The sequence below is a fragment of the Anolis carolinensis genome, chromosome 2 (assembly GCF_035594765.1).
Source record: "Anolis carolinensis isolate JA03-04 chromosome 2, rAnoCar3.1.pri, whole genome shotgun sequence".
In the NCBI taxonomy this organism is placed as follows: Eukaryota; Metazoa; Chordata; class Lepidosauria; order Squamata; family Dactyloidae; genus Anolis; species Anolis carolinensis.
The window spans coordinates 108,407,689-108,529,584 of NC_085842.1; the positions used below are offsets into that span (position 1 = coordinate 108,407,689).

The following is a 121,896-nucleotide window of genomic DNA, read 5'->3' on the forward strand; positions in this document are numbered from 1 at the left end:
TAAGTTATTATTTTATCCAAAAGTGTTACACTTGACCTTTTCTAAATGACGGAAGTAGTAAAAGGTTGAAATTCAACTTCTATTGAAGGTGAAACCACTCTAAAATGCTTTTGAATAATGTGAAATTGAAAGAACAGAGCGTTGGCTAGCATGTATGCCACAGGTCAAGAAGGGTTACACAAAATCTAGAATGTCTACAGTTTAGTGAATAAACAGTGTTAATGAAGCTATTAGAGAAAAGACTTTTTCAGCAAATATGGCTCCTAAGGGGCAATATATTGCCTCCAGTATGAGAAGCTGTAAGCCTCACTACAATATACTAAATTGTGGAGAACCCATGCAGGTGATCCTTTTGCACTCAAGATGGCTTTTTACACTGTCATATAATCCAGATTATCAAAGCAGATAATCTACATTGAAATGGATTATATGAGTCTACACTGCCATATAATACAACTCAAAGCAGATAATCTGGGATTTTATATGTTAGTGTAGAAAGGGCCTATGTATCTAATATGTATATCCAGTTTTTATCTAGCCTTATTGAACCATGAATTGCCTTTTTAAAAGACATTTTCTGTGGTGTATGTGATAAAGTTCTTAGATTCACACATATGTTGTATATTGTTTTTTAGCAGATTCCCAATGTTGAAGTTGCTAAAAAAACAACAACACCTCCCAGCTATTTGGATGACAAAGAGGGGGAAAGGACAGGCAGGCATAAAAAGACCTGTGAAAGTTTTTTTTTCCGTTAGAAAAAATAATAGGGAAAGCTCAAACTTCTAATGGAAGGTTTTACTGTATAAAATGGTTATTTTTTCATGACATTTGGATGCTTGTACATTTTGGTACCTGTTGTGCTTATCTGCAAAGGTGCAGATAAGCACAGAATAATAGGATGAGGTATAGTTAAGGATAGAAAGTATTGAGGAATTCATTTTAAGGGATACTTTTCGTGCAAAGAGATACAATTTATTCAGGGAACTGGATAATTAGTTGCAAAGGTGCAGGGAACGGTAAATTGTTCTTGGGAGGGTTGAGATATGCGCTGGTTCAAGTCAGTGCATATCTCAGGGTTTAAAATGAAAGAGAGCTATAGCTTTGGTGTAGCAGTCTTCAGAATGGTTTGAGCTACTGTTAGTCCACTGAGGATTGATGAGAATCTCATTTCATCTTGGTGGTCCGTCCTTGGGAAATTACAATTCTCACGGAGTGGGGGTGCCATGTTCAACAAAAGTTGAACTGACTTTCAGGCACAGAGCTATTTAGTTTAAATTGTGCATTAGGTTTGTTTATCAAGTTCTAAAAAAATTAAAGTAGTGCATGGAGAAAGATGTTACTGGCATCACAATTTTACTAAGACATTAATGGCAGAAAAATTCCTATAGTGGCAACATCCAGGATTTCAAGTGATTTGAATTAGACAGTTCACCTGCTGCATGCTGGATTCTGGAGCTGGAAAATCCCTGTCATCCTGACAAAACCATAGGATTGCTGAAAAAACAACACTCTGTTCCATCTCATATACACATATGGCTTATACATGGCCATACCACTTTACAATGAAGCTTTCTTTAGCAAGTCTTTTCATACCCAAGCAGTTTTCTTTTTGCTGTTCATCTTTTATGTAGCTTTTATGTTTTTCTCCCAATTTTAAACAGTATCAGATCTTGGGAAATGGTGAAGGAGGACTAAAGACTTTCTGGATGGAGCTACAGCAGCTTGTCAACAGTAATCAATGCAATAAAACTTGGCCTGGGAAAGAATGATTGTTTTATTTGACATGTGCCTGTGGTTGGTTTTGAATAAGAGTTTGCTGAACTGATTTTCTTTTTTGTGATGTAGGAAACCATCCCTGTCAATTCTCTGTTATTTCTCCCTCTGGTAACATTTTTCCTATTAAAGGAGTAATCCCCAGAAACATCTACCTTGTTAACCGGGGCATGCATTATGGGAACAGAGGAAACTACTGTACTACTTCATTAAAGTTTTTTTCATAGCAATGAGGGAAAGTCTGGGGCTACATCATTCAATTAATTTAAGTGGAGGAATAATCAGTTTAAGTTCTATTTGTTTAATTGGTACAGGCCATCTTTAAACTCAGAATGTGAATATTCTTTATTAGGACTCATTAACATGGGCATTATAACCTGTATTCACATTGAGTTGGCTCCTGGTTGTTCCTATGCTATTCCTGTACTTTTGGTAAATATTGGGGGATAAAATGGGTTAATCTGGTTTATTCCCACATTATGAAGAGTTAAGGGATTCTGTGGAGTTTGCCTGAAACTCCAGCGCAATCCTGCAGCCATGGGGCAGTGTGGATGGCAGGACTGGGTCCCATTCAGACTGGTGCAGTGTCTACACAGGGCGCTGCTGACATCCGCTTTCCCTTACACTTACCAGCACATGGAAAAGGGGACAAATTGTGTCTATGTTGCTGCCACTGCTGCTCTCAGACAGCCACAGAGCTCTGTGTTATTGCGAAAGTACCATGCTGATATCAGCAGAGGCACCTGCGATGTTCAGGAGCTCACACAGAGATGTCTGGGCATCTAGAAGCAGCAATGATGACACGGATAGGAAAGTGACAGTCCAGCAGGACAGATGCATTCTTGGGCTGGCTGGACTGGGTGGACTCTGACCCACTGCTGCATAGGTTTGAGGTGGCACATCCAGGCCAGTTCACAGCATTTCTACTCCAGACTGGCCAATGTGGGGTTATTCTGGACTATTTTGTTGGAATGTGTTTGTTTCATTAAGGCATTAAATGTTTGCCTTTTTGTATGTTGGAATCCACCCTGAGTCCCCCTGGGGAGATAGGGCAGAATATAAATAAAGATGTTGTTGTTGTTGTTGTTGTTGTTGTTACTGTTATGAATGTAGACTCACCCAGTTAATTTTGGTTATATTTACATTATAATGCATTAGGAATGAAAATCTAAATGTAAAGGAAATAATATTTTTCCAACAATTAGTAATAGTTTGAGTTTATAAAAGGGGAATATTTCCTATATTCTGTGTAGCACACACATTACATTTCTGTGTTCTGTTTAATAAGCACAAATTCAGCACACATTTTCTATGTTTACTGTCAGTGGTAATTCATTCCCTTCAGACATATGTCTCAATCTGGATTGAATTGGTTTTCTTTGCAAAGATCAGCAACGTAGTGCCAAAGGTTGGGGTAAATATCACATCTAGTTTGGCCTTAAAGCTCAAGATAGACAGATAAATATGTATCAATTATAGGTTTTCCACTGTGAAAAATCAGCCTAGCGTTTAAGACCACCAGTCAATGTGTCATCTGCCTAATATTTTCAAAATATACCCCTAACTTTTTTTGTGGCAAGTCTTGCAAAGGAAAAAACTCAGTGACCTCCAGTCCAGGGAGACAAAAATTATCTTCTAATACTATAGACCAATGCTTCCTAATCTCTGATCCCCCAGATGTTTTTGATTTCAGTCCCATTTACTAAGCTGGCTGTTGCTTCTGAGAATTGAAATCAAATGCCTGGGGAGACGTAATTTGGGAACCACTGCCATAGTCTACAACAAATCTATGTATTGATTCAGACTGTTCATATGGACAGTATAGGAAGAAGATAATGGTAGTGTAATAATTAATGATTCTGTTCCTTTTATTTAATCTCAAATAATAGCTGTTTGTTGTACTGCAAGGAGATTGAAACACTGATATTTGACAGTTGTTAACTCAGGCATTTCAAATCTAGTTCACCATTTATCATATAAATGTATTTAGTGAAACTTACCTAACTTGATCTGGCAATACTTTACCTCCCTTGGCAAAAATCACAAAGAAAGAGAATTCACATCAATTTATGCAACAAATTATTTGCTAATAAACTATTTCACAGCTGATTAATTTACAGAGTGATCAGATTATGTCAGAATAGGGTATAACAACACTACTATGTCAGTAGTAGAACCACCTCATGTGGTTCTAGTGTACAAAAGAAAGGGGGAAAAAGAAAAAAGAAAATGCACCATGGCATTCAATGAAACCAGGCCACCAATCAGGGATTGCTGGCAGTGGCAGCCACATGCTGCTCCCACATGGAGGGAACCAGTGCACTGTATTATTTATTTATTTATTTACAGTATTTATATTCCGCCCTTCTCACCCCGAAGGGGACTCAGGGCGGATCACATTACACATATAAGGCAAATATTCAATGCCTTTAACATAGAACAAAGACAAACACAGGGCTCCGAGTTAGCCTCGAACTCATGACCTCTTGGTCAGAGTGATTTGTTGCACTGGCTGCAGCTGGTTGCTCAACAGCCTGCACCACAGCCCGGGCGCACACCCCTGTATCCATGGGACCGCTATACACATGTACACTGTCCAATAAAATACATCCTCCCTAGGCATTTTCAAGGTCCATCACCACTATATGGTATTATTGACCTGCAAGTCCTTTATTTCAATAGGATTTACATATCAATATGAAACCATGTTGATACTGCAGATATGATGGTCACACTTCACTCTAATCAATAGGATCATTACTTTCCAGCACATTGCCTAGATTACCACATGCACAGCACACAAATTGACACCATAGCACCCCCATGCTATGCTGACCAGGCCCCAGTTATCCATCCAAGTTGGGGTTTAAATTCCATTAATCTCTTTATAATCCCTTTTTCATGGGACAACGCATGGTACAGTGCTTGCCTGCAGAGAGCAGGTCTCAGATAAAGGCTCAAGATCTACACCTCTGTTTCAGGTTTCTCATCTTATATGTGGTTTAACCAAATCTTTGGGATTTTTTTCATAAATTATAGCTGCATTTCTACTGATAGCATGTACACAATACACATAGGTATTTTTGTATGCTATTTTTCAGGCGCAACAAATCGTTAACATTATTTTTTGCCTCATAGAGCTTCCCTTTGTACACTCTTCCATAACTGTATATGTATTTTTGCAAAATTCAGAGACATATGAATTTCAAAGTAATTTTTATCTACACATTAGTTTAGCAGAATGAAATTAGAAAAATGTACATCAAAGCACTAATCAAATCTATTTTTCCCAACCATAATTGGCTCTCTGGGGCTTTAGATGGGGGTCTTTCCCTCCACCTGGATATGTGAGGGCCTGAATCTTGGACATTGCAAAGCATGTGCTCCATCACTAAACTCTTTTTTTTTCAGAGAGCCAAAAAGAAGGACCTAGAATGGAGGAAGGAACTGCGCAGCCCTCCAAATGTTGAAACCCTCAGCATTCATAACCACTGGCTATTCTATATAGGTTAATGGGAGATGACATTTAACATTTGAGGGGCTACTACATATTTTTTATCCTTGGTTTAGCACAGATACAAAGTGGTAGCCATGAGCAACTTGTTCCTTGGGACAAAGGTTGAGAAGCTGAAAATGGAAATCAGTGGAAAAGGAGGTAAATGGATGAGCACAGGGAAAGGGCAATGGCTCCAGTGTCCCATCTGGACAGCAGATCAGGCTGAGGCAGACCCAGTCCAGCTCTCCAAACTGCCTGAAACTGCAGGATATTCCAACATTTTCGGCATATTCCAGAATATCCCCTAATTTTGCCTGAAGCATGGGAAAACTGGTTTAAATCCTGGGATAATCACCAGAAGTAGCTTTGTGGAAAAGTCCAGGGTTTTTCACTTGTGTAGACTGTCAGTTACAGAATATCTTCCAAGGAAGTATTAGCAGCATATTCAAAGTTAATGTGTTCAAGTATATAACTTAACAAATGAAAGAAAGGAATGGGAATAATCAGGAGAAAAGAGTTGGAATAATATTTTGTATTGGTATTTGTGCATAAAATAATTTAGTACTAAATATAGAAATTGTTCTATTAGTTAATTGCTATGTAGCTTGGGCAAACTATAGCATTTTGTTTGAATTTTGAAGTATGCATAAAGGTTTACAAAAATGCTATAAATAATTACAACTTTCTATGCCTAATTTTCTGAGGAGCAGGGTCGTTTCATGCTAACAATGAACTGCAATGTTTTACCAAATTGAGCCTGTCAATAAATTCCACCTTTCTCGTTTTGTCTTTCTATCTTCTGATTTACACACACACACACACACACACACACACACACACAAGTTTTCTTTACCACACACATACAATGAAGCATTAGGGAATCATGAGATTTTATGTAATGGCCTCTCTTCATTTTGCACTGCAGAGGCAGATCCAATTAAGATAAATCAAATTAAAATGCCACTCTGAATCCAAATCAGCGAGAGTGTAATGTTTCTTTTCCTCATTTTCATTGAAGAAGGCACAATATTTCTGAATTGGCTCCACTTATGGCTTTCCAAACCACAAGGAGAGTTTCCTTTCCATCTAATGTTTTGATTGAGGTGTTTTAGACTTCATTAACACCCTCGTGTGATATTTCATGGATATTTATTGGACATGGATTTAGTTATTGGCTTTGTGTTTATCATTAATAATTCAAGGGCATGCAACCTTGGATCACACAGTTACATTATTGCTCTCCAGCTCAATCTTTTATTACTTGGAAAAAAGTAATTTTACTCACTGTATGAATTCTGTGGTTTGGACATGGTTGCGTGCATGGATATAGGAACAAATGAGCAGTAAGTACTAGATGAACAAAAGGGATACCTGAGGATTTTTTCTTAGGACTTCATCAGATAGTCTTTGGGAGTCCCACGGAGACCATCACATGACATAAGAGTACTTCCAGTGGAACTCCTTGGCTCTCTGTTTCCTAAGCGCATGAAAACAGAGCCTGAAGACCATCTTCAGGAGTCAGATGCTACCTGATTCCAAACAGGGTAAAAATGGCACAGTAACCCCATGGGATGCGTGGCCAACCCTGAAGATGGGGAAAGACAGGAGGGAACTGGTTCTGGCCCAGCTTACCTGTCTGAACGTATCTCCCTCTATGAATAATCTCAGAGTTTACGATCATCTGGGGAGGCCCTGCTCTTTGTCCTGCCTTCTTCGCTGGTGCAATTGGCGGAGACGAGAGACAGGGACTTCTTGGTGGTGGCCCCTCAGCTATGGAACTTCCTCCCCAGGGAGATTAGATCAGCCCCCTTCCTCCTGACCTTCCCCAAAAAAGTGACAACATGGCTCTTTGACCAAACCTTCGGAAATCTAGTGCAATAATAGATACGAAAGATGTGTAACTGACCAATGGAACATCCCAGACTATGCCTATGGATAATGTAATTTACTTGGTTGTATGGAGTTTAAATGCTTTAAACTGTTTTAATTGTACTAGAATATTTTATTTTATTTAAATGGCTGTTTTTATTTTTAAAGGCACTGAATTATTGCCATCTTGTGAAGCTGCCTTGAGTCCCCTCCGGGGTTGAGGAAGGAGGGGTAAAAGTACCGTAAATAAATAAATTTTAAAAATGTGTAAGATGGTTCCCTCCATTTTCCACCCATCCATATGATGAGGTCCTTAGTTTTCAGACTATATGGGACCCATCCAAGTTCTGTCTACACATATTAGGTCTAGGAATGTGTTTTTAAACAAATAAAGAAAACCACATCTACACTCCTGCAGACAGACAAATTCTATTTTGTGAAACTGATTTTTCACCAAATCATAGGGTTTTTTTTTGTTAGAGTGGAGAAATTATATAGGAAAGTTTCAATAAAGAGGTCCATGTATCCTTTGTGACTAAACTTGCCCTGCTTATGAGGAAAAAGACTGGCACAGAACAGATTCATGAGTCATGAAATAGAGACAGGATCCTTTGTGGCAAAGCTGTACATCTGGCATTAGACCACATGTTTCATGTGCTACTGCTTGCGTCTTATCAAAGTACCGCACTCTGCCCCACACTTCAGTTTAGGGCTTGTAATCTAAGGCTGCCATCAGTAGTAGGACAGAAGAAGAAGAAGAAGAAGAAGAAGAAGAAGAAGAAGAAGAAGAAGAAGAAGAAGAAGAAGAAGAAGAGGAGGAGGAGGAGGAGGAGGAGGAGGAGGAGGAGGAGGAGGAGGAGGAGGAGGAGGAGGAGGAGGAGGAGAAAAAGACTGTTAAAGATGATGAAACTTTGACTTCGCTGCAATGGTTTTTCTGACTCAAAACCCTGTACCAACATGATTTCATTCTTTATCTCTCATCATTGCATTCATTATCTTTATTACCATCAAACATGTCATAAACCCCAATGATTATAAGAACCATTTAGCACTAGACACACAAATCCCTAATACAATGTGCTTTTTAAAAAAATTACGAGTTAATGTTTGATCATGTATGTTTGTTCAGAGGTAAAGCAATAACATTCATTTGTGATAGTTTGTTATACTGCAGTATCAGTCCTATGTGACTACATTGTCTCTTAACTGATACTGCTTACAACTTTTGAAATTCAAATACTGTACAGTTTATGTTACAAGTATGTCTACCAACACTGGAATAAAGCCTATGCGGGGTGGGAATCCTCTTTTGGATTCTATTTTAAAGATCTTTGTGGCTTCCTAGAAGACTTCTGAGCCATCCCATATAAGAATACTATCATCTTTCCCAAAATATCAAAGTATGAATTGTATTGACAACGGTGAAATACAAGTAGGCATTATACATCTGATTGAATATCCCTTACCTGGAATTCCTAGAATTCAAAATGGCTGGTTGATAGAGTGACATTTTCAGGCTATATGTATAAGCAACGTCAGTGAGTTTCATATTTAGACACTGATCCCATCTCTGAGATATCTCATTAAATGTATACAAATATGCTGAAATCTGTGAAAAATCCAAAATAATTCTGGCCCAAAGCACTGGATGTTAACAAGAAAGAGGCCATTTGGGAGCGGTTACAGCAGTTAGCTTTTGCCTGAGATAACTGAGGAGGAAGGATGACTTCTCCTCTCCCAACCTGTTAAGCTAATTTACTACATTATAAACTACCTTTTGCATTTTTGCATTATATGGCAGTGTAGGTGGGGCTTTAGTTTGCAGTAACTGAAAACAATGGGGAAAGTGGGCAACATTTTAAGAGCTGTTGAAAAATTGGGGCAAGAGGGGATTATTGGGACAATCCCTGCCAATTCAGAACAGGTGGAGGGCTAAACACTGTCTGGCGGTCCTTTCCCCCCATATGTCAGTGGAATTGTCTCTTTGAACTATGAAAGGCTTATACATCTTTTTTTTTAATATCCTGATTGAGCCCAGCTTTCACAAAATTGTCGTCTTCAAGTCCTGAAGGTATCTGATGCTATCTGATTTTGGAAACTAAGCAGGATTAGCCCTGGTTGGATGGGAGACTGCCAAGAAATACCAGTTACTGTAGGCTGTATTTCAGAGGAAAGAGCTGGTAAGACCACCTCTGAATATTCCTTGCATAAGAAAATCCTATGAAGTCTATGTGATCACCATAAGTCAACAGCTGGTGGCATATATACATGCACTTGAGGGATTTTCCTCCATCTTTCCTTACCATCTGAAGGGAGATGCTTGGTTCTGAATCATGGCACCATGAATGGATTTACCTCCTCTGGGAGACAGGCTATGTAAAAGAGAAATGTAAAACAAAAGGCTTTAAAAAGAGCTATGCCTGGGCTAGACATCCACGGTAAGCTGTCAGTGAAGCCTGTTCCGTTTTACTAAATGCCTTATCCCTCTCCCTTTGTCTGCTGTTTTGCTTCTCGTAATGCGTTTGTTACGACTTGTTGTTTCCTGGAGGCCACTCTGGGAATTTATTTTGTTAATTTTAAATAAACAAAGCCAATGAAAGGAATGTGAGTTCAGACATTATGAGCTAATTGGGGCAGAAGTAAAATCATGTGTTGGATCAGACCCAGAGTTGAAACAATACCAGTAAAATCAGTAGGATTTAACTTAAAATCATTATTAACTTGCCCTACTTATTTCCATGGGTTTATTCTAAACATGGCAGGCTCATGCCTATATGTCTAAGATTTTACAGTCTCCAGTCCTGATCCTAAATCACAAATCCTCAGAGCATTTATTTATTTATTTATTTATTACATCATTTGTATCCCGCCCTTCTCACCCAAAAGGGGACTCAGGGCGGCTTACAATAAAACACACACACATAAAAATATAAAATACAATGCAAATCGATTAAAATTAGTTAACTAATTAATTACAACAACATTAATAAAATACAATATTAAATAAGCAGATGGGCGCAATCAGATCTAGAAATACGAGTCTATCAAATTGAGTTCCAGCACACATAATAATACTTAATGCTGCTATTGTTGTCCGAAGGCCTGGTCCCACAACCAGGACTTAAATTTCCTACGAAAGGATAGGAGGGAGGGAGCCTGCCTGACTTCACTTGGGAGGGCATTCCATAGGCGGGGAGCCACTACTGAAAAGGCCCTGTCTCTCGTCCCCGCCAGCCGCACCTGTGAGGCTGGCGGAAGCGAGAGCAGGGCCTCACCTGAAGATCTTAAACTTCGAGGTGGGTCATAGCAGGAGACACATTCGGACAAGTAAGCTGGGCTGGAACCGTTTAGAGCTTTATAGGTTAAAGCCAGCACTTTGAATTGTGCTCGGTAGTTGATCGGCAGCCATTGGAGTTGGCATAACAGAGGAGTAGTGCGCTCCCTGTACGCCGCTCCGGTTATTAACCTGGCAGCCTCCCGTTGGACTAATTGAAGCTTCCGAACAGTCTTCAAAGGCAGCCCCACATAGAGCGCGTTGCAGTGGTCTAAAAGGGAAGTATCTCAAGGTGAGGGCGGTACCTTGAATTCCGTGTATGTGTATGTTCCCCTTTGTTGAACTTGTTTTTTTTAGCCTGAATGACATACTTGGAGCAAATGTATTTGATGCTTCATCTATCATGCGTAGAGAGTCTGCATCCTATGACATTATCAGGGACCATCCATAGGCCTTACATTTTGGCCTAACAGTCTCAGTGCCTAGAATGGTAATAGAAATAGAATGGAAATATCTGTATATTTCATAGGTGTAAGTGCATGTGAGCCTAGAATGCCAATACTTACCTCGAAAGAGTTCCAAAGCACAGTCCTTAAGAGTTGGTGAGTATAAGTATTGGACAGAAGAATCTTCTCAGTAACAAATCTTTTAACTTTTACTTACTGTGTTAGCCCCTTTCCACACATCTGAATAAAATCTCACATTATCCGCTTTGAACTGGAATATATGGCAGTGTGAACTCAGATAACCCAGTTTAAATCATATACTTTGGGATGTTCTGCCTTGATATTCTGGGATATAGGGCTGTGTGAAAGGGCCCTAGATGGGTCACACTCTCCAAGAAAGCACAGATCCGCATATTGGATTCGATATTGACTCTTTATGTTGTAGAGCAATTTAGAACAGTATTGGACAGTGAGATCCAAGCTGTGAGTTAGGCCTGGTGAGAATAGAAGCCAATAATTTACAGAATATAACTCACCAGGTTGAAGCAGAAGCCACCGAAGAATTTTATTTAATTTCAGCTGAAAGTGATGCCAGCCTGTGATAGTTCGCCAAAAATAGACTGAGATACATAACATAGCAAAGCATGCACTTTTATACAGTTCTAGTTTGAATTTCCTACCTCCCGCCCACCCGCCAGATCTATGCTGATTGGCTCTGATGTTAGAGCGGAGGGGGAGCCACTGGGGGCCTCCTCCAATGAGGGCATGAGCTCCATCTGTGACCTCACTCCCTCGCTGGCCAATGGGGGGGGGGGTGGAGGTGCGGCAACAGGATAGACAAACAGTAAACAAGGTTATAGGTGACTCAACAATGCTTGTGGGTCCATTGATTGATTTAGCCAGTTCCATGAATGTGAGTCTGACCCCTGCTGGCTTGTATCTCTTGTGGAAACAGGATCCGTGATGGGATTATATCTGTGACTCAAGGTCCGAGGAAAAGGGTGGCTTTGTCAAGCCTTGCCTCTCCCTTCCAGGAAGATGAGTCTTTTTAAGATCAATAGTTTTCAAAATGTCCAAAGGGGTTTCTCCCAGGTGGCCTGACATTAATGTCCTCCGAGGTCTGGGGAAATCTATTGTGCACTGTAGATAGTGATATTCAGAATCCAAGGAGAGGAAGATGGCATTGTTCTGAGACAGTTCCATTAGCATGAGCCTGGGGCAAGCCAGTGACCCAGGTCGAGGCATGTTTGGCCAGTTCACAGCAAGGTCACTTTGCTTCAATTTGATATATACATCCATGGATGGAAAGACATTGCACAAGGAAATAATACTGGCAATGAGAAACAATAGTAATATAATATTATGATAGCGACACGCGAGGGAGCCCCAGATCTGGGGAGAATTTCCAGATAAATCCAACATCCCATGGGGCTGGGGAGACAAACACATGATTTCCGTGGCCGTTTGTCCAGGCTTCCACCCCTGGATGCGTTTCCATGGCGGGAGCTTCTTTAGAAGGGGATCCCAGGATTTCTCTTCCAGCCCAGGCAGGCAAAGGGGCCAGGTTGGGGTACCCTAGAACTTGGAACAACGCAAGGAGAGGGGGTTACAGGCATGGAAGAAGGGGGAAGGAAGGTCCCTGATACTTCATAAAAGTTTATAAAAGTTCATAAAAGTTTATAAAAAGCCAAAAAATTGATTTGGAGCCCATGGAGCTGGTTGAAAGAAAAAGCAGGGTGGAGGGTAAGTTATAGTTTCCCAAGGGTTAGTGCAGCCCATAATGGGTGCTGGGGGGGGGGGGGAGAAAGAGAGAGAGAGAGAGAGAGAGAGAGAGAGCCTTTTGGGGCTCAAAGGGAGGAAAGAGGGAATCCCGAACCACAGAATCAGAAAGGAGAGATACATAGTAATACATGCAACAGTGAAAGAGGTCAAATACATTTTGTGATATGGTTTCCAGTAATACATTTTGTACCTTCTGCTATAAATATATGAAATGTAGGACATAACCCTTGATTAAAATGTACACACTATCTAACATGGGAAGGGTCCTTGTTATTGTTATTGTGGTCTTTGCAAATTGACCAAAACATCCAGCCTGATGTCCTTGTCAAAACTATGAATTCCTTAAATCTTCGGTCACCTTCGATCACATTTAGGCCTAGGTTTCCATGGTGGCCAGGAGTGCCTGTGCACATTTAGAACTTGTACACCATCTGTGCCCATTTCTTGAGATGCCAGATCTGGCACAGTGGTACATAGTTACATCCCACTTGGATTACCATAACACATTTTACATGAGGCAGCCTTTGAAGACTGCTTGGCTGGTCCAAAGAACTGCAGCCAGATTGTTAACCAGGGTTGGCTATAAGGAGCAAACAACCCCACTTCTGCAATAGCTCTACTGGCTTCCAGTGTCTTTCTCTACATAATTCAAAGTGCTGGTTGGTTATAACCCATAAAGCCCTATGTGGCTCAGGTCCTGGCTATTTGAGTGATCACATCTCTTGGTATGAATCTGCCTGGGCCCTGAGATCCTCAGGAGAAGCCCCTCTCTTGGTGCTATCACCATTACAAGCTCAGTTGGTGGGAACGAGAGAGCGGGCCTTCTCTCTCAGTGGTTGCCCCTTGACTCTGGAACTCCCTTCTTCCCAGGGGAGCCAGAATGGCTGCCTCACTGCTGTCCTTCAGGCAACAGGTTAAGTCCTTTTCATTCAAGCAGGCTTTTGGAGAGGTAAGTTTTCTAGAGTAAGTGTTGCTTTTATGTATTTATTGGATTGGATTGTTTTTACCACTATTTACCACTTTGAGACTTTTTAAGAGAAAAAAGTGGATAAGAATTACAACAACAACAACAACAACAACAACAAATAGCCCAAACAATGTTGAGTACTTTAAAGGCACAATTGCAAGCAGGATGCTTCAATCCCCATTACTTCAAAAACATTTCTTTACCCGACTTCTGCCCATATATGAATGCATTTCCCTTGAAAACTAAAAAAAAGAAAAAAGTCTTCATATCAAATCATATGCATCTCAGTATCAGATAAGCAACTAGGAGATTCCAGTATGCAAGGTAATTTCCCATCCCCTCCACCTCTTTTGGTCCAACTTGACTTTGTGGTAAGATATTAATCATTTCCTCTAGCATCATGTGTATATATAAGAGCCTCAAAATCTTATCAGGTTCAGAACAAGAAAGCTGAAGAACCACACTCCTGTCACCACAATGCTCTTCCACAGTTTGATTTTCCTTTGCATTGGTGTGTATATCAGTACACCAGCACCAATAAATGTACTAGATCAACTTGAGGAAATACAGAATGGGTTGCAGAATCTCATGGACAGTAAGGTATGGTGTAATGGTAAAGCTATGTCTATAAGTAGATAAAGGTTTGTCTATATAATATAACTCTGTCAATGTTTTATTTTTTCCATCTCTATCAGTTCCTAATTTTGTTGTAGCTGGTGACCATGAGGCAAAGGTTTTCTTGGCAAGATATGTTTAGGGGAGGGTTTGCCTCCCTCTGAGGCTAAGAGACTGTGACTTGCCTAAGATCACTCAGTGGGTTTCCATAGCCGTGGTGGGATTTGGACTCAGTCCAACCGTTCAAACCATCACATCATGCTGGCTCTATTTTAACTCTGTCTTTTTGTTTTTTGTAGGTCACGCTTGAAAACGCAACCATGGTAAGAATCTCAATTCTTTCCTTAACTGGGAGTCAGGGCTCCAGGCTCTGCAGAATTCAGTGAAACTTGCCCCTCTATAAACTCTATGTTTGTTTTTCTGAAGAAACTGCAATGCTGCAGATATGGGACTCTGAAACAGAACTGTATAATAATGTTCTCTATTCTCTGACAGCTGAACCCACTTCAGATTTTAAGTGACTGATAAATTTGGAGACACTGTAGAATTTCTGTTTTCCAAAGGGGACATAAGTGCCACTTCAGTGAGTGAGGACAAAAATACCTGGGCAAAGTGAAGCTAAATGTCTGAATAGCTTAAAAAAAACCACTCCCACTGGATTAATGAATGGGCTTTTCAGCTATCAGGAACTGCTAAGGATTCTGGCATCCTTGTACCTGTTATGTCTGTATTACCTTTCAGTATGACGCAAAAATAGTTTGGTCTCCACCCTCTGTGTTCATTAGCTAAAAAGACTTTTTCATTTGCTCTTTGTAGACAGCTGTGGAAATCCCAACTTCCAATAAGGTAAGACATTAAAAGCAGTTTTTTTGAGACTTAAAAAATAATTTCAGACTGAGTTTCAGGAAAAAAAATTTACTCTGAAGGGGAAGGAGGGGTGGAGATGAAGAGGGCTGAAGGCTGGCATGCCATTAGCTAAAATTGCTTAACTTTAGCTAGATTGGGTCCATAGCTGGAAATTCTGGGAGTTAGAGTAAATAACAATTTTTAAGACCTTCATCTATTTGCTGTGGTATTCCCGCTGGTAGTTCTTGGATCTGGCTTCTCAGATCAGGCCTTTCTGCTGATGGTATAGTGAATCCTAGAAGATCGGAAATCTGAAGAAAGGGAATCTAGAAAAGTAATGACCCATCTGTTTGAAGAGCCCAAAGCACAAAGCACCCAATAACCCACTGGTTGGCATATTCTGCAGATGGTCTTTGGTTACTTGATTTCGTAATGAACTTTCAACATGGAATAGACATACAAAGTTTTAGTAATTACACCTGATATTGTGATATAATTATATTATCATTACATTTATGTATGTTCTGCTTTTTGTCTCTTAGAAGAGACTCAATGCAGTTTATTAATATGCAAACTATAATATATTCATAGGAACTACTTGGTTCCTCAAATGACATCACTAGCATGATTCACTCATCCATGATATTATATCAGGTTGCCAATATTCTGCTCTGTTTGTCAAAACCAACTTGAATTGTTCTTATCTGTCTCATATAACCTAGATAAAACCATTCTGCTCCACACAAAAATGCATTTTCACACATTACTTACATACACACACACAGTGAACACAGTGATCATTCATATACACTGAGAAATAACATACCAGTATATCCATTTTCTTGCATAGTGCACAGGGTTAGAGAATATACATATATAAGTCGCTTATATCTAAATACCAAAACAACATGCTCCTGCTTGTAGAAGCAGTTAGCCTAATATTACTGAAAAGTTTTCTCTTAGAAGACCAACTGAAATAATTGTGGAATCTAGAAGAATGTGCCATTGTTTCTTGTCTTAAATAACATGTTACTTTAAAGTGGTTCGCAGTCTTCATATCTGTGACATAGGTATACACTATGCAGTTAAACCAGTTCAATACCACTTTTGTGATCATGACACCATCCTGTTGAATCCTGAGATTTTTAGTTTGGTGAGGGCCTTGGAAGTCTAGGCTGGAGTTCTGTAGTATAATTTCATTAACTACAAGTTCCAGGATAGTAGGATGTAACTGTACTGCAGAATTATAGCACTTTAACTGCCATTTCTAAATGTTATAGAATTTTGGGATTCTCATTTTGTGAGATATTTAGCATTCTCTGTCAGAAAGCTCTGGTGACACAACGAACTACAAACCCAAGAATTTTATACAATTGAACTGTGGCAATTAAGTGGTTTCAAACTGCTTTAATTTGGCAGTCTGGCTAAATCCCGAGAGGAATTGAGAATGAAATCAGGATACTTGGGAACCTGTAGTCCATCTGAACTGACTAGAACTCTCTAGCAACAAATTTAAACTGTTGTCAAAGGCTTTAATGGCCAGAATCACAGGGTTGTTGTGTGTTTTCCGGGCTGTATGGCCATGTTCCAGAAGCATTCTCTCTTGACATTTTGCCCACATCTATGGCATGCATCCTCAGAGGTTGTGAGGTATATTGGAAATATTGGAAAACCCAGGATTCCACAGAGTACAAAAGTGACAGTTAAAGTGAGATTAAAGTGATATACCTAGCACAGATGCATGCACACTTGTAAATCTGTTGATGTGTTTTCAATTTGAAAAGTGAGCTTCCAACAATGTTCCCATTTCAGAAGGAATGTTCACATTCTACTCTGAAGATATACATCCAGCACTTAAAATCCCTGACACCTGCCAATGGAAATCAGGCCAAATCCTACCACAGTATGCTTCTAAAACTGGAGATATTTTCAAATGCACTATCCCGAACTGGACTGTTACCTCAAAATGTAAGTAGACACATGTATTAACACAATTAATGATAATGATGGCAACGACAACAACAACATGTTTCTTATTTATTATCTGCCTCTCCTCTGCTGTTGTTAGTCTCCAAATTATTCTTTGGTCTTCTCTACCACCATTGTCAATGCTTACCCTTCTTGACAGCATTAGTACTCAGTTCAGCTACCAAATAATTTTGCTCCTCAAAATAGTAATTTTGTCCTCTGTGAAATGTCCCTTTCGTACACAGATATGTATGATTGTAGAAAGTAAGACACTGGGAATTGTTCCCACTTTTATGCAAATGTTCCTTCAAATCGGCTGTAAATTTATAGTGAGCCCATGAATTTCAAAGGGTTTTGTCAGGCAAGGAATACTCAGAGGAGTTTTTGCCTCTACCCATCTCCTCTATGGGACAGAGTATTCCCATCTAGAAGACAGAATGTGACAGAATGTAAACTGAATGTGGATGTTTCTCTCTTTTGTTAAAGGAACAACAGACTTGTAAGACATCGGCTGTAAACATTGAAGATCTACTCGAACGTCTGAAAGAATTCTTGCAAAATGTGAACCTTTATTTGAGAAACACACAATGAGCTATCGAGGGCCTCCTTTTTTTTCTTCATTTGGTTTTTGTTCAAGAGAATTGTGATGTCTTCCATTTCAATAGTTTTCGGGAAGGAACCTGAATGCTTATTTGGCTTTCAATTTTTGTTTACGTGTGTGTGGTGGTGGTGATGGGGATCCATACAGCTAGGACATTGTCTCTTTTAAGCTGGCAAACATATGCCTGCTTACTAGAATGTAATGCATAGGATCAAGCTACAAATTTTCCAAAAATGTGTGCCAAAAGTACTATTTATTTATTTATTTATTTAACTATTTATTAACATAATATTTAATTATCTGTCAATATATATTGTGCATGGGTGTGTTTGTTGGATCAGATATTTATTTCTGCAGGGGAAACGAGGTGTTTAGTCATTTTGGCAATCTTTTTTCTCAAGCTTTCAAACTTTGAATTGGATGCCGAATTGCTTCTATGGACCCAATTCCTCTTGAAGTTAACATTCTATATAAAAACAGCATCACTTTCAAATGGGCACATGAGAGAGAGATTTGGGGGCCATGGTGAAACTTAAGTTGAGGAAAATTTATCTCAACTTGGAACTTTAACTTTTCTTTAAAGCTTGGTATATTTATAAATTAGAGTCATCCTTCTGGATCCATGTGTTCATGGATTCAGTCGCCCACAGCAGGCCTGTACAACCAGTGGTCCTCCAGGTGTTTGGGACTCCAACTCCTAGAAGCCTTAGCCAGCTTGCCCAATAGCCAGGAATACTGGGAGCTGGAGTCCAAAACACCTAGAGGGTCACAGGTTGTGTAGGCCAGATTAATAACATGGAAATATATATTTTAAAACATTCCAAAAAGAAAACTTTGATTTTGCCATTTTATATAAAGAATAACATTTTACTACTATGTAGTGGGACTTGAGCATCTATGGGAGTTCTGCAGACCAACTTATGGGATTCTTCAATCTCTTTGTCCATGACCCAGATAGCAAAAGCTATAATACTGACTATAGAGAAAATATAACATTATATAATGTGTAGTTTTAATTTATGTTCAAATAAAATTGTAGGTGACAACTATCTATTTCTCTATTTATTTATATTTTGACTGCAGCCTCATGTTGAGGATTAAAAGATATAAACTTTTAAAAATCAGAATATGAGTTGCAAATGAACTATATGTTTTGTATGATTAAAAACAGTAACTGGCATCTTGTTCAATATTCATAAGATTGCAAGCCACCTTTATAATCTCATAACTTTGGAGATTTGAGATTAAGGTTATTAATGAACAAATGTGATCCCCCAAACCTACCTTTTATGCTGGGCAGCTCCAAAGGGTTTCCAAGGTGCTAAAGATGACGTGCAGGGAAAATACCAGTGTAGTCACATAGCACTTTGAGACAGGCGGCTGGAGAGATCCCTCCAGCTACTGCCTTGGCTATTTGTCTGAAGGATGCACATGACTAGAAGAGTGCTGCTGTCATCACTTCTCAACAGTTCAGTCTGCAGCACCTCAGAAGCCCTTCAATTGGGGTGATACCTGGCTGAGGAGGTGCTTTTTTGCGGGGGGGGGGGGAGAGAGATGTATCTGAAAAAGTAGCTCTGATAATAGAGACATGTTGTCATGGCTATTTTTTATGATGCAGGATCTCAGGCAATTGATTTATTTAGCGGGATTAGATATTTGCAACACAGGCCAAAAAGGAATGTATTTATGAAAGTTTTGTAACAATGAATGTACACATTTTGCATTGAATAAATTATTTTGTAAAAATTTGGTATTTCATCTTTTTCTTGAGATAAATCTTCCTTTTCTTCCTGAAAAAGTGTGTCTGAAGAGGTTGAGCTGCCAAAACAGGCTTTGTGGCATGAAACTGCTATCCAACTGCTTCCATGACTTTTAGGAAGCAGTTGGATAGAACTTACTCTTTCCTTGTTTTATTTAGGATCTCACTACACTTACCTTTTTAAGCATCCTAGTACACTAAAGGGACAGTCCAGTGATGGATGGGCATACTGCTCATCACCCAATGTCACAAGACTTCCTGTTGAGACCCTGCCCCCAACCAGAGTGGAAGTATCACAAGATGCTTTCTTTCTAACATGGGAATGCTCCTGTGTTGCACTGGCTCCAATGGGGCCAGCAGACTTCAGCACCACTTTGGCGATGCTTTCCCTGTGTGATGGGGGAAGTGGCAAGTGGAACGAAGAGTTGCCCCATGCCCATGCTATTTCACTACAGAGACTAGCGAAACAGCATGGTGGGCGAGGGCATCCATGTGATGAGGTTGCAAGACTTAGCAGCACTGGGCAGGAGGGAAGCAAACTGGATTATAGGTGTCATGTCTTGCTGTTAAGATGGTTTTTAGTTTTCTTCTGTTAGAGAAAAAGATATAATCCAGAAGGATGCATGAAACCTTTTTGTTTCATCAGGCATGTGTTGTTCCACACTTTCCCATGAGTCTGCATTTATATATTGTAGTTTTCTCTGTCATTTACCTCCTGTGATACTGAACAGTTCTGGTCCCTGCCATCAGTGGGCATTAAACTTACGAGCACACATTATATAGGTTTGCAACCAATCTACAATTCTTCAAGGGTTGTTTGTAACACAAGAACTCTCTTTTTGGCAAGCAGAAGAAATATTATGGAAGTGTTTTTCCTTTTTTTTTTTTTTGCAGACTTGTTTACCTGAATAAATTGTCACCCTAATCAGACTTCCTAATACCTACTTTAATTCAGAAGATTCCTTAGGGGAAAGGTGTATTCTTTTGTCAATAGAGGGGAGCAAGGAGTTCCAGATATTTTTGCCTGCATTTTCCATTAGTCTCACCCAGCATACTACAGGGTGATTGAAGTTGTAGGCCAAACCATTAGGAGAAATGAAATAGAGGCTCCTCTGCTATGCTACACAATCTCCCCAAAGAAAATCCTGGACACATGGTCTCATAGAGCTATAAAGTGTTATCTATGTAATACCATCACTAGTGCAAGATATTTATTTATTTATTTATTTATTTATTATTTACAGTATTTATATTCTGCCCTTCTCACCCCGAAGGGGACTCAGGGCGGATCACATTATGCACACATAGGGCAAACATTCAATGCCCATAAACACATCAAACAAAGACCGAGACAGACAGACGCAGAGGCAAGTTAACCTTCTCCTGAGGGGATGTTCGATTCTGGCCACAGGGGGGAGCAGCTGCTTCCTTATCCACTCTGGCGGCACTTCCTCATTCCAGGTCGTAAATTAGTTAACCTTGCCTCCCCACCTTTTTTTAATAAGTGGTACCTTATTTCCTACTTGATAGATGCAACTATCTTTCGGGTTGCTAGGTCAGCAACGAGCAGGGGCTATTTTTTATTTTTAATTGACGGGTGCTCACCCCGCCACGGGCTGGCCTCGAATTCATGACCTCATGGTCAGAGTGATTTATTGCAGCTGCTCAACAGCCTGCGCCACAGCCTGGCCCCATCCACAGCTATGACCACTCATCAGAGATCACAGAGTGAGAAGAGACCACAAGAGCCATCCAGATGTGGCCATCTTTCCCTTCTGTTCATTTATATATGCAAAATGAAAGGGTAGGGATGGTTTTATATTTTATTCATATACTCACAGTCTGTCAGGGTAATCCAGTCAGACCTCCTGCTCCAAGAGGTGGCCACCCAACCTCTCTTCAAAAACCTCCAAAGACAAAAAGTCCACTGCCTTCTGAGGAAGAATATATTATGTGTATCCCATATAATGATATCAGTTTTAGTGAGGCACATTGAAAAATACAGTAAGGAGCCTGACTCCTTTTTTCTTTTTTACCACCTGGAGAGTTAGAAAAATGCTTTTGAACCTGGAACCGGCTACTCTTTTCAAATGTTTCCCTTCACAAAGAACACTGGATTTCAATGAAAGATTTTTGCTTAGTCGTTTTCCAAATATGATAATTTTCCATGGGTAGAAATTATATTCCATGTAGGAGTTTCACATCACATTTGATCTCACCACCAATCTGAAGAGTTTATCACGCAAAACAGGCAAATCACAATTGCAGAAGGACAACCGCATCTTTGGTTCAAATGTATCACATGATGCTGCTCCTTTCTCTTGTTGCTCTCCCAGTGGGAGAAAGCCTGGAAAGTGTTTTTTCCACACACATATAATTTGTTAATGAACTCCTTTTTGTTAAAGAAATGCCTTCCAATAGTATTCTAGCAGAAACAAAATAAAAGAATAAAACCAGTGACAAGACCTACTGTTATCCTGCTGGAATTGCAATCTACCTGCCTCATGAGATAAGATACTTACCCTTTGAGTAAAGATTTATCACCTCACCAATTAGTTGTAAGCACTTGGTGTTTAAGACAGTAGAAAGAATACATATGGCCTTTCCATGTGGTCCTCTGACTCTTTCATCAGCAGAATTGTGGAAAAATAGACACATAACACATTTCTCCTAATCTGCTTTTGTTTTTTTCCTTCTCTGGTGGAAAAAATGGCATGTGTTAGCAGTCCAAAGGCCCACCTGATACATGCAAATACATATGTGGGTGGTGCAAGTATTTTTAATGTAACCTCATAGAGGTTTTTCCACAATGCTAAAGATGATCAGATAAGATATTTCTGTGAAGCATGCTGTATCTGCTGTTACATTCTATCAGAATCATGGAACTGAAACAGACTGTATCCAGTCCAATGCCCTACCATGTAGGATTACACAAACAAAGCACTCCCGTCAGATGATAATTTAGCCTCTCTTTAAATACCTTCAGAGAAGGAGACTCCACAACACTTCAAGGTGGTATATTCCACTGTTGAACAGTTCTTATAGTTAGGAAGTTCCTGTTAATGTTTAGGCAGAATGTTTTTTTCCCATGGTTTTAATCCATTGCTTTATATCCAAGGACTCATTACACTGGCTAGTTTAAACCTGTGTAAATCTGCCCCGGAGCAGCCCTGGATTCAGCATGTTTGTGTTCAATCCTAGGCTGTTGTCTAAATGGTCTCGAAGTGCATCTACTTCACTGAGGCAGCTTGTATCTCACCCTTCTCTACTACGACTGCTGGCACTTCTACCCAGCTCTGTCCAAATGCCTGATGGTTGCAGGTGCTCTGCTGTGACCAGCAAGAATGAGGGAGGGGAGATAGGCTTTTTTATTTCTGGTCATGTAGGCACCCTGTTCTGACATGAGCAGGAGTACCCATGACAGATAGGATCTCTAACAGAGCTCTGTGATCAACTAAGGGTGGGGGAGGCGGCAAAACAGCATCAATCTTTCTCTGATGAGCTCAGAGAAAGATTGATACTGGTGGTGCATCATTTGCAGTGAGTATGGGTTGTTGGAGTTTTTTGCCAGTGTAGACAAGCCCCTGGTCTCTGAAGCAGCAGAAAACAAGCCTGATTTATCTTCCATAGGACATCCTTTCAAATGTTTAAACATGGCTATGATACGTATCAGCTCTTCACCTTCTCTTCTTCAGGCCAGACATACCCATTTCCCTGAGTTGCATCTCATAAGGCATGGTTTCCAGACCTTTTACCATTTGGTTCATCTTCCTTTGGAAGGTTCAAACTTATAAACTTTGCTTGATGGGGAATGATAATGATATCAGCACAGCAACATCCGATGTCACTTTACCAACAGAAGGAACAGACATTGGACCTCTGTGTGGATTATATAGACTTGGTTTGGCAGCTCAGGACTAGACCAAATCCTGGTTTTCAGATCCCAAACCTCAAAATTAAGGATGCCTTGTGATGTCAAAAGAGACCAGGATAATGTTGTACAAATTATGTCAAGAGAAATAGTTCCTGATGATGTCATTAAATATGAATTCTTAAGCATCGACCACAGTTACACAGAAGGTGCCAGTCAAATAAAAAGAAACAAATCTAACAAATGAGGAAATAGCTTGCTGCTGTTGGACATACCGTAAGTATATGAAAAGGGACCGAATATGTGCCATCTCCTTCAACTATTAATCTGTTACTGTAATTGCAAACAACCACTCCCTGTAACTATGGGGGTATAGAATATTTTCATAGCTACAGTTTACAAGTTAAAAAGGACACAGACAAATCAGAATATATATATATATTATTTTCCAGGAACTCCCCTGGAAATATTTTTCACAAACTATGTATTGTGTGCCTAAGCCAAATGATGCTGTCATGTTTACAGAGGTGCTGAAGGTTGAGTAACACTAACCCTTTGTATTTAAGAAAAAGCCTTTCTTGTGCTCTTTTTAACCTTTTTATTTTCTTCATATTTCGTGTGTAACATTTTTTCTGCAAATCCTTAGAGCTTAGTTTATTTATTTTATAGTAACTCATGGCGTCACTCTAATGAACCTCTTCCCATACCAGACCAAAATATAAGAAAAAAATGACAAAATCAATAACCCTAACCCGAACCTCACCTCCTCCAAGGTGAACTAAACCACCTAAACTGGGCTCTACAGGCCAATGGAGACTCCACCACAGACATCAGAAGAGCTGCAAGGCCAAGAACAAGCCATGAGAGTCAAGACAAAGATCCACCCAGAGGAAAGGTGTTCTTACCATACATCAAGGGAACCACTGACCGCATAGGCAAACTGATGAAGAAACACAACCTACAAACTATCTGCAGACCCACAAAGAAAATCCAACAAATGCTACGGTCAGCGAAGGACAAGAGGGATCCTCTCTCTTCTGCAGGAGTCTACCGGATACCATGCAGCTGTGGACAAGTCTACATAGGGACCACCAAACGCAGCACCCAAACAAGAGTCAAAGAACATGAAAGGCACTGCAGACTAATTCAACCAGAGAAATCAGTCATAGCAGAGCACTTGATGAACCACCCTGGACACAGTATATTATTTGAGAACACGGAAATGCTGGACCATTCCAACAACTATCATGTCAGACTACACAGAGAAGCCATTGAAATCCACAAGCATGTGGACAACTTCAACAGAAAGGAGGAAACCATGAAAATGAACAAAATCTGGCTACCAGTATTAAAAAACTCTAAAATCAAAACAGTAGATGGGAACCAACACTCTGAGGGCAGAGGAACCCCAAGGACGGCTAATGACTGAACAAAGGATGCCCCCCAGGCAAGAGACAAAACCTTTCCAATGCTAATAAGGGTGATTAACTGAAACATTAATGCTGGTTTCCCAGTGACAAAGGACTCTTGCCACACCCTGGACTCTCCACAGATATATATTCTTTCCTTTCCTTGCCTAGTTTATCCATGTCTCACAGCCTCTGAGGATGCCTGCCATAGATGTGGGCGAAACGTCAAGTATTTAAAAAACTCTAAAATCAGGACAGTAAATAAAGAACAACACTCTGAAAACAGAGGAATTACAGACATGAATCAATCAGGGACAGCTAACACCTCCCAACAAAGGATTCCCCCAGGCAGGAGTGAAGCTTACAAGGCCATTAATGCTAATCAAGGTGATTAATTACAACACTCTCACTGGCCTCCAACAGATAAGAGTTCTTTCTTCCACCCTGGACCTTCAACAGATATATAAACCTCCCATGCTTACTTTGGCAATATACCTCACAACTTCTGAGGATTCCTGCCATAGATGTGGGTGAAATGTCAGGAGAGAATGCTTCTGGAATATTGCCATACAGCCTGGAAAATGCACAACAACCCAAAATACTTTCAGCCACAGTACAGAAGCTTTAATTCATGTATGAGACTACCTTATCAGATCAGTGGCTTATCTCACTCAGTATTGTCTACCCTGACGGGCAGCTGTTTCCGGATTTACCCAGAAGTGCTGAGTTTGAACCTGGGTCTTTCTGCTTATAGACTCTGTGGATTGCCCCACATTCACAAATTCCCTTTCTTTTAAAGGGCAGTTGACCTACCAAACCACACTTGGATTTCTTCCAGCTTAATGACCTATTACTACTTTCTGCTTCAGCAAGATAGATGGTGAAGTGGCAAACACATCTTCCAGGAAACTAAGTACTTTTAGAAAAAAAAATCAGTGTGGTTTCTAAGCTGATGCTCTGTGTTTCATGAGAGTGCTTTTTTGATTTTATCTTGGCTTGAACAGAGGGATCTAAGAAAAGAGGAGGTGGGGAGGCATGAAGAAAACAAGTCAGTTTGACTTGCAATGCAAGAGCATAATCCCTCTCACAGTACGTATTACAGAAGCTATTTGATACATCAGAAATCTCATGCTTGGGGCAATGATAATGCTCTGACTGCTAAGGAAAAAAAATCTCATATTCATTGCACCTTATCTTTTTGGAAATGTATATAACTATTATCTATGTGAGATTGGAAGAAGATAAAGGTGAATGAATACTGGAATTTCTGAAGGAGCAATTGATTTTATCCTGCAATACTTACACCAGGCTTGGAGCTGGGCCCATTCACATTGCACAATTATAGTATTACTAGCTGTGCCTGGCCACGCCTTGCTGTGATTTATGGGAATCATTTGTTGACCAGGTGGAATAACAGTGAATAGCCTTGCAGCCTCAAACCTGGCTGTTTTTTTTCTTATGCGAATCCTTGTTTGGTGAGCTGGAATACAATGGAATAGGCTTGCTGCTTGGAAGCCTGGGTACTTGCATTCTAGGGGAATGTTTTTTTTGGCCAATTTGAATTACACTGAATAGCATCGCTGCTTCAAAGCCTGGCCGTTTTCTATATAGGGGCATCCTTCCTTGGGCAGGTTGAATGGGACAGAGTAGCCTCATAGCTTCAAAACCTGAGGGTTTTCTATCTAGGGGAAATCTTGGTTGGCCAGGTTGAACAGCACTGAATAGCCTTGCTGCTTGCAAGCCTGGCCGCTTTCTACCTTGTGGAATTCTTGGTTGGCCAGGTTGAATAGCAATGAATAGTCTCAGTGCAGCAAGTATGAATGCTGCAATTAGTCATCTTGATTAGCATTTAATGGCCTTGCAGCTTCAAAGCCTGGCTGCTTCCTGCCTGGGGGAATCCTTGGTTGGGAGGTGTTAGCTGGCCCTGGTTGTTTCCTTTCTGGAATTCCCCTGTTTTCAGAGTGTTGTTCTTTATTTACTGTCCTGATTTTAGAGATTATATTGTTCTGTATTATTATACCACAGTAATTTTAGATATTATATTTATAATCTTATATTATGTGCTTAGAACTGGATTATATGAGGCTCCTTCTACATAATTGTATAAAATCAACACTGAGCTGGGTTATATGGCATGTGGACTCAAGATAATCCAGTTCAAAGCAGATACTGTGGATTATCCTGCCTTGGCATTCTGGGTTATATAGGTGTGTGAAAGGGCCTTGAGTCTACACTACCATATAATTCAGTTCAAGTCAGATAATCTGTATTTTATAGGCAGTGTAGAAGAGGCCTAACTGAACCCTGGCTGCCCCCCGGCCCCCCCCCCCCCCCCTGCACCATTGTGGCTGAGGAGGTTGCTATCGTGTTTCCCCAAAAATAAGACACTGTCTTATATTAATTTTTGCTCCCAAAGATGCTCTAGGTCTTATTTTCAGGGGATGTCTTATTTTTCCATGAAGAAGAATTCACATTTATTTTTGAACAAAAAAATGAACATTTATTATATATTTGTCATCACAAACCAGCATAACCAGACAAACTGAATCCTATCAAGAATTTATTGTTACTACCAATATTTCCATGTACAACACTCTATGGTATGTACATTTACCGATCCTGCATGCTCTGGTGTTCTGTTCGTTGGGCATGCTTCCAAACAAAAACTTTGCTAGGTCTTACTTTTGGGGGAGGCCTTATATTTAGCAATTCAGCAAAACCTCTACTAGGTCTTATTTTCTGGGGATGTCTTATTTTAGGAGAAACAGGGTAGGAGACGAAGTGGGCGGGGCCTGCCCTTCTAACTGTCAGCTAGGGGAAAAAAACGGCTTTTCCTGGTCCTCTAATTTGGACTTTACTTTTCTAGATTTTTTTGTTTGAAAGACATATTTTGGATTACTATGTCTTTTGTGGCCAAATTTGGTGTGATTTGGTTCAGTGGTTTTGTTGTTTACTCCATAATAAAACACACATTAATTTTTTTCTATATAGATAGATATTCCACAGTAACTGCATGGAGGTTGGGCTTCTAAACGAGGAGGAGGAGGAGTTGTTCATCATAGATTACAATGCAATAAATCACTAAAACTCATAAAACAATTTAAAACACATAGATTAAAAACACATAACTGTAAAATTAAACATGAAAATCATGCTTAGGAGGCCAATATCTTGGAAGGACACAGAGAGATCACTGTAACTTTATCCTGAGTAAGCTGCCTGAAGGCACCACATCTTATGTAATCTTAGAAAAGAAGCAGAGTTGGGCCTGGTGAGTATTTGGAAGGGAATCTTTCAGGGAATACCAAGTTCTGTAGGCTATTTGCAAAGGAAGGCCACGGCAAACTTCCATTGCATAACTCTTGTCATGAAAGCCCTGTTGATAGGGCCTCCATAAGCTTGAGTTGATTTAAAGCCACCTACAAGGAGTTACAAAAATACGTATATGGTTGCATCCTAAAATTGTGACATTTTGGTCCCATTGAATAAATGGGATAGACTTTAGCCACAATTAACTTGCCCTGCTGTTTTCTATATGATGGGATAGTTTATTTATTTTAATTTTTAATCTGTCCTTTATGATTTACCTTCCCAAAGTGATGATCCAGCTCACTATATCTATTTATAAAATAGGAGAGGAGTAAGTGAGAATGGAATTATTGATGAATTAGAAAGTGTTGAGTGTAACAATGATGTGGCTCTCTTAGAAGACACATCTTCCAAAAATAAAATTTCCCAAGCACCACAACCTGGACTTCAAAATACCTCTTTTACTTCTGAAGTTAGCCTTCTGTGGTTAACGACTTAGTTTCTCTGAAACCACACAGATTTCCTCGGGGTTTTTTCGGTTGTTGTTCATGTAGCTTAACTAATTTCAGCTTTCCATTTACGTTTGTCAATAGTAGAAGTTAGTGCAGTAACAGAATTCATAGCTTATACCTTAGCAGAAAGCTATTCTGTCCTTTAACTGTATGACCTTCAAGGCTGCTTGCAAGAGGTTATAACAAATCACTTCAAGGACAGTAAGCAGACCTTGAAAGGCCCACTGTCAGTTGATGCCCTCTTTGTCAGCAGGATGGTGAATCCACTTTGGATTTTATACATAACTTTATAGGAATTATCCAAGGTGCTGAACCATATTGCTTTAGCACAGTGGTTCCCAACCTTTTTTGTCCAGGGCCCACTTGACCATGGCCCACTTGAACAGGGGCAACTTTGACCATGGCCCACTTGACCAGGAACCACTTGAACAGGGCCCACTTTGACCAGGGATCATTTTGACCAGGGACCACTTGAACAGGGCCCACTTTGACCAGGGGCCACTTTAACCAGGGACCATTTTGACCTGAGGCCACTTTGACCAGGGGCCACTTGAACAAGGACCACTTGAACAGGGACCACTTTGACCAGGGACCACTTTGACCAGGGACCATTTTGACCAGGGACCACTTGAACAGGGACCACTTTGACCAGGGGCCACTTGAACAGGGACCACTTTAACCAGGGACCACTCTCCAACATTAGTGCCAAAAGGGTCACAAATCAGTTTTTAGTCAACTTTAGATTTGGACACAAGAGTACAGCATGCCTTGACATAGTTAACCCATAGTTAAAAATTATGGGAACCTGTGTTGTCTGGTTCTGCAAATCCTTTGGATACCAAAAGAAACAGCTTGGGAGGAGGGGATCATCATTAGATTGTGTGGGGAAGGGAAAGTTTAACCTGTGGGTAGGTATTTCACCCACGTAAATGGTATAAGAGTTATTGTGTGTCTTACCTGGAGGTGGGGGGAAATGAGTGCTTTTTGAATGAATGAGAAGGAAATGAACAAATATAGATGTGAATTGAGGGGAAAAGGCAGAGTCAGAGAGAGTAAGAGAGCATGACTAAGTCCTGGTCCCAACCCAGTCCAATTACTCCTATAAAATGGCCATTGCTGGCATGGGTGGGTGGGAGAGATTTGAAGAAAAGGTCAGCAAAGACCTCTCAGAAGCTTCCATGGTTCATTAAGATGTGGCATTTTAACAAAGATTTGTATCTCCAGTCCTATGTCATAAACACCCAGTGGAAACAAATGAATATGTACAGTTTAAGCAATGAATCAAAAACACAGACTCATCTGAGAGACTCCACTCCCTAAGATTATAATCTCTATATTTATGGCCTGGTGAGTCAATTCCCCCCCCCCCCCCACATCCCCCCACCATCCAAATCTGAATATCAAGATTGTATGTAGCGAAGGAGCTTTTATTTATGAGCTATTTGAACAAGAAGTTGGGCATCCAAAGGGAATTTTTAAAAGAGTGCCTTGTGATGAGGGCTGTGTTAACCAATACATACATTTTATTAGATTATTTAATTATTAATTTTCACACACTCTAATTCACAAAGTAATATACATTAAACACAAAAAGTAGAATAAGAAAAGTGAAAAAAGAGAATGAAACTATATAGCTTAAGAATAATACTAAGATGCTAAACAGGGGTAGCGCAGTGGGTTAAACTGCTAGCTGCAGGAAAGCTGCTGACCAGAGGGTTGGCAGTTCGAAACTGTGAGTCAGGGTGAGCTCTCGACTGTCAGCCCCAGCTTCTGCCAACCTAGCAGTTTGAAAGCATGCAATGTGAGTAGATCAATAAGTATCACCTTGGTGGGAAGGCAAAAGTGCTCCCTGTGCAGATATGCAGACTTGCTGGCACAGGATTGGAGATGTCTAAGAACAACAGGCTCCTCGGCATGGAAAAATAGAACAAGAGCACCTCCCCATGGCTAGAGTTGAGCATCACCTCCAGATGTCGGAGATGAAAAGGGGACAGCCTTTACCTTTGTTTGTGTACTATATGTCATTGTTTGCTGTGTAAAAAGGCATTGAATGTTTGCCTTATATGTGTATTCTGTTATCCGCTCTGAGTCTCTCTGCGGGGATAAAGTGAAATATAAATAAAGTGTATTAAACACCAAATAACTTAAACACAATAGGGATCTGTCTCCTAATCCTAGCTGTAGTGAAAGAAAAAGATTATACCATTACAGATCAAAGTAAATAATCCTAATAACTACAAACAAGCATAATTACAGATTATTCCATTATTATATTTCTAATTGCTAAACAATCCAGAAATATTTTTTAAATTTTTTAGAAAACATTCAACTGATTTATCCATCAGATTCTACTTTATTTTGAAAATGTGGGCTAACGCAATGATTCTTCGATCATTAGTTTTTCAATCTGTTTCCAAGCATGAGCAAACTATATTCCTGCCGCTGCTATCATGTATCAAAGAAATATTTCATATTTACTATCCAGTTATTCATTCATAACACCCAACAGAAATATTTCTGGTGACATTATAAAATCTATTTTTAAGATTTTCTGAAGTAACATATACCATAATATAATTATTAAACTAGTAATTTATCACCTTCTTACAAGTCCACTGCTCTCTTGACACCTCTAAGTAGGATTCATTTCTTTCCACCTCTATGGCTGCATAGATTAAATCTTTTCTTGATTAAATCTTTTCTTAAGTTGCATATAAGCAAACCAGTTAAAATATTGCCTTCCTTAGAAAGCCTCTCTCTTGATTTAAACTCCCATCTTTCTTGTTTAAATTACAAAAGATCATCATAAAACAACTGTCTCTGATTTTTTAACTAAATTATTTCCTAAATCAAGACTTTCTGCAGTGACCTTCCTAATATTATTTTAGGAAAACGTCTCTGCTTATAATTATACCAAATTCATAGGGCAGCCTTTCTGATACAATGATTTTTAAATAATAATAATAATAATAATAATAATACTTTATTTATATTCTGCCCTCTCTCTCTGCAGGGACTTAAATCCAGCATGTACTTTACCTTCATCATACTAAAGATAACCATGCCCCCAAACCTAAAATCATGATAATTAAATATCTTTAAAATGTAAAAGGTCCCACATTACTACCGTGTTTCCCCAAAAATAAGACCTCCCCAAAGAATAAGACCTAGCAGGGTTTTGGGGGGATTGCCAAATATAAGGCCTCCCCTGAAAGTAAGACCTAGCAACTAAGGCTGCAGCAGAGTTCCATTGGGAAGCATGGCTGCAGGGCTAAAGCAGCACTCCTCATACACACACCGGAGGGAGGGAGGGAGGGAAAGTGCTTGCTTTCTGTGCCTCCCTCCCTCCCTGCCTTGCCTTGCCTTGCCTTGCCTGTCCCCCAGCCGCGGCTTGAAAAACCTTCCGTGGCTGCTGCTGCGCTGCCTTTTCTTCCTTCCTTCCGTCTCCCTCCTGGCCATGCTGTCTTCTTCCCAGAGGCTTCTGATTGGCTCCTGGAGCCCGGGCAAGGGAGGGTGGGAGGGAAGGAAGGAAGAGGGCTTTCCACTCATCCCCAAATCTCCTTAAAGGTACAGGACGCATTGGAATTCTCCTCTCATCCTTATTCCTATCCTATGCCCTGAAACATTATTTTATACTATTATTCTATTGCCATATTATTATCATCATATTCTGTTACTATATTATATCCCATTATTATATTATCCTATTAATATATTTTATATCATTATATTATATTTTTCTATTATTATTATTATTATTATTATTATATCATTATATTATTATTCTATTATTATTCTATTATATTTTCATATTATTATATTATTATTCTGTTATTATTATATTCCATTTTATATTATCCTATTAATATATTTTATATCATTCTATTCCATTCTATTATTCTATTATATTATCCTATTATTATTATTATATTATTATGCTATTTTGTTATTATATCCCATTATTCTATTATCCTATTAATACCATATTATTATCATATTCTGTTATTATTATATCCTATTATTATATTATCTAATTAATATATTGTATATCATTATATTATTATTATTATAGTATCATATTATTATTATAGTATATTATATTATTCATCATTCATGACTACATTGAAACTAGAATAGAGAGAAATCAGCGTGGAAACCTTGTGAAACCTAAACTGCAAGAGGTACCATAGATTGTTGCACATGTAAATAATGATAGTAACAAGAAATTCTTGATAGGATTCACAGTTTGTCTGGTTATGCTGGTTTGTGATGACAACTACTTTACAGTATATAATAAATGTTCATTTTGTTGTTCAACAATAAATGTGAGCTCTTCTTCATGGAAAAATAAGACATCCCCTGAAAATAAGACCTAGTGCATCTTTGGGAGCAAAAATTAATATAAGACCCTGTCTTATTTTCGGGGAAACAGGGTAAGCAATATTCATTCCTTCAGCCATACAAAACAACTCTCATAATACATGTTAAAATTAGTAACTCCTAAACACCCTTTCCTTAGTGTCATGAATTAAATTTTATTCTGGTTTTCTTCTGACAAGCACATGTGGAGTTTGTTTCCAAAATCCTAACAACAACAACAACAACAACAACAACAACAACAACAACAACAACAACATAGTTTGGAAAATTGTGTATTTTATAATACAAGAATGCATCTCCTCAGCATATTTTTTTTCAATTCCTATAAAAAATTGTTCTGATGTATTTTGTACCTTTTCAAAACAATATCCAAAGTCCCTTTCTGCCATTGCACAAAAATATTCCATTTTGTAAAATAGGGGTTGTTTGAAAGAGAAATAAAAGCCTTGGTGAAATAAAGCAAGAGACTGTTCCATTATTAAAAACATGAATAAGTTGAACATTCCAGCAGCATGCAAATGCTTTTTTATTTTGTTTTTGGCAGATCTTTGAAAATGATTGTGGGGAATGAACTTGTAATAAGGAGTATATTGTCTATATTTGTTGTCTTTTAACAGATAAGCTTTGAAATTGTTTTGAATCCTATGTTTTTTTTAATGTGAGCTTTTATTTGTATCTGTTTGAACTTCTGTAAGCCACCCTGAATCCCAATGCTGGGAAGAAGATAAGAAACAACAACAACAACAACAACAACAACAACAACAACAACAACAATGCTGTTAGCTTCTTAGCAGTAACTGCTAAGGATGGGTATGGGAAGCAATACTGTAAGAGTTGATCCAGTGAACAAACTGGCAAACAAAAGGGACCTGTTTGCGTGGGCACCTTGACTTTTCTATTTCTGGGTATGTTTATACCCCTGGCTTCAACTGTTTGATCTTTCTTGTGACTAATAAGCTTTCGATTGCCTCTGAGCAAAAATACATATCACCATCAAGAACTCTATGCCCTTCCTTTTGTACATGGGATTTCCCAGTACTCTTGTCATCATGTTGGCCAACTCTGCATCTGTCCTAGAATTCTCTACTTTTATTTTTGTTCTCAGAGGCTACAGCTTATTTTACATCCACTTCATTCTTGCAAAACTCAACCTTAGCTGAAGGCAACAAACAAGAAAGCAATGTTTTCCCCTCACATACATCTTCTTGATTATCTTTTCCCTCACACAACTGAATAAAATCCCATATTATCTGCTTTGAACTGGAATATATGGCAGTGTGGACTCAGATAACCTAGTTCAAAGCAAATCTTGTGGGTTTTTTTGCCTTGATATTCTAGGTGATATGGCTGTGTGGAAGGGCCCCTAGCATCTAGAGCACCAGACAGAAAAGCACACAAATGGCTATATATTATATAAGCATATAATGCAAAAATAGAGTTTTCCTTATTTAGCATGGCCAGCATTCTTTCTTAATGTAATTATTACCATTGAAAGACCTACTGAATAAAACGACATAAACAAACACATGTGAATGCATTATTAAAGGAAAAGCTAGTCCTACCTTGTGATCACATTCGAGATATCAAAACAAATGCAAACTCTTTCAGTGTTTGCATCTTTGGTAAATTATGCATGCCCTCAAGACACTGGAGTCAACCAGAAGGTGAAATCTGAAAAGAAAACCGCATGCGTGTTTACATGCATCAACAGATGTCCTGATAGATGCACGCCTGCTTCTGTAAATAAATTGTGGCTTAGAAGGGAAGTAAAGGTGATAGAGAAAGATAATGTAGTGGTCACTGCTGCTTCTCACTGCTTTTTGCCTGGAGTTGTTTTCAAAGAGTAGTTCTTACTAACAAGAAGGTGAAGAAGCCTATGTAAAAAATTATAGTGATCCCTCTGTATCTATGCATTCTCCATCCATGGATTCAACAGCACTTTGAAGGCAACAATAAGGCTGATGTGGCCATCAATGAAAATGAGTTTGACACCTGTACTCTAAAGTTTTCTAATCCTATGAAGAACAAATAGCAAGCAACCTGCTCATTCCCACTGGAGGCTGTGGGACAGATCTTTAGCCCAGAGAAAAAAGGTCTGAGGAAACTGAGGAATGACAGGAGGATATATATGGCACTCAATGCTGGATACACAATTGGGGGTTGTGGAGGAGTAAGAGAAGGGATGGGACCAATGCCTTTTGACTGCACCTCAGCCCATGTTGATCCTTCAAGGAAGAGAGAATGATAGATGGTACTCTTTCTTCATTGGTAGTGATGTGTAGAGAATGACAGCTAATCCTACTCCATCCATTCAGGGTTTTACTCTGTAAAGTGAGATGTCAAATGACAATTAGGATATGATGGAATAGAATGGTGATTTTGATAAAAGTGGAATTGTAGATAGAGGACTCTTAGCAATGTGTACAGGTGACCATTACATTATGCATTATGAGGACAGGTGGATTTGTGCAAAGTGCTCTCTTTGTGGGCCAAGTGTCGTTTCTCCATATTTAATTCAAGTTCCGCCCTGCAAGCAACAAGCAGGCACAATTGAATCCACAAAGATGTAGGCCCATGCCCTATTTACTGAGTGTTTGTGGTCTTCCTGTGTGGTTTTGTTTTGTTTTTTCAGTGCTGGCTTCCTGTGCAGTATGGGAAGAACGCTGCCAAGTGAATGAAGTTGGGCCAATGGTGGCATGGTTGTGGTCTGGAGGACAATAGGTAAGCATACATCTCTCTTGTGCCACCAGCAATTCAGGTCTGTTTCAGCTATCCTACCAGAGCAAGCACCATGGCGGTGGCATATCTTGAGCAATGACCCAGCAGTGACCATGTGTGGGGGGTTGTGAATTTGTTCTATGGTTTAGAATGAAGTTTAAAGGAGTACAAGTTGATGATAAGTTTATGGATATGATTCAGCCCCTTGGATCCAACCCGGGGAGAGCGTGGATGAGCTCCCTCTATCAGCTCCAGCTCCATGCGAGGACATGAGAGAAGCCTCCCACAAGGATGGTAAAAACATCAAAACATCTGGGCGTGCCCTGGTCAACATCCTTGCAGAAGCGACTTGCAGTTTCTCAGGTCGCTCCTGACATGAAAAAAAAGCCCCTTGGGTAACTCTTTTAAAGTTTGGACTTAAATCCAGAGCAGATTTACTACCACACTGACATAGACACCATGCACAACTGATACTATCAAATGTTGATTATAAGATTGTTTCACCTTTAATCTCACTTTACCAAAAAACCTTATTTTGTAAGTTTTCAGGTCTAAATATGTTTAATTGATTGAATGCTTCCGTAATTGCAAAGCCACTTTAGAAAACTTTTCATACAGTAAGAGTAAGCTTGAATATTTATTTATTTATTTATTTACAGCATTTATATTCCGCCCTTCTCACCCCGAAGGGGACTCAGGGCGGATCACATTATACATATTAGGCAAACATTCAATGCCTTTTAACATAGGACAAAGACAAACAACAACATAGCTCCGAGCGGGCCTCGAACTTATGACCTCCTGGGCAATGATCCATTGCAGTTAATTGCACTGGCTTGCTCTCCCGTCTGCGCCACAGCCCCGGGCAGAATAGTTCAAATAAATGTGATAAACAAATTTTCTGAGCTTCAAGAGCAAAGCTATAGCCAAATGCCACTTAAAGTTACAGTAAGGTAAAGGTAAAGGTTTCCCCTGACATTAAGTCCAGTCGTGACCGACTCTGGGGGTTGGTGCTCATCTCCACTTCTAAGCCGAAGAGCCGGCATTGTCCAAAGACACCTCCAAGGTCATGTGGCCAGCATGACTGCATGGAGCACTGTTACCTTCCAGCCGGAGCGGTACCTATTGATCTATTCACATTTGCATGTTTTCGAACTGCTAGGTTGGCAGGAGTTGGAACTAACAGCGGACGCTCACGCCGCTCCCGGGATTTGAACCTGGGATCTTTTGGTCCGCAAGTTCAGCAGCTCAGCACTTTAACACACTGCGCCATTAGGGCCCCCATAAGACAGTATTTGGAAGTAAATCAGTTACACTTAATTGTTTTGAAACTTCAGTGAATTATGTAAGCAATTTTATTTCCCAACTTCTTCTTTGTTATTGTGTACACGCAAAATGATGATAACTCTATTTGTCTTCAAGTTGCATATCGATTTATGATGACCCATGGATTTCATAGCATCTTCCTAGACTAAGGAATACACACCAAAGAGCTTTGCCCATTCCTTCCTCTGAAATATAAGCTACAGCACTTTGTATTTGTTGGCAGTTTTCCAATTAAGTACTAACCAGAACTAAACCTTTTTAGTTTCCAAGATCAGATGGAAGCTGGTTCATTTAGAATATTTAGGCCCTGCCATAGCTACTGAATGAGAAATAACAAGAAAAGGGTCTTGCAGCACATCTGAATTGTAGCCAAGATGTTGCAAATTGTCCATGTGTGCATAACAGAAGGAACAGAAAATACAATGAAATGAAATGATGGCAATCAGAAGAGCACTTGGAAAAGGAAGTCAGATATAATTGAGACCTTGTGTTCTTGTCATCCAAGAAAGAAAGGGTCCCTTGGATGTTCCCAGTTGTTGACTAAATATTGATTATTCAATAACATTTGTTAAAAGACCCGGTTTCTAACTCTCTTATTTGTACAATTCTAAGGATAAAACATGCAGGAAAGACTCTACCTAGATGTTCTTTTGTTACTTTTATGTATCTTCAAGCTGCCCCAACATGGTAAGATTTGTATTTTTGAAGGTTTTCACAGCCAGAATCACTGGGGTATTATGTGGTTTCTGGGCTGTATGGCCATGTACTAGCAGCATTTTCTCCTGACCTTTCACCTGCATCTGTGGCTTGCACACAACACCCCCGGTAGGATTTTCTTGGCATGATTTACCCAAAGGAAGTGTGCGATTGTCTTTCCCTGAATGTAGCCTCCAGCACCTGGTATTCCGTGGCAGCCTTCTCCTCAAGTACTAATTAGATCTGACTGCTTCACTTCCAAGATTACAAAGGGTTTAGGGCCATTGGGATATTTAGGCTTCTGCCTAGTGCAAATAATTTATTTTAGATATATTTAGGCAATGATATGTTTTTAAGGTTCTGACAAGTTCTGCAATTATTTTTCTCCTATTTTGCCACCTGCACCCACACCGAAGCACAATATTTTCAACTTTGGATGTTTTAACCTTAATGTCGTGAGCCATTAAACAACAATGCAAGTAAACATTTCGGTGACACCAGATGCCTGGGAGCAGGAAATAAGCATGAAGACTTGGTCACTGCATTCCAACTAATCACCCAAAGGGACCCATGCTTTACTTAACTGAGAGGATATGCCATTTCCCTTTTATTATAACCTTTGGCTTCTGTTTATAAAAGGAAAAATTGTAGGAAAAATTGTTTTTCTAAAATTAAGGAGAAACAGGAATTAAGTCTATGCCCTCCAATATTTCTCAGAAAAAACACCAGGGCATATGTGACCAAACCATATAAAGAGTGTGGTCAAGATAGTAAAAGGTATGAATACAGAAGAACACATAGGCCAGGAGATGTCACAGCAGTTTTCTTTTGCCTGAATCATCTGGGAAGAATATTCCTGCCTCTCCTCTCTCCCCATCTGAGTCAACTGAGTAAAAACTACTTTTGTTCCTTAAACTCACTTTGCACCAATTGAAATAAGCTTAAGATGAAGGAGGGCACTGGTAGGAAGAGAAAAATTGGGACATTTTGATGCTGATTAAAAAGTGTATTAGCAGAGAATGAATCCTGTGAGAATATGTGTGTGCATTTTATTATGGGTCCTATATAAGTCTCCCTATGATTTGAACATTGGAATGGATCTAATCAGATAACTGCAAATTAAAATCCTTTCTTAATGCAGCAAGATCAATTAGTAATTCCAAAATGTATGTCACTCACTCTCACCTCTGTTCACTACCAGGTCATGCAAGAATCCCCTTGCTGTAGTCATTTCTTTTCAGATTCCACTCATTACAGAGAAGAACTACTCATTAAACATGGGGATTTTGGTAGGTAAGATCTTATCTCAGACATAAAAGCATATTTGCTTAGCATCCTCACTGTATATTCTTGGACCTGACGTTAATATTTCCCCAGCTATAACTATATATAGCTGGGGAAATATATAGCTGAGTCCCTTCTGACCTAGGAGTGTTGTCTTCTGGAACTATTTGTTATTCCATGTTGCATTATTTCTTCATGGGGTTTTCATGGTTAAAAGACATTCAACAGAAGATGTAGCATGCATATGCAGTGTTAGCTATATAGCCACTGCTATTGATTTTGAGAGATCCTCTGTCAGTGAGTCTTCCCACTACTACTAGTGTCTCCTAATAGCTGTTTGGCACATGCAATCCTTAGCAAAAGCCCACCAGAGTTGGGAGACTCTCCCATCAGCACTGCCGCCATCAGCATAGCCACTTGCCTCACAAAGGCATGCAATCCTAGCACCACAGAAAGGTTCTGCTATTGGAGGGAGGGTCTACTTAGGTGATGCATACTTAGAGATAGTTTGTCACTGCTTCCTTCGGAAAGATAGCCTACAACATTATAAGAGGATGTATTCTTAAAGCAATTCTTGCAACCAGAAAGGAAACTTTCTCTCCTCCCTGGTTACTAGTAGGTGGCAGAGTCCACAGGAATTCTGTACTTCTTTTCTAGTTTGTCTTGTCTGAAAAGAAGTAGCAAAAACGACTAAAATCTATGCAATCCCATCAATGAGAGAAAACAAAGGAAACCCATCACATTAGCTCAGGCGGCCATCAAGCAACAGGGAAACTCAGGTGAACATGTTCCCTGAATGGAAGCTAGAGCTCTCTGTCACAAAATTACACTCTTCCTTTACCTCCTATCTCCCTTGCATTTGGCTTTTAAGGCAAATTAAGAAGACATACATATATGTTTTTAGCACCATGAGATTGATCAGCTCCTCTGAATCTCCAAACCCACAGCTTCAGGGAAGCTCAGCTGACATCAAATCACATTGAAGAACTCTGAATCACTTATCACCTACTTTAATTACAAATATTGAAACAGATGGAACGGACAGTAATTTGTTTTTGGAAACCAACTCTATTCTTCCCTGGCTGTGCCAGAGGATTTGATTAATATGGCCTCTCTTGAGAACTCTAGGTCTTCCAGTGCAACACCATGGTCAACTTTCACCTGGAATTGACCATAGAATCACATTGGAAGATCTAGAGATTCCTAAAGAGGGCATCTCTCAAGTTAAAACAAGTGTTTTTAATACATATTCTTGGTGAGAGTCCTGTATCCCTAATCCCTGCAAAAGGGAGAGGGTGTCGGTGGTATTTCTTTTTAATTGAACGAAGACTGACTGAATAATAATCTGTTCTAGATAGATTTGTTATATCAGCATCAAACTCATTGGTTGATAGATGCTTAGATCCTCTTTTTGCTATAAAAGGATTCTCAAAGGTCTTTGGCAGTGATTCTGAGATTACACCTGTGAGTTCATTTAGTAGTCTTGGATGCAGTTCATCAAGCTCTAGAAACCTGAGAATTCATTTAGGTAGATATTATTTTAAGCCTCTTTATGTATTCTGAGCTGAAGACCCCTTATTGCATGATTTATTTATTTAACCAGTTAGAGCACTATTTTTCTTTTCAGAGAAAACTGAAGGAAAGGTTTTAAACATTTCATCCTTTTCTCTGTTCCATTAGCATTTCACCATCTTGCCTATACAGTGGCCATATCATTTCCTTATTCATCAACTTATTCCAGACATAAAAAAAACATCCTTTTGACCTCTTTAGCAAACCTGAGTGCATTCTTTCATTTTCTGAATTTCCTCCTATAATATTGGTTATTGATTTGTATTCTTCTTTGGCGGTTTCCTCCTTCTTTTCTTTTTTACAATTCTCTCCTTTAAATTGCAACTCATCTGCTAGTTGTTTGCATAGCCTCCCTGATTTTTCAATTGTGCCTTCACCTGATTTTTGAAATCATGCCTTCAGTATCTCACTTTTATGTTTGAGACCACACAAGGGTCCAGCATATACAGTAGAGTCTCACTTATCCAAGGTTCATTTATCCAAGGTTCTGTATTATCCAAGGCAGTCTGCCTTTTAGTAGTCATTGTTTTTGTAGTAAATGTTGCAGTGTTTTGGTGCTAAATTCATAAATACAGTAATTACTACATAACATTACTGTGTATTGAACTGCTTTTTCTGTCAATTTCTTGTAAAACATGATGTTTTGGTGCTTAGTTTGTAAAATCATAATGTAATTTTATGTTTAATAGGCTTTTTTCTTAATCCCTCATTATCCAAGATTTTCGCTTATCCAATGTTCTGCCAGCCCATTTATCTTGGATAAGTGAGACTCTACTGTATTTATTATCTGTTGTTGTTGTTGTTGTTGTTGTTGTTGTTGTTGTTGTTGTTGTTGTTGTTTAGAAGACTGGAGAGCTCTGAAGCAACAATGCAGACCTTATCATCCAGCCATCTCTGCCCTGTCCAGGGCCACAGGTTAACTCAGGCATGGGTCAACTTCAGCCCTCCAGGTGTTTTAGACTTTAACTCCCAGAAATCCCAGCCAGTTTACCATCTGTTAGGAATTGTGCGAATTGAAACCCAAAACACCTGAAGGGCTGAAGTTTATCCATGCCTGGCCTAACTATTCTAACTTTCCCAAATAAATGATAGAAAACGTATGGTAGGCCATATAGCCTTGACAAAAACGTTATAACAAACATGGAATGGACCTGCCACAAACATTACAGTACTAATAGGACCAATGTGCATAGAATTCACAACTGTAAAATTTCTCAGGTATAGATACCCTGTGACATTGGTAGCTCCTATATCTGGTGGATCCACTACAGATTTTCATCTCAATGCCACAGGACAGTGATTCTCAACCTATGAATCCCCAGGTGTTTTGGCCTACAACTCCCAAAAACCCCAGTCAGTTTATCAGCTGGGAGTTGAAGGCCAACACATTTGGGGACCCACAGGTTGAGAACCACTGCCATAGGAGATATCCAAAATGCTAAACCCTAACCATGCTAATTTCAGAACCCTGGATAGCTCCTTAAAAGATCAGACTCCATAATGGATTCAACACCCCCAGCGACCATTGTCCCTATGAGAAGGTGCTTTCAGATGACACATTACTCTCCTAGAGGCTCTGGCTTTTCTTCTCTAAACAAAAAGCTGTTTTCCCCACAGACATTACAACAATTGTACATATACCTATGTACATAAGCACACACATATGAAGTCCATGCACTTGAAGAAATGCCATCTTCCTTAGTGCCATGGATAGCTCTGATAGAGAGGGTGAGGAGGTGCTGTTTGAAGGGCCAGCTTTTGACCTGGAGCCCAGCAGTGCCCAGCAGCTTCCTCAGCTGAGCTTGGAAGTATAGTCCGTTGGGGAAGCTACCACTTCTCAGCCTACAGAGTGAGTACAAGCAAGGTCATATGATCAGCAAAGGAAGGGTTAAGTATCCCAACTCTTTTAGACTCACAAAGAGAGAAGACTCAACTTTGCAGGTGCCCCAGGTTAGCAGAGAAATGAGTTATCAATAGGCAACACCTGAAAAGCTAGCATAAAAGGTGCTCAAGAGTGGCACATTGTTGCTGGTAGCAACTTCAGTGTTTGGAGTTGTGACCTCAGGCTGTTTTGATCTATGGACTGTGGGCTATCTCTAGACTGTTAGAATCAGCTTTGGAACTTGGAATGGAATGGTGTTATTACCTGCAGTTTGTGTCTCCTCTGATAAATTCTGTGACTTGGAATGTTTGTTGATCCTGCCTTTGTGATATTCAGGTCATGAGAAAATGTTGTGATTGTTGTGCATCTTCATGTCATTTCTATCTAATAGCAACCCTAAGGTGACCCTAGCACAGGATTTTCTGAGGCTGAGAATATGTGACTTGCCCAAAGTCATGCAGCAGGTTTTCAGGGCCAAGTGGGGATTTGAACCCTGGCCTGTAGGACTGTAGTCCAGCACTCAAACTACTACACCATGCTGCCTTTCAATGATGAATAGCTTGTTCAAAAATTCAAGAGAAGCATTGAACTATCTCTAGGCCAGTGGTTTTCAACCTGTGGGTCCCCAGGTGTTTTGGCCTACAACTCCCAGAAATCCCAGCCAGTTTACAAGCTGTTGGGATTTCTGGGAGTTGAAGGCCATAACATCTGGGTACCCACAGGTTGAGAACCACTGTTCTAAGCTATCAGCTCCCATGGAAAAGGCATCGCATTATATAATAAAAAACATTAGTGATAATGATAATATTGGACTTACCTCAGAGAAATGGGTGGAAGAAGGTCAACATTAAAATAAAATGGCCAGGAATACTTCCAGCTACCATCTTTAGCATCACTGGGAAACGTATCACTTAGCTGAAGTTAATTAACTACCACTTCCATTGTTTTTCACCAGGGGCCAGGCTGATTGGGAGTGATGGGAACTGTGGTTCAGCAACATCTGGGAAGCTTTCATCTAGAGAATTTTACTCTGTTACATTATTGTCATTTTCTTAATGTTTACACTTTTATTTTTTTCAAAAGGGGTTTTTCCATACAAGCTTATAAGTCAAAGGAAATGTTTCTGGTGCAGTAATTTTAGGATGTGGCACTTCTTAACTTCATTTCACAATGCAAAAACCTCTTTATGGGTCCCCTGACATCATTCTCTTCATGGACTAATTCAAAACAGCACATTGTTCTCTATTCCAGAAGTCCGGGATGTATGAGGAGGGCAGAGGAACAAAAGAAAAGAAAAAGAGAGAGGATACAAGATCTTCATGGAAGTTCTCTGCATCCAAGAGAGAATCTTTCTCTTGCTTTAATTTAAAAGTTTCCTTAACCAACCATATCATAAATCAAAAAGAATTTCTGAATGCTCTAATAGGAACCAGATGTTTGTTTGATTGATGTAGCCTTTTAAACAGTATAAGCTGCACATGTTACAACTTCTCATCATATTACACATGAGCAAGGATTCTGTCAGAGATGATTCAATGAAAAGTACATGTCTTTGCGTGTGTCATCCTTAAGGCACAAGCAACACATTCATTAACACGGAGGTCTCTAGGGCAATAGACACAATCGCCTCTTGTCGCATCGGTCCAAACCAGCCCCCTGGTTTACTGGGGAGCTGGCGGTGATGAAGCGTACAAGGTGGGGGCTAGAGAGCCATTGGCGGAGGACTCGAAGTGTATCTGATCGAACACGGGCTAAAGCCTCTCTTAAGGCATACTCCGTGGCAATGCGCGCAGCCAGAAAGACTTTCTCGACTGCGAGCATTGCGTCTGCAACTAATAGACCAAGAGAGTTGTTTCAGGTGGTCAGGGAGCTCCTCCATCCCCCTGAGGGGGAGGGGCCTTCTGATCACCTGACAACCCGATGTGGCGAGTTCGCACATCATTTTGCAGATAAAGTCGCTCGAATTCACTCCGACTTGGACGCTGACATTAGTGCAAAACCAGGGGATGTAACCGAGGCACCTGTCTGTCAAATTTTATTAGATTTGTTCCAATTTGTTCAGCCTGATGACGTTGACAAGGTTCTTGGAGCGGTGAGGGCGACCACTTGTATCCTAGATCCTTGCCCATCTTGGTTTATAAAACTTGCCGGTGGGGGGCTGGCTGATTGGTGTACTGGTATCATTAATGCCTCTTTACAGCAAGGGCATGTTCCATCTTGCCTTAAAAAGGCAATTGTAAGGCCCATATTAAAGAAGGCGACTTTAGATTAATTATTATTGAACAACTACCTGCCAATCTCCAACCTCCCATTTTTGGGCAAGGTCCTGGAGAGAGTGGTTGTTTCTCAGCTCCAGGAATTCTTGGATGAGACCGATTATCTGGATTCGTCACAGTCTGGCTTCAGACCTAGTCATGGGACTAAAACGGCTTTGGTCGCCTTGGTGGATGACCTCCACAGAGAACTAGATAGGGGGAGTGCATCCCTTCTGGTTCTCTTGGACATCTTAGTGGCTTTCAATACCATCATCCATAGTATCCTTCTGGGGCAGCTCTCGGGAATGAGTCTTGGGGGCATTGCCTTGCAGTGGCTCTGCACCTTCCTGGGGGATCGACCCAGATGGTGAAGCTGGGGGACACCTGCTCGGACCCCTGGCCTTTGATCTGTGGGGTCCCACAAGGTTCCATTCTCTCCCCCATGCTTTTTAACATTTACATGAAACTGCTGGGAGAGGTCATCCGGGGTTTTGGTGTTCGGTGCCATCTTTACGCAGATGACACCCAACTCTACTACTCTTTTCCACCAAACTCCAAGGAAGCCGCTCAGAACCTAAACCGGTGCCTGGCAGCTGTGTCGAACTGGATGAGGGCTAACAAGTTGAAGCTTAATCCAGACAAGACAGAGGCCCTCCTGGTCAGTCGTGAGACCAATCGGGGTATTGGGTGGCAACCTGTGCTCGACGGGGTTGCACTCCCCCTGAAGGCGCAGGTCCGCAGTCTGGGGGTCCTCCTAGATTCATCTCTGGCGCTTGATGCCTAGGTGTCAGTGGTGGCCGGGAGGGCCTTTGCACATTTAAAACTTGTGCGCCAGCTGCGACCATACCTCGAGAAGTCTGACTTGGCCACAGTGGTCCATGCCTTAGTAATCCAGTAATCCAGACTGCAATGCTCTCTATGTGGGGCTGCCCCTGAGGACGGCTCGGAAACTCCAACTGGTTCAAAGATCGGCAGCCAGATTTCTAACTGGAGTCGGCTATAGGGAGCACACAATGCCCCTATTAAAGCAGCTCCATTGGCTGCCTATAAACTGCTGGGCCCAATTCAAGGTGCAGGGTTTGACCTATAAAGCCCTATATGGCTCAGGCCCTACCTATCTCCGTGATCGCATCTCCTCCTATGAGCCAGTGCAGACCTTGAGATCATCCGGGGAGGCTCTTCTCGCACTCCCACCACCGTCTCAAGTGTGGCTGGTGGGGACGAGGGAATGAGCCTTCTCGGCAGTGGCCCCCCGGCTCTGGAATGCATTGCCAAAAGAGATCAGGCAATCCCCTACATTATCCAATTTCCAAAAGGAACTGAAGACCTGGTGGTGACGGCAGGTTTTTGAGTAATTACATTGGAATACCGCCAATCTATGGGCCTGAATGTATTGCACAAGTTTTCTCTAACTTAAAATGATACATTTTAATATATTGGGTTTATGGTTCCCGTCCCCTTGATCAGGTTATGTAAGTGTTATTTATTTCTATAATTGTATTTTTACTTTGCTTAATAATGTGTTATTATGTTTGTTATGTAATGTTTGTGTTGTTTTTATGACTGGAAACTGCCCTGAGTCCCATCCGGGAGATAGGGCGGTATATAAATAAAGTTTTAGTATTATTTATTGTTATGTCCTGGAGCACGTCCTGTAGAGAAGTGATTCTTGGGGAAATCAGGAGGCTCGAAGCAGGGAGTAATTTCATCTTCAATTTCTGATTGGGAAAAAGGCTATGATCATACATGAAACTGCTTTAGACTGAACCTGAGCATTGTCCATCAGGACTCCCTAATGAGATTGGCAGAAACTTTTGAGATCTCAGAAGCCTATTCTGGGCAGCTGTCTCTGGTGTCTGGTTCTCGGGAGAGGAGGCATTGGTGAGCATAGCTGTGTGTACTATAGGACTAGCCCCAAAACTGCTAAATTGGGGTCCTTTCACTCTACACTTTGATATGGATGAATCCTATGGGATCCTGAGGTTTGTAGTTTGGTCAGAGGCATCAGAGGAGCCCCTGGGCTGAGAAAGACCTTTACCCCTAACTGAAAATCCCATGATTCCAAAGGATGAAGTCTTGACAATTAAAGTAGAAATGTAGCACAGTAATTGTGTGGCATGATGTTTATAATTCAATATTTCTGTGTTTCTGTAAAAAGCTAAATACATAGTAGAACTGTAATTATAATTATATTCCAATTTTCTCTAATGGTAATGGCAGGGCCCAGTGTTCTCTGTGATAAATCCTTGAGTTTGTTTCACCCTGCCAGGTGGAATGTTAGATAAAGTCTTGCATTCATTGGGCCTGTCGCTAGAGTTTGTGCATTGCTGAATTAATGAGGGGTTTGTGTGCTGCTCTGCAGGTGGGAGTCTTCAGGAAAGGGAAACTGAATGCATATCTTTCTGCCCCAGAGCCTACAAGAAAGGAAAAGTTAATGGATGTTGAATGTGAAAATGGAGAATTGCAGGCATATCATCCTTTTCCTCAGGAATCAAAATATCTTAGATTAGCCCTGGTTTTGGAAATGTGAGGGATGAAAATTTAAACCTAGTAGCGATAATTGACTCCAGTACATAGAATGGGGAATAATCTGACTCTGATAATAGTGGGGTGGGGAATGCCCTTTAGGTTTTAACTGAAATAGAAAAAGTTATCCCAGGTGCCGAACTATAACCCAGAGTGTATTGATTACTCCATAGACATCTGAGTCAGTGCTTTAACCATTTGTGATTGGCGAGTTATCTATGGTGGGAACTTTAATAAAGCTTTATTGGAGAAAACCTGAAAATGTTGCTTTGCTGGGGTCCGTCTTCCTTCTGTGGGTGGGTGCTTTCCAAGTGATGGAAATGGGTGTTGGTCTGTGACAAATGTGACAATTATCTCAGATTTTTTGGGTGGAATGGCCCTTAGGTAATGGGATTTCTTAGTCCTTCTGAACGAGACAATGGGGAGCTGGCCATGGTGATGAGCTTTCAGATAACCTCAATTGAGACTTATTATGCCCCTGAATGATCAGCTGCTGGTTGGTTTATTATCAGCTGTCGGCTGACACTCTGATTTATTGCACTTAGCCCAGTGGCTTGGCTAATGAAGAAACTCCTGTGCTTTAATAGTGACCTGTGCCCATTGAAAAGGAGAAAAGCCAGGTGAGGCTTCCCAGCTGTATATGTGATGTCAAGTGGAGGCACCAGGAGATCATGCATCCAAGATCAGTTTTGGGGAGCTCTGAATCTTTGGGTCTGGGTTCTCAGATAACAGTGCCATAACTTTCAATAGATGTAAAGTCACTGGGACATGGGGAAGAAAGTGTTCCTGTAGCTCATTGCTCATTAAACTGTGGGTTCTGACCTCATATGTGGCCCACTTAGCTCAATGTTGGGGTCACAAAAAGATTGGCAATAGTAAAAGGTTTCTGAATGCCACCTAATGGTTATTTTAGACATTACATGAACCTGTTAGCAACAACATGCAATGTTTATCGAAATTGCTTCACTTCCCTTAAAACTTCGTCTAAACTATGAAGATTGAAAATGGGCAATAAATACTTGGATTTATTCAAAGAGATTTTTCTTTAAGAGTAACCCTGAACATTGCTTTCTCCAGAAAAGAGGAATTTGCTTACATTTGATCACTTCTAATTCTAAAGCCTGAAAAGGAGTATAGGTAAAGGTAAAGGTTTCCCCTGACGTTAAGTCCAGTCATGTCTGACTCTGGGGATTGGTGCTCATCTCCATTTCTAAGCCGTTGTCCGTAGACACCTCCAAGGTCATCTAATAAAAGAAAAGGAGTATAAAGGTACAATAAAGAAAGTTATGTATTTCTAATAACTGAATTGTCACTTTTTTCTATGCACTCATAGGTGCCTATGGCAATGAATGTCATATTTCAAAAACTGAATCATTTTCATACAATTATCTCCTTATAATGGTGCTCCTTATAATAATCTCCACACTTTATCTCCCCATATTTATTGCTGTATGCCTTCAGCTCATTAACAGTGATGCCAGCTCATTCATACCTGATAAATTCCAGGCATGTCTCTCTGGGAGAAATGGGCAGGTATCCAGAAATTTAAAACAGCATGATGTTCTCTATTCCAGTGAGTTACTTATCCAAGCTAGACATTCCCAAATACAGGAAATCCTTCATCCTGGCCAGATTTAATGTTATGCCATCAGCACTACTGCGGGGTAGGTTTGTAGGTATTCCTTATCATGAGCGAGTTTCCCCATGCAGTTTGGAGGAAGTGGAAATTGCCAGGCATGTCCTGATACACTGTCACTTCTATAGGTATATTCAACCTGTTTTTATTACTCCTGTTGTACAGAAGAAATGGCAGAAATGAGGAATAATATTTAAAACATCTAATAAAAGATAGGGAATCATGGATCACTTTTACAGTGGCTAAGTTTTGTGTGGCAGCTTTAAAATTAAAGAGACAGATTGAGGATGACTTTAGTGGACAATGTTTCAACCTATTCATTTTAATATCTATATCCACATATTTTAATTAACTGTCCTATATGAAGCTAATTAGGATGGTTGCATATCCTGGGCTTTTTGCTTTTAATGATTTGAACTTCTGATTTTAATGTTTAAATTTGTCAAACTCCTAGTCTGTGACCGTATAATTTCTTGTGTGTGTGTGTTAGGAGTGACTCGAGAAACCGCAAGTCACTTCTAGTGTGAGAGAATTGGCTGTCTGCGTTGCAAGGATGTTGCCCAGGGGACACACTGACATTTGATGTTTGATCATCCTGTGAGAGGCTTCTCTCATGTCCCCACATGGTAAGCTCCCCAAATTCAAACCGGCAACCTTCAGGTCAGCAACCCAACCTTCAGGTCAGCAATCCTGCCGGCACAAGGGTTTAACCCATGTCTCAGTCATAATGGAAGGTCCTCTTTTTTTTCCTTTATGTAGGCCTGTTTTGTCAAAGATCCAGTTACAACTGGTTACACATTGCATACACATCCCGTGTCTCTCCACAATTTTGGACTGTAACATCCATCATTCCTGACTTGCTGGCTAGAACTAAACACAGTTTAGGAATTTATAATCTAAGCAGCAACAAGTTTCCCATTCCTGGTTTCTGCTTATAACTTTGTCTGTAGAGGAAGCCTAAGCAACTACATTATTGATGACATCTGTTACTCAGAACTAAAACAGAAAATCTTAGAAAGCTCTTGGCTGCTACTTTACATTCTAACGTTCAGAAGAATATACGAGAGCCACCTTGAATGCTCCAATTGTTGAATTTAACAACACTCAGCTGTTGTTGCCTGCTTTAAAGGGGAAAACATAGCTATTGCCAAATTGTCCAAAATCCAAATGAAAGTCAGACAATTCTCCTAGCCTCCCAAATAGGCTCATGTATGTGCGGACTATGGTTAGAAGAACGGGTTTGAAACTTCCCCTACAGCACTGCTATAGTCCTGATATATTTACCTTCCCCCGGTTACACTTTTAGAGTAAGGAATGGTCTTGTTAGACATGAGTCTATTTGGAAAGTTCTATCTGGTTGAGTTTTTAAAAGCAATGTTATAATTTTTTTACTTATAGCATGATAAAATGATTCTTAAAAGTAAGTGAACAAAGTGTGGTGAGCATTGCAGAATGTGGAGGAGGACTTATTATTTTATAAGAAATATACAATAACTCTTTTCATATCAGGATCCAATTTAGGAATGGGATGAGTGCTGACATTTGTAATCTTCGGTATTGGTTAACATTGGAAACACCTTGAGAAACAAAATGCACAAATACAGGACAATGGAGTATTAACCTTTTGGCATGCAGAGATATGTATCTTTAGTTTACATATTTTAAATGTTGACATTCATGAAGCAGGTTTGCTCATTTTGTGATCCTCCCACTTACATGGCAAGTGGCTTTAAAATTTCCAGCAATACTGTAATTTAAAACCAAATGTAAAAACCAACACCCTAACTCATATTATGACTTTATATTTTTGCTTCCACACTTAATAGCAGTTCTTAATATGGCCATTTACTTCTACAGGGAGAAAGCATGAAACTGTCCTGAACAGTCCTGGCCTCGATCCCAATCTTCCCCCACTCTGAGCTCAGTTACCAAAAGGAATTGATGTCAGTAAAAAATCAAACCACCTAGAAATTACTTGAGAAGATAAATTCTCTCAGATAAAACAAAGAAACTTATCCACTTTCACAGGGGTCTTGTGATCTCAATCCCAGCACACATGGAGAGCTGACTGTATTCATGTTTCCAAATTTATTTATTATTTATTTACAACATTTCTACCCCGCCTTTCTCACCCGAGGGGACTCAAGGCGACTCAAATTGTTATGCATGTGGTATGAGTTTTGTTTCATGCATCTTTGGTTGAGAACCTTCCCTTTTATTTTTCTTGGGAGTTCTTAAATTTTATATTCTGCCTGTCTGAAGAGGCGCAATAGACATCCTTGTAACCTGCTGTTTAAAAGCAATGCTGCTTACTGTAGTTTTTCAAAGCACTTTTAATCATACTTTAGAAGAAAAGAGTGGTATTATGTATTTGATGGAAATTTGACGTTACCATTATTTATTCTAAATCCTCTCTTTTGTTAGCCCCTAAATAGCATTCAGACTTGAGCGTTAGAGTGAATATGGTAGACATACAGTATGCTTTCTTCTATCTCAGATCAATACATTTGGCTTTAATTATCTACTCATATGAAGTTGCTTCCTGTCCGTTAAACCAGAGAATTCTACAGATACATAACCAAGTCCAGCACTCTTTCTTTAGCAACCACTTCCCTTGCCCCAGGTGTGCATCAAAGAAACAGGCTGAAGAAGGCAAGTGACTAGATCAGAGATATGAAGTAACGTGGAAAAATGCAATTGGCTCTTCCTGGGTCAAGAAATACCTTGGCCAGGTAAAGAGGCAAAGCTGCTAGGCCACATGCCACAACTGTAGCATGATTTCCCCATGAACAATCAGGAAATATGTTTAAGATGATGATGGCAATGATAAACTTCATTCATGTCCCACCTCTTCCCCAGACCCAAGTGGCATGGAGATTGAGAGTGAAATTACACTGTGAAATTAATGCAGGTTGACACTACCTTAACTGCCATGGCTCAATGCTATGGAATTATGGGAGTTGTAGTTATATAAGGTTTCCCCTACCAAATAGTGAGGTGCCTCACCAAACTACAGTTCCACAGCCATGGTGGTTAAAGTGATGTGGAACTGTACATTCTACAGTGTAGAAGTCATTCTACAGTGTAGATGCACCCTGAGTGAATGTAGAGAAAGAAAATTTCCTTCTGGCTTGGTTTATATCCATTCTAAGATGACTCAAGGTGGGAAAAATGGCTGTTGTAAATGGCTTTAAAAGCATTCCATATGGGTAACTTTAAGTAGGCAGTGGTGCAGAAATCTATACCCTTCCAAATATTGTTGGAAGGGGACACCCATCACCCTTAAAATCAATTGCCTATACATTATGAAACCTGGGAAGGAGGTTTGGATTGAAGCAAAGTTGCAAAATGCAAGACCCATTGATGATGTTGGATGGGCTGCATTACCCATCAGTCATAACCAATACATACAAAGGCAATAGATGATGCGGATTGTCAAATGACTTCTATGTGACCATATGTTCCCAATCCGGGGGACAGTGTACATTCTGCCTTGAGCGGAATTATATATACATATGTGCATATATAGTTCTTTTTCTTCTGAAAAGTATAATTATATATATGCCACAGCCACAATTTCAGACTTTTGACTTTTCCCCATTTTCCACAAATTCCAAGTAATTTGGGTTGTGTTTATAGTAGACTAATTCTGAAATTGCCATTTTTGTTCTTACTGTGTGCCTTCAAGTCATTTCCAACGGCTGGCAACCCTAAAACAGAAATGTCTTGGCAATATTTGTTCAGAAAAGGTTCATCATTGCCTTCCTCTGAGTTTGATTTGCCACAGTTGTAAAACAGGTGTTTTTGAAATGCAAAAAAGGCAATGAATTGTCCTTTGTTTTTCCTACAAAAATATTATAAAAACTCTCAGTCTAAAGTTGTGGTTTTGGATCTGACTCAGCTTCATCCCAATGTTTACGTGTCACCATATGCTGCACATATTGTGCTTGATAGAAAACACATTATTCCATGTACTATTATGAGCCTAGGAAATTTGCTATAGCACAAAAAAAAGGGTGCTGTCGATAGCCAGAGATCACAAAAACAGCATACTTTTTAAGGGAACAAGACCTGTATCAACAAATCTTATTTCCTAATAAAACACCACACTAGTGAAGAAAAGTGTGGCTACACTACTGCCCTTGTCCTAAATCCGCCAGGGAGTCACATGCAGAATTAGGAATATAGAAAGCAAACATTCTTTTCAGACAAGGTGCACAAAGAAGACATCCTGCATGCCTTGTTTTAAAGGAAAACTGAAGTTAATTTTGTTGTAGCTCTACTGTTAAAATTCAGCAGTGGTACAGAGGAGAATGACAGGGGCCATAAACCTTGTCAGGGAATGCATGAGAGCTGTATGTTACCTCTGCATTAAGCTGTTACACAAGAGCCAGGTTTTTGGAGTCCTTAAGACTCCCAGCTGGGCATACTGGAAATGCAGCTGGGTTGCTTCACTGGTGAGACTGCTCTTGAAGTCAGTCCAGAAACTACGTATGATAAACAAAAGAGGTGGCACGGATAAACGAGCATACAGTACGACCCCTGCATCCTCAGGACCAATGCCCATAAGTTCATTACCAACATTTGACAAAATATGTCATCTCCAGGAATTTTTGAGGTCCTCCAGACAACTCTATTATATGCTCCTGCTGCAAATTACCATAAAGTTGCCATGGAAGATCTAGCAAATTAGAAGAGAGGGTAACTGTCTAGGATCTGGTCCTCCTTCTGCTCCCTTCTAGTTTGAATATTGTGGAAATAATAAACTGAAGATACAGATTCCCAATGAAGTACACAGTATTCATTCAATTTCTTTTTACATAATAAACTGAAAATACAACCACACCCCCAATGAACTACATGCTGTAGATTCAGTTTCTTTTAAAATAATATTTTTATGTTTTAAAAGAATATTTTAGTTGCACAAGTTAGAAAATACAATAAAATTATAAACTGTACACTTGAAAAATTAGGTCAGTGACAAATGTTTCACATGTAAAATTCTGGTTGTTCAGTTGACCAAAATACTGAGCACTCAACCCCCAGCCAAACGCTTCCTGTGTGGTTGATATATAAACTGGAGAAAAGCGGGAAAATGAAAGAATGTAGATGATGTGAAAAAACAACAACCATGTAGCACCAACTGTAAAAAAGCTCTCTTCTTCCATCGACAGAGTTGCCTTATCTTTAAATAAATAGTGTAATCACTTTTCATTGTAGAGTAGGAGTCATTTCTCAGAAATGAACTGGACGATGCACAAAGAAGTGGGCAGATGCGGAAAAAAGCTAAAATGTAGGATGGTTTCAGTCGACTTCAGTTGTCCCACACGGTCTTAAAAATTCATTTCCTCTTTCATGAAACCACTTATTCGAGACTGTAAGGAACAGATAGTTTTGTTAGAACCATACAACACCAGGTTTAGCTGTCACATTTGGCACTAAGGGACAATATTCCACTGAGGTGGCAAAATGAGACTGATATTGAAAGGATACATTCCCCAACACCACTCTGCACACTTCTCCCTGTGACCTCGGCAGCAAGGGCAAAGTGAGGAACCTGCAACCTTTTGCCTTACAACTCTCAACACCTCTTGCCTTGGTCATGATTACTGGAGCTGATGAGAGTTGGAGAGCAAAACACTGGTTGGGCCAAAGACTCTCCACCCCTCTTGGATTGGAACCAGGTCAGATTTTACAGTGTTGGCCCTTGGTAGCCATTGGTTCTGCATTCACAAATTCAACCAACAATGGATCAAAAATACAATGAACTCTTGGTGTCCATATGAATACCAACATCCATGGATGTTTAAGTCCCATTATATGCAATGGCGAAGTGAAGTTGTGACTCTTATATAAAATGGTAAAATCAAGGTTTGCTTTTTGGATTTTTTTTTAAAATTCAAGCCTGGGATCAAACCCCAGTAGATAGTTAATCCACAGTTTGCAAAGAATTTCAAACCAAAACGATAAAAATTACTAATATGATCCCTCCGTCTTCCCAATGGGCGCAGACATCTATACACAAGGCCAGTGGGAAATTGAACAACAAACTCTCTTCCTTCCCTTTCTTCCTTCCTATTTGGTCTTTGATCACACAAATATGTGCCTGATGTGACAATGTGTGGTCTGAATCTGGGGAGCAGGGGTAAACAGATTGCAAAGCAAATGCATCTGTTTTTTCCATTCCATATGCTTAGCTGAACTCTGGCAGATGGCCATGAAATTGTCATAATTATTCAGTGTAAGAAACTTCAGACTCAACTCTATTACACAACTAAATTTCACAAGTACAATTTTGTTGCCCAAACTTCCACTGAAATGTTTTGAGTTTTTCCTAGCTGTTCATACCATGCCGTCATCCCAAGATGATACTTTATATATTTTTAGTTTACACTACTGAGAAGACTAATCAGAGACATAATTGCAAACTGAACAACAGGAGAAAGTTAGTATAAAAGCACATTATTAAAGAATGGCTCATAGAAACACCCACACTAAAGAAAAATGACAAGTAATCTAGTGTTTTGTCCCTTGATTTAAGAGCCTGCAATCCCAACTCCTAAATCTGAAGAAAAAGTTCCTACTTACCCCACTTACACCCTACTAACACTGGACATGCTGCATGTCTTGTTCGGTAATCACCTTCTCCACTTCTAAAAAGGTTATACCAAAATACTGCAGTCCCCTGAGGAAAAAAAGGAAAGTCTTCACTTATTTAACTACATTTACTATGAGTTGTGGTTCATTAATATCTGGAAGGTTACAAGTAAACCTGACAAAATTAGCTATACTTCGATCACATTGATCTCAGTAGGATAAATTCACTACAAGTTATCAAATGGTGACAACTGTTAACAACTACAACTAATTTACAAAACCATGCTATGGAGATCAACCCTAAATGATGGATGAGTGAATTCAATGGAGCTTCTCTTCAAATAAGTCAGCCCCAGACTAGAACCTACATCTGGATTTAACTCAGGGTTTGTCCAAATGGACTAAACAAAGCACTCTACATCCATGATAGTTAATTTGCAATACATTTCTTTAAGCTTTAAATTATTACAAAAACATTGCCTTTTACCAGAGATTTTACAGAAAATCTAGACTTTCAGGTGTGTGACCAACCCTGAAGGTGGCTGGGAGTTAGTGGTGGGAGAAACTGGTAGGTGGGAGATGAGCCTTCCCTCCAGGAAGTGTCTCCTTCTTGGGTTGATTTTTTAAAAAAGATTTATGTGTGCAGGTACAGTAGTCTCTCACTTATCCAACGTAAACGGGCCGGCAAAACATTGGATAAGCGAATATGTTGGATAATAAGGAGAGATTAAGGAGAAGCCTATTAAACATCAAATTAGGTTATGATTTTACAAATTAAGCACCAAAACATCATGTTATACAACAAATTTGACAGAAAAGGTAGTTCAAAACACAGTAATGCTATGTAGTAATTACTGTATTTACGAATTTAGCACCAAAATATCACGATGTATTGAAAACATTAACTACAAAAATGTGTTGGATAATCCAGAACGTTGGATAAGCGAGTGTTGGATACGTGAGACTCTACTGTACTTGCATATTAATATGTCAGCATTAATGGAGTCTTGCTTGATAGAAAATAGGTATATTCACACACATGATGGGGAAAAAAAGAAGAACATCCATAGCTATGTGGACAGAGATAATATGAATGATTTGAGATACTCGACTTAGGCAGAAAAAATGAAATACAAAGAAACAGAATGGGGGTACCTGGCTCAACAGCAGTACATGTGAAAAAGTTCTTGGGAGTCCTTGTGGACAACAAGTTAAACATGAGCCAATGATGTCATGCGTCAGCTTAAAAAGCCAATGGGATTTTGGCCTGCATAACTAGGAGTACAGTGTCTAGATCCAGAGATCTCTATTCCGCCTTGGTCAGACCACATCTGGAATACTGTGTCCAATTCTGGGCACTGAAATTGAAGGGAGATGTTGACAAGCTGGAAGGTGTCCAGAGGAGGGTGAAATACAAAGAAACAGAATGGGGGTACCTGGCTCAACAGCAGTACATGTGAAAAAGTTCTTGGGAGTCCTTGTGGACAACAAGTTAAACATGAGCCAATGATGTCATGCGTCAGCTTAAAAAGCCAATGGGATTTTGGCCTGCATAACTAGGAGTACAGTGTCTAGATCCAGAGATCTCTATTCCGCCTTGGTCAGACCACATCTGGAATACTGTGTCCAATTCTGGGCACTGAAATTGAAGGGAGATGTTGACAAGCTGGAAGGTGTCCAGAGGAGGGTGACTAAAATGATCAAGGGTCTGGAGAACATGTCATATGAGAAGCGGTTGAAAGAGCTGGGCATGCTTAGCCTGTAGAAGAGAAGGCTGAAAGGAGACATGATAGCCATGTACAAATATGTGAGGGGAAGTCATCGGGAGGAGGGAGTAAGCTTGTTTTCTGCTGCCCTGGAGACTAGGACGTGGAACAATGACTTCAAACAACAGGAAAGGAAATTCCACTTGAACATTAAGAACTTCCTCATTGTGAGAGCTGTTCAGCAGTGTAACTCTCTGCCCCAGAGTGTGGTGGAGGCTCCTTCTTTGGAGGCTTTTAAGAAGATGTTGTATGGCCATCTGTTGGGGGTGCTTTGAATGCAATTTTCCTGCTTCTTGGATGACCCACGAGGTCTCTTCCAACGCTATGGTTCTATGATTGGAAATGCAAATGCCCCTCTAACAGTGAGGTGAGTTTGGTAGGAGGAAATCTGTGGCTAGTTACAATGATCTCACTATGACATATGTGACATGTGTGACATTACTGGGATCACTGCAGAGCCAATGTGGGCTGGGAAAATGCAGTGCCAAACAGTATTTTTTTTTTGTCGATGTACACCAGGCCCCAACTTTTCCAAAGCTCCTTAAAATGGTGAACATCTTCCAAGCTAATAGTACTAACAAGAAGTTAACATAATACAACACACAAGTTTACATAGCATAAATGAAAAATATTTTGGTTACCATTGTGATTTTTACAAAGGAAGATACTTTTTGAATGAATATGGCTAAGAGATACATATATGACCTAAAATATAAGCAAACAGAATATACTGTATATATGAATGATGTCAATCATGAAATAGTAAACTGGGCAGAAATAGTGTAGGAACAGTAAAAATGATAGGAAATATTTAGAATGGAAACTGTACTTGTGCCAGTTTAAAGGAAAACATTAGTTTCAGACCAGCTCTGCTGTTACCTTTTTGGGCCAAATTGCAGCTCCAAAATCTGGGAAAACTGTGGCACCTCCAGCTTCTACATCACTCATCTAGGAAAATAAAATATCCATAAAAGCCATTTATAAGTTTACCACTACAGCCAACAATAGCTATAAGACTCTTCACAGACAAACCTATTTAGAAATGTATTACTTCTTTACTCTATGGAGATATTAATCAGAGTAAGGGATTAACTGGTTTAGAGCATGGAGATTTGCAAGGGTAAAAATACAGGCAGAAAGTAAGTAGTTTAAAAGACTCTTATTAGCCAGTCGCAATTCATATTTACACAGCAAATGTCAAACAGCAATGACTGACTTAGGATTTATTATGCAAATATTTCTTGAGTTTCCTGTCAATTGAATTTAAGAGCTCAAGTCTGTGCATGCTGAGTGTTTCATTGTTCAGTGGGTCTTACTCCCGGTGTGTGGTTTAGGATCGCAGCCTAAATCCTTGCCAAGGGATTTTTTTAATGGAACAGAACTATTTAGTCACATGTTTCCCTTAGCCAATTGAAAACATGAACTTGGCACTAACAAGACTGCATTAATTACATGTGTCTCTGAGCAATTCATTTATGGGTCTGACACATAGCAATAAAACTGACGTGGCTCTATTTCTGTCCTAAAGAGTAATTTCAGACCAGAGGGTATCCAATGCTACTAACATATGCCGTGTCCCTCATAGTAATACTGAAATGAGTGGCAATTGATCAATATGTAACAATAGGAGTCCTAGGTTCCTTTGCCTGTCATACAATGTCAGGGAAGCAGTTTTTGCCATCAATCTCTCCCGACCCCTGAAAGTTCGTCTGCCACTACTGATAACATTCCTAAAGATAATCATCTCTAAAGCTCAGCATATACTCACATACATTAATGTGTTAGTCATAATTAATTCTAATTTTAATGATTTTGTTACAGATCCCAACTAAAGCAGGCCTACTGAACCAATGAAATAGACAGACATGTTGACTCATTATTTAATCATGCACTGAATTATCTAATCTAGTTGGGAGTAGGCAACAGCATTCAGACTGGGATTTGATTTGTTTTCAAACATCAGAAATATTGATGGCTTAAGGAAGGGTAAATGTTTCACACCTCTTTAGTTACATTTGAGGGGTCATTTAGCCACTACCATTTTTGGATTCTTTTTACTCCATTATTCTATTTTTTAACAATCCTAATTGTGCTTTTAAATTGTTATCTTTTTGACGTAATGTGCCACTAATAAATTACAGATTGTATAGTGGTTTGAGCATTAGTTTATGATTCTTGAGACAAGGGTCTGATTCTTCACTTGGCCATGGAAACCCAATAGGGAAACCCTTGGGAAAGTCACACTCTCTCATCTCCAGAAAAGCCAAAGGTAAATTTGCATTATGATTGCCATATGACAAAAAAGTATATAACAATAAATGTTTTACTCAATGTAACAATTAAGGTTGATAATATGTGCCACTATTAGTAACATTGATAAATTATTCTGTGAGGGAACTGGCAAAACCACCTCTTAGTACACCTTGTCTTCTGGGGGTTGCCATACATTTACAAGAGACTTGGAGGCATTTACTCACACATGCATCATATTCTATTTTTAATTGTAAAAAAGGTCTACATAATTTATTTTATAGGCATTTTAGAAGTGCAATTTAAAAACCCTAGATCGCATACTAGTGCATGTGATATTCTAAAGTAAAGTAATTGTGTGTGTGTATCTCAACATGTACAAATAACAGAGTTGGAATATAATTCTCAGATGAGTTCTCAGTAAAAGGTCTACTTTGAACAAGGTCTTCATTAAAATGGTAACTCAATTGTTATTTTTATTGGAATGAGCACAATTGTACCAGGCAACCTTGTAGTGCCAATTAGACTTCTTTATAAATAAGAAAAACAAAACTTCCTTTATAGCCATCTTGGCTGCATGTGATACTGAGGGGGACAGAATTCCCACATTCCAACTCTATACACTCCCTGTTTCGTTGCATGCAATTGGTTAGGCTCTGGACAAAACAGTCTCAATTCCACATGTACGGGAATTGTCATACTTACATAGTTTAAAAAAGTAGCCACACGATTCCCAGTCCCTAAACGCTTGAAAGCATCAGGCTCCTCTTTCTATAAAATTAAATAAAAGTAAACTGCAAGCTTTGAGCACACAGACAAGGACACAGAGATACTTACATAGTTAAGAAACGTCGCTAGCCTATTTCCTTCCGTTTTGAGTGTGCTGTCAAAGGGCCGCTGAAACAAATAACAACTTTAACCCGATTTCCAAACTGTTTGCATGCTTGTCACTTTGGAAAAAGAGCTTCTGCAACGTGATCCTGTGAACATCCCTTGAGAAGCACATCCCACTGCGTCATGCCATGAGACCTAATTCCTGAGTGATGAACACGGGATTGCAGCCACAAGGTTCTGGGGTACATATTTTGACATATTATCTCAATATGGTAAAGTCGAAACTTTAATGTTTCATCCTGTGATCCAACCGCTTTTACTCAAAGTAGGCACCATGTAAAGAGTGAGTTCTTGTTCTCTAGCCATCTAATCAGTATATATGATGGATATGGATAACATGTGGCCCTCCAAATATTGCTGGACGAGAATCCTAATCCAACAGAAATGGGCACAGAGTGTGCCTGTAACAGCAGCTATGCACTCTAGATTTAAAGGCAAACAGTGGGCCAGGTGCGATGTTTCCCAGTCTGCTCCTCAAAGTCCATCTCAATCTTGGATCTGGTCACAATAGTGAATAGGTGGGATAGGTTTGTGTACTATCAAACTCAATAGCAGTCATGACTTTAGGGTGAAGTGTTATACAAAAAGTGGAAAAAGAAGATGGAAAATGTGAACTAAAGATCTAGTATAAAGATTTCTGTGCAACGTAGGAAAAGAAAAAGAGGAGTGTAACAGATAGGAGAAAGAGACCTACGGCAGTGAAGATGGAAAATAAGTGGGAGCAGAGGAGAGGTGAGAGACATCCAGAGACAAATGGAGGCAACATAAATGGGAGGTGGAAGCAGCAGTGGGGCACTTGGGATGCTATAGTACAGGTAAGTACTCCAGAATAAAAACAGCTGTAACTGGAAACAGAGATGAGGAAAAGCCTGAGGTCAGGAAAACAGCAAAGAGCAGTTAACAGAGGTGGGAGTCCAGACCTGAGGAGGCAAACAGAATATTCACCGTGTTAAAGCAGGGATGGGAATTGTGCAGCCCTTTAGATATTATTGGACTGCAAGTCCTAGCATGCTTCACCACTGGCCATACTGGGAAGATGCAATTCAACAACATCAAAAGGGATGGCATGATTCCTGCCCTTGTGTAAAAGTGAGAAGATGAAAACTTAACAGAGAATTCAGGGAGACCTTTAGCTAACTTAAGAGAATGCAGTATAGAATACAGACAGAAATGTATTAAAATTGTAACAAGAAGTTTTTTGTATAAAATTGGCATGTTTGTATAAAACTGACATGTTAATAAAACTATAAAATGGCTTTCAAAATGATTTAAGTTCTACTGGCCCTTTTTAGAAGTATCTACATTAGGACCACATAGCAAAACAACTTCATAAAATGTGTCCTGGGAAGGAAATAAACAAACAGCTGCAGAAATGCCTGAAAAACTTTAATCACCACAAAGCAATTGCAAACAGCTTCAAGTTTTAATCCATGTTGCACACAGAGCCTGGAGGACCAGTCCAAACCGCTAAAAAAAAAATCAATCCGTTGACTTTCCTTCACTTTGGCTGTTCACTATCAGCTGAATTCCAAGAGCGACTCCTCCCTAGCCAAATTGTCCAAGAATGAAGATATGTGTTGCTTGTGTCAGTGCCTAAATTTCTTACACATTAGCCCAATTACGAACTGCTCGCATACAAGGAGGCACACTTCTCCAACATGCATGTATGGAGAAATGTATGTCAGAGAACATCCAACCCAGGCCAAGGACGTGATAGCGAAGTACTGCCCCCTTCCCTCCTATTACAGAAGAAGGAACTGTGACCCCACCCAGCATATTCTTTGCCTAATAAACCCTGATGAAATTCATGAGGTCACCATAAGTTGACAGGCAACTTCAATGCTCATACACATACTACTTTTAACAAGTTCAATTCAGATTTGCCAGATGGTGAATGAGAAGTGGCTTCAGGACTTTCAACGACAAAAAAGATTGCCTGCCTGCATGTACTTGCTTATAGTAAACAGCCATGATATAGAGGCCAATCGAATAGTGTCTGAATGCAAAAGTGCAAACTATCAAAGTAAAAGCAAAATTAGATTCTAACAGCTTCTCAAAACATCTGTAAAGCTGAGCTGCTAGAAATGTTATCTGAAAATAAAGGGCTAGGAAAGCTGTCACTAACAGATTTATGGCATTCTAGACTGCCTTAAAAGGAAAGAGGAAAATGTTTCTAGAAATTAAAATGGGAAGCCATAAAATATGAACAACTATCTGTAGACTTGAAGGACACAGGGACAAACTAGAGGTGTTTCCTACAGAAAATACCTGAAGTAAAAGCAACTAACTTGCCTCTGTGGCTTATCTGTGCATATGTGCTTGGAAGATTCCCAGGGGCTATGCCTCTCTGGGTTTTTCAAAAATGCACACATGTCATCCACATTGCCTGATTCAGAGCAAGCAATACTAACATGAATATACTTGCAGCAATTATGTCTACCATACAGAGACTGGAACTGTCAGGACCGCTTAATTTCAGAACTCCAAAGTAGTCCCCGTGTAAGTCCAGAAACTGTTTTGCTATTTTAAAGATGTGTACTCTGAACAAAATGTCACGTGGAATATACAGTTAATCAATGTAATTTTTCTGGAGATATTTACATTGAAGAAGAAACACAATGTAATGATCACATGCTCTGAGAGTCTCCCTGGCAACTTCGTAAAAAAAAAAAGAAGCTTCCACTAGCACAACCAAGGTGATGGTCACCTCTTGAAGTTAAACAAGAGGTGACATTGGGGTCTTTCGCTGAACCTCATGAGATCTTTATCTCTGCTTTAAAAACAACTGTTGGGCTGTTGGGAGGAATCTGATCAGAGTCATGGCACTAAAGAGAGGGAAAGTCAACTCCAACCTCTGCCTTGCACTGTTTCCTAAAGATAGGCCATCTCATTATTTTTCTTCCCAGTCCTCCCTATAACTAATGGCTACTAGGATTAATTGTTGGAGGCAACTTCAACCAGGAAAGAGGCTAAAGGAAAATATTTCTGTCATGGTTGTTGTGAGTTTTCTGGGCTACAGTATATGGTCATGTTCCAGAAGCATTCTCTCCTGACGCTTCGCCCACATCTATGGTATATACCTCACAACCTCTGAGGATGCCTGCCACAGATGTGGGCGAAACGTCAGGAGAGAATGCTTCTGGAACATGGCCATACAGCCCAAAAATCTCACAACTACTCTGTGATTCCGGCCATGAAAGCCTTCAACAACATATTTCTGCATCTCCCCCCCCCCCCCATCAATCCATCTAGTCTTTTCCCAGAGTGCTTCTTAGTGAAGCAAAAATGACATCAGAGTCAATTATGTATACTTAACAGTAAAAAAATTGAGAAACTTACCCTTGAGAAGTCAAAGTGTGGCTCATATTGTCCTCCCATACCATAATTTGCAACCTAAGACATGGCAGGAAATGAAATTTGTTCAGAAAAACCAAGTATAAGGAAATAAAAGATTATGTGCGCCAACAGAAAAACATAGATTGTGATGACATTCATCATCAGAGTCTTATTCTTGTTTTGATTAACTTTGCAAAGCTTTAATGGCTTTAGAGACAATAAGAGAACAGATCCCTGCTTATCTATAATACCCACACAGGAGATATATAGAAAAAAGTAGGAAAAGAATATTGTTTTGTGTTATTGGGTTTAGTTGCAGCCTCCCCAAACTTGGCACCCTTCAGACATATTTGACTTTTCCTCTTGTCATTCACAGGCAAAATGGTCAAGTGGTCTAGAGCAGGCCTGAGCAAATTGGGTCCTCCAGGTGTTTTGAAAAGTTTCTGTTTTAAAAAAAGGTCTCATTTTCATGTTCTTGCTAAACTATCATAAAATTAAGATAATCTCTCTTCCCCTCTTCCATTTTGTAATTCATAGCACCCCAGAGTTAATAAGCTCATGATAGTTGAGCTGCACAGACTCAAGTATTTAATATCACAGCAACAATTGCTTTTAACTATTTACAGAAGGAGAAACAGATATTGCACTTATGTCCTCACCTGCAATAATTCAGCTGTTTTCACAGTTAATCCTGTGATGTGTTCCATTCGCTGATTCACTTTGGCAACAACCAAATCGTCCTCTTCTTCAAGCCAGGAACTTAAGACGTAAGAAATGTATCAAAGATTTAGCAAGTTCTCTCAGATGGTTAGAAAATCAAGTATATTATTTCGTAACCTCTTTGTAAACCCTTTTGGACTGGTGGTTAATATTGAAACACTTAGTTGTAAAGTTGCGGATATAGTAATAGAAATCAAAGCCTCAAATCTCAGTATTATTTAACAGCAGCATGAAAACCAATTTTAAAACACGGGCCAATAAACAACCAAATGTACAAAAATGCTAAATATTTCAAATGGCTCATTATTTGAAGATCTTCAGTTATTATACGATTTGAGTATTTTTTTCCAGTTTTATAGCTGGGTAAAAAGCAAAATCTTAAAATCCCATTTTAAAAATATTTTTGTTTTTATAAAAAAAAAATCATGGAAATTACTCGTAAGAAAGAGAGAATTATATTACCTTTTAGACACTCGGTAGTTGGCTACAGTTAATACACCTGTCTTGGGGTCACGCACAGTAGCCCTTGCCAACTGTATTAAAAGAAATACAATGTTTAATAACTCGAGTAGCACAGAATGCATCATAGAAATGACTTAAGCTCTATCTTCTGTCTGGAATTTACAATGCTATGAAAACTGTGTGGAAATGTTATTGTATTGCTGGTTGTAGCTTATGGGAAAGGATTCAATGCATTACTTACAAATATGAATTTATCCTGAGTGAATCCAAATAGATTTGGGCAAAAGGTCACAGATTATGTGTGACAGTATCTCCTAAGTATCCCCTGATACTTTGAGGATTCCTTTGGAAGTGCAAATACCACCAGGGCCACACTTTCAAAAGGTACCTCAGACTGGAACCCAAGCAGAGAGAGAGAGCCCAGCTGCCAGGCCAATTCAAAAGTGCTGGCCTATAAAGCCCTATATGGTTCTGGTCCAACTTACCTGCCAGAACAACACTTTAGCAGCTTGAATAATGGACTATGGATTTTGGAAAACGATTTGGACATGAGATCATGACTCGGAATTTTATATGGTTTTAATCTGTTAACTGATTTATATGTGTTTTAATTGCCTATATGTTTAGATTGTTTATATTTTGATGAGATGTGTTTTATTGTTTACCTGTGCGGCATTGAATTTTTGCCGGATTTGTAAGCTGCCTTGAGTCCCCTCCGGGGTTGAGAAAGGTGGGGTAAAAAAAATTGAAGTAAATAAATAAATAAATTCTAATACATTCTGTGGAGTAGGTTCTACAGAGGTTAATGCCATCCTGGAACATTATAATCAGGAGCATTAGCCGAATTTAGCCCTGGAAGCACATCAGTTTGTTAACAAAATATATAAGAAGGACAAAAAGTAGTGGTTTGTCTGTGATGTTTTTTAAATGTAATTTGCTGTTTATCTTGCTTTAAGTAGTTTTTAAAATAATGTTTTAATTGGATTTACCATTTAATTATTTTTAAACTTTTGCACCATGCACTTTTCTGACTTTTTTTTTTTAAAAAAATTACACTGTAAGATGTTTTAGGTCATATTGGAGAGAGGCAGGATATAACTTAAATCCAATAAATAAGCATATCAATAAAACACCTGGTGTTCTGGGGGTTTGGACAGCTGGATCTTGCTAGACGCTTGGTAGAGACATCCTTTCTGTTGGGGTCACAGGAGTGTGCCCAGCACTATGACCAGAAAAAGCAAGCCCTTCTGAGGGAGTGTCTTGTGGCTAGTGACATAGCAGTGGCAGCAGACCCAATGTGCCCTCAGCCCTACTGGCCTCTCGATGCCAGAAGAGCTCAATCCCAGGCTAGATTGGTACATCTTACTCCAGATTAATTGGGTCGGTGTAGATTCAGCCTTTGTCAGTGACACCAATTTTCTGTGTCATTGTCTATAATGGGACTTGAGTATCCATGAATGTTGATATCCATGGGAGTCTTGGAAGCAAATCCCTGGAACCAAAGTCTCATTGTAATATAGGGCAACAAAATTTAACTGAGAATAGTCACATCAAGGGAAAACAGTACAATTATTCATCTTAGCAGTACATATCAATAGCAGAGATCTCACAAAATGAAATAGTTCAAGATTCAATAAAGCTGGGAGTCTGTAAGAGCAATAGTGGGTCTCAGAGACCAACTTTTATAATGTTATCTGATGGCAACCAAAGATGACTTGAATAAGCCAAATCTTCAGAAGAAGAAGGAGAAGAGGAGGAGGAAGAGGAAGAGGAAGAAGAAAGCTTTATTTATATCCCGTCCCTTCTCCCCAAGGGGACTCGGAGCAGCTAACAAGGAAAAACAATAAATAACTATCACATTTACAATCAAGGAAAGTTAAAACTAAAACAGGTAAAAACAACAAATCAGAAGAAAAATAAATCATGATATATAAGAAAAAAATAAAGCACAAAACCATGTGAATAATAACTCAAAACATCCTCAAACTCAAATGTCATTTTGAGTTCCCAAATTCAAGATAAAACAAATGTTAGTTTATCATATTAGAAACAGAAGCTGCTACAAGTGTCCAGAGAAAGAAATACTGGGGTGACAATGGGGTATCAAAAGGCCTGCATGACATGAGTGAACAGAATGCTTCAACAGTGTTTGATTACAATGTACTATGAAATGAATCAACAACATTTGGCTAAAATGTACTACATCCTTAGAATATACTTTCAGCCATAATGATTCTCCAAGTTTTTTCCCTTCCATGTTTAAGAATGTTTTCTTCTATTTCCTTTCATTTGCCTCATAATCCACCTATTAATTTTCTTGTCTTGGCACATAGCTTTTGGCAGGGTTGCGTGCCAGAATTCTGACTCATCTGCTATTCTCTTGAAGGCTCTTGTATTACAAATCATGGCCAGAAACTCATTTAGCCGTAAAATAAAGATTTTCTTGCAGTATATAATTCTGAAGGCCTCATTATCCTTGTAGTCATTTCATTTTCTCCATATGATTTCTGTCTGTGGGCTCCAGTCATCCTTAACAAGACATAATTTCTCCAAATACATCCTTGTATTAATTAATAATGAATAAGAGTCCCCTCTGCTCAGCTTAAAAATAGCTTAGCAATTCTGAGCATCACTGCAGACCCCCCCCCCCCAGCTTAAAGTTCCAAACTGACTAGTAATTTTCACTGTGTTGTTTCACATTAAAGCCCAGGGATTATTCCAAATTTTAAAAAAGCATTGTGAATCCAGAAAATGCATATTTTAACATCATAATAAAATCTGGTGGGGAAAATGTTCTGTTTACAAAAATGTGAGCCTGCATGACTGGAAAGTCAGAGATGGAAAATAAAAATCTTGTCCAACATATTTGACAAACTACAGGTTTTGTAAGTCTGGTGCAATTAATTTTCTTGCTAAAAGATCTATTCCTGTATAAATCTTACTTTTACCCACTCTATTTAAATAATAAATTAATAAAAATTGAATTGAAATAAAAATAGTCCTATAAATTTTACCCCAGTGATTTCAAATTACAGTAATATGTGAATTTTAAGAGGCCTGTAATCAGCATTTCAAAAAATTATAAGATGCGTCTACTCAAAGCCTAGCAAAGCCTCTCTCAGAATGTATGTGTGAAGTCACCTCTAGTTTTGAAATGAAGACATGATTTTCAGAGCTTTCAAGAGTTAGCATGGTGACTTCACACATACATTTATCATGCCTCAGAAAGGAGTGTGTTCCCACCTGCATGAAACACTATGCATGGGATGCCTTCCTTTTTGATCATATGCATGGAAAACCTTTCAAATTTGCCCAGGGCCCTTTGATACCTAAGCAGAAGGGAGTAGTTTATTTTTTAAAATGGATGAAGTAATGGTGAAGCATTAGGAAAACATCCAAGTTTATAGAGGTGAAACCACAATGTAGTGAGAAGAATGTCAGCCAATGCTAACCGGCTGATGGACAAAGAATTATGGCTTTAGAAATATCTCAAAGAAAACTCATGTTCTCTAAACGGTTTCATTTTCATCTTCCATTTTCATTAGCTCCTTTATATATGGGGTGAAGAAAGTGTGGTCTTATGGCTGCCATGTGATGCTGAAATATGTTTTAAGGTCTTTGACAACTTAGAATCTGGGGCTACAGATTAGATACAAGCATCTTTTTAACACAACATAAAATGCCAATTTTGGGAACCCAGAAGTAGATTCCCAGCTGCTTTGAGAAGTTTTGTTTTATTTTCAGTAATTTATGCAGCACACAAAGAATCTCAGGGTATAAAAATCACCCTGGACTTGACACAGTTGCCCACCCATGCCCATCATCATTTATTCAGTAATCATGTGGGAGGGTTGGCGTCACTCCTGTCTTCATATTTATGTCACATAAACAATAATAATCACCTAAGTCAGTGGTTCTAAACCTTTGGTCCTCCAGATGTTTTGTACTTGGCCTCCTAGGAACTCTAGCTTAATTGGCTCTGAACTTTGTTTTGAAGCACAAAGGATCTGGAGGACCACAGGCTAAGAACTACTGAGCCAGGTTCTTCTGCAATGAACATACTTTCACTGCCATTCTGCCTCAGTGTCGTGAGATGAGACACCTCATGTTTAGCAAAGAATGAGGAGCAGAGTATCGTTCACTACAAGAGAGCAGGTCTCTTTGAAAGAGAGCCTAGGATTCACTCAACGGCCTCATTGAGGCATAACTAAATTATGACTCAGTGCTCAGCGATATTAGAACTAGTACACACTCTTCTTTTCCTTTGTAAAAGCAGAAAGAGTACTCCTTTTTCAGTCGAGTTGTGAAGTTGCTCCAGATTTTACTCCCAATTTTAAAGGGCTTATCTAGAATTCTGAACCTTATCTCCAAAGCCCAAAACAGCTCCTCCAGACTTCAGACTGAAACCAGGAGCTGACTGAATGCCCACTGGCATGGGAACCATCAGCAGGCCAACAATTTCTATTTCTAATTAGAAAAGCCTTCGAGCTGTAATACAGAGAGCTCAGAAGACAAATTAATTGAGCACTAAGACTATTATAGAACTGTGTGAGAAGGAGAAAGGGGGCCAGTAAAGAAGAGAAGTGTGTCATAAAAACCCCAATATAAATGTTTTTAAATCTAGTTGCTTGCCAGGCTGTCCAAACTATAATGAATAAAACACTTAAGCACATATTATTTAGTCAAGAGCTGGCAGACATTCACCTTGTGCGGTTTTGCAACCAAAGGAAGAGAATTTTAAACATGAGCAGGGTAACATATATGCCACCCAAGATATGATTCTTCACTTCCATAGAGTTGATGAAAACCAGAGCAAGTGGTTGGATCCAAGAACTACAATGAGCGTGCAAGAGAGAAAAGAAGAGAATAAAAGAGAAGGAAGGAGAAACAGACTTGATGTCCCAAGTTTAGAAAATACATTTTTAGGACTAAAACTCTTTGAATCCTATACACCGGGGAATTTAAATTACAATCCAAAAGGCAAGATTCTGCTGATATCAGTACTTCATGTGAAAATGATTTTGCTGAAGGTTTGAGGAGAAATGCTCAATGGACCAGCATTGGCATCCTGTATTGTGATTTGAGATTGGATTCAATAATACACAGGCCTGCTGTAACTTCTCATGAAAATAGTGGTGGCAAGTGTATTGACCTCCAGGTGTTGCTGAATTCCCAACAGCCCTAGCAAGAATAGCTAATGGTGAAGGGTTATGTGATCTGCAGGTCACCAATTGGCACCTTTTTCCCCATCCCTGAGTTAACCAGTCATCATCACCAGTGCTGATATTATGATAACATTAACTGGCAGAAGTGGTCCACTTACTTTTGGTTTGGCCAGCTCCTTAATCTTCTCTATTTCTTCATCAGACAAGACGTTGTAGTATCTAACAATGTGTGGACTATCCCACTCATCTTCTTCTTTAAAAGGTGCAATAAGTAGGTGAGGATTTTGGTTTCCAGTGTGGTACCTACAAAACAGCCTCTTCTGCCTTCGAGGTGTCTATGAACAGATTCAGATTAATCAGAATGTTTTTGTTGGTTAATTCAAATTCAGAAAAAAAATTACAGAAAACTTCTAACATGTAAATGAAAAAAACTCAGGGATGATTTGTAAAAGTATCTCACCTGTTAAGCTAGTGGCTTGCCTATCTATAGAAGGCCCTCACCCTATGGACTCATTTAGCACCTAAGATAAAGTGTTTTCAATAGCAAACAAAGACCTCTTCATTTCCCCAACCATTTTAAGAGCAATTTTAGTGTACATATACTTTTGTACTCTTATCTTGCTTTTAATTAACTCCCAGCATTAAGTCCCAATTAAGTCCCACAGAAAATGCTTCAACTGTACTTAATAGAAAGGAAAGTCAGCCTGTTTAGCAAATGCTGATTTGTTATCGGTAAGTGTGATGTTTTTATACCTATTTTATTTACCAATATAGTCCGGGTCACATAAACATTCCTCTGGCAGAAAGAGGTCACAAGTGAAAAGGTTTAAGAAGCCCTGTTCTTTTTTTTTTCCAATATATTTATTGGGTTTTTTAATTTAATACAGTAAAGTAAGATTACATCGAAAGAGTGAGAACATTTTGGTTGTGTAGAGAGTAGGAATATAAGGAAAAAGAGAAGCTAGGAGAAGGGGGGAAGGGAAGGAAAGGAAAGGAAAAAGAGAGAGAGAAAGAAAAAAAAAGGAAGGGGGAGAATGTATACATAGATACAAGCATAGATTAGAAAAAAAGTACTATCTGACAACAGTGACTTCTAAGGGAAGAGATATATATATATACATATATATACATATGCACGCACCTACACATCTCTATACGCATATATATACATACATACATAAACACACATACATTAAAGAAAAAAAAGTTTTAAAAAATAGAGAAATAATTAGAAAAAAAACTAAAAAACTAAAAAACTAAACAAAACAAAAAAAATGAACAAAAATTGTTGACTTCCTTCTTGCTTTGACAGTCCTATAGTTTATTTCAGTCCATGTATTCTTGTTCCAGTTCTGCTTCCCCACTGTCTTCTTCTATTCCTTGAGATTGTGTATTTTCAACAAATGAGGTCTACCTTCATCTGTTTCAGATAATCTTTTACAAGGTCCCAGTTAGTTTCTTTTTTGGGTAAGCCATGGTTGGGCATTAACCAGTATGTAAGTCGGTCCATGTTCATAATTTCTAGCACTTTGTGTAACCAGTCTTCTTTTTTCGGTGTTTCTGTTTGTCTCCAGTTCCTGGCATACACTATTCTAGCTGCAGTAGCCAGGAAGTTAAATAGTATCTCCTTGTTTTTGTCTCTTTCTATATCTAACATCCCTAGTAAGAAATATTCTGGTTTTCTCTGAATTTTCAGTTTAAGTATTTTCTGTGGCGAACAAATAGGCACCTTTTTCCACACATGGTGGTCTTGTCCAAAGGCACAACAATATTGGAGAGAAATAAATGAAAGCATCCAGAAAATACTTAAGAAGCCCTGTTCTAAATGGTATTTGGTGGTACAGTAGAGTTTCACTTATCCAAGCCTCGCTTATCCAAGCCTCTGGATTAGCCAAGCCATTTTGTAGTCAATGTTTTCAATATATCATGATATTTTGCTGATAAATTTGTAAATACAGTAATTTAAACATAACATTACTGCATATTGAACTATTTTTTCTGTCAAATTTGTTGCATAACATGATGTTTTGGTGCTTAATTTGTAAAATCATAACCTAATTTGATGTTTAATAGGCTTTTCCTTAATCCCTCCTTATTATCCAACATATTCGCTTATCCAACATTCTGCCGGCCAGTTTAGCTTGGATAAGTGAGACTCTACTGTATTTGTTTCCCTTTTTTGTGGAAACCGGAATGACAGGGAGGTGTGGCTGTCCACGGTCTCCTGGGGGCTAGTGTAGCCCCCTAAGCTTCTATACTTCCCCACTCATGTCTAAAACAATATCAAATATACAAAACAAGGTGCCCAGCAAAATTATCTGCACACCTATTTGCAAGGAAAAGGTTAAGTCTGTGCCAACTTATTTGAGGAATGCATTCTCAGAGGAAACAGGGTTAGAAACTGTAGCCTTTGGGCTTCTTTCTCACCATTTTCACACCTTCACCTCTGCAAAGGGCCTCATAGATCTCACGTTCTGGCAAGTAGTCCCGGGGCCTTTCATAAATCCCATTATACGTCGATGGCTCTGTTGCATTTGGTGCATCATCAAGGGCCTTTTCATTTTGTTCGTTCTCCAGCAGTTTCTCAAAATACTGCATGTTGCTCCCTGCCCTCTCATGACTGGGGTCTTGATTGTGGAAAAAATATGGAGAAAGAAATCAGCGGAAGTCATATAATCCCAACACTCTGAGTACAGTGCATGCACCAGACCAGAATTGTCTCCTTTTTTAAAAATTCCAGGATGACTTTTTAGAAATAAAACAAAACCAGAACCCAAATTCTTCAGAATTAATTCAAATAACAGTCTTGATTCTGAATGAAACAAAGATAAGCAAGAGCTCAAAGCACTGATTCAAAGTAATAAGAAATTTCATCATGTACTTGTCACATATAAAATCGCTTTGCTTTAGAGAATAACACACTGGAAAATGTAAGGAACCATTAATTCATTTTCATGTCAACTCCTCAACAGAACATTCCAAACCTAGCAAAGCAATAGATCATGCAATCCTAAACTGCCTCAGAATGAAGGCCACCCCTCTACATCTGCTGAGGTTAGGGGCATATTGAAATTATGACTGAGAGAACACCTCTCTAGTAAATCTCAAGGTCCCCCAGTGTGATTCCCTGCCAACTAACCCATCTGTCTATCTAAGACCTTGGTGAGGACTACAGATGTAGTTGAGTTCCAACACAGAGAACATTGTCACACATGTTATTTTGGGTGACCGGACAAGTGACAAAGCATTCAGTCACTTTGTAGACCATTCTATATGTGTAGTTGTTCTGAGATAGGGAACTTTCAAAACAGCATTCTGTAATCTTATATAGTTGTAGCGTTTTTTTTTAACATTGGAGTTTTTTTAAAAAAAAATGACAGCCTTTCAGGGCTTTTGAGAAATTCAAGGAAGTTCAAGAAATTGCATTGCATTCTGCAAAGAACTATATGAGGCCTACAAGCTGTGTTAGTCCCATCCCTGATTTACTGTAACAAAAATGCAGAACATTAGGTGTCATAAAATGGAACTGTGCTTGAGTTGCAGCAAATGTTCCATAGCATTAGAAAACTATGCATACACAATGTCCTTCTTACCAAGGGAGATCAACCGCCTGGTAAGCTCCATCGCTCGGTGTATGTCACCAAGTTGGAAAATGGCATAGCTGAGGTAATCCAGGATGGTAGCTTTCGTAATGGTTGCCTCTTCGCCCCTGTCATGTTGCTTCAGCGCCTGCTCCATCCACAGGACAGTGTGGTAGTAATCTCCATCGTTATACGCTGTCTTCCCCATGCCAAAACAGTCGTCCACTGTCAGGAGCGATCTGTATTTTGTTCCTGCATTGAAGGTAAGGATGCATTTAAAAGTGTTTCCTCAATGCTAAAACCATCTGGAATTACTCTCTTATTATATTGTTCCTTTTCTTTATTTTTCTCCCCAAAGTGTGTGCTGTGTATGCTGAAGTACACAAAATAGAATCGACCCTGAGAGAAAATCATGGGCTTTTGTTCATTCACTAATTTTATAAATTGCTGTGCTGTCCACAAGTGGCCTCAAGTGATATACAATAAAATACATCTTAAATTTGTTTCAAAATTAGACTACAAGCTAATTTAAAAATCTAATTTGAAAAATGAAAGGCTAGATGAAATATTTATATTTTTACAGTCCATTGGAAGTTCAGCAAGTAAGTAGGTGAGGAGCAAAGCTCAATGAGGGCTTTGGGCAAATCCCCCCCCCCCTCATCTGCCCTTCAGCATCCAAAGGGGGAATGTATCAGCCACTCACCTAAAATGCACTGTACATTGCTTCTAACTATTCATGTAATAATCATATTGAAATTATGAACAGAATCAGCAGCAACTGAATGTTTTAGTTCTTCACCAATCAATACTATGCTCTATTATGTATGCAATTCTGAATATTATGTATTATTGGAACCTTGTGAGAGCTAGAGTTGGTTAAGTGTTGGACTGAGACACGGGGAGACCAGTGTCCGAATCCCAACTCACCCATGGAAACTTACTGGATGTCCGCAGGCAAGTTCTCTCAGGCCCCATCTACACTGCCATCCCAGATTATCAGTTTTGACCTGAATTATATGGCAGTGTAGATTCATATAATCTAGTTCAAAGCAGATAATCTGGGATCAGATACTGGATTGTATGGCAGTGTAGATCCAGCCTCAGAGGAAGACGAAAGAATATAACAATAACATAATACATTTCTGAGCTTCTTGGAAGGGAAGGCTGAGAAAAAATATTCCTTCTCTATATTTTTGTTTGGAGATTTAAAAGGTCATAGTCCTATTTCCACAATATTAAAATTACATTTAAATGCCCTTGCTTTTAAGCATTTAAAAGCATCCACAGATTTAAAAAAAATCCATGCCAAAAACCAGAATGAGCCTCAAGTTAGGATGGTTTACGACCAAGACACTTGCACTTTTTACATCATATTTTATTGCACTGATGGTTATCATCTGGATGTTTCTTGTGGATGGGTTTCCCCTCTATAGATATGTTTGTGGCGCAGGCGGGAGAGCAAGCCAGCTGCAACCTGCTGCAATGAATCACTCTGACCAGGAGGTCATGAGTTCGAGGCCCGCTCAGGAGCCTATGTTTGTCTTGTCTTTGTTCTATGTTAAAAGGCATTTAATGTTTGCCTATATGTGTAATGTGATCTGCCCTGAGTCCCCTTCGGGGTGAGAAGGACAGAATATAAATGCTGTAAATAAATAAATAAATAAATCCAATATGAAGATTATGTAAGTTTTCGTGCTGAATCTTTTTCCAGCATTTACTGGAGTGTTAATGCTCAGCGTGCCAAGTTCTTGTTCTGCCTATTTGCTGACCTTAAAAATGTCTTTCAGTACAGCATTACTGAATCAGCATACCATTTTGAAACAGAAAAACTCTAACAATAGTTTGCATTAGTGAGAAGAATACATTCCAACCATCTGATTTTGCATCTTCGTTTGAAATGTAACTAAATCACAGAAAATTCAAAATATGAAACTTATACATTTCCAGCTTTAAACAGCTGTAAACTTGTCTCTGCACCTTTATGATTACGCTGTGTGTTGATGCCTGTTGATTTATGATGACCCATGAATTCCATAGCATTTTCTTAGGCAAGAAATTCTCAGAGGTGGTTTTACCAGTTGCTTCCTCTGAAACGTAGACTATAGCACTTGATATCTGTTGGTGGTCACCTCTCAAAATCCTACTGGGGCTGACTTTGCTTAGCTTCCAAGATCTGGTGTCATCTGGTTTCCTTAAGGCAGGAGTTCTCAAACTTTTTCAGCTGTGAAGCCCTTTTTGAAGCAAAAGTTTTTTTATGGGGCCCCAAGAAATGTTTATGTTATTTTATACTATATTATATGGGCATGGGCAAACTTTTTGACCAACATAAAGTTAACAGTATTTCAGTGGAAGACCCCAGGGGCCATCCAGTCCATCCCCTTTCTGCCATGCAGGAAATGTACATTTAAAGCACCCCCAACAGATGGCCACCCAGCCTTTGTAATAATAATAATGACAACAAGAACAACAGGAGCAATCCCGGGAGCCATTTAATCCAACCCCCTTCTGCCACGCAGGTAAAGCACAATCCTAGCACCTCCTGAGCGGTGGGAGGGAAATAGATTTTTGGAAGCAAGCAAGGTGAGGAAGAAAGAATCTGGGTGGCGATGAAGGTGAGGAGAAAGGGCCTTTGGGGGTGAGGCAGGTGGATGAAAGGGGAGGAGCAGGAAAGCTTGGAGGGGAAGAGGGAGGAGGAGGAGGAGGAAATGTATGTTTTGCAGAGCCTCAAAGGACTGCAGAGCACACTTTGAAAACCACTGTCTTAAGGTATCTGAGCAAAAAAAAGTATAGGAACATATACCTACCTTTCTAGGTTATTCTTGCCCTTGGTTCCAATATTTTTATTAAATAAGAAATACCGAGGAACACACTTACTTCATTAACTAAGCTACACCTTACATACACGCATATACCTGCCACCTGACACACCTATATGAATAAACACACATTCACACATACTCTTCCCCACTCAGCTAAACATATTGAATATTTCACCGTGTTCTTTTTCTCCATGTGTGCTTACTGGGATCACCATTTATGTACCACTACTACCAGTAAGTAAGCAACTGTCTCAGAAGCCAGAGAACCATGCCCACCTGCTCCTATCTATGCATGGAAACGTGTAGTGGAGTCTGTATGGCTTTGGAAACCTCTGGGGTAGGACACCCAGAGATCTGATAAAGATAATCTGTCTAACTGCAGATCTGGAAATAAAGAAAAATTAGCATGGGACCACCAGAGGAGGGGAGCTACAAAACAGGAAACAATTTTAAGGTTTTATGGCTCACTCAGTTGTTATTTGGCTGTAGACAGGAAACTCAAAGGATTGACATGTTTATTGAAGCTGTCAAGTAGCTTCCAACCATCACCTGGAAATTCTCCTTTTGAAATTGTTTCAGGATCCAGTTTGTAGGTATCTTGCAAGCGCATTAATGCTTTGGCAGCTCCCGTCTCATCTTCTTCATTTGGGAAGAACTGACGCTGGACTGTGAGATTTGCAATAAAACCTTTATTTGAACAAAGACGGAAACAGTTAGCACCATGCTCCTCAAATGCATGTAATCAATACCAGACTGATCTACAATTGGGACCATCTGATTTAAGCTACAGCTTATCCCTTGTGGTATTCAAATAGCTGGAATTTAAAATATAAACAATGGCCTCATCTTGCTTTCTAAAATTATACAAAATACATTGTTCTTCTCATTTGGCAGAAGATATTGTTTAAAATCCATGAAGCAAACATGCAAAAAGGCATCAAGAGGGGAAGTTCTGTATCCGCCTGATACAGAACTTCCCCTCTTGATGCCTTTTTGCATGTTTGCTTCATGCAAGCAAATAAAAATCTCCTCTAGCTATTTCATGGTGGAATTCATAGGTAGAAATTCGTCTCAATACATAACAACTCCAGTTTAGAAGTAGCCTTAGGCTTGTGAATTACCTTTTCTCCCCTCCTGCCTGGCATGGAGAATCAGAGTTTGCCTTTACACCTCAAATGGGAAACTATATTTCACCTTCTAAGCAGAACAGGAAATACATTTCAAACTATGGTTTCCAGTTTGATGTAAACCTGTGGTTTGCCCACCAAAAAAATTAAAAAAGAAAAATTGTCAGTTTGGATCTAAAGGAATAATTATTTGTCCTGGCCAGTGACTTCGAGAATAGGAATAAAAAAGGAGGAGGAAGAGGAAGAGAAGGAGGAGGGATGTGTGTGAAAAAGTGTGACTTATTTGGCTATGATGTAATAGCTCAAATTAAAAACAAGTGCTGAATTTCAATATCATCATTTCAGTTTATAAAATTCAATTGGAAGGAATGCCAGCCATTACATATTACAGATATGATTTATTGTTTATTCACATATGCATTTTAAAGTACAGTACCAATAACTCTCATGACACTCTAAAAAGCCATGTAAAGCCCTCACATATAGGGCTTTCAGAAGCAATAATCTCCAGAAGTCAGTAGACAGCATGTACCAAGTAAATTCAACACAGAACAGAATGGAAACAGTTGATGAAAAAATCTGGACCACTGAATACCTTCTTTAAGAAGGTTAGAAGGGTCCCAACAACAGGGAGCTATAGGAGTTGTAGCACAACACATACTGCTGGTTTGATAGCAAGAAACTCAAAAGCAAGGGCACAGTAAGTTACTCAGGTCACTTTAGGGCATTAAACCAAAATGGGTAGTAAGAGGTCAGACTGAATAGGCTTTATAATGGGTCCAGAGGTAAGCAAGGAAAAAAATGAATGGAAAGAAATGTTAAGTTTCAACCAAACCATTGCTGCGACCAAGCAAACAACCTACAGCCCTAATTCCTCCATGGTCTGTCAGCCTTGGAAGGCAAAGATCAGTGCAAGCTGTTTCATAACAGACCCTGGGATATGCCTGGCTGCATTTCAAGTACTCCCTTCACGTACGGCCAATATCTTAAAAGCAATGGAAACACAAAACATTAAATGTTTTTCTTGTGTTTCCAGCAAAGCCTTTTTTTGTCAGTGAACAAAGTGATTTTCTCTTGTGCTCTGAAAGCTTCAACAAGTTCATTTTTTCATGGCAAACTGTTGCAACATATGCTTCAAGTCCTGGCTGAAAAAGCACACTTCAAAACTGCTACATTTTTAGCAAGAGCACACACACAACCTCTCCCAAAACCATATGTGGTTGAGTTCTAAGAAACTACACTTCCTCCTTGACACTTAACCATTTTTTAGAAGTCTGTCTTATCAAAAAAACTGCTCTGGAAAAAACACAGTATTATGCCCAGATCGTTCAAAGAAGTAAAACCAGAAAACATATATCTTCAAATATTGATTATAAGCTCACACCTTAACAGTAGAATTTAACCAACACATATCAAACTGTGCCACAAAATTAAAAACATGTAAAAATAGATTTGTAAAAAATTATTGCATCTCCATTTATGTTGTATATATCTATCTAATTCCTATTTATATTCCATATTTTCTCCAATGAGCTCAAAATAGCCTACCTGGATCTTCTCTTCCCCACTGTATCCTCACAACAATCCTGCGAGGGAAGTCAGGCTGGGAGGCAAAGTAACTAACTCTCCTGGATCACTCCGGCATTTCTCGGTTTACTAGAACCTGGAGATCCCAGGTCCTACTCCAGGACTCTAATATGATACTTACTGGAGACTTCAAAGCACAAACTTACAGCACACTGATACCACTTTAACTGTCCTGGCAACATCCAATGGGATCCAGGGGTTGGTAGTTTAGGGAATGTTCTTAGAATTCCCAATCAGAGAGTTCTATGCCTTTGATCACACTTCAAATTTCAAATCCCAGAATTCCACAGGATTGTAGTTAAAGTGGGATATTAATTGCATAGTTTGAAGTGCCTCTGATTTGGAGGGAGTAAAGAGCAGGAGAGAATCGCTCCTACTGAAATCCCACATGAGCATACTTTGACACCCAAGACTGAATTGAAGTAATCCTTGCATTTGTTTGCTTACTGACACGGGGCATGATATTCCTTAAATATTAAATACTTATTTAGTTCATGGACATATTAATCCTTCTGAGAAGGGTGACAGGCTTATTTTTTAAAAAAGCAACTCCTTTTGGATGGAGTGTCATGTTGCCAAGAATGAGTTCTGAGAACAACTCAGCAGAAATAGCATTTTCTAGCCAGTCAACAGAAGTGTAACATGGGCTAGAATTGGAACTATTTTTATGAAGAAACACTTGGGGACAACTTTGTCCTTTGACATAAAACATTGTTACTATAATAAGATTGCTTCTATCAAAAATTTGTCCAAAAATTCCCTAAATCTCGTCTAAAGGAAGAGTGGAAATACATAGGAAATAAACAATTAGGAAGGATGATTTTCAGCTGCACAGCGGTAATCTATCATAGCCAATATACTACGTACAGCTGTGAGGACATTCTTTTTTTTACTAATGCTGACAAAGCGAGAAGGTCTGTTGGCAAGAGAAGCAGGCAAAAAGGCATACTGCTTTAAAATGGTTGTCTTAAAGCTCTTACCCTTGGTTGCATCCTCAAGAACCAGATTCTCCAGCTCCAACCATTCTGTGTTGAGGCGCTTCACCAGTTTATAGGCATTGACAGGATGTGAAAGATAGCCTTCTGGATCTGAAGTGGATTTGGTAGTTAGGGATTCCATCTTCTCAGCCCAACTGTGGGGGGGGGATGTATGCTTCAGTTGCAGAAAATGATGTTTTTCAGTTGTTATTTTTTGTCTACCTAATCTAAATGAATGATGATATACCAATATGCAAGCCCTAATTATCTTCCCTATCCTGTGCCTCTCTTTCCCCCTTGGGCTGGGCTTAATTCACAACTATTAGCATATAGAATCATAGAGTTGGAAGAGACCTCATGGGCCATCTAGTCCAACACCCAGCCAAGAAGCATTTTATGTTATATTTTAATATTTTAATTTGTTAAAAAAAACCACAATGCCACAGATCATTTTAACCACTAATTTCAAATTGTAAATTATTCGTCATTAACATCAGTATAATTTTCAGCCACTGCTCTGAATCAGCAGCAGATGAAGTTGAACACTGCAGCATCCACTGCAGTTAAGGCACAAATAAAGGTGAGGAAAGAGCTACTAGAACACTGGTTGATTGGTGAGCATCTCTAACTCCTAGATGTGTAAAAACAGCAACAGCTGAAAATGCTACTCCTGACTAAATTACATATCTGAGAAAGAACACTTGGAGAAATACAAGGAGCCATTTTTTCTATTCAAAGTGGCATTATGGTACTGATCACAAACTCCTGGCCAGGTACCCAGGAACATAGGTCCAATTGCTTGAGCCAGTATCTTGCATTGACTGTACCAGGTGGGCCTCAGGACTCTAGTAAAAGATCATAATCACCATCATCTAAAATAAAAGGAGGATCCCACTAGCCCCCAAAAAGTCTTTTTTAAAAACAGGATGTGATAACAGGGTATAGGGATTCAACATGTGCTGGATGAGGTAACACCCCCCCTGAAGACACAGGTACACAGCTTGGGGGTGATCCTGGATTCATCACTGACCCTGGAGATCTAGGTATCGACAGTGACCAGAAGTGCCTTTGCACAATTAAAGCTTGTGCGCCAGCTGTGCCCGTACCTTGAAATGCCAGATCTGGCCATAGTAGTCTACGCCTTAGTTACATCCCGTCTGGATTACCGCAGTGATGTGGGACTGCCTTTGAAGACAGTTCTGAAGCTTCAGCTGGTCCAGAGACCAGCAGCCAGACTACTAACTGGGGCTCCGTCCAGGGAGACAACCACTCCCATATTACAGCAGCTCCACTGGCTACCAGTCTGTTTCCAGGTGAAATTCAAAATGCTGATCATTATCTTTAAAGCCCTAAACAGTTCAGGCTCAGGCTATTTGGCTGATCACATCTCCGCATACAAGCCTGCCCAGGCGCTGCGATCGGCAGATGAAGCCCTGCTCCCAGTCCCACAGCCGTCCCAAGCACGGCTGGTGGGAACAAGAGAAAGTGCCTTCTCTGTGGTCACTCCCCACCTTTGGAACTCCCTGCCTAAGAAGATCAAAATGCCTCTCTCCTTACCCTCTTTCAAAAAAGAGTTAAAAACCTTTTGATGCTCACAAGCATACATAGAGGAGGACATATAAAACATCTGGCACAAAAAATGGAATGGAATATGGAAATGGCTTGTTACTCTAGCTTTTAAATTTCAATGTATAATTTTTATTAGTCTCAATTTTAAAGTCTTGTTTTTAAATGTTTATTCATAAAAATGTGAATTTTTAGTTGTGTGATGCCTAATTTGCTATAATATTTCACTATTGTCTGATGTTGGTGTCTGTTATTATTTGATTTATGGTTTTTTATATTTACTTTTTTGATCGCACTTTATGGCATTGAATGTTTGCCACTGTATGTTGTGAACCACCCTGAGTCCCCATTGAGGAAATAGGATGGAATAGAAATAAAATTATTATTATTATTATTATTATTATTATTATTATTATTATTATAACAGTCTACTCAGAGTGGCATCCTTTGGGCATTTTCTGGACCATACAAGAGAAATAATAAAATACCAATATGGAGAGGGCATGTAAAACTGTTCATCTTGTTTTATTGGGGGGGGGGGGGGGTTTCGACTAAAGACCCTCAAAAGTAAGAAAATGATAGATCTTGTTGCAGTAAGCTGAAAGAGACATTTCCTGAGACAAGGACAGGGATAAAGACAGCAAAAATAGGGGGAAATGCCAACTGCAGTTGACATTTGGGGTTTAAATTTAAGGTAACATACAAAGAGAAAACATGCCTCAAGGAGCTGAAAAAACTGGTATAGAGGTAGGAGAAGTGGTTAAAATTCACCACTTAAGCCTTCCATGTCCAGAGGAAATCCATCTTTAATGAAGAGGCAATCTGTGATTCAGGGAGAAAATTTCCAATAGCAATTATAGGCCACTGGTTCAAAAGTAAACATGGGCTATATCACAAGAAGGGGAGAGAAGAGATAGTACACCATGGTGAAAAGTGATCAATTTTCACATTCTACAGAGTTTAGGCCACCTTCTTCAAATTTGTGCTTCCATATGTGCAGGACTACAACTCCCCTAATCCCATAGCCAACACTCCCCAAGACATCTGGAGCATCCAGGTCAGGAAAGATCCATTACTTCAGCCAAACATTCTGGAGTTTTGCTTGGACCCAGAACAGCTCTCTCTCCTATGCTTCTAGCCGCTTTGAACTACAGGATAAACACTTTAGGTAATGTATTCAATATGTGGAGGATGATCTTATAATCAAGAGAAAGGGAAAGAGGAGCAATGAAGGAAGTTCATATATGGGCAAGAAATTAAAATAATAATAGAAATGCTATCTTGTTTTTCTTTCCTTTTGAAATTTTTAATTTAAAATCTACAATCCCACCAATCTAAAAACAGAAAAAATAGACTAGAAAATATTGAAGTGCAGCTTTACCAACTCACTTTTGCTGTGGCTGAGCAATAGGGGAATGAGACAAGTTACAGAGGATTTCATCTGTTGTTATCTTAGAGTATGTGATGCAGATGGACAGGGAAAGGAATTTAAACACTCCATTAAGATATAAATTTGAAGGGTATAGGTAATAAAATTTTCTTTAAACATTAGTGGTGTGATAACCTGTATTGAAACAACCACCAATTACCAAAGTAGTCCTATACAAATCTGTTAAAAAAAACACTAAAATCCATTGATTTCAGAGGAACAAACTACATATCTAATGTGCAGTAAGCACATATAAATTTGCTTTAATCAAAATAAATATAGGATGCAACCATAGTGACAGGATAAAGCAGCAATGTAATCACATTAAAATGGAATAAGTAAATGAATAAATAAATATGTCTTAATTTACCTTTTAATTTTAATCAGTTTAGATTCTTCTTCCTGAATATAAGCTTTTAACGACTGTACCAAGTCCTTTTCTGCATAGATTAGGTCTGTCATCTGGCCTTCAATGGAAGAAAGTCAAATATTATTACATATTTAAAGACAACAGGCTATCCACCTTACCCTGTGATATTAACAGATACTGCCGGTTTTGGGAAAGACACAAAAAGCTGGCTCATTAATATGTATGAAAAATTTATATACAACCATAAGAGCTATTCAACAGTGGAACTCACTGCCTTGGAGTGTGATGGATACTCCTTCTTTGGAGGCTTTTAAACAGAGGCTGGATGGCCATCTGTTGGGAGTGCTTTGATTGTGCTTTTCCTGCATGGCAGGGAGTTGGACTGGATGGCCTATGTGGTCTCTTCCAACTCTATAGTTCTAAGCAGAAGTTATGACACCATGAAAGGAGCGGTGGGGAACCTTGTGGGAATGGGGAGGGGGCACATTCCCTCTGTGAATGTGCACGGACTTGAAATCATCTATTATTGACAAAATAGGTGTTGCTATTTTTTCTTTGTGTGACTTATAGCAGTTTGTATTTGTTATAATTGATATCTGTATAAGAGTGAGTACCCTGTCAGGACACTTTTTAAGAGGATACCATTTTTTTCCATTTTGCATTAAGAGAACCATAAATACATATAAGGCACATGGTAGTGTGAAGTCAAATACTTAGATTATGTTCTTAAAAACCTTTATATTATAGTACACCATATTACACCACTTTACCCTCCACAGATTCATAGACATCTGTGTAGATCTCAATATTTATTTATTGCCACTGACAAAATTAAAATAGTAAGTTTTTACAATGTAACATTTGAACTGAAGAATCAGCACAAATAGAGTATCCCTTATTCGAAATGCTTGGTTCCAGAAACTAAAAGTTTTTGTGACCAGCTGCTCACTTCCAGTTTTGGGAGGGGGGAATGCCATTCATTCCATTTTGCTTTGGAAAACTTGACTTGTTACTTCTTTCTGTGAGATATACCCTAAACATTGTATAAGTCTAGAAATCCTCTGCCACTTGGTAATATTTAGAGGAAGATTCCAGGTGCAGACTGTGGGCTTGCTATAAATAGCCATGGTTTAAGTATCGAGGGGCACATCACCCTTAGAAGGCAGGCCACCAGCTCAGAGCAACAATGACAGCATGGAATTGCTGTTGCCGCTGCTTGAGGAAGCACCCACAGTGGTGAAATCAAACATTTTGAAGAGATTCACAATACTGTGAGATTATGAAGGGCTAAAAATGAGGAGCAGTTCAAAACAGCAATAATTTTTGAAGATTTAGAGGAAACTGAGTGAAATACCAGATAGCTCCCATCTTTAAGGATCCCTCTTTAATACGGTCACAGGATTTTGAGAGAGGGATCCTTACCTTTTTAAAAAACTTACCATGCTGAACTCACTTAAAATTATTCTGGCCATGTTACATCGTTCTAATAATAGTAGTACTTTATTTTTATACCCTTCCTCCATCTCCCCAAAGGGACTTGGGGCGGCTTACATGAGGTCAAGCCCAGATAAAAACAACAGCAATATAAAACACATCAAATGTAGAAAAGACATACACAAATTATAAAATTTAACATTAACACATAAAAATAAAGTAGCAAACTTAATAAAACATGATTAAACACTAAAAGGATTATAAAAACAGACTGGATAAAATGCACCATGTGAATTTTGTAAACATGAGGTAGCTGATAAAGTGCTGCAAGTTCTAACCATGAGGCCTGTGCATTTCCATACCTATAGAAGTGAAAAATTCTGCTTGTGTTTGCCCAATGCAGAGTAGGCAAGTGAACAGCAATTGCTTAATCCATGGAGTCATCTTGAATATATGGAATATCTGCAAGATATCAAGAGAGAGAAACATAAACTGATGGTTTGAAAGATAAAGCCTAACCTTGCCAATCTCTGGTAAAATTTCATATAGCTTTTCAAACAACTAGTGACTTGAACAAATTCAGATTTTTACCTTAGTAGGAGAAACTTCACATGACTTAATCCAGGTGCATTATTGAAATGGAATGCTGTTTTCTTAATTCCTTCACTTTTAAAAGATATTTTTAGCCAAAACAACAACTGCTTAATAGTTAGGCAACATAAATTAAAGGTTTATTTTTACAATCTATGTATTAGAGTGCCAATTTATTTATTATTTTGCTTATTTTATAGTCCACATTTTTCCCAACTTGGGACCCAATGAACTTACAAGACAGCTAAATTTAAGTAAAGAAAAATATTTTAAAAGTTAGACCACAATCAATCAAGTCATCATATTAAAACACCATTCATTTTTTCAAGTGTAAAATCATTTTAAGAACATATTTTTATTTAAATATATTGCCATATGTTGCAAAAGGAAAGTCCTTTATGATTACAGAAAACCACAACAGCACTGTTGTGAAACATTGATTTCTTCATGTATAGTAATGAAACACTAGTATGAAATGCTTTCTTGGTATGAGGTCTCTTCCAACTCTATGATTCTATGATTCTATGACTTCTAAATAGGACTGGCAAGAACGTTCAAAATTATTTTAGAAATGGTTAAAAAGTATGTTCCTTGAGAGATAGGCAACGTGACAGGCAGAATCCTGAGCAAATAAGGACTTGTCTTGTAAATCGCAAAACTTGGGCGAGTTCATATGGGAAAATACAGTTCTTGGGCTCACACTGTAGAGGATTTTATACATGACCAAAATTTGAATTTGTCTGAAAATAAATCACAAGCCCTGGAAGGTATTGTAACAAGGGAGTCATATGCTCCTTTTACAGGCACTGAGCCAATACATTTTGGACCAGCTGAAGTTTCCAACATTGAAGTCATCTCCCTGCAGAATGTGTTGAATTGAATAGAAAAATGTCTCTGTCAGCATGAACAGGCTTGCCCTCTAGGAACAGGCACATTTGATATTCAAGTTTATTCCTTGCAAATGCTACTAAAGCTCCCTTCAGGCCAATAGAAAATCCTGGGCATCCATCCAGTTTGGTGACTGAATCCATGAATACATTCAAAATGCAAACTTGAATCTTCAGCAATAGTGTAACCCCATCTAGCATAAGCTGAATCCCTATTCTCTGATCCATGTTGAAAATGACATCGAGCAGCTCTATTTTGCATGGATTAAGCTTCATTTTATTCACCCTCATCAAGCTCATTACTGACACCAGACACTGGTATAGAACTAAAATAACTTCCTCAGATTTAGGTGGAAAGGAAAAATAGAGGTGGATGTCATCATCATACGCCCTATTCGGATTCTTAATTTGGATCAGGATCCCAACACCTGTAATGTACATTATCAAAATATGTTCCATTAATTACAGTGCCACAGTGATGTTTGGATTTGAATTGGCTAAAGAATGCAAGCATAGATACTTCTTTAACATAACGCATAAAATGATCCTAACAACAACATACTTATACGTGCTCACAGAAGCACACACACAGACATACTCTTGCATTTGGTGGATCATTAGTAGTGTCAGCAAAGGAGAGAACTCTGTTTGGTACCTATTTGCTATTTAAACTAAAGAGTGTTTCATCCCATCCTGTTATCACCTGGCATTGACAGCTACCCAGTTTCACTCTGTCGCTCCTTAAAGACCTTACTGAGGCAGCCTAAGAGATTTTGCTGCTTCAGAGAAAGAACAAAATGACATATACAGCAGTCGACAGCTAAGTTGCAGTTCAAGGAGAATATCTTCACTACTCTACATTGCATTGTGCTCGTCTGCCTCTACCAAAGCCTAACATTACCTACTGTTATAACTATGGGGGTAGAATTCAAAGACACAGACTGAAATATCAGTATGCAAAAGGATCTTGTAGTACTAAGAGGCTGACTAACAACCTGATGTTTTTCTCTGCTTCTCAGCACTGCTAGGATGGAGTCTGCTGGAGCCCATCAAATGAAGCAGGGCTACTTCTGGTGGGGATCTGTGCTGGTAGCGTGCTGGCAGCACCAAGAAATGGAGCCCCTCATACAAGAAGCTGGAGGAAGCTGGTGTCACGACCCGGCTGCAGGGCACCAATAACCATACACAGAGGCCAGAATCTATCTAATATCTTTATTGAAGGAGTAAATAAAGTTAATAAAAACAAGTGTAGAAAATAGTCCAGGATGAGACCTTTCAGGAAAGGTCAAAATTAGTCCAAAGAAACAATGTCCAATATGAAATATTAAGGTCCAAAGTTATAATCCAATATCCGAAACACTCACTTTGCCAGGCAAAGTGAGGGGAGATGACAAGGTCCTTTAGTCCAAGAACTTGAACGAGGCTAGGAAATAACTTGACTCTCGGAAAACAAGGCTTGAATACAAGACAGCAAGGGACGAGAAACAAGAACAAGGTCCGTGATGTTTACTTGGCAAAATCCGGGAAACAAGGCAAGGCTGGGTCTTGGAAAGCAAGGCAAAATCCGTGGAAGAACAAGGCTGGAAAACGAAGGCTTGAATCAGGAACAAAGGCTTGGAAGCGGAGTAGCTGTCCACACACACTACTCCAGTTGCTGACGAATTGACTCCGCAAGAACCCTCCGGGAGCAAGGAACCTAAATAGGCCTTGTTTTCCTCACCAGAGAACACTTCTCTGGGGAACCAGAACCGAAAGTCAATCTCTGTGTCCAGATGTATGACTCCCTAAAATTTCTCATGGGAACAGGCTTAATCATCTGAATGCTTTGCTGCTATTCTCAAACTCCTGCGATTAGCCTGTTGCACTCCCTTCTGCAGGAGAATGTAATTACGGCGCGAAAAAGGGGGAGAACTCGACCCCGGGCTTGTTTGGGAGATTTCTGGAAAACAAACCTCCTGCAGGTGCAAAGGCTCAATTTCTGGCTGAAATGGTTCCCTTTCTGGCTGAAATGGAGGAAAACCCAAGTTCTCCTCTTCGTCAGTCACAACAGCACTAGGAATGGGACTACCATGCCCATGAGTCATCACAGCTGGGGACAGCAGGGAAGTGACATGGGATGGGATCCCATGACGACCAACAGTAGGGGGACAAAGTTTTACGCTGTTCCATGGTTTACGTCACCTGTCCCCCAGCTTCTCAACCTCTATTTGATGATATCCTAAGAAAACAAAGTTGGTAGCATAGGCTTTTGTAAGCTAAGGACCTCATCACATGGAGGTCCAGAAGCCTGGCAACAGCGGGAGACAGCGTGTGAAATCGTGGGACAGTGCTCAGCTTCATCCCCTTACTGTTACGGGCTGACATCCCACTATGTTTTCGTGCTGTCCCCGGCTTCCTTACATGCTGTCCCCAGTTTCTTCAGTGAGGAGATGGGTAATCATCCAAGTCCTCAGGGCTCCATCTTAGCACACTGCCAGCATGGAGCCCAATGGAGCCCCGCCAGAAGTAGTCCTGTGTTATAAGTTGGGCTCCAGCAGAGTCTTGTGCTGGCAGCATGCAAAGATGGGGAAAACCACCCATCTGATGAGGTCATAAGTCTAATAATAATAATAATAATAATTATTATTATTATTATTATTATTATTATTATTTCTAACCTGCCCTCTCTCCTTGAAGGGACTCAGAGCAGCTTCCAAATGCAAAGGCAAATATTCAATGCCATATACAATAATAAAAACACAACATAATAAAATAACAAAGAAATCATAGTTAAAAGCGCATATAGTCTCTACTTCCCTAGATGCATATGAGGAATGCTTATGCATTTGTTCTAGCACAGCTACTGTTTTCAATATAGTCTAAACCTGTGAAGAAAACATAAATATGAGCTTTCATAAACTAAGTCTGAGGAAGTATACCTCAGGCACATCTACACTGCAGAATAAAGTTTGACACCACTGTAACTGCCATGGTCCAATGATATAGAATTTGTAGTTTGGTGAGGCACCAGTATTCTTTGCCAAAGTAGGCTAAAGAACTTGTAAAACTACAACTCATGATTCCATAACATTGAGCAATGGCAGTTAAATTGGTGTCCATCTGCATTCATTCTACCCCTAGACTACGAAAACCTATGCTACTAATTCCATTCTCTCAATTAGTTTCCATGATACCACAAAAGTCCTTTACATACTGTTTTCACTGGTATATATATACAGTAGAGTCTCACTTATCCAACATAAACGGGCCAGCAGAACATTGGATAAGCGGATATGTTGGATAACAGGGAGAGATTATGAAAAAACCTATTAAACATCAAAATACGTTATGATTTTACAAATTAAGCACCAAAACATCATGTTATACAACAAATTTGACAGAAAAAGTAGTTCATTACACATTAATGCTATGTAGTAATTACTGTATTTACGAATTTAACACCAAAATATCACAATGCATTGTCTACAAAAATGTGTTGGATAATCCAGAATGTTGGATAAGTGCGACTCTACTGTAATACCATTCCAACTTTTGCTTAATATGGAAACACAAGAATTGTTGTCTTGATGTGCTGCGAAGGAATCAAAGCACTGACTGATCACAAGCTTTTTCTTCTTGAAGTGACATCTCTAAGCACTTTGTATATGGAAGAGATGTCTGAGAGGATGGACAGTTATTATTATTATTATTATTATTATTATTATTATTATTATTATTATTACTGCATTATATTAGATTTATTTATACCCCATGTTTCTCCCCATAGCAGCCAAGTTCCCATTGAGGGCATTGCAATTTACCTATCATTCCAAGTCTCCAATGTGTTCATGAGGAGAGCTGTGTGTTCCTGTCACACCAGCCTGTGTACTGAAAGGCTTTATGTCTGCTCTGCACTTTCTGATTTTTCTCTCCCCATCCAGGCTGGCACTAGTCCAGAGGTTCACAGGCATTTTTTCCTACAGTAATCATGAACTGCTTGCTAGTTCATAAAAAGCAGTTTCCTAAATGATATCATCCTGTATTATTTGCTCAATGCCACGTAATTCGAGCTCATTTAGAACAGAGAGAGAGCGCACACACTAATAAAACTGATTCCACTTTTCAAGTAATTCACAGGTAATATGAGAATTTTGTAAAGCTGAGTGACAAGTGCCAAAGAGAGGTCTGCCAAGAGTAAAACCACAATAAACGATATAGCAGCAATAGGGAACAAGCCAGCAGAATTCCAGAGGTACATATATTTGGATACATGAAGGCATGTTTGTCTATCCAAAGCGCTTGTTCTTGTTTCTTGGAGACATTACACACGATTTGGCTAAGCAACTGAATTTTCTGGATAAAACAGCAACCCACCCACCCCACTTACATGTTCCTTCAGTCGTAGGCATCTACCAAGTCAACAAATATTATTCACTTCAGCCAGTAGTCTGAATCCTTCCCAGCTTTGCCATTGTACATAGAATTATGAACATCAACAATCTGAAAGCTTTTTCTAAACTTGGATTGTAAAAATTGATTTTATTGGGAAGAGCAAAGACACCTGGTCATGGAATTTTTACAGTGCACCATGCCATGCCTTCTTTCCACAGCTGTTCAACTTCAAATAAAAATATTGTTTTTAAAAAATGAATACGAATAACATTAACACAAACTGAGCCAGCACGTTGTAATGATTTGACTTTGACTCTGCAGACTGGCCCTAGAAATCCCCTGGATGACTTTGGGCAAATCACTCTCTCTCAGATTTTGAGGAATCCCTCTGAACAAATCTTGCCAAGAAAACCCCTTGACAGTTTCACTCTAAGCTTGCCAAAAATCAAAAATGACTTGAAGGCACACAACAACAACGCAAATATATTTAATATGGTAAAAGTAAGATAATTGACATGAATATTGATATAAAATCCAGCTTGTGTTTTCACAAGAGCATTCACAATACACAGCAAACAGAAAATGGGGCTTGGAATATATAACTAAATGTAGGAGTACAATTTTAACCTGTTCAGTCAGACAGAGAAATGCAGACATTCCACAGCTGAGAAATGCTTCAGAGCAACCATTTAGTTTTTACATGCTACCTTTCATTTAGAATGGCTAGAGAACAAGAGAGGAAAATGTCATGTTCTGACAGGTTGTATTACAAGATCATTTTCCCTGAAATTCTGTGTGTGTCATTTATAAAAGCTGTTCAGAATCCTGGGTGTCTAATACTGCACCAAAAATATATAAATGCGAGACAGGTCTTACTTTAGGCAAAAGGTTGTCACTTCCTCAAAGGCTCTTGGTAGCAAGAAAGTAGAAATATTCAGCATGTAGGAAAAATGGTTCAACAGCAAACTGCTGTTTAGGCACCCAACCACACCTGCAGCATTTGTTATTTCTGTCCACAGTTAAAATGTCTGACTTGCTTATGATTCAGTGCAATCTCTGGAGATTATGTTCTGCAAAACAGCATCCAGATTCTCAGTTACAAATATATCAGACCAAGCCTTTGTTCAGATGGTCATTCACCGTATTTTTTTTTTTTTGCAGTCTCTATTAAAAACATGATACAAACAAGGACTAGGCTTTTCATAGTAACTTTGTAGTGAGGTAGATGCTCAAAAGCAGTAACTGTCATGAATTACAATAAAATGTCTTCTATCCTAGCAGACTGAATCCTTCTTGTGGAAAGGCTGCAGCAGACTGAAGCCTCCAGAATGGCAAGTTTCCAGCGAGCCTAAAAATGGCTGTGATCAAGACGCTGTTGAAGAAGCCATCACTGGATCCCACTCAATTTGGAAACTTTCAGCCTATTTCCAAACTTCCCTATTTGGGCAAGGTCTTGGAACATGTGGTTGCCTCGCAGCTCCAGGGATTCTTGGTTGACACTGATTTTCTAGATCCAGCACAGTCTGGTTTTAGGCCGGGGCATGGTACCGAGACAGCCTTGGTCGCCTTAGTCGATGATCTTCATCGGGAGCTGGACAGGGGGAGTGTGTCCCTGCTGGTTCTGCCAGACCTCACAACGGCCTTCAATACTGTTGACCATGGTATCCTTCTGGGACGCCTCGTGGGGATGGGACTTGGAGGTACTGTTTTGCAGTGGCTCCACTCATCCCTGGAGGGTCGATCCCAGATGGTGTTATTGGGGGATGCCTGCTCAGCCCCACAACCGTTGACTTGTGGGGTCCCGCAGGGTTCTATACTATCCCCCATGTTGTTTAATATTTACATGAAGCCGCTGGGAGAGAACATCAGGAGTTTCGGGGTGCGATGTCATCTCTATGCAGATGATGTCCAACGCTGTCACTCCTTCCCACCTGTCACTAAGGAGGCTGTTCAGGTCTTGAACCGGTGCTTGGCCGCTGTGTCGGTCTGGATGAGGGCCAACAAATTGAAATTGAATCCAGATAAGACAAAGGTACTCCTGGTCAGTCGGAAGGCCGAACAGGGTATAGGGTTACAGCCTGTGCTGGATGGGGTCACGCTCCCCCTGAAGGCGCAGGTTTGCAGTCTGGAGGTGATCCTAGACTCATTGTTGAACCTGGAGCCCCAGGTCTTGGCAGTAGCTAGGGGAGCCTTTGCACAGTTAAAACTTGTGCGACAGCTGTGCTCGTACCTTGGGAAGCCAGACTTGGCCACTGTGGTCCATGCTCTTGTTACATCCCGGTTAGACTACTGCAATGCGCTCTACGTGGGGCTGCCTTTGAAGACTGTTCAGAAGCTTCAATTAGTCCAACGGGAGGCTGCCAAGTTAATAACCAGAGTGGCATACAGGGAGCATATTACTCCTCTGTTACGCCAGCTCCACTGGCTGCCAATCAGCTACCAAGCACAATTCAAGGTGCTGGCTTTAGCCTATAAAGCTCTAAACGGTTCCGGCCCAGCTTACTTGTCCGAACATGTCTCCTGCTATGACCCACCTCGAAATTTAAGATCTTCAGGTGAGGCCCTGCTGGCGGTCCTGCCACCCTCACAGGTGCGGCTGGCAGGGACGAGAGACAGGGCCTTTTCAGTAGTGGCTCCCTGTCTATGGAAGGCCCTCCCAAATGATGTCAGGCAGGCTCCCTCCCTCCTATCTTTCCGTAGAAAAGTTAAGACCTGGTTGTGGGACCAGGCCTTCAAACAATAATAGTAGGATTAATTACTACTACACGCTTTAGAACTCAATGACAGACCCAGTTTTTTAGACTCGAAATACGCCAATTGTATATTTATATGTATGTTTTTGTGAATGTTTATTGTATTTAATTTTAATTGATTGAATGTTCTGTATTATTTTTATATACAGTAGAGTTCCGGTTAACCGACTTCCGGTTAACCGGTACTCTGTATTATCCGATGTCTCAGGCCCCTTGGGAGGCGCTCATGCACGTTGCTAGGTAGCTTGCTATCTACCTAGCAACGCGCACAGGCACCTCCCAAGAAGCAGGGCGGCGAGCAGAGAAGCGCCTGTGCGTGTTGCTAGGTAGATAGCAAGCTACCTAGCAACACGCACGGGCGCTTCCCAAGGGGCGGAGTGGTGAGCACTCGGCTTAAGAAGCACCCCTGAGCGTTGTTAGGTAGCTTGTTATCTACCTAGCAACGCGCACGGGCGCCTCCCAAGAGGCAGGGCAGAAGCGTCCCTGCGTGTTGCTAGGTAGCTTGCTATCTACCTAGCAACGTGCACGGGGATACAACTATTGTAATAAATAAATAATAAATAAATAAATCGCCCACTCCCTCCCCCCAAAGCAAAAATTTATTTGTGTGCATGAGAAGGATTGGGCCATTTTCAAGAATATCTGAAGCCTTTAACAAGCCAGTCAGTTAGCAATCTGGCTGCTGCTTCTTGGACCATTTGAAGTTTCAGCACATTTTTAAATGCAGCATGTGAAAAGTATTTCAGTAATTTAATCGGGATATAACCAAGGCATGTGGCATCACTTGACACATTAGCATTCTGGCCACTCCGGAAATCTAGGCTTTCAGGGTCAGGACTGAATCCAGAAAGACCCACAAGGTGGAAAGCTGTATTTTTAAGCAGCATGTAATATAATCCAACACAGATAGACTCTTTTCCCAGATCTTTCTTTCCACTGACTTGTCTAGATTGAGCTGCAATTTGTTTGCCTCCATTACAGTTGTCAGACACTGGTTCAGCACAAGAACAGCCTTCTTGGAATTAGGTGGAAAAGTAAACAATAGATCTCCGTTATCACCACACTGGTAACACCCAACCCCAAAACTCCACAAAATTTCTCCCAAAAGTTTTGTGTAGATTTTAAATAGTGTAAAGGACAGAACTCTAAAGAACTCCACAAGCAAATGGCCAAGGAGCAGGCAGGAATCGCCCAGCATTACCCTCTGAGAGTGTTCCCACAGGAAAGAATCTCTAAAATCTCTATTCTAGTTCTCTAGAACAGTACCCTCCCAGAACAATACCATGATTAGTGGTATTGAAAGTCACTGAGATATCCATCAGAACCAATAGGAACACACCCTGTCCAATTTCTGGCATAGGTCACCTACCAAAGTGACAAAGACAAATGTATTTCCTATTTCCTGAACCATCAAAGACAAACATAAAAAAGAAAAATGTGTGTGCGTGTGTATGTATATATAAAAATATGTGTGTGTGTGTGTGTGTATACACACACACAAGTCCAAACTGACTAGACCACGAAAACTGCCATCAATTTTTCCTACAGCAGAAAACAAGTATCTTGAAGTTTTGGCCACTCTCTCCATTTCTCTCTAAGCAGATACTGCCCATAAATTACTTGTCACGTAGCATTAGCTAGAAAACATACCACTACAGACTTCTTGATTACAGTTCCAAAAAAGAGGGACTCTTAAGAAGCAATGGAGTTCTTCATATTTCAGCTATGGAAACATATAAATACCCTGCTGATTCATTTATTTTCCACATGGCTTTCAAAATCTATATATTTGAGTTCACCTGGCAGTTGAGTTTTAAGAAGCATATGCATGCAAAACACAAAAAAATATGTAGAGCACTTAGCACCTCCAAAAACTACAGTTCAAGTTTTCAAGAGAAGTTGCGGTACTAACGCAATACTTTCAGCAGAGTTAAACAGGGCTTGCTCTCAGTGAAATATGCACAGTACGGCCATGAGAACTTTTCTGGTCAATGATGTACTCATTTCCATCTAACTTTCCAGGATCCTCATGCCTGTGGTCAGGGCCGGTCCAAGGCAATTTTCAAGTGTAGGCGAACAGAATTTTGCCCCCCCCCCTCCCAAATCAATCACTGAAAAATAAAAGTGTTGGATAAGCAAAAATGTTGGATAATAAGGAGGGATTAAGGAAAAGCCTAAATAAAGAACAACATTCTGAAAACAGGGGAAATCCAGAAGGAAACAATCAGGGCCAGCTAACATCTCCCAACCAAGGCCGCCAGGGAGGAAGCAGCCAGGCTTTGAATCTACAAGGCCATTAAATGCTAATCAAGCTAGCCAATTGCAACATTCACATTAGCCTCAAACAGACAAGAACTCTTTCTCCCACCCTGGACTTACCACAGATATATAAACACCACTTTCCTAGCTTCAAACAAACCTCAGAACCTCTGAGGCTGCCTGTCATAGATGTGGGCGAAACATCCCGAGGCAGGCGGCAGGACCGATCGGTAAACCGGCGGTGAGATGGGCGGCCGCCCGCTTGTGCCATGCGGCCGCTTGGCTCTGCCCCGTATCCTTCGAGGATATGGAGAGGGGGAAAGCTGCCACATGGTGCATGTGCAGTGGTTGGAGAGGGTGCCTCGCCCATCTCGCTGTTTGGACCACCTCTGGCGGATGGGCAAGATGGGCGGGGTGCCCTCTCCGAACACTGCGCATGCGCCATGCGGCCACTTGGCCCCACCGCATATCCTCAAAGGATACGGGGCAGAGCCAAGCAGCCACATGGAGCAAGTGGGCGGTCGCCCATCTTGCCGCCAGTTTACCGATCGATTCTGCCACCTGCCTTGGTCCTGCCGCCTGCTGAGGCGCCTCAACGGCGCCCCCCAAATTGTGGTGCTCCAGGCAACTGCCTATATTGCCTTACGGGTGAACCGCCCCTGCCTGTAGAAAGGGCTATCCATTTTGTCATTCTACATAGTATGAGGTAGGGCACTTTCCCTCCTGAAGCTCAGGTCCAGAACAGGGAAAGGCTAAGCAACACATCCATCCCATTAGTCTTTGCCCCCATCCTTACAGCATTTAGGATTGAAGCTACCTAAACCTTAATCCAATCCTAGCCATCAATATCTTGGCAGATATAGAGTAGGTGTGGAAACCACTGGTCCTAAAAAATGATTTCGCCCACAGCCCCTACAATATTGCTCATTTGGCTGAAACATCTGGAAAATGGTCCAAAACATTTAAAACTCTAAAAGTTCACCATTCCTTGGCAGAAAGGATGAAACCACAAAGCTTTGAATCATCAATCAGACTGAGACTTAGCATTTTACACCTAAATTCAAAATGGAACACATCCTGCTTTAGGCCCAATTCAAGACATCCTGTGTTTATTCTGAAGTACATATACAAAAATAGTGTCCAGAAGAATTTTTAAATACAATATGTATGTGTGCGTCTATAAACACACAGCATCCAGATGTTTTCTTCTTCACATGCTCAGGACAGGTCCTATATTTTTTCACTCATAATTCATAATCCCAGTACTCCTCGTTCCTTAGGAAACCAAGATCTTTTTAAAAAGTATGGGCGATTTATATTTATAGTATACACTTTAATAAAGCAGAAACATTGCATTTGCAAAAAACCCTAAATTTCAAGGGTACTGTGACAGTTTGATCATCCTTTACCTAGATGATTGTCTGCCCCTGAGACATACATGACACATGACATTTACTTCAAGGGTGTGGTGTTGTACTGAACCCATGAAGACGTGTCTCTCATATAAACAGCAATTTGAGGTCTCAGGACAGACCTTGCTCTGGCTTTTGCTCAGGGCCTGTGAGTTTCTCTCACACATGAACACAATTATTCCCATGTATGAAAACCATGAGAAGAAACAGCAATGAAACCCACAGCACAAATCAGTAATTCGTTATCTTCCAAAAAAGTTTTGCTTTCTCAGAGACGAAAACTTATTAAATGAAAAACATGTTTCTTAGCACAGTTTGACTGTGTGGCTCCAATTCTGAGACTAACAGCCCGAGACTACTTTCTCAAATCCTACTGTAATCAATTAGATTTACTCTCTTGTGGAAAGTTCTAGGATTGAAAACTGAGAACATATCAACAAGGAGTATAAGGAGCATGATATAAGCACAATATATATTTTAAGTAACCAAACATGGCAGGAACAATACGGATCATAATTTCTGTTACATGAGATGGTGATACTTCAGAAGATGAAAAACAGAATAGCAATAATAAAAAAACACTCTTTCTATATTGGCTTAAATCTAAAGAATCATAAAATTAGTTCAACGTGCCTGTGAGATTTGTACTACTGTCCCTAATCACAAGGAAATTTTATTACTGCAACACACTGGACTCAGCAAAATGTTACCTATTGAGAAAATAACATCTGCTGTTTGAAACTGAATTTATATATATCAGAAACTGAGGCTATCCATTCCTAATAGAGTTACAGCTCTGAGAGGGACTGCAGTTATACCGCAGTGCCAGTCTACAAAAAAAAAACAAAAAACAAAAACTCAACAATCTGTTTTGTTATTCTTCGTCATTGTGGTATCTGTCATGGAGAACATCCATCAATCTTTTAAAGGATTTCATTTACCCTGTAATTACTGTCTCTAATTAATACTTTGCAACTTTGACTTTCTTTTTCAACCACATTTGTCATTTTGAACCTTCTAATCACAGAAAAGGAAAAGAAAATAAGGCGTTGTTTCCAATCTGTCCCATCCTCCTCCAAAAGAATCTCTCTTTGTAGCACCAATGGGAGACTCTGAATAAGAGATTTACTTACCAGTAAATGCCTTTAAGGAATGTGACTACCTTAAATGGCAATATGTATTTACACTGCTTAGAAGAAGTGGTGATGGTGTAATTGTAATCATTATCAGAAGTTCATCAACACTTACATATAATGCAGTTTAACTTCATTGATCTGCATTATATGGCAGTGTGGACTCAATAGAATGCAGTTCAATGCAGTTAATCTGTATTATGAAACTGTATTATATGGAGTGTAGATGGGGCCTAAAAAGAGAATGAAGGAAGATGACTCCACCCTTACTAGTATAGGTAAAGGTAAAGGTTTTCCCCTGACATTAAGTCCAGTCGTGACCGACTCAGGTGGTTGGTGCTCATCTCCATTTCTAAGCCGAAGAGCCAGCGTTGTCCGTAGACACCTCCAAGGTCATGTGGCCAGCATGACTGTATGGAGCGCCTTTACCTTCCCGCCACAGCGATACCTATTTATCTACTCACATTTGCATGTTTTCGAACTACTAGGTTGGCAGGAGCTGGGGCTAACAGCAGGCGCTCATTCCGCTCCCGGGATTTGAACCTGGGACCTTTCGGTTGCAAGTTCAGCAGCTTAGCACTTTAACACACTGTGCCACCACCAGGGGCCCTTACTAGTATAAATGATAGGAATAGAGGAGTGGACCTTCATAGCGGCTTCTTTCAGGCTGATACTACCCTGAGCCTCTCCCAATGGTGCTGTGAGATTAACCTTCATTCCATGAGACCAGGGTAATATCCTAAAATTACATAGATGCTGGAAAGGTCTCCCAGTTCGGGGAAGAAGGATAACCAAGAGGCTTTCGGGAGTGGGGGGATTGGGGGAGTGCAGCAGTGAGTCCTCTTTGGTCATCACAAAGTATGCTTTTTTGTTATTCTCTGCCTTTGAGTAGTTTCCAACTGGTGAAGACCTTAAGTCAGACATGGGCAAACTTCAGCCCTCCAGGTGTTTTGGACATCAACTTCCACAATTTCTCACAGCCAGTACGCTGGCTGGGAGTTCTGGGAATAGCAATCCAAAACACCCGGAGAGCCCAAGTTTGCCCAAAACCTTCAGTGGATTTTTGGGAATGGATGTGTGTGACTGGCTCAAGGTCACCCGGAGGGTTTCCACAGCTGAGCGGGAAATCAAAGCCTCGTCTCCAGTCAAAATCCAACACTCAACTCTTGCTGATACTAAATGACTGTGCTTAGTCCCTGAAGCCAAAAGCTTATATACTAAAAGTTATTTTTCTCCCTGAAAGGTAGTTGCCTTCCAGCTGGCTTCTCTCTTCAGTATTCTGTGTTTCCGCCCCCAAAGCAATGGACTCATGTCCTCCACATGCCTGCATCACCACCTCCTTTGCCAAATGGTTAATCTGCATCTGCAACTAATCAAATAGCAAAATGCTCAACAATAATCAGAGATAGTGCATGTGTTTTCATAATTGCATATGAGGAGGTGTTGCTAGCAAAGCAATCAGCAGGGTTCTTCTTCCAATGATGTTAGTGATCTTGTGACTATTTTGTTATGTAAACTTAAGAAATACCACATCAGGATTAGCTCCTGATAACTCTTTTAAGTTAGAACTGACACTGTATTTCCTGAAGGGTTAAAGGGAATTTTCGAAAGCTCTCATTAAAGTACTTTTAAGTTCAGCTGTCCAAGCAATCTCTCCTCTCAAGACAGAGATCCCAACACCGAAATGCATATAAATATGTGCTTAAATCAAACATAAAGCACATAGAGGAGTCTATATTGTCCATATCATACCATTTATTTTCTGCTTCTGGAGCAAGCGCAGACTTTGGAAACATGTAAACTGCCTTTTCCTGCACACAGCCCAGAATGTTAATTTGTAACATCCCTTCTGATATTTCTTAAAGTATCTTGAAACTGCCATGAAAGTTACTGTAAAGCCACAATTCTAAAATACTATTTTAAGTCCCTATGAACAAAATTATGCTTAAAATCATAGTCAGGGTGGGAAAAGCCTGAGAGCCATACATAGCCTTCAACTCATTTCAGCAGACCTCAAATCAACTTACCAAGCTCCCTGACTTGTTGCTTTATCATTATTTTGTAATTTTTCACCTAAGTGAAATAGCTAAATGCAATAGTTTTTCTCCCACCATCCTGAGCGCTGCCAAAAGCCCCTAACAGACCCTCTAAATCTACAAGCAAACGAATTCCAAATTTGATAGCAATGTCACTTCCAATTCCATTTCAGCATGACAAAGTGGGGCGAGGGGATGGGACCTTGTGTTGGTGTGTTCACACTGGTTAATTTTTTTCCCCAGAAACACATAACTTTAAATTAAGGAGTACTGTCCTTTCTTTTTATATCAGCCTTCCACAATACCCAGAACCCAGTATTTCCAGCCAATATGGCAAGGCTGGCTACCCTGTTCAGAACTATAACCCAACACCTCCAGAAGAACTTCTGCTTCCAAAAAAAGGTTATTAAATAGAATCTTCCTCAGTAGTGGTTTTAACATGGGTTTAATCATTAAGACTGGAACTTCAAAGAAGTGAATTAAATCCAATCAACGCAGAGTGCGAGGGTAAACCCTACAGGCTTCATTCTTAGTCTGTGGAACGAAGAAGGTAGTAAGACAAACCTCCTATTTATGGCAATATATTCCTGAACCTATTGTGGAAACAAGAATAGTGACTTCAATTGAAATGAATGACATCCACTAAATGTTATCATAATGTCATCCTGCAGGATTTAGCAAATTCGCAGCTTCTCCATCTTTTTTTCCATATTTGTAGGCAATAATTTTGTAGGGAATGGTACTGATAGAGCTTACATATATATGACCATACACAGGCATGTTTCAGGAAGAGCAGCAATCCAGCTGGTGCATTTTTCATGCCAATGCTCATGGCATCACTCTTGAGAAGTGCAAGAGGAGAATATATGTACACTGTGAATTATAGATGAGAGCAGAAAATGATATCTGAACCCTTATTCCACTCATGTGTGTTGTGTGCCTTCTAGTCATTTCCAATTTATGGAGACCCTAGGAAACACTTTCATGGAGTTGTCTTACCAAGATTTATTTAGAAGGGGTTTGCCTTTGCAGCTGAGAGATTATGACTTACCTAAAGCCAACCAGTGGATTTTCATGGCTGAGCAGGGATTCAGAGTCAAACACTCTAACCACTACACCACACTGGTTCTGCCACTAAATCACTACTGGTTATAACAAAAGCTAATACAACGCTGTAGTTTAGAGTATAAGCCAGAAGTCCTCAGTTCAACTCTCAGCTTAACTATGAACAGATTCAGTGACCCTCAGGCACCTTCTCTCCTTTGCTAGAGAAGCAAGCAAAGAACATGGCTTATGGCAATACTGGGCTATCTTGCAATTGTGGCAGAAGACCAGATCCATGAACCACCCATTGTTGATAGGACAGCTATCAAATGAGGAGAAAGAACTTGTTGGATGTACTTGGATAGGAGCAGAATTATTATTTGGCAACTGCTGGTTGAATACTTGTAATTCCTGTAAGTCATTCAGCAAAGTCTCACTGAAAGACTTATGGTATTGATCATCCTGCCTGCTAGAGATTATTGCCACTTCCATCACACAGCTGTCTAATTTATTTCAAATGTAGTTGTAAAATAAAACTGAATTTTCTGATGTAAAATGTGAGACACCAAAGCATTTTTCTTCTCGAACAATAAAAGCCTGAGTGGGAAGAAATGACAAATAGTCAAGCAGAAAATTCCCACCACCATTCAAATATGTGGGGAAAATGTTGCTCACTTTATAGTCTTAAACACAATATGCTTGATGTCTGTAATTTGATCGTGTACATTATAACATATAAAAGGGAATGTAAGATGCACGTGTATTTCAGATCCAAGAAAATGAAGACTATTGTGTAGATTCAATACAGTGGAACTGTGAAACAAATTAAAAATATATGGTACAAGCAGTAGACAGACAGGTATTGTTACCTATGGTCTGATACTCTGTTAAAGAGGGACCATATTTCACATACTGTCTAATACAAATAACAATCACTATTCATAACAAATGCTGTTTTGAGTCCCTATAGTTTTAGTTACATGGTACACAGATCTGTCCTGAAAAATTTCTAAACACATAATAATTAGGCTCAGTTTTGACCACAAAACACTGAACACTGAACTAAGGTTTCTACTTTAATTTTTTTTAAGGGTAGCAACAAACAGAGATAATAAAGCATTTGGACTTAAAAGCAGAACAAATCAAAAGGTGGTGGAAATAATGAAGCAAGACTTTCATTTAAACAGTTGTTTACTGGATTAAAAATCAATTTTATATTTACAGGTAAAGCTGAATTTCAGCATCAGTTTAAAAACTATAAAAAGCTCAAAGTCATAAAATTAAATATGAATGAATTGCCAGCCTTATCAATAATCCAGTCAGCACTGTGTAACATGTATTACTAAATTAATCTTTTTTTTTGGGGGGGGGGGGGAGAGAAAAAACAGAATTACGGTAGGTGTGATACAAAAACACATTATTTTGTATTTCAGGAAATCTTTGTACCTATGTGAAGAAGAAGTATAAAAATTTGCTTCCTGGGAAGCAATTGTACATACTGTACTCTTGCTGCCAAGATGAATAGGAGTGAAAAGTATGTCCAATCTAGGTTGAGTTTTTTGATAAAGCAACCCACCACATTCATGAATCATGCATAACAACGTGTGGTTTAACAAGCGCATGCTATATAGAAACCAGATATCCATACTGATTCAAAGATTCCAGTTACCATTTCTTTTGGGAATTACTAGTGCCAATGGTGAATTATTACAAACACTACATTCTGTTTCTACATTTGTGTGTGGCTTTTTTGGTATTAGCTTAAGGATTACTCTATTGCAGCCTTTTCTAACATGGAGCTGTCCTCTTGCTTGGGACTGCAATTCAGGCCCCATTTAAACTGCCATATAATGCAGTTTCAAACTGCATGATGTGGTCAGTGTAGACTCATATAATATAGTTCAATCAGTTAAACAACATTATATGGGTCTACACTGACCATATAATGCCATTTCAAACAGGAATATATGCCAGTGTAGATGGGGCCTCAGAGCATGCTTGACCACCATTAGCCCTGCTGGCAGAGGCTGAAATTTAAACAGGCAGATAACACCAGGACAGGGAAAGCCCTTCCAATAAGACCTGAGACTAAAGGATCACAATCAAAGGAAACTGATGCAGTCATTTGGCACCCTAATAGACACTAAACTAGTCTTTCAAAGCTAGCTTGAAAGGAAGATGATACAACAATATTACTCAAAATTGCAGGTTAGAAAATTATGCTGGGCTACAGTTTCCAGGGCTCCAAGGGCAAAATGAGATTACAACTTTGTGAGGAATACAACAAATATGTTGTATGCCTATAGAGGTTGCAGTTCAAAAAAGTAACTTTTTTGAACAGTACACATTGTCTCACTACAATTTCCATTTAAACCTGCTTTATAGGTTTGAGTATCATACCATATCAAGAATATAGTTGAACAAGAAAAAAATAACATCCATGTTACAATGAATTGTTATGCTTTAGAAACACTCTTGACACTATATATACAGCCTGCATCTGGATGGGCCAGCTAGAAATCCACAAGTTTGCCTGACATCAGCTGTGTACTATGTGATCCATTTTACATTGTAAACTTAAGGTACATGGATGTGGTAACCAAGCTATAGGATGATCCACGCAGCTCTTTTTGCAAAGTTTCACCCACATTTATGACAGGCATCTTCAGAAGTTGGAACATGGTCATACAGCCCTGAAAACACACAGCAACTCAGTGATTTTGGCCATGAAAGCATTCAACAACAAATCAGTCTCTTACTTAGGAAAAGAAATTGGAACTAAGATTATAACCAAGCAAGTCTCACAACTTTTAAAAAAATTGCTTTCTGAGAGTCATCTATAGTGCTCAAAAGTAAATTTTCCCAAGCTCTACCTGTCCCTTTTTCTTTTCCTAAAAAGAAAGTACTAAATTGTCAATTTTCCCTACAAGGCTGCCAAAGGACTTGTCTTGCATTGAGTGAGAACACTGGCCTGTTTAGCCCAGTGTTGTCCAGCCTTGAATGGCAGCAACAAGTCTCCAGGGATTTATGCAAGATTATTAGCTGGAATAACAGGTGGGTCTCTGCTCATGTACAAACCAAGCCTGACTAGGCATAGCTTCAAAAACCATCAAGATCAGACCTGTTCTGGCCATACAGTGGTTCAATCTTGTATCTCCCGATTCTTTGTATAAAGCAGCCTCTATAATTTCAATATGCGTCTTCTCTTAATTCCTCCTCAGGCTCGGAGATCAAATGCACAGTTTGGTTAGATGGATAAATTATTCTGCATTTTCTCCTGAGAACAAGTATGTCTGGGTTTGGTGCACTCCCCTTCCCTTCCCATCTCCAGCTCAATGTGGCTTTATGAACATGATCAGAAGAAAGGCTCAGTTTACTTTGCAGAGTTACTCAGCACCACTGTGTTGTCGAAGGCTCTCATGGCTGGAATCACTGGGTTGCTGTGGGTTTTCCAGGCTGTATGGCCATGTTTCAGAAGATACACTTCACCTCTTCTGGCAGCTCACTATACATCTTTCTCTCACTCTGGACCTTCCACAGATATATAATTCTCCCTTGCCTGGTTTCCAATATACCTCACAACCTCTGAGGGTGCCTGCCATAGATGTGGGTGAAACATCAGGAAAGAATGCTTCTGGAACATGGCCATACAGTCAAGAAAACTCACAGCAACTCAGCACCCACTGTTTCAACTGTATGCATGACAGGGTCTGCATCAACTTGAGGGATGCCTACCTGCAAATATGTACTGTATATACTCATGCATAAGTCAAGGGCAGGTTTTGCAGTCAAAATCATGGATTTTGATATAACCTATGGTTAAGCCAAGGGTCATACTCTGGATATGGGAAAGTACCAATACCACCGCCTTGGTTGTCACTGCCATGACCCACCCCAGGCCAGAAGGAGCACCATGGCAGAGAAAGTAAAGGGGGTCAGTACTTCTCCAGGACCTTTTGCCACTTTACTCATAGAAAAATCCCCCAACAGTTATGCTATAGTATTCACATTGACCCATGGATTAATCGATCTAGTCTTTTGGGGTTGATTATTTTTACTACAATTTCTAGATTTATACATGTGTCTATAGGGTGGATTCAGGGTCACATTTATGCCAAGGAAATTATAATGTGTTCTCTGCAACTGTCTACCCCACAGTCCCACATGATCCAATTTAAGTTATTGGAAATAACTGCACCCAGTCACTGGGCACATATCCCTTTGGAAATAAATGGAAATCACAATCTTATTGAAAAGGGTAACATGATGTCATATCTGTTAGGTAAATGTGAATCTCCATGAATATGTGGAGACCACTTTTTGAAAACCACTAGTCAAGAAAAAGCACGAAGTCAACTCTTTGAACAAGTGATATTCACAAGCATTCTTGTAATGGTGCACAGGTAATTCAGCTGTTAAACTGAAGAACAATGTATTTGGGCTGCCAAGGACAAAGATAAGCCACTACAAAAATATATTTGGCTAGCAAAATATAGTTATTTGTTTGAAGTTGAAATTGCAGTTGCAGTTGCCCAAAAATATGCACTCCCTTGAAACCTTTTAGTTTAAAATATGCACTCAGAGATTTTTTTAAAAAGTCTTCTTTGAAAAACAACATATTTTGTTTATTCACAAACATTTTGTATTAATTCACCATACAGGCACATTTCTTATTTAAGTTCAGTTATAGATAGGATGTAGTTCTCTGTGTGTTGAGTACACAAGGTATCATTATTAATCAATAGTCCATAGTCTTTAGGTACAGTTGTACTCAGTGAAGTCTGTAAGTCATACCTTTCTACTGAAATCCAAACAAGAACATGCATTCACCTCCACTGAGGTGTAAAGCAGACTGACTATAAAATGGAACCCTGAGTCTGGACATGTTCACTACAATCGCATGTCTATAACCCCACCCACACCAAAGAGGTAAAGTTAAACTGGCAAATCAACATACACATAGAATCAGGGCAGTAGCCAAGGGGGGGGGGGGTAAGGGTTCAACCCCCCCCCCCCCAAAATTTCAGGTTTAAAAAACCTGGTTTACTTGTGAATTTTAACAGATTAATCAAATCCCCACAAGTGTCCACTGAAATTTATCAATGGAGCCTGATTGCTAAATTATTTTGCATTATGGAACTACTCTTCATGATTCACTAAAAAAAAGGTTTCAACACCCCCCCCCCCCCCATTTTTTCTGGCTATGCCCCTGCATAGAATACAGGTTAGCAAATATATACATTAATGAATAAATACTGAAAGGCTTGGGAGGTTGCTTGGAGGTCAAATGATGCTTTCATTTCAGGAGTGCAAAAGAGCAGGGTTGGTGGGCGGAAAATGGAATAGTTTTTGGAAAACTTCAAGGCTACTTAAAGCAGTAGACAGCTGCCATTCTACAAGGCTTAAGTGGATTGGGTTGTTGTGTGTTTTCCGGGCTGTATTATGACCATGTTCCAGAAGCATTCTCTCCTGACGTTTCACCCACATCTATGGCAGGCATCCTCAGAGGTTGTGGATTTCAAAGCAAGCATGCCAGCAGAAACATGGTCTCTGGCATGTTCGTGAGACAAAAATCTTGCTTCCAACATCAGAGAGCTTGGTGCACAAGATGCAGCTCGCGAGCCTTCCTTCTGACCTTACCTGGGGAACAGCGAATGCACCCAGGGCTTACCTATACAAGCCCCGGGAAGAAAGCGCTGCCGTTACCCCCAGTCCGTGGTCTGGAAGGAATCCGCCCGGGAAGCGAGCGCTGGAGAGGCGCCAGGCTCCCTCCATCCCGCCCCAGCGATGAAGTCATTCCCGGCCGCTTTCCCACTGGCAGCGGCAACAGCAGCAGACCCCGGCCACGCCAAAGACGCCTCCTGACAGGCGCCCACTTACCTGGGAGCAAGACCCCGACTCGGATCCTGACTGGCTCTGGAAGCTAAGCAGGCTCAGCCCTAGACGGCGCTTGGAGGGGGGGGGGCGCCAAGGGATCCTAGGCACTGCGGGCGAGACTTCTGAGGCAAAACCCCCTCTGGCCAAGAAAACCCTACGGAATGCATAGGGTCACCGTAAGTCTACTTAAAGGCGCGCACCCCCCCCCCCCCCAATCTTACATGGTGTTGACAAGGGAGGGGGAGCAATGAGTCACCAGGAAAGGTTAAGTAGCGCAGGAAGAAATTAGGGACACAGTTATTAGGAGGAAGAGGTTGAGTAGTAGTAGTAGTAGTAGCAGCAGCAGACCTGGGGCTGGGCACGACAGTAGGGACCTCCGAAGGCGTTGGAGCCGGCAAAGGAGAAGAGGAAGCTCCTGAGCCTTCTCCCGCTCCTCTAGAACACGCAGCTGGCCCTTTCTCTCTCTCTCTCTCTCTCTTTCTCGCCGGCGCTTTCTAGAACAAGCCTGGCACTTCCAGCCGGGCTCCGCTAGCCACGCCCCCTTCGCTGATGCGCTTGGCCTCCCGCGCTCCTATTGAGCCGCTGCCCCGTCGGAAGCCCCGCCCCCTTGGCCGGGACACGCCCCCGCCGAGTCCTGCAGATGCTGCCGTAATGCCTCTAATAGCTCTCCCCCCTGGCCCGCGCCCTCGCTCTCCGTTTCTTTCGCTTGGGAGAGCCCCACCACGTCTTCTTGAAGAATTCAGAAGCGTACCCCAGCCTAAGGGAGCATCTACGCTGTAGAATTAATACGGCTTTGACACAGGGAAATTCCAGACAAGAAACAATCAGGGCCAGTTCACACCTCTCACAGGGCTGTAGCCAAGGGGGGCGGGGGTTAGGGGTTCAACCCCCCCCCCCCCCCCGAAATTTTTCAGGTTTTAAAAATACCTGGTTTGCCCATTAATTTTAAACTGATTAACCAAGTCCCCATGAGTGTCCACTGAAGTTTGTCTGTCTTGAGTGTCCACTGAAGTTTATCGATGGAGCCTGATTTCTAAATTATTTTGCGTTATGGAAATACTCTTCATGATTCGCTAAAAAAAAAAAATCAACACCCCCCCCCCCCCCACTCACACACACACAATTTTTTTCTGGCTATGGCCCTGACCTCCCAACAAAGGATGCCCCCAAGCAGGAAGCAGCCAGGCTTTGAAGCTGCAAGATTACTCAATGCTTATCAAGATGATCAACTGCAACATTCACACTTGCCTAACAGTCAAGAACTCTTTCTTTCTCTCACCCTGGACCTTCTGCAGATATATAAACCCCAATTGACTAGTTTCCAACAGACTTTGCCTGCCATAGATGCAGGCAAAACGTCAGGAAAGAATGGTTCTGGAACATGGCCATACAGTCAAGAAAACTCACAGCAGCCCAGTTTTGACACTGCTTTTACTGTCCTGCCTAAATGCCTTATAAAACTACAACTTCCACAATTCCATTACATTGAGCCATGGAGTAGAAGTGGTATCAAATTGTATTAAATGTATAGTGTAAATGCACCCTGAGGCAACAGGTGATTTTTCTTTCCCATTCCTGCTGTCAATGTCCCGCAAGCGAGGGGTTTCTCGACCCAATCCATGTTGGTAAAGCAAGGTGGGATTTCTAGTACAGTCCTCCCTCCGCATTTGCAACTTTGCCTTCGACAGATTTGTTTGTTGGCGGATTAGATTAAAATGTTTTCTCTGGGAACCTCTGGGTCCTCCAGGGTGACTCTAGTCAACTTTCTCCGGTCATGCTGGAAGACCTAGAGAAGGAGAACACCTCTTTAGGAATCTCTGTGTCCTCCAGTGCAATCCTAAGGTCAGTTTCCAGCAGAAGTCAACCAGAAAGTCATGCTGGAAGATCTAGAAATGTTTAAAAAGCTGCTCTCCCAGTCTTGAAAAGAAAGCAATGTTGTTATTTGTGTTCCTCACTTTCACGGGTGCCTCTAACTCCAGCAAATGTTGAAGGTTGGCTGTACAGAAGTACAAAAATACATGTCCAAATACTAATGGATTGCCCATGCTATTGTGTTTCCCAGCAGTTTGTAAGGATGCAGAAATAAAGCTGACAGAAAGATGTGGGACTGGAGCAGAGTTCTATAGATACCATGGGCTGCCAAAAAGACAAATAAATGGGTCCTAGAGCAAAACAAGCCCGAACTCTCCTGGGAAGCCAAGATGGCGTCCTTCAACCACACCCTGAGAAGACACAGCTCTCTGCAAAGGATGATGATGCTTGGAAAGGCAGAGGGCTGAAGGAAGAAGAAGACCCCAAACCAGGCACTGAGGAGAAATGTCTGGAGGCATCTCATTCACAGAGTATTTACAATGGATTTTGCATATGTGGTACAATTCTAAATCTGAAGGCCTTCTATTTTACAGCAATTCCAGACATAATGATAGAGTGGCTAGTCTATGGGAATGTGCCACAAAGCAGGCAGTGTAGGCTTACAAGGCCAACTTTCTTTGGGCCCAAGGAAAGAAGGGGCCTCATAACTGAACTCGCACAGGGCCTCATTGGTCCTGAATCGGGCACTGGTGCCAGACACTTTACCACTACAGCAGCCCATCCACTCTGTCTCACTGGTCCAAATCATGCTCCTATGGGAGGTTGTTGCTATTTGAGACTTATGGTGACTCCATGAATGACAGAACACCTCCCCCCTCCCAAGTCACCCTATTAACAACTGCATTGCGCAGATCTCAAGCTCAGGGCCATGACTTTCATGATAGAGTCAATCCATCTGTAATATGGTCATATTTATTCTTGGTTTACATTTCCATTTGATTTATTGGATTTTGTGGAAGAGGTCTCCCCATCCCATCCCCACCCCAATGTTATGTCCTATTTTTTTGCATTTAGTTCTCCTTGTCCCTATGCACAAGTTACAGACTGCTTTCTGACCTTTTACCTTTGCTTCTTGTATGTCCTTAACTGCTTGAAGAGTTTAATCCATCATTCATTGAAGATTCTCTTTCCTTTTGGTTGCAGATAATGTCTTTTTGCATTCATCCCTGACAAACGTCCCTGACTTCAATGCAAATCTTTTTTTTTTACTTAATTTGTTTGGAATGTGCCTAAGGTTGTGTTTTGGCATGATGGTTGATTTAGTGTTCTTCTTTAACTTTACTCTGATTTTTAATGTTAGTATCTGTATCTGTGCTACAATCTGCTTATGGCCTTGTTTTTGCAGTGAGAATGGAGTTTCTCCATCTTCTGTTTCGAATCATTTCTTGGGTTGTTTGAAGTGTTTACAATGAATAAACTGCTGGCCTCAGAAAATTCACTCAGTGAGTCTCCTTCATTTCTTGATCCTAAGCCAGTTGTGACATTAGCCACATCACTACTCTTATTTATTTATTTATTTATTTATTTATTTATTTACAGCATCTATGTTCTGCCTTTCTCACCCTGAAGGAGACAGGGTGGATCACAGAACACATATATGGCAAACATTCAATGCCGTTATACAGACAGGACAGACAACAGATAGAGGTGTATATATAGGCATTTTTCCATCTTTGGCGTCCTGGAGATTGTGCTCGATTCCGGCCTTTGGGGGGGGGGGGGTACTGTCGCTTCATTCTTCATGTTGAAGAGCCCAGATCTTTTTTCCTTGCTTTGATCTCTGGTATTTCTGGTATTTTATTTTTATGGTGCCATAAAACACCTCCCCACTTAAGGGGAGATACCCACTTAAGTGGTACCTAATTTATCAACTCACAGCTGTTTTCAAACTGTTTAGGTGGGCAGTGAGCTGAGCTGAAGGTCGGGTGTTCATCCCCAACCTGGGCTTTGAACTGCCAACCTTTCACTTGGTCAGACTGATTGCAGCTGGTGATTAACCAGCTGTGCTAAAACCCAGCCTTCATAGTTGTCCTCTGCTGGATTCCGGTAGCTTGTTGAATGTTATTCAACCTGAGAGTATGTTCTTCTGACACTATCATAAGGTTTTCATGGTAAAATATATTCAAAGGAGATTTATCATGCTTCCCTCTGCATGGTGTTAGCTATGGTGCTGCTGTTTGGTGCATGTAGTCTGTGTCCTCAGCAATAGCCTATCTGATGTAAGAGACCCTGCAAGTAACACAGCTGGCATCATCTAAGCTTCTTGCCTCATAGAAGCACACAGTCTCATCACTGTGAAAAGGTAGTGCTGAGGGAGAGGGGAGGACCTGGCAAATATCAAAACCATGATTACATTGTAAACATGCTGAAGAAATTTCACTTGGAGGTTATTGGACCAGGTCACCCTACAAAGTCATTTCAATTTCTTTGATTCAACACAATACCCCAATCATTACGATGATCTACGAAGGAGACATGGAACCTGGAATGGGGACAGAGGAACTCCATTTCCTCTGCTTCAAAAGCAGGCTAGGAAGGGCTAAGCCGTCTCCATTAGTCAGTCAAACTGGATCACCAAATCTCTTACGTGGTTCAGACTTTTTAGAAATCAGTCACAAATGTACTAAATACTATTTGTTTTAATTATTTTATTTCCTTTTACTTTAATCCAATAAACAACTCACAACATCATGACATTTCACCACCAACAACAAAACCCAGAAATGCACACAAGAGAAGGAATGGTAAGACAGTTATATTTCAGAGGAAGGAGCAGTTGAGACTGTTGTTATTATTGTAATACAATGCATTCTGTGTTTTCCTTGGTTTATAAAAATCTACTTGTAAGAAGCAAAAATTAATAATGACAGGCCTGCTGATGTTGACACCCTTCCTGACACATCTTTACAGTTGAGAATGTGCATCTGAAACTACACAAAAGAGATCACAAGCTTTGTAATGGCAGCTGGGGAATAGTATACATGCCTGTGTTCTTTAAGTTACAGTTCCTTATAATGAGCATCCCATCACCATGCATCTATGGGGATTGAAGCATGTGGTGATAAATGGTATTCCTTGAAAACATGAAGTGATGCTGACAATTCCTGAATAGTGTTACGAGATCACTGTAGGAGTTTTCTCTCCTTGGCCTTTTTAAAGCAGCAGCTCTACCTTGCTTGAGGTTGTGCTTCACTCTGGGGAATGATAAACACACAAAATTGTTCTTGCAGCAACTCCTGTCTACTTGATAAAACATTCCAATAGCAGTAAATGGAATTAAATGCTGGCAAATGAAATTCGGTATCAAGTGAATGCAAATCAATTTCTAACAGAAGGAATTTAGATCACTGTTTGTCTACAGGGAAATAATCAGCATCCTTGATGTATGGTTTCAGTTGCTGATGATTCTTACAGATGTCTCTAAATGGTTCATTCAAGAGAAATAGCACATATTCATTCTGATTGAAACAACTTTCCACACAGCACACAGATGTATTACAATGAGTGCATTTAAAGATAATATTTCTAATGTTCAGCTGTCAAATTAAAATCATGATGATCAATGAAAGTATATAACAATCTTTTTAAATAAAATTGTTATATCACCCAGAAACTACTGTTGTTGTTGTTGTTGTTGTTGTTGTTGTTGTTGTTGTTGTTGTGTGTGCCTTCAAGTCATTTCAGAGCTATAGTGACCCTAATGTGAACCTTTCACAGAGTTTTCTTGGCAGAATTTGTTCAGAGTGGGTTTGCCCTTGCTTTTCTCTGAGGCTAAAAAAAATAAGAATAACATGCAGAAATGGGAAGGTTGTTCAGACACATTTTTTTCCATCTCTCAGTGATTTCCAGTAGATCAGCAAAAGTTTCTGAATTCCAGTCATTTATTAATAGCAACACAAAATGGCACTGCCATTCCACATTAGACTGTAGAGGAAGAAGGCTTTGTATATCCAGAAATAGATTTGTGTTTAGAAGGACTGAGAAGGACTAAGAGCTCAGCTCAGTTCAAGTGCTCAAGACAATTTCCTGACCTTAGCAGCTGCCCAGGACCAAAACAGATGTTCTATAATATGTAGCATGGAGCTACATATCTGGATTTTCTTTAGTTAAATACAAGTGTGCATAGTGGGAATGATTCCTCTTAGAAACAATCCAAAGAAGTATGTGCATATGGTCTATATTCTTTCTCCCAAGAACAAGAGGAATCTAAGAGTGTATGTATAGTATAGAATTAATGTCATTTGACACCACTTTAACAGTCATGGTGCATTGCTAATGGGAGTTGCAGTTTTACAGGGTCTTTAGCCTCCTCTGCCAAAGAGGGCTGGGGCCTCAACAAACTGCAACTTCCATGATTCCAAGGGCATTGAGCCATGGAAGTTACACTGGTGCCAAACTGCATTAATTCTCTAGTGTAGATGCACCATGTACATACAGATGCAGAGAGCTACAATGCTGGAGAAGTTATCTCATTGGTACCAGAGGAACTGTGCTCATAAATACTAAGTATATGTCTTTTATAGCTGGTAGATCTTCTCGTATTAGAACAATAGATGCCACAGCATTGGCATCTGTTGGCTTCCATATATGTGTGGCAGTGAATCCATTACAAACTTTAGTATGAACTTTTTAAAAAACTATGCAAAAAGGCAGACACAGTCATCAAAATAACTTCAGCACATTGAACAACTCCTTAAAGCTCAGACTAAAACTCAGATTGCATTCACCACCTCACTGACATGAAAGCCATGTCTTACGCAGGATTAAAATCTGTCTGCCACCACAACATACTCCATAAGGTATCAGTTATGTCCTTTCTCTGCTGCTCAATTTAGGAAACCCAAGTGTTGGTTTGAGACAAAACGTCTGGAAACATTTAAAAAGTTATGAGCAAAGGAATAATTTGGGTGACTTGCATGGCTGTTTAATGTAATTATGGTAAAATCAAATGATCCTCTGGCAGCCTTACAAACCGTGCCTTTCTGCACGTTCACAAAGCGCCTTGCAATAAAGTCAGCGGCAGAAGTTGCCAGAGGCTTGTTTTATTCTTGAAATGTCTAAATGTTATCATGCAGCACGACATGCTTGCCAGAGTTTAGATGCTGTAACATGGACCAGGGAAAGGTAGATAGATCGGCATTTTAAATACTCCAAATAGATTTATGCTCTTCTGACAAATCCTAGGCATTTTTCAAGCTATGTTTTATATGGAGGCCCAGCTCTATGCTTTTAAACTGAGGCATGATCAGATTGTTCTTGTCTATATGACAACTGCCAGTAGGAGCTAATAAAATTTAAATGTCCAATTGGATACCATACATTTGGAAGCACATTTCTCTATTATCTTCAATGGGATGGAAATTTCAGCTGCTGCTTAAAAACAGATTACATTTCTCAGTTTATAATTCCATGTTCTGAATTTTTGAATATATGAAGGTTGCAGTTTCTTCTTATCTGCTGATTCTAAAACTGTATCTTATCAGCATACTAGGAACACAAAAATCTAAGATATGCTATAGTTTTCATAGTTCTGAGCTGGAACTAAACAGAACCTCATCTCAAAAATTATCCTAATAACAACAACATTAACAATCATAGATTTCATCTCTACTAGACATTCATAGCAGTTTGATACCACCCTTAATTGCCATGTTGCCACCTTATGATATTCTGGGATTTGTAGTTTGATGAGGAAACTTAGGGTGCATCTACACTATACAATTAATGCAATTTGAAATTGCATTAATGCCATGTAAACATGGGAGTTGTCATTTTGTAAGATACTGGCTTTGCCCGCCCACATGTTGCTGTGGCTTATGGGAATCATTTGTTGGCCAGGTGGAATAGCAGTGAATAGCCTTGCAACCTCAAAGCCTGGCCATTTTCTGGAGTAGCTAGAGTAGCACCCTCAATCAAAGAGCCGCTTTGAAGCCTGGCTACTTCCTTAGTAGGGGAATCCTTGTTTGGCCAGCTTGAACTACACTGAATAGCCTTGCAGCTTAAAAGACTGGCCGCTTTCTACATAGGGCATCCTTGCTAGGCCAGGTTGAATGGGACCGAGTAGCCTCGTGGCTTCAGAGCTTGGGGGTTTTCTATCTAGGGGAAATCTTGGTTGGCCAGGTTGAATAGCACTGAATAGCCTTGCTGCTTGCAAGCCTGACTGTTTTCTACCTTGCGGAATCCTTGATTGGCCAGTTTGAATGGCAATTAATAGTCTCAGTGTGGCAGGTATGAATGCTGCAATTAGCCACCTTGATTAGCATTTAATGGCCTTGCAGTTTCAAAGCGTGTTTGCTTCCTGCCTGGGAGAATCCTTTATTGGGAAATGTTAGCTGGCCCTGATTGTTTCCTTTTTGGAATTCCCAATTTCCCTGCTTTCTGAGTGTTGCTCTTTATTTACTGTCCTGGTTTTAGAGACTACGTTGTTCTGTATTATTATACCACTGTAATTATTTCATATTACAGTAGAGTCTCACTTATCCAACATTCGGTTATCCAATGTTCTGGATTATCCAACGCAGTCAGCCTTTTAGTAGTCAATGTTTTTGTAGTCAATGTTTTCAATACATTGTGATGTTTTGGTGCTAAATTCGTAGATACAGTAATTACTACACAGCATCACTGCGAATTGAACTATTTTTTTCTGTCAAATTTGATGTATAACATGATGTTTTGGTGCTTAATTTGCAAAATCATAACGTAATTTGATGTTTAATAGACTTTTCCTTAATCCCTTCTTATTATCCAACATATTCACTGATCCAACGTTCTGCTGGGATGTTTATGTTGGATAGGTGAGACTCTACTGTATATTTATAATCTTATATTATCTGCTTAGAACTGGATTATATGAGGCCCCTTCTACACAGCTGTATAAAATGCACACTTAAGTGGATTATATGGCAGTGTGGACTCAAGATAACCCAGTTCAAAGCAGATAATATAAGATGATAAATGGGTAATATAGCTGTGTGGAAGGGCCTTGAGTCTACACTGCCATATAATCCAGTTCAAATCAGATAATCTGTATTTTATAGGCAGTGTGGAAGAGGCCTGATTGAAGAGGCCCTGGGCTCCATTAAATGGCTGAGTGGATTGCTAGGAGACAAAGCGCGTGGAGCTTAGCCTTCTAACTGGCAGCAATGGGAAAAAACAGTTATTCCTCTCCCTCTAATTAGGACTTTATTTTTCTTGGTTTTTTTATGTCTAAACACAGCCGGGATGACCATGTCTTTTGTGACCAAGTTTCGTGGGTTTTGGGTGTTTAGTTTTACTGTTTACCTTAAAGCAGAAATGGTCAGAACATTTATATATATATAGACTTAGCCTTCTGTACCGAAGAGGGTGAGTGCCTGATCAAACTACAAATGCCAGAATCCCATAGCATTGCATCATGGCAGTTAAAGTGGTGTCAAACTGCAATCATTCTAGAGGGCAGCTGTACCCTTCAAAGTCTCTGCTAATAAAGTCTTGCATCAATAGATTCAGATACCAGGATTGCCTATTCTAATTTATTTATTTATTTATTTATTTATTTATTTATTTACAGCATTTCTACCCCGCCTTTCTCACCTGAGGGGACTCAAGGTAGCTTACAAACTCTGGCAAAATTCAATAAAATAAAACATAACACATTTAAAATAGTTAAGCATTACTTAATAAAACAGTATACAAAGCTTAAAACATAAATACTTAAATCCATTCATCCAGGAACCTTGTGTGTAAACCTTAATTTGGTAGAAATACCTCCCTAAACTACAAATTCCAAGATCACCTTGGATTGAACTTGACCTGACATGACTGTGTAGTGTAGGTACACTTTGAAATATATTAAATTCAAAATTCCAACCAGGACTCTTTGGAGAAATAGAATCACATGTTATGCTATGCAGAAGTAATGTAGCATAACCTGTACTTTCAGTAACACTATTCATTGGGTATGTGAGGCGGGGTGGTGAGGAAAAGGGTCGTTAGTTTGAATCTAAAAAAGAAATTATCACTAACCAAGATAATCTGAATGTCTTAAGGAGAAAATGAATCCCATTTTGGGAGAAAGACAGGATATAAATAAAAGGTTTGTCTCCAACCTTACCAATTACTAGTGCATGGGGAGACACTCACTCGTGGACACAAACACACAAATGAGGTAGTAGATTCCTTTGGAAAAAATAATTGACAGATGGAATGTCAAGAACTCTTCCTGGTATGCCATTTGATGTTAAGACAGCTTGCCAACATTAAACTGTAGTGCCTTTTTCAGTGCTGGGCAATGAACCACAGACCCTGTTTATTCAGACTAAGTAAACAGAGGACTGACTGAGCATGTAAACTCTTCAGAGGGCTGATGCTTTAAATAAATTAACCAACACACTTCATGTTAGCACTTATAAGAAGAAGAAAACCCTTAGCATTCCTGAATAAATGTATGTATGCAGGGCCGTAGCCAGAAAAAAAATGGGGGGGGGGGTGTTGAACCCCTAGCACCCCCCACCCCCGCTACAAACCTGTCAATATCTGCTTGAGATAGTGCCTGGAGGGACTCTTAATGTTTTGCGTCTCATAGATTTAGCATGGGGATTTGGTTAACTAGTTAAAATTCATGAGTAAACCAGGTTTTCTTTTATAACCTGAAAAATTTCGGGGGGGGGGGGGGTTGAACCCCTAACCCCCCCCCCCTCGCTTATTTATTTATTTCGTGTCAAAAGCATTGGTACAGCAAATACATTTCAAATAATGGAAATAAAATAAAAAAAGAAAAGAAATCACAAGCAACTAAATAGTTTTGGACCAAAAGCGGGCAACAGCAACCGCATTGTCTGTAGCTTTAAACAACTCCTCCTCCGTACATGAGGCAGGGCATTGTGGGCAAGCATACATATGCTGAGTTGTTTGTTCAGCTCCACAGTCACACAAGGTGGAGGATTTCTCCAGGTAGTGCCACCTCGCTACAGGCCTGTATGTATGAAACTTGGGCTAATTTGAAAAGAAAAACCCTTTTTTCTGTGAATTAAAGAACATATAAGCAAGAATCCTTGCACAGTTAAAAAAAATCAGAATTGTGAAGGCCTTTTGGAATTATGTGCATCGTTCTTGAGATTTTCCAACTTTGAAAAAGGGTCACAATGTGAGAACTGCTTTCTTTCCACTTGGATGGAAGGCTTCTGTCATTTAAAAACAATTTAATCTCAGCCCTTTGAGGCCTTCTTCTACTTTACACATAGCAAGCTATTTATAGATAGGACAGCATTCCACAGTGGCCAACTTACCTTTACCAAGGCGTTAAGAATTCTTGCTGTGTCTAGTTTTTCATTATTTTTTTTACCATGCTTCTTCAAATACCAAGTGTGAATACAGCAATGCATGCTTGCAAATATTGCCATTGTACAGATACACAGCTAGTCAGGAATCAGGACAGGTGGCTGTTGCCAGTGATAAGTTAAATCAGTTTTCAACTTCAGTCTTACTCTATTCAATAACTATGAAAAAGACCTAAGTGAAAGAAAATAGCTTGATGGATGGATGCTTATTGAATGATACAACTTAAACAAAACATATAAAAGGGATTTTCTTTGCCTTGGGATTGAGTATTAACACCCAGTCTTCAGTGCACTTGAAGATTTAAGGCTCATCTCCACTGGGACTATACCCCTGGTTTTGAGCAGAAGTCATTACTTGGACATTCAGATGGGTTCCCGTGGGAATGTCCAGGGACTTCTGGCAAGTAGCACAGAATACAACTGGTTAACCTGGTTTTACCCATGTTAGGAGAAATTGGGGAATGTTCTGGAGTTCTGCTAATGTGGACAGCTAGATTAGCTCTAATTCAAACTGGTCCACTGTCCACCCAGCCTGGTGCTGCCATCCTCTTTTTCTTGTGCTCAATGGCAAGAAAAAAACATGTCATCCCTGTCATCATATCTCCCAGGCACAGAGCTCCAGGGAGTTTCTGGACATTGCTGGGTGCCTTTGCTGGCATCAGTAAGACCACAGATTGGCAAACAGACACAGCTGTGTTACTAGAAGGGAAGTGCTCAAAGGTGCTCAGTGTCCATTATTTACTCTAACATGACTCATACAGAATAGCGGTTGGTATAATTTATTTATTTATTTACAGTATTTATATTCCGCCCTTCTCACCCCAAAGGGGACTCAGGGCGGATCAGATTGCACACATAAAGGCAAACATTCAATGCCATGACATAGAACAGAGACAGAGACAAGACGCAGGCACCGGGCTGGCCTCGAACTCATGACCTCTTGGTCAGAGTGATTTGTTGATTTGTTGCAGCTGGCTTGCTTTCCAGCCTGCGCCACAGCCCGTAATCAGAATTAGAGGAGATCCATGTAACTTTAATAATAACTGAAGTCCCATCGATTTCAATGGATTTTCTTTGAGCCTAATGTCACCATAAATAAATATATACAAATCCATGAAGATTTCTGCATGTGGATGCCTGTATTCCAACCAGATAACACTAAAGGACAACAACAGAGATGCCTCATGTATCAATGAGGTAACAGATGTGGTTCATAGCAAAAGACAGTATATTTAATGTACATTTAAAAATTAACAGCACTAATCTGTACTTCCCCACTATTTCCATGTAGCATGAGTATTGAAAAAGACTAAGGGCCTCATCAGACACCATAAATTTAGTGTCCTAGGATGCTTCCACCCAAGTCTTGGAGATGGAGCCCCATGGTGTACATCACACAACATCCTGTGACTTCTGATGGAAGCCCCACCCCCAACTGGGGTAGAACTTAAAACATCGTTGGAGGCTTCCCCCATAACATGGAAGGCTTTCAGTGTAGTGCTGGCTCCAATGGAGTCAGCATGGGTACTCTGCAGAATGGCGATGCTTCTCACATCTGATGGGGAAAGTATCACTGACAGAGCTGTGAGCGGGGCGACAGATTTGCCCCACTGTCCCTCCATTTTTGCTGCAATGCCAGGTGAAACCGGAGTGGGGGGGGTGCTTTGCTAGGCCTTTCTGATGAGGTCCTAAGGGTCAATCATTTTTATTGCACTGACTAGGAGACTATTCCAATTTGCTTGACAACATAAGAAAAATAATCCAGAATAAAGTTAAAAAAATACAGTCCAACATTTTTCAAACTGAGATTAACTGTCCATAAGGTAGAGATATTGGCCATCCCTTAAATTAATGATTAAGAACTTTTAAATTTATTCATGAAATAAGCATATACCTGCCTGGTTGCTACAGCAGATAATGATATTGTACGGGTGACCAAGTTTTGATGATCTTTTAGTAATTGCATTATACTCTGTCAAATGTTTGGCTAAGTAACATAGAAGAATAATGTATGATAGACATTTTGTCTTTGTGTCTGCATACCACAGACAGAAAACTAAACAATTTGGAAAATCTTTAGCCTGATTGAATCCAAAGATACATTTTTGTTCTGGCAGGATTGATCTCAGGCATGTGAATGTATTACTTTGTTCACCTATGTTATATATTATTCTAAGTTTGAAATGTGGTGCTGTAGAAGAGATCTATGAACACTGTTGACTGCTAAAAATGTAGAATTGGACAAAGTATTTGGGGTGAGGCACCATAGCAGAATAATAATAATAATAATAATAATAATAATAATAATAATAATAATAAAACTTTATTTATATACCGCCCTATCTCCCGGATGGGACTCAGGGCAGCTTACAGTCATAAAAGCAACACAAACATTACATAACAACATAATAACACATTATTAAACAAAGTAAAATAATACAATTATAACAATAAATAACATTTACATGACCAGATCAAGGGGACGGGAACCATAAACCCAATATATTAAAATGCATCATTTTAGGCTAGGGAAATCTTGTGCAATATATTCAGGCCCAGAAATTGGCGGTATTCCAATGTAATTACTCAAAAACCTGCCGACACCACCAGGTCTTCAGTTTCTTACGGAAATTGGATAATGTAGGGGATTGCCTAATCTCTTTTGGCAGTGCATTCCAGAGCCAGGGGGCCACTGCCGAGAAGGCTCGTTCCCTCGTCCCCACCAGCCGCACTTGAGACAGTGGTGGGAGCGAGAGAAGAGCCTCCCTGGATGATTTCAAGGTTTGCACTGGCTCATAGGAGGAAATGCGATCACGGAGATAGGTAGAGGAGATGTTGAAAGGAATGCTCCTATAATACTGCTGCTCCTTATGTTGTTGTTGTTGTTGTTGTTGTTGTTGTTGTTGTTGTTGTGTGCCTTCAAGTAATTTCTAACTTATGGTGACCATAAGGTGAACCTTTCACATGGTTTTTGTAGCAAGATTTGTTCATATCTTACCTTCTTTTTAAGGCTTCATCTGTGGCCTTCCTCTGAAGCAGAGGGAGTGTCATTTTGGGTTTCCATGGCTGGGTGAAAATTTGATCTCCAGTTTTCATAGTTCAGTGCTCAAACCACTACACCTTACTGGCTTGCTACTCTGTATAGGTCTCCAAAAAGGCACCAACAATTGATTCCAAGCAGTAAAGCAAACACACAATAAAAATGCACACATGTATTGTAGCAGCACATACTGTGAATATAAATTAAAATCATAGGGCTCTCTATAGCTTCTTTGCCATTCTATGGTATGCTATTGGGGCATACCATAAAATGACAAATCTAGTTTAAATTCACTACTTCTCTAAGTATCTTTCTCTAAGAATGCATTGTGTATAAATGTAACAATTTCCCCACAAGGGGGCACAGTATGTTACTCTGCTAACCAAAAACTAAATAGCTGAACATTAAATCTGGGAATAATTATTATACTGACTTCAGATTATAGACACCGT

At 39.9% G+C, this 121,896-nt stretch overlaps 1 protein-coding gene across 7 annotated transcripts; it reads right to left on the minus strand.

Annotated features, from left to right (window-relative positions):
- Window positions 1-53,642: 53,642 nt before the first annotated feature.
- p4ha2 (prolyl 4-hydroxylase subunit alpha 2) lies at window positions 53,643-107,766 on the minus strand. Of its 7 annotated transcripts, none has more exons than XM_016991454.2 (16): window positions 107,564-107,765; window positions 91,578-91,771; window positions 85,215-85,314; window positions 83,419-83,515; window positions 80,057-80,208; window positions 76,912-77,049; window positions 73,556-73,795; window positions 72,390-72,589; window positions 70,121-70,297; window positions 64,798-64,868; window positions 64,275-64,374; window positions 63,619-63,672; window positions 60,091-60,156; window positions 58,015-58,083; window positions 55,361-55,457; window positions 53,643-54,147 (listed from the first exon to the last, which is right to left on the minus strand). In XM_016991454.2, the coding sequence occupies exons 3-16, from the start codon at window positions 85,294-85,296 to the stop codon at window positions 54,077-54,079; spliced, it is 1,614 nt and encodes a 537-aa protein (XP_016846943.2). In that variant the 5' UTR covers window positions 85,297-85,314; window positions 91,578-91,771; window positions 107,564-107,765; the 3' UTR covers window positions 53,643-54,076. The 7 variants fall into 7 exon arrangements, 5 of the variants coding, with proteins under 5 accessions (XP_016846943.2, XP_008102941.2, XP_008102940.2 ...); XM_008104734.3 differs by lacking the exon at window positions 91,578-91,771 and adding an exon at window positions 107,219-107,369; XM_008104733.3 differs by lacking the exon at window positions 91,578-91,771.
- Window positions 107,767-121,896: the final 14,130 nt, after the last annotated feature.

Bases quoted from the DNA above. Each gene is read 5' to 3' on its own strand.
- p4ha2 (XM_008104733.3), bottom strand. From the start codon at position 85,296: ATGACTCCATGGATTAAGCAATTGCTGTTCACTTGCCTACTCTGCATT. The intron at 80,209-83,418 runs GTAAATTAAGAC...CCCCCCCCACAG, and splicing joins AAACTGATTAAAATTAAAAG to TTGGGCTGAGAAGATGGAAT. The intron at 63,673-64,274 runs GTGAGGACATAA...GCCATGTCTTAG, and splicing joins AAACAGCTGAATTATTGCAG to GTTGCAAATTATGGTATGGG.